The sequence below is a fragment of the Camelina sativa genome, chromosome 12 (genome assembly GCF_030686135.1).
Source record: "Camelina sativa cultivar CO46 ecotype springtype chromosome 12, ASM3068613v1".
Classification (NCBI taxonomy): Eukaryota; Viridiplantae; Streptophyta; class Magnoliopsida; order Brassicales; family Brassicaceae; genus Camelina; species Camelina sativa.
The window spans coordinates 8,690,214-8,804,738 of NC_141891.1; the positions used below are offsets into that span (position 1 = coordinate 8,690,214).

General features: G+C 34.7%; 14 protein-coding genes, 2 long non-coding RNA genes, 1 other non-coding gene and 1 pseudogene across 26 annotated transcripts; 6 read left to right on the forward strand and 12 right to left on the reverse strand.

The window, feature by feature from the left end:
• Positions 1-1,261: 1,261 nt before the first annotated feature.
• Positions 1,262-6,880, forward strand: LOC104731063 (putative E3 ubiquitin-protein ligase RHA4A). 4 transcript variants are annotated; one of them, XM_010450324.3, is made up of 7 exons: positions 1,262-1,505; positions 2,098-2,176; positions 2,306-2,372; positions 2,527-2,665; positions 3,030-5,640; positions 5,811-5,896; positions 6,526-6,880. In XM_010450324.3, the coding sequence occupies exons 5-7, from the start codon at positions 5,419-5,421 to the stop codon at positions 6,737-6,739; spliced, it is 522 nt and encodes a 173-aa protein (XP_010448626.1). In that variant the 5' UTR covers positions 1,262-1,505; positions 2,098-2,176; positions 2,306-2,372; positions 2,527-2,665; positions 3,030-5,418; the 3' UTR covers positions 6,740-6,880. The 4 variants fall into 4 exon arrangements, with proteins under 4 accessions (XP_010448626.1, XP_010448627.1, XP_087335947.1 ...); XM_087479821.1 differs by lacking the exon at positions 1,262-1,505 and adding an exon at positions 1,844-1,927; XM_010450325.3 differs by lacking the exon at positions 2,306-2,372 and having other exon boundaries at positions 1,295-1,505.
• Positions 6,813-9,897, reverse strand: LOC104731062 (cellulose synthase-like protein G1). Its single transcript, XM_019233824.2, has 5 exons — positions 9,160-9,897; positions 8,681-8,830; positions 8,466-8,594; positions 7,917-8,360; positions 6,813-7,834 (listed from the first exon to the last, which is right to left on the reverse strand). The coding sequence occupies exons 1-5, from the start codon at positions 9,745-9,747 to the stop codon at positions 7,010-7,012; spliced, it is 2,136 nt and encodes a 711-aa protein (XP_019089369.1). The 5' UTR covers positions 9,748-9,897; the 3' UTR covers positions 6,813-7,009.
• Positions 9,898-11,363: 1,466 nt separating this feature from the next.
• LOC104731064 (cellulose synthase-like protein G2) lies at positions 11,364-14,457 on the reverse strand. The gene is made up of 5 exons (XM_010450326.3): positions 13,704-14,457; positions 13,373-13,525; positions 13,142-13,249; positions 12,614-13,057; positions 11,364-12,373 (listed from the first exon to the last, which is right to left on the reverse strand). The coding sequence occupies exons 1-5, from the start codon at positions 14,289-14,291 to the stop codon at positions 11,486-11,488; spliced, it is 2,181 nt and encodes a 726-aa protein (XP_010448628.1). The 5' UTR covers positions 14,292-14,457; the 3' UTR covers positions 11,364-11,485.
• A 1,341-nt stretch (positions 14,458-15,798) lies between these two features.
• On the reverse strand, positions 15,799-19,928 carry LOC104733330 (cellulose synthase-like protein G3). Its single transcript, XM_019233825.2, has 5 exons — positions 18,912-19,928; positions 17,772-17,921; positions 17,509-17,637; positions 16,962-17,405; positions 15,799-16,862 (listed from the first exon to the last, which is right to left on the reverse strand). Exons 1-5 carry the CDS (start codon positions 19,536-19,538, stop codon positions 15,975-15,977), a joined length of 2,238 nt encoding a protein of 745 aa, XP_019089370.2. The 5' UTR covers positions 19,539-19,928; the 3' UTR covers positions 15,799-15,974.
• LOC104731065 (E3 ubiquitin-protein ligase RSL1-like) lies at positions 19,887-22,436 on the reverse strand. Its single transcript, XM_010450327.3, has 3 exons — positions 21,575-22,436; positions 20,465-21,213; positions 19,887-20,348 (listed from the first exon to the last, which is right to left on the reverse strand). The coding sequence occupies exons 1-3, from the start codon at positions 21,977-21,979 to the stop codon at positions 20,096-20,098; spliced, it is 1,407 nt and encodes a 468-aa protein (XP_010448629.2). The 5' UTR covers positions 21,980-22,436; the 3' UTR covers positions 19,887-20,095.
• An 11,944-nt stretch (positions 22,437-34,380) lies between these two features.
• On the reverse strand, positions 34,381-38,808 carry LOC104731066 (auxin response factor 9). 2 transcript variants are annotated; one of them, XM_010450328.3, is made up of 14 exons: positions 38,105-38,808; positions 37,895-38,001; positions 37,684-37,779; positions 37,376-37,432; positions 37,124-37,279; positions 36,898-36,982; positions 36,662-36,752; positions 36,401-36,565; positions 36,201-36,314; positions 36,032-36,104; positions 35,799-35,946; positions 35,257-35,711; positions 34,935-35,122; positions 34,381-34,850 (listed from the first exon to the last, which is right to left on the reverse strand). In XM_010450328.3, exons 1-14 carry the CDS (start codon positions 38,118-38,120, stop codon positions 34,712-34,714), a joined length of 1,890 nt encoding a protein of 629 aa, XP_010448630.1. In that variant the 5' UTR covers positions 38,121-38,808; the 3' UTR covers positions 34,381-34,711. The 2 variants fall into 2 exon arrangements, with proteins under 2 accessions (XP_010448630.1, XP_010448631.1); XM_010450329.3 differs by having other exon boundaries at positions 35,257-35,705; positions 38,105-38,619.
• A 12,639-nt stretch (positions 38,809-51,447) lies between these two features.
• LOC104733331 (putative F-box protein At4g23960) lies at positions 51,448-52,823 on the reverse strand. Its single transcript, XM_010452915.2, has 3 exons — positions 52,465-52,823; positions 52,166-52,362; positions 51,448-51,953 (listed from the first exon to the last, which is right to left on the reverse strand). The coding sequence occupies exons 1-3, from the start codon at positions 52,660-52,662 to the stop codon at positions 51,728-51,730; spliced, it is 621 nt and encodes a 206-aa protein (XP_010451217.1). The 5' UTR covers positions 52,663-52,823; the 3' UTR covers positions 51,448-51,727.
• A 154-nt stretch (positions 52,824-52,977) lies between these two features.
• Positions 52,978-55,710, reverse strand: LOC104731067 (SUN domain-containing protein 5). Its single transcript, XM_010450331.3, has 4 exons — positions 55,115-55,710; positions 53,777-54,921; positions 53,612-53,697; positions 52,978-53,502 (listed from the first exon to the last, which is right to left on the reverse strand). Exons 1-4 carry the CDS (start codon positions 55,314-55,316, stop codon positions 53,265-53,267), a joined length of 1,671 nt encoding a protein of 556 aa, XP_010448633.1. The 5' UTR covers positions 55,317-55,710; the 3' UTR covers positions 52,978-53,264.
• Positions 55,703-61,051, reverse strand: LOC104731068 (putative inactive ATP-dependent zinc metalloprotease FTSHI 1, chloroplastic). The gene is made up of 14 exons (XM_087478201.1): positions 60,156-61,051; positions 59,987-60,071; positions 59,377-59,811; positions 59,237-59,290; positions 59,077-59,142; positions 58,555-58,650; positions 57,925-58,053; positions 57,793-57,845; positions 57,477-57,672; positions 57,195-57,309; positions 56,699-57,057; positions 56,445-56,557; positions 56,114-56,363; positions 55,703-56,043 (listed from the first exon to the last, which is right to left on the reverse strand). Exons 1-14 carry the CDS (start codon positions 60,857-60,859, stop codon positions 55,846-55,848), a joined length of 2,853 nt encoding a protein of 950 aa, XP_087334327.1. The 5' UTR covers positions 60,860-61,051; the 3' UTR covers positions 55,703-55,845.
• A 327-nt stretch (positions 61,052-61,378) lies between these two features.
• LOC104731069 (uncharacterized) lies at positions 61,379-62,209 on the forward strand. The gene has a single exon (XM_010450335.3). The coding sequence runs from the start codon at positions 61,379-61,381 to the stop codon at positions 61,979-61,981; it is 603 nt and encodes a 200-aa protein (XP_010448637.1). The 3' UTR covers positions 61,982-62,209.
• Positions 62,210-81,722: 19,513 nt separating this feature from the next.
• Positions 81,723-83,140, forward strand: LOC104731070 (uncharacterized; annotated as a pseudogene). Its single transcript, XR_015573801.1, has one exon. The product of XR_015573801.1 is annotated as an uncharacterized LOC104731070 (transcript).
• Positions 83,141-85,144: 2,004 nt separating this feature from the next.
• LOC104731071 (uncharacterized) lies at positions 85,145-86,762 on the forward strand. 2 transcript variants are annotated; one of them, XR_758553.3, is made up of 3 exons: positions 85,145-85,560; positions 86,188-86,434; positions 86,524-86,762. It is a non-coding gene; the product is annotated as an uncharacterized LOC104731071 (long non-coding RNA). The 2 variants fall into 2 exon arrangements; XR_015573802.1 differs by having other exon boundaries at positions 85,210-85,560; positions 86,188-86,403.
• A 1,937-nt stretch (positions 86,763-88,699) lies between these two features.
• Positions 88,700-89,290, forward strand: LOC147930291 (uncharacterized). Its single transcript, XR_015574388.1, has 2 exons — positions 88,700-88,937; positions 89,113-89,290. It is a non-coding gene; the product is annotated as an uncharacterized LOC147930291 (long non-coding RNA).
• An 865-nt stretch (positions 89,291-90,155) lies between these two features.
• LOC109127917 (bidirectional sugar transporter SWEET7-like) lies at positions 90,156-91,141 on the forward strand. The gene is made up of 4 exons (XM_019233513.2): positions 90,156-90,444; positions 90,527-90,646; positions 90,747-90,864; positions 90,949-91,141. Exons 1-3 carry the CDS (start codon positions 90,229-90,231, stop codon positions 90,855-90,857), a joined length of 447 nt encoding a protein of 148 aa, XP_019089058.2. The 5' UTR covers positions 90,156-90,228; the 3' UTR covers positions 90,858-90,864; positions 90,949-91,141.
• A 3,663-nt stretch (positions 91,142-94,804) lies between these two features.
• On the reverse strand, positions 94,805-97,572 carry LOC104731073 (UDP-glucose 4-epimerase 2). The gene is made up of 9 exons (XM_010450336.3): positions 97,111-97,572; positions 96,704-96,753; positions 96,453-96,588; positions 96,245-96,346; positions 95,907-96,134; positions 95,672-95,750; positions 95,501-95,583; positions 95,292-95,383; positions 94,805-95,062 (listed from the first exon to the last, which is right to left on the reverse strand). Exons 1-9 carry the CDS (start codon positions 97,291-97,293, stop codon positions 94,963-94,965), a joined length of 1,053 nt encoding a protein of 350 aa, XP_010448638.1. The 5' UTR covers positions 97,294-97,572; the 3' UTR covers positions 94,805-94,962.
• Positions 97,573-98,893: 1,321 nt separating this feature from the next.
• TRNAA-CGC (transfer RNA alanine (anticodon CGC)) lies at positions 98,894-98,966 on the reverse strand. The gene has a single exon. It is a non-coding gene; the product is annotated as a tRNA-Ala (tRNA).
• A 222-nt stretch (positions 98,967-99,188) lies between these two features.
• LOC104731074 (uncharacterized) lies at positions 99,189-102,154 on the reverse strand. Of its 2 annotated transcripts, none has more exons than XR_015575130.1 (7): positions 101,937-102,142; positions 101,461-101,530; positions 101,295-101,362; positions 101,114-101,200; positions 100,207-101,005; positions 99,831-99,885; positions 99,189-99,503 (listed from the first exon to the last, which is right to left on the reverse strand). XR_015575130.1 is itself a non-coding variant. In XM_010450337.3 (7 exons), exons 2-7 carry the CDS (start codon positions 101,528-101,530, stop codon positions 99,336-99,338), a joined length of 597 nt encoding a protein of 198 aa, XP_010448639.1. In that variant the 5' UTR covers positions 101,937-102,154; the 3' UTR covers positions 99,189-99,335. The 2 variants fall into 2 exon arrangements, 1 of the variants encoding a protein (XP_010448639.1); XM_010450337.3 differs by having other exon boundaries at positions 100,857-101,005; positions 101,937-102,154.
• Positions 102,155-107,128: 4,974 nt separating this feature from the next.
• On the reverse strand, positions 107,129-113,088 carry LOC104731075 (uncharacterized). 3 transcript variants are annotated; one of them, XM_010450338.2, is made up of 16 exons: positions 111,582-113,088; positions 111,263-111,346; positions 110,710-110,912; positions 110,515-110,620; positions 110,346-110,428; positions 110,204-110,267; positions 109,983-110,100; positions 109,748-109,902; positions 109,594-109,649; positions 109,087-109,148; positions 108,477-108,614; positions 108,162-108,199; positions 108,017-108,067; positions 107,737-107,904; positions 107,543-107,655; positions 107,129-107,449 (listed from the first exon to the last, which is right to left on the reverse strand). In XM_010450338.2, exons 3-16 carry the CDS (start codon positions 110,832-110,834, stop codon positions 107,326-107,328), a joined length of 1,401 nt encoding a protein of 466 aa, XP_010448640.2. In that variant the 5' UTR covers positions 110,835-110,912; positions 111,263-111,346; positions 111,582-113,088; the 3' UTR covers positions 107,129-107,325. The 3 variants fall into 3 exon arrangements, with proteins under 3 accessions (XP_010448640.2, XP_010448643.1, XP_087335534.1); XM_010450341.3 differs by lacking the exons at positions 107,129-107,449; positions 107,543-107,655; positions 107,737-107,904; ... (2 more) ...; positions 108,477-108,614; positions 109,087-109,148 and having other exon boundaries at positions 109,447-109,649; positions 111,499-111,801; positions 112,060-112,192; positions 112,287-112,679; XM_087479408.1 differs by lacking the exons at positions 107,129-107,449; positions 107,543-107,655; positions 107,737-107,904; ... (2 more) ...; positions 108,477-108,614; positions 109,087-109,148 and having other exon boundaries at positions 109,447-109,649; positions 112,890-113,088.
• Between the last annotated feature and the right edge of the window lie 1,437 nt (positions 113,089-114,525).

Here is a 114,525-nt window from a genome sequence, read left to right on the forward strand (position 1 = left end):
TACAGACTTTAGAGTTTCTCGTAAACCTCTCCGAACTTTTAACGGCATCGGTCATTATGTTACGAACTTACGATCGCATGAGACATAATATGACTAAAACGTTAGATTCTAAAATTTTCAGTCTTTGTTGTTTTTTTAAGAACAAGACGACAAATAGCAGTGTAGTCACTAACATAATAATTAACATTTTAAGAGTAATCATTATGGATGGTCGGCTATATAAAAATAAACAATACAATGAAATAGTTTGTGTTTTTTGTCGCCAGTAAACATACTTTATTCAGTGGTTTTGACGACGTCAAAGAGCAATATATATATATTTATTGAATTACTTTTTCTTTTAACGAATCTTTTTCTTAATCTAATACTGTAGTAAAACTTTAATGTGCTCATATTGAAATTAAAAAAATTCATACTATTTGTATAGATATGACATGTACTGTTGTAAATAAAAAGACATCACCTTTCCTTAGTAGTAAAAGATTATTGATTCATGTGGAAATTTTCCAAAAAGAACTAGCGACACCGCAAAAATTATACAATTATATTAAATCACACGTAAGAGGAACTTGTTCAAATTTGGCTGCCTATTAATGAACATGAAAAATTTAAGATAGTAAAATAATAAACACACTTGGGAAGATAGTATGTTACTATTGAATTTTTTAAAAAACGAGGGCCCATAAGAAAATTAGTAGTTGACAAATAAACAAACATAAAAAATGAAAAAAATGTCAACGCATGCCAACATTTCCAAGATAACGGGGTCAACTTGTAGATTGGTAAAATAGCAAATTACGTGAAGAAAACGATCGAGACATACTGACTGTATATCGTTCGATTGACGATTTGAAGTTATCGATCAAACCTTCCTCAAAAGATATTATCTCTGATTAAAACACTTAGAAAATTATTACTTTAATACTATGACTGAGAGACTTTTTCTCAAAAATGTTACAACAAATTAAATGTTTGAAAACATCCAACATGATCGCATCTTCATATTAATTATAAATGGTCAATGTTTTTTTTTTTTTTTTCTTTATTGATAAAGAATTATAGTAATGGTTAATGTTGGACCAACCATGATACACATCCCAAGAGTTTTGAAATCTAAAACCACATCAGTTAAAAATGTATGTTATTTGTTATATATACAAGTTCTAAAACCATATCAGTTAAATGTGATTATTAATTTATAGAAGTTTTATTGTATTTTTTTTAAAGTATATAAATATTTGGAATATTTACCGTCAAAGCTATAAAAATGGTTTTTTTTTTTTCTTTATTTTTCCCCGAGTATTGGGGTCTTCGACAGTACACACTCGCACAGTCGAAAAGCTTTGGGGTTCCGATCTCAAAGTTTTTGGCGGCCCATTTTTAGAAAATTCAAATTAGCAAAAACGCAATCTACAGTTTTTTTTTTCGTATCTCTGGAGTCTGGAGGCATGCGGACGGAGAGGAAGCAAAATTAGAAAAGTCTACAGCAGATCTACGGCAGAAAGGTCTTTTTTGTTGCTTCCATTCTTTTTATTCAGAGCTCAATCTCGTTCGTCAATTAGTTTCGTTATAATTCCATAATCAGTTCAGTGCATTGTTTTTGGGATTTTAGTTTCATTGTTTTAATCTTTGAATGGTGTGGTAAATTGGTAAACGATTCATAGTTTGATTTTGGTTTCCAAGTGAGTTTGAGTATTGAATTCTGAATATGAGCTAATTGATTCATGGCTGGTGTTTGTTTGCGTTAAACTGTAGTGTTAGTTTCCCAGTTTTTGTTTTCTCAATGGAAAATTTTCGTATTGGGAACGGACTATTCTTACTCATTTGGATTTTGTTTCTAGCAGAGAAGTTGTCTAATTTGGTGGCATAAAGTTTCAGAAAAATGATCAGACCTAAGTTGAATTGAGTTGGTGATGCCATTAGCTTGGTTAAGAACTGTATCTCTTTTTCTATATATATATATATATCCTCTTCTTATCAACAACTAACTCCTTATGATGACTTCTTGACTAGTTATTTGCATCAGCTTTGAAAAGTGCAAAAAAAAAAAAGTTAGCACTTTGAGCTTCTCATGTGTTTTCCTTTTACGTTTTTCAGTATTCAAAAAGAGAGATGAATTGCATAAGTACGGAGCACTAAGTCCAGTTCAGGACACAGTAAATCCAACAACAAAAAGGTTTGATGCTTATCTTGTTTCCGTATTGTTGGAGATAAGGACTTGCAAAGATGCTGTATCTTTTCACATCTGGTTGATAGCATTCAACTAATTTACGATATTTTTTCCCCCTCACGCCTTATACAACAGAGCTGAATCTATTTCTTCTACCATACTGTGAGACTTAGGCTATCCTCAATACCAGACAGTCATTTAGGTTCGAATATCTCTATTTCTCTGGTTTTTACCCGTCGGTTTGTTCTATTATCTCTCAGAAACTATACCACATTTTCGTGCAGAGAAGCCATGTGTGTGCAGAGAACTAACCTCACTATAGCAGTCATGTGACTCTCTTTATATTCTCTTTGCAGTCAATTCTATTCTTCAGAGACTGACCAAGGCAGAGAGTATGTTCTGATCATAAGTCGCAAATGTCAATGTCCTCAACAAAAGCACCATCAGAATCTGATACCAGTAATAGCCACTATATGGAAGTTGTTTCATCAAGAGGTGAGTACGGTATTCAATTGGTGCATACTGAAAAAGCTTAATAGAATCAAAGTACAATTTTTTCTCAAGGCTGATATACAACTGTAATTGTCTGATCAAAAGTTATGTCTCTTTTGGTTATAACTTAGATTAAAAAGTGAGTTATCAATTTGAAGAAAAATAGGGTCCACTTAGAAACATACATTACTCATATCGACTGGCTTATGTTTGCTCAACAACAGCATATAGAGATCAGAAAATGTCCCAGTTTACATGCATCATAGATTCTTTAAAGGTTCTAGAGGTCAGCTTTTCATATACTTATTGTTCTATACTGACGTGTCTTTGGCCTCTACCAACCTTTCACGTTGCTCATTTTCAACAGTTTCTGGTGCGTGAAAGCTCTTTTTGCTGGCAAAAATGATGGCTCAAAGACACATCTCTGCAAGACCTTCCAAATTTTGACCTTGGAATTTAAGCAAACATCAACATCACATTTACACCTAAAAAGGTAAATTTCCCCTTTTTACCTTATTCTTTCTATGACTTTTGAATTTCAAAAATTATTACTTTCCAAACCGAAGTTTAAGAATTAGAGACTAGGCATTTCTTTGAATTGCTTGAATCTGCCTAGCAAGGTTTATTTTGGTGTAAATCCATCTAAAGACAGTTCTGTGAAAATATGAATGACATAAGATATGAAGTTATATGTTCTATACTGGATTTAATCCAGGGTATCGTAGAGATATAAGTTGATTTCTGTCTTAGAAGTTAATAAGAAAATTTAGTGTAGACGAAATAGGAGACTAGAGTTCTTTAGCCAAAAACTGTAAGAGCCACATAACTGTAACCTTAAAAGTTAGTATGTGTCTGCTTCGACCAAGAAAACGATTTTGAAAAGTTCAGGGGTCTTCATATTTTGTATTTTAGCAAAGCTACATCAAATAGTTTTATAATCCCTAAACTCATCCATTTAGAATCTAAGTTAGTGATATCTTTTGATCATTCCCACTATGAGCGAGGGAGGTCACCTCTCAGGATCCACTATCACCAGTGATAGAAATATACATAAATATTTTTTATAGAACCTACTGGGATTATAGATATTTCTGTTTTAATATACATGCGAGGCTTATTTTAGTCTCTATATGCGTAGATGTTCTTTCCCACACTAGCTATTATATTTAAAATGGTATGGGAAGTTTTAGCGAATTCGATAGTAGACCTCAACAGAATGAGCAATATATATGCCATACTAAAAGGGCCAAGTTGTTGATAAACAAACGTAAAAATACAAAAAGCTGTCTATCACTAAAGGGAAAAGGGAAAAAACTGATCAATGTGGGTCACAAATCAAATCCTAAATCAAGATATTTATTTGGGGGTCCTAGGCACAATCATCTTGGTAAGTTTATGTGTCAGTCTATTAAAAGATGTCAAGAAAACTTATCTGCTTTTGCTGGTAGTGAAAAATTCTTGTTCAAAAAGTATAAACACTATTTCCCTAAAGTTAACAGATTTGAGAAATGAAGTTACTGGTTGACTGTTCATTTGTGTTTGAGTTGAGTAGTTCACTAGGAAATCTTCTTTGGATGAAATGTGAAAAGTTGGCAGGATTGTCTTGCTTAAACTAAAATCATATAATCTCGGTAATTAACAAATATTGGTAGGTTATTGACTTATTTCAAATCTTATTAAATAAATAAATGAAAATTCTTAGATTTGAGTTGAGAATCTTGTCCTAATCCAAGTGAAGAGGCCATAGGTATAGATATATTTATTTAAGTAATCACCACTTTTCTAAAAGAGAAGAATATAAGAAATGAAAGCTTACAGAAGATGTACATAGTAACAGTGTGGTTGTATTTAAGTGGGGTTGGTCTATTTGTTGAAGTTTGTGATTGATTTTTACTGCTTGCTTGGACTTGATCACCAAGAATTCTAGATTTTGGTGTAGAAACCTAGTTTCCAAAGAAAACTTTTACATATGCTTTTGTTCATTCTTTTCTGGGGAAGGGTAGGCAAAAGAAGAAGCATATGATTTATGCTTAGCTAGTGTCAAATAATCTAATAACCAAAAATGAGTCAGCAAATGAAATGATGGGTTTTAATAATTATATAGGTCCCATGTTAATGAGGATTGAGACATTTGAATCTAATCCTTAAGCATTATAAAGTTTCTATTCATCTTGTTTAGTGGAACCTCATCACCTGCTTATTCACTTCTTACCTTTTCATTATATTAAAAGAGCCATGAGGAATATATACCCTTGTATATTATATAAAAAGGCTCTTTTTATCCACTGATGATGTACATAAACATGTATTCATGTTACATGTGATATGTGTACATTTTAAATTTCTTATGTCATCAGATCTAGCCCCTATTCTTAGACTATATAAGTATATATGTTGAATTTTGCATTGGAAGAGGTAAAATATCTTATCTAACAAATAAACTGGTTACAAGTTAAAATAACTTGCAATTTGGTATATAAACATGCATTTCAAATTTTCAATAGTGTAAAAGTTGCTTTTATTTTACTAAAAAGAAAGTTTTAGATATTTTATATTATTATAGAATCTCAGTCCAAATCTGATATGGTTGCACAGTTACCTGCTTTTGGTTAGATATACACATACACAGGATATCTATATATAACCTCCTCTTGTGCCTCCTCAGCTCCCATCAAAACCCTCATTTCTCATTTGTGTGTTTCCTTTCATTTTCTTTTTTTTGTTGAGTTTGATTTCAAAAATTAACTTTTGAAGTCATGGTTGATCCTCAATCACCGATCACACCACACCTATACCCACAAGCAATTCAACTGAAACTCTACCAAGCCTTCATCTTCTCAATTCCAATCTTATTTTCCATCATTCTCTTCCTATTGTTCTATCTCTTTTACCTCAAGAGAAGAGCCTCTTCTCTCTCCTCTGCTCCCATGGTTCTTCCTGTTTCCTTGAGCCACCAGTCTTCTTCTCATCTCCCTTCGGTAAGTGTCTCATTTTCTTTGTAGATATATAATTTATATGTGTGAAAGTAACTGAATGAATCATTTACATCAACTTATGTGAGAACTATGGTCCTGTTTTTTTTCTATCGGCCTGTTATATAAAGTTGAATGAAGAATAGTGCTGAGATTGATTGTGTTTTATTTTGCAGATTTGTTTGTTAGATGTGAAATTAGAGCTCAAAGAAAAGCTTCATGTCGTTTTGTTCAATGAAGAACTAGGAACAAGAGATTCTCTGTAAGTTACTCCTGTTTCTTATTTTCTTGCTTTCAACAAAAAAAGGACTTCTGAAATGTCTGCATAGTTTTTTAAAGAACATTTAGTAACAAAAATCCACTTTTATTCAAAATTTCACTTTTACCTAAACCTTTTTATCTTTTCAGTGTTCTGCGAGTAAAAGCGAACTTGGCCAAAATTTTACTTTCACCTAAAATTTTTAGATCCTATACTTGGCCAATTCAATCTTAGTATCTGTGAGTTTTCATGAGCTTGAACTATATGGAATTATGTTAACAGTGTCAATATCCGAATTAAGATATCTAAGAATTATACCTCTTGAAAGTTGAAATATAGGAATGGAGATGCTCTTTGCTCATAAGTGTTTTTAGGCCGTTGCTAGAGCTAAGGAATATTAAAAGTAAAGACGGAAAGTTTAAATTCCATATATATAAGACCAAAATCAAGATTTCAGACAAGAAGTACCTTTTTATTCACTGGATTTTTGTCCTCATTCTGAATAGTAAAATACACATCTGGCATATTCAAAATCTATTAATATTAGATATTTTCAAGTCCTTGTGTTAATATGATCATTGATTTGGTGGATTGAAAGGTTGACTGATTGACTGGTTTGGTGGTGTTTGCAGATGTTGCGTATGTTTGGGAGAATTCGAGTTGAAGGAAGAGTTGGTGGAAATACCTTCATGTAAACACATATTTCATATGGATTGTATACACCTTTGGCTTTATTCTCACAATACGTGTCCTCTGTGTCGCTCCTCTGTTTCCATCTCCTCCACCAAAACCGCTGTGGAGGACGACAACGACCATCCAGACTCTCCTCAAACTTCACCAGTGTGACTCAAACCCCGAATGAAATAAAGAAAACACAAGTTTTGTTAGTGAATAGATCAGTACAAATTGTAAATTTTAATTTTGTTGGTTCAAGAGATGAAAATGTATTCCATCACAATACGTTATTGGATACACAGGTTTTTCAAATGATTTTCTTTAGCTTCTGATTGAGCCAGATGTATTATTGTTGTAAATCTAAATTTAACCCTAACGGGTGAAGTAACTTGACACAGTAAGAACAAACGTCAGGTTCCCCCCAGCTAAGAAACAAATCATTTATGGTAGTTTTTTGTCATCATCTTTCCTCAGGATCATAGCCTCATAGATCGGCAAGCAATTCACTACCGCGAAGCTTGCCAGCATAAGCTCAAGGACGAGTCCTTCTCCGCATAAGAAAACACCATAAAGCCCCCAGACAAAGGCAAGCAGATTTACGATGGCAACCGTAGTCAAGGGCAAGAACATGAGCGAAAAAGTTTCAAAATCAAAGATTTCTTTCTCGTACCGATTTCTCTGTTCGTCATCGTTGTTGGCTTTACTGGTGACGTTGAACTTAGGTGTGCTGAGTTTTAGGGTTTTGAGAGTGAACTCTATAAACCCAAAGAAGTAGGAAGAGAGTCCTTTTATCATTAACATTCTTTGATCGTTCCACCATTTCCGATAAGTTCCTCCTTCCAATAGAAAGTCCGAGAGATCTTGCGCATACGCACCAAAGAATAAGAAGATGTAAAGCCAAAACCAGGGATCAGATACCTTGGGGAAGACGCTAACTCCGTAGATGAGTGCAAGTTGGGGTAAAAGTCCATAGACGGTCAGAGGAATTGACCAAAACGGCCGAAACGTAGAGTTGCAATAGCCTAAGCCCATTAACAGCCCCAGTGACTTGAATCCGTAGACACTTGGGCTATACTTTGAAAACGACATTTCAAGAAGCCCAACGGCCCATCGCTTTTGTTGTCCCACTACATCAGTTAGGCATTTTGGGGAGTCTCCATAAAATGCAGCTTTTTTAGGGCTGCAAAATATTGATCTCCATCCTTCACAATGGAGCATAAATCCTGTATAGTAGTCTTCTACTAATGACCCATATCTGAATCCAATCTGCATAGTTTTGAATGATAAGTTAAACTTATATAGACTTAAACCATCAAGTTACTCAAGACATGTTAATTTATTATTTTACCTTGGATCCCCAATTGGTGTTGTACTCATAGATACATCCTGCTACATTGTGTGTTAATGCCAAAACATCTTGAGCTTCGATGGACTTATAGGCAATACGATAGGGGCTTAGTTCATCAATCTCTGGTAAAATCAACTTAGAAGGAGGACCAAAGAAAGCACGTCGGTTGAAAAAACAACCAGTTCCCACATGAGTCGGACCCATTAGACCATCAAGCCCGACCATATTAATATCGAAGAGACGTTTAGACTCACATGCATATATATCATTTTTGCTTATTCCTAGAAATTTCTGAGGAAACTGCACGTACCCTAAACTGGATTTGATTTTAGGATCTGTTAAATAGCACAAAGAACGAACCGGTGTTACTGGATCGTTTGAAAACATATCACAGTCGAGTGTTAAAATGATCGGCGAATTTGTCATCACCCCTGATACTCGTATCTACAATGAATAGAGAAAACACATGCAAGTAACTAATAAAAACTTTTTGAAATGCTAAGTTAATCGAACTATAAATTCGGTTAAAGATTAGGTTTTAGTTGATACCAAAGTATTAAGAGCACCGGCTTTGAAATGATGTGGTGAAACTTTCCTCTTCTCTCTTGAAACATAGATTAGGTTTGGCATCATATGTTTTTCGGTATTGTCCATATCTTTCTCGTTATTTTGCAATACCTGTCCTCAAATTTAATTCGAATTGAGATTTTGTTACATGCAATTTAGTTCAAGTTATTTTCTGTATAGAGATTTTTTATGAATACCTGAATAATTGTGGGGTGATCGTGACGACTGAATTTGTGGGTCCACAAGTCGAATACTCCACGAAGTTTATCACATGTGATCGACGTAGTCTCAACTTTCCCAATGTCCACCACGTGTTCTACTCTACCCTTCATGTCTGCGTACATCATCTGTACGTACATCATCATTAAGACAATTAATACTCCTATGATCCTATCGTTTAATTAGGATTAAACCATTAAAGGACTCACACATTATTTTGTTAGAAAGCATGGTATTCCATAATTCAAAGCATTTATTCTCGATGAAAGGGTACTACTAAAGGTAAGTAAGCAAAAATGGAATTTATGAATTATGTTTACAGTGCTAGTACGAGAAGACGTAATATTGTGTGAACCTGCATATACATGCGCTCTTGTCGAAATTACATTTTCTAAAACGTACTAATTAAACCTAATAATATATAGAGAAGTAATTAGATATAATAAATAACACATACCTTGAGATTTTCGGCTTCCTTAGTCCACGATTGTGACTTTGATGAGAAATAAACTTCAGGGGACCGATCTTGGAGATTGTTATTCTTGCAAAAGGGCAGCCAATGCTTAGAAAACTTAGCAGCCTCCATAAGAGCAAACAAAGTTAACGACGATCCTCCATCGTCCGATACGTAGACTGAGATCTTATCGGACGGATAATCGTAGGCCATCACAGACAAGGCCGTGTTGACCACCATCATGGGAGGCTCCTTGTAAGGATCAGCCGTGCATATGAACACGTCCAGCTTCGGAAAGTCCTCCGGTTTAGCTGCAAAGTTTTCAGGGTACTCGGTCCGGTGAACCGGGTTTAATCGGAGGGATGTTGTGCTTGCCCACATAAAAGAGAGAACAGTATCGGAGAAGAGAAGAAGACATGTTACTATTATAGGTGCGTTTGCTGTGAGAAGTGAGTACACATGATGGTACATGAGGGCTATGATGCCACACATATGAACTACGGCGTAGATTCTGTATGGAATGGTGCGCCGGCAGGGATGACACATGTGGAGGGTTGTGCTGACGACCATATGTTTTCTGTGAGGCTCCATTGATATTCCAATTAGTTTTGGAGAGAACTGTGAGTAAGAACAAAACTCACCTCTACTAGATTATTGATAATTTATAGGCGTTGATATTTCACCCGAGGACTATATAGAACAAAACTCACCTCTAATAGATTATTGATATTTTTACTGTCCAAGAATCTTGTAGAGGTGCTCTTTGTATAAAAAGTCGATATTTTTACCCTACGATTTAAGATTTTCAACGGTGTGTGCAAATTGATAAATAATAAAACATCATAAAATAAATAGTTACATCTATGTAATATGAAATTACGGTATACTTCAGACTATATTCTTACTGAGATTTCTTGAAATTTTAACCATTTAAAAATAAATGTTTCAGCTGATAGTTTAATTGTATCTCATTTTAAAAGATAGTTATTAGTAAAATGGTGGGAAAGATAATTCTTATATATATAAAAATTTAATAATGGGAATACGTATATTGTCATTGACTAGTTCTTTTTTTTTTTGAAATAGTTGTATATTATTTGCTGAGCTTTCAGTGGATAAATTACAATACAGGAGTATAAAAAATTCTCTCTTCAATAAAGGGAGAAAAAGATGGTTGCCAAAAGAGGCAAAAAGAAAAGAAAGGAGAATAGTTCCGTGATTGACCCAATATAGACGTCGGCGAGATTGTGAGAGCAACTGCCTTCAAAAATCTAGGCGTCGGCGAGAGAGAGAAGATGAAAGTGAAAGATATATATAGAACCCAAAAAAACCACCTCGCCGATATTGATGTATACCTAGCGATATTGATGTATACTATGTTCTTACTCAGCCCCGCTGATCCAGTGCACAAAGTGCATTTGCACCATGTTCAACCCAAATTTATTTTTTTTCTTTTATTTTTACTCTAATTTTTATAAAATCTGAACTGAACTAATAAAATTAGTTACACTTTAACCTAAATTTAAACATATTGTTGCCTTCTTTTCTTTTTTTATTTACAACCCGTTGTTGATTTTCCAGTTTTCTTTAAAATTTTTAGTGGATAAAATTTTTATTTTTGTTTTGTAAAAAAATTGAATATACAGTAACTATCGCATACGGGCGATGTTTAAGCCGGCCTTGTTCCTATTATTAGTCTCGATTCACTGCAAAATACTGATACAAGTATAAATCTGTTAATTATCTTATCTTTTGGATTCTGTCTATTAAGTATTAACTGCCCCATGTACTTTTCATTTCTTTACTAAAACCCGATATCGACCACCATACTCACACTTGTATTGTGTGTATATTAAAGAGAGTCGTACTCATAGATTATATGTGTAACAAAAAAAATTGTATACTTAGTTTTCTTTGATATCGTTTCAAGTACTTTCAACGTTTTAAATAATAAGAATCCTATATATAACCGATTGTAATCACCTTTGGCGCACAACACTTGTTCTCTGTGTCGCTCCTCTCTTTCCATCTCTTCCACAAAGACCTCTGCGGACGATCATAACGACCAGTCAACCATGCATCCAGAATATATCTCCTCAAACTTCATCGGTTTGACTTATAACCCGAATGAAATATTAATAATACAAGTTTTGTTACTGAATAGATCAGTACAAAATGTAAATCTTTAATTTTGTGCTGATTCAAGATATCAAAATGTATTCCATAACATTATAGATATTGGTTACACAGATTCATCACATTATTCTCTCTTGCTTCATCTTGAGCAAGGTGTACTATTGTTGTATATTTAAGCCCTAACGGGTTGAAGTTACTTGAGGAAGAAGTAACCTAACACAATAAGAACAAATGTGAGGATACCAGCTAAGAAACAAGTCCTTTTTGGTAATGCTCCGTCATCTTTCCTCAACATCATAGCCTCATATATCGGTAAGCAATTCACCACTGCGAAACCCGCCAGCATCAATTGAAGGGTGAGTTCTTCCTCCCAAGCGTAAAGATTATAAATCCCCCATATAAAAGCAAGGAGATTCACTATGGCGACAAAAGTCATGGGTAAGAACATGGAAGAAGGGCCAAAATCAAAAATCTCTTGCTCATACCGCTTCAATTGTTTATCATCGTTGTTGGCTTTACTGGTGACATTGAATCTTGGAGTGGAGAGGTTTAGGGTTTTGAGAGTGAACTCTATAAAACCAAAGAAGAAAGAAGAGAGTCCTCTTATCATCCACATTCTTTGATCATTCCACCACTTCCGATAAGTTCCTCCTTCCAATAAAAAATCCGATAGATCTTGCGCATACGCACCAAAGAATAAGAAGATGTAAAGCCAAAACCATGGATCAGAAACCTTGGGGAAGACGCTAACTCCATAAATGAGGGCAAGTTGAGGTAAAAGTCCATAGACCGTGAGAGGAATTGACCAAAATGGCCAAAATGCATAGTGGCAATAGGCTAAGCTCATCAATAGGCTCAGTGATTTGAATCCATAGGTAATTGGGTTGTACTTTGAAAAAGTTACTTCAAGAAGTCCAACGGTCCATCGCATTTGCTGGCCTACTACATCAGTTAGGCATTTTGGAGAATCTCCATAAAATGCAGCTTTTGTGGGGCTGCAAAAAACTGATCTCCATCCTTCACAATGGAGCATAAATCCCGTGTAGTAGTCTTCTACTAATGACCCGTATCTGAACCCTATCTGTCAAGTAGTTTTGAAAAATAGATTAATTTATACGTACCTATACAATATTATGACAAATAAAGAACTACTCTTTTATGAAAACCATATAAATAACGTACTATGTTTAAGTTAATGAATTTAAGATCATCAGATCACTATAAGTTTTGATGGCTAATAAGTAATGTCATTGAAACCAAGATTGGAGAGTCGATTGTTTCAAACTCAAAATACATAAAGATTCATTTTTGTCTTACATACCTTGGATCCCCAATTGGTGTTGCGCTCGTAGTTGCATCCTGCTACATTGTGTGCCAATGCCAAAACATCTTGGGACATAATGGGTTTGTCGGCAATCCGATTTGGTCCAAGTTCATCTATATCAGGCAAAACCAAACTTGTCGGAGATCCATAAAATGCCCGTCGATTGAAGAAACACCCAGTTCCCACATGAATGGGGCCCATAAGTCCATCAAACCCAACCGTGATTATGTCAAATGGGCGTTTGAGCTCGGATGCATAAATATCATTCTTGTTTATTCCTTTAAATTTTTGAGGAAATTGCACAAATCCTAAACTGAAATTGATTTTAGGGTCTGACAAATAGCATAGAGCATGAAGCGGTGCTGTAGGATTGTTCGAGTACATGTCACAGTCTAGTGTTAGAATTATTGGTGAGTTTGTCATCACTGAAGATACTCGTAACTACAATGAAAAAATAACGAAATATTAAAAGACAAATGCCATTTAACCGAACTAAGATTGATTAAGGTACGGATTAGTTGATACCAAAGTATTAAGAGCACCGGCTTTGAAATGGTGCGGTGACACTCTACTCTTCTCTCTTGATACATAGATTAGGTTTGGCATAATCTCCGATTCATTATGTTGTAGTACCTTCCCCACAAATCAGTAGATAAAAAACGAGTTCTTATTTTAGAAACTTTTGTTTCTATAAAATAAAACATTATAAGGTATTTTTGTATGATACTATGCGATACAAAATGAGTATAATTCTACCTTAATAATAGTAGGATGGTCATGACGAGTGAATTTGTGATCCCACAAATTGAAGACTCCACGAAATTGATCAGATTCGATGGACTGGTCAGTATCAACTCTGCCACTATCCACCACATATTGTACTCTCTTTTTCATAGTTTCATACATCGTCTATTTCATCGCACAAAAACTTATGTTAGTTTGACTCTATAGTAAAAAAATATTAAGGGGGAAACAAAAGTTAGAAACAATAACATAATGAAAGTAAGACTATTGTTTATTGAATTAAGGAAACTAAAAAACGTTAAACTTGAGAGATAAGTAGAAGTGTAATTTAATGATCAAACACCTTAATATTTTCAGCTTCCTTCGTCCACGAATGTGACTTTGATGAGAAATAAACTTCAGGGGACCGGTCTTGAACATTGTTATTCTTGCAAAAGGGCAACCAATGCTTAGAGAACTTTGCAGCCTCCATAAGAGCAAACAAAGTTAACGACGATCCTCCATCGTCCGATACGTAGACTGAGATCTTATCAGATGGATAATCGTAGGCCATTACAGACAAGGCAGTGTTGGCCACCATCATGGGAGGCTCCTTGTACGGATCAGCTGTGCATATGAACACGTCCAGCTTTGGAAAGTCTTCCGGTTTAGCTGAATAGTTCTCAGGGTACTCGGTCCGGTGAACCGGGTTGAACCGGAGGGATGTTGTAGTGGCCCAGATGAAGGTGAGAACGATATCGGAGAGGAGAAGAAGACATGTTATTATTAGAGGTGTGGTTGCTGTGAGAAGTGAGTATACGTGATGGTACATGAGGGCTATGATGCCACACGTATGAACTACGGCGTAGATTCTGTATGGCATGGTGCGCCGGCAAGGATTACACGTGTGTAGGGTTATGTCATCGACCGTGTGTTTTCTTTGACGCACCATTGTGCTATTTTTTTCTATGATAGAAGGCAAATAGTTTTTGGAGAAGATTGGTACATAGAGAACAAAGCTCACCACTAATAGATAAAAGACATTTATAGATAAAAGACATGTATGTATACTTTTGGAATTTATACGCGATTTTTTTTCTTTCTTTATTTCCTCAAACGTCTACATCTTATTATCACTTCGAATCATCGTTTATAAAATCATCAAAAAACCATCCATATATGTACAAACCATATATAATCGATTAACAATAAATAAAAGACAACATATATAGAAAAAAACGTCCAAAAATCTCTAACAAATAATCACTGTTATATTAAATTTTTTATCTACTGCACTTTAATGAAGCCTTTAATTAGTTTATGTAATTTTTTTTTTGTTTTTAGATAGAGACAGTAGTTTGACATTTTCAATGGAGAAGTTAAGTTACAATTCTCTAACTTAAGAAGTAGACGTAAATATCAAAAGATCAAATGGATAAAGACTAGTGCTACGGGAGTCAATGCCTTAACAATTCACGCCACGCATATGTTGTACTTCCACACAATATATCGCACATAAATGTGAAACATCTGAAAAAAAGTTTCCTTTTACGAATATTTGACAAGAATTTTTTTTTTTTTTAATCTGCAAAGTAGTTTGAGGAAGAAAAAAACAACATAATTTTTTTTAACATTTCATTTATATGATTAACCGGCTATTACGAGTATAAATATCAATATCCTACCACGTGCACTAATATGATTTTTACGCGCGTAGTTACCATTAGTTTACATCAAATTGTTAAAATTTTATTTTTAAAATTTTTCATTATTTTTAACTATAATCTGTGATATTTTGTGTTTTGTGCACCAATATTATACCATTTTGTGTTCCTAAATTTGTAGTAATTTTGATACAATTTATCTCTGTTACTATTTATCATTATATAGCTATATTTAGTAAGTAATTAGCTGCAAATTCTATTAACTAAAATTTCGTCACTAATTTATAACTATTTATAGTTAATATTTGTTATTATTTTTTTGAGTAATTATATAATTAAAATTCTCTAGTGCGCCAACATTTTTGGACTATAAGAATTTTAAAAGGAAATTAAGTATTGGTGAAATACTAATTTGTAAATGAATGGGATTAAAGCAAATGAATATTTTCTCATTGTCTAGTATACATACATTCAAATATTATAACGTAGGTATATATATATATATATATATGTATATGTATATATATTTTTGTTGACAGCATAACGTGGAGTCGTTGATATGCACGCATGTAATATTTAATATTTTAACATTTTCTTGACTAAATATCGTGTGGTGTATCTGCGGTCCATATTTCTAACTTGTATCATGGTTCTTTTTTGTCGTCAACTTGTAGCATGGTTGATAACAAAAAGTTATTGTTTTTCCTACATTAACTAGAATTTAACATAAAACATACCGAAAAAAGAATAAATTGTTTTGTGAAAATAGAGATATATAGATGTATCTTCCGTCAATTTACTAAATTTTGCTGATTCGAGATATCAAATTTATATACGTTCTACATTGTGAGAGGCTGAGAGCATATTACATCAAATTGCATAGATTCGTGACACTATTCTCTCCTAATTTCCAGACGTAATATTTTTGATTTATTATAAATGAAATTACTGATGAGCCCTAATGGGTGCAGTTACTTGAGGAGGAGGTAACCTAACACGATAAGAACAAATGTGAGGATCCCAGCTAAGAAACAATTCCTTTTTGGTAATTTTCCTTCATCTTTCCTCAACATCATAGCCTCATAGATTGGTAAGCAGTTCACCACCTCGAAGCTCGCCAGCATTAATTCAAGTACCAGCCCTTCTCCCCAAGCGAGAAGACCATAAAGCCCCCAGACCAGAGCAAGGAGATTCACGATCGCGGCCGCAGTCATGGGCAAGAACATGGGCGAAGGGCCAAAATCAAAGATCTCTTGCTCATACCTCTTACTCTGTTCTTCATCATCGTTGGTTTTTCTTGTGAGGTTAAATCCATGCGTGGAGAGGTTTAGGGTTTTAAGAGTGAACTCTATGAAGCCAAATAAGAACGAAGAGAATCCTCTTATCGACCACATTCTTTGATCGTTCCACCATTCACCATAAGTTCCTCCTTCTAACACGAAGTCTAGTAGATCGTGCGCATATGCACCGAGGAACAAGAAGATGTAAAGCCAAAACCATGGATCTGATGACTTGGGGAAAACGCTAACTCCATTTAGGAGGGCAAGTTGGGGCAAGAATCCATAGACGATAATAGGAAGTGCCCAAAATGCCCAAAATGCATATTGACAATAGCTTACTCCCGTTAATAGACCCATTGATTTGACACCATAGGTAATGGGGCAATACCTTGAGAAGACAACTTCAAGAAGCCCTATGGCCCATCTCTTTTGTTGGCTCACTACATCAATTAGACCTTTTGGGACATCTCCGCAAAATGCTGCTCTTTTCGGACTGCAAAAAACTGATCTCCATCCTTCACAGTGGAGCCTATACCCTGTGTAGTAGTCTTCTACTAAAGACCCATATTTGAATCCAATCTGCATATATAGTTTTGAATGATAGTTTGAAGTTATAACAAACTGAAAACAATACTAGATATATATTCAAGGTAATTACGAGGGTTGGTTTAATCTTACTTTGGAGCCCCAATTGGTTTTGTGCTCGTAGACGCATCCGGCTACATTGTGTGCCAATGCCACAACATCTTGAGCCTTGATGGGTTTATTCGCAATACGATCGGGCTTAAGTTCATCTATCTCAGGCAAAATCAGATTAGATGGACCCCCATAAAAAACACGTCGGTTGAAGAAACAGCCAGTTCCCACGTGATTCGGACCCATTAGACCATCAAACCCAATTGAATTGATATCAAAAAGACGCTTATACACGCATGCATATATATCATTCTTGCTTACTCCTTGAAACTTTTGAGGAAACTGCACAAACCCTAAACTGGTTTTGATTTCAGGATCAGTTAAGTAGCACAAGGCACGAGTTGGTGCTACAGGATTGTTCGAGTACATATCACAGTCTAGTGTTAGAATGATCGGTGAATTCGTCATCACTCCAGACACTCGTAGCTATAGTGAAAGAAACACAAAAGTTAATTAAAATTAAACAGATATGACATGCTTAGTAGTTAATTATACAGGACTGTTAAGGTTTAGCTAGTGGGTATATTACCAAGGTATTAAGAGCACCGGCTTTGAAATGATGTGGTGAAACCTTACTCTTCTCTCTTGAAACATAAATTAGGTTTGGCATTATATATGTTTTGGTATCATCCATATCAGTCTCGCTATTTTGTAGCACCTGCCCTCAAATTAATTACATAATGAGATTTTATGAAGATAAAGAACAACATATGGCAAATCATATAAGAACATGTAATTTTATATATGATATATTACATAGTAGTGAGAGAAAAAAAAAGTTAATTATTGTACCTGAATAACAGTGGGATGGTCATGACGAGTGAATTTTTCTGTCCACAAATCGAATACTCCACGAAACTCGTCGGCTGTGATAAACGCTGTTTCAACTTTTCCACTCTCTACCACATGTTCTACTCTACTCTTCATATCTTCGTACATCAACTGTTCCATCAGGACCACCAGGTCCACCACACAGTTCAGTTTTTGTCTTGTATATCATATATAGCCAATTACTAATAAAACTGTTCGTCTAAAGTATCTTAGAACTTACTAAGCTTGTAAACAATAAAATATAGATACTGTATGTTTACTACTCGTAATTAATAAAGACAAAGAAGTGTATTAAATTTAGAGTACTTTTAGTCGTCCATTTTCAAAAGATAAGTATTTGGTACGTGTACATCCAGTACTCTCCATTTTCTATGTAACTTTTCCTTTTCCATACCATTTTTTTTGTCACACAGTCTTTTCTATATTGTTTTAGAAGTTTAACTTTAAAATTACTGTTTAGTATTTAACTCATAATTCATTGATGAATAATTGAATATAAAGGAAAAACATATGCAAAAAAGAAATTGTTATATGGTATTCATCAAAACAACTAAAAACCTTCTATCATTTAGATAACTAGTACTCCTATCGTATTAGGAGAAATCATTTGGGTCACTACGATGAGTCTTATTCTTATTGTTAAAGAAGAAATCATGGATGTTTAAACTTTAAACACTAATAATAAATGAATAAAAGTGATGTCACAGTCGTCCAAAGTCTTTAAACATGACAAAGCCGCTATTATCGTCGAGAAGATACGATAAGGTTTTGATGGAGTGACTGACCAGCTCCCAATTGAAGCAAATAATTTTGTTTGTCTGTTTCTACTCTCTCTCTCTCTCTTTTCTTTTTCTGTTTTATGAATTACTTCTTCCTCGAAAAATAGTACTATTTTAAAAATTCGATGAAAATTTGGTAATAGAAATCGGTAATCCAGGCAATTATTAATTAAGATTACAATATTCGGAACGGTCATGGTGGTTAGTACATACGAGAATTAAGACTCGACTTATGTTGACTCACCTCTGAGCATTTGTCATAATGAGATTTAAAAAATTACTAATATAGTTATAAGTGATTTAGTTGAAAAATAATACATACCTTAAGTTTCTCAGCTTCATCGCTCCAAGAATGTGACTTTGATGAGAAATAAACTTCGGGGGACCGATCTTGAACATTGTTATTCTTGCAAAAGGGCAACCAATGCTTAGAGAACTTAGCAGCCTCCATAAGAGCAAACAAAGTTAACGACGATCCTCCATCGTCCGATACGTAGACTGAGATCTTCTCGGAGGGATAATCGTAGGCCAACACCGATAAGGCAGTGTTGACCACCATAATGGGAGGCTCCTTGTACGGATCAGCCGTGCATATGAACACATCCAGCTTTGGAAAGTCCTCCGGTTTAGCTGCATAGTTCTCAGGGTACTCGGTCCGGTGAACCGGGTTGAACCGGAGGGACGTTGAAGTGGCCCACATGAAGGTGAGAACGATATCGGAGAGGAGAAGAAGACATGTTACTATTAGAGGTGTGGTTGATGTGAGAAGTGAATGTACATGATGGTACATGAGGGCTACGATGCCACACGTATGAATTACGGCGTAGATTCTGTATGGAACGGTGCGCCGGCAAGGATGACACGTGTGGAGAGTTGTGTCGCCGGCCGTGTGTTCTCTATGACGCTCCATCGTGTTACTTTTTTTTTTTTTTTTTGTATTATGATACATATGAGAAGATTGCTACATAGAATTTTGCTATTTATAGGCGAGTTTCTTTTTGAGAGTAGTCTGCAGTCATTTGACATCTCGATTTTAGGATTTTGCTAATATGCTAAGTACTTAATAGTATTAGTTTATTAGATGAGTGATTACATCTCTGTAATCTCTATAATCTATGTCTACAATGTGTAGTTAAAAAAATAAAATACAATGTATAGTTCCTTCACTAGAAAAAATAAAATACAATGTATAGTTCCTTCACTAGAATATTACAAATATAATTATTTGATTGAATAATATTGTTGTAGAAAATATTTTTTTCAGCTAATAGATTGATTGTAACTTATATCAAAATAATTTATAAAAGTTTTCTTACTAGTAAAAAGATGTTTATCAGTTTTGAATTAATAGTATTTTCCAACACACACACACATGTACATACATACTTATAAATTCGAAAGGATTTTCATTTGGTGACAATAAATTTAACAGGGATTGTTGCTCTTATTTTTCTGGTCATTTGACATATTAAGGTAAATAGCCTAATAGGTTTGGCAAACAGCAAACTATTCGAAGTCAACATCACTGTCACCAGACTCACCACCGTCGACATCGTCATCTTCATCTTCATCATCATCATCATCATCATCATCATCATCATCATCATCATCATCATCATCATCATCATCATCATCATCTTCATCATCTTCTTCATCAACATCATAGTCATCATAGTCACTGTCTACGCAACCAGAAGGGCATTCTCGTTGGAAAATCTTCCATTCGACCCCACAATCATAGCAAAACTCATAATAACATCTACAAAACAAAAACAAAAAAAAAAGACATTGTTAAATAACATTATATATTCACACACATATATATATATATATATATGAAGTAGCTAATTAATCAGATTCGATTTATATCTATACTTGCACTCAATTTGGATGCAGCCTCCAACACGTTCAATCAAGTGCCTGCACTTGACACATTGACGCCACATATTCTCCTTTGCCAGAGCCTTGAGCTTCATCTCATCAACAAGAGTTTCAGGGGGAAGGTTCTTGTAATCAGCACAGGACAAATCAGAATGAAATGGTACTTTGCAATCAATGCAAAAGAGTCCAGAGCATTTAACACAAGCACGGACATTGGATGGGTGGCCTTGAATGGAAACAAAATTGGTTCTGGACATCACCGTTGAGCAGCTTGGGTATGGGCAACAGATTCTCTCTGCAGCGGGAATCAAGTCCTCTTTCATTCTTTGTTTCCACAGCCCCTTCAGCTTTGGTGTGAAAAACATGAGCCAGCTTCCAAGAGTGAGCTTAGACATGCATCCATACTCGAGGCATGTGGGCAAGACTCCGCTGAGCAGCTTCACTTCCACATACCTTTTCACGCAGGCAAAGCAATGACGGTGACCACAGTTGTTAGTAAATAACATGTGGTCATCAACATTGTCATAACAAATGGGACAAGTTACTACTCCCTGTGCTGCCTCCACATCATCATTGCTGCTGATTTGAGAAGCTATCACATCTCTTGCAAGTCTATAAGCAAACTTAACATCATTTGGTGCAACCAAGACAATCTCACTTGAAGTCAGTTTCTCTTTATAGTGTATGAATTCTCCCACGAGATCCTCCATCGTTTGCGTAGAAGGATTCCCTCTACCATTTATCTGCAATGAAAATAATCAGATACGAAAGCCAATAATTTACTAAACGTAAGTCAGTGGTATGAAAGTTAGTTGTACCAAAAAAAATGGTAAGAGGGAATATGATATTATAATAAATAAAAGGGTCGATTGACCCCTCCCCTCCAAATACCTCTGCCCATGCTATCAAATCAGACAAGTATTGAAACATATGGTATATCAATTCATAAAGTTTATTCAACCAATATATCTGTAAAGCAAGATTAATAAAAAAAAAAACAAAAAAAAAGAAGAAGAAGCAAAAAATAGCTACCACTCAGGCTTATTTTAGCCTCATTAATTCTTAAACTAAACAATAAAAATAACAGAGAAAAGAAAAACTTACCAATTGGTAAATTCGATGGTCATCACAATAAATCACAATATTTTTTATCCCCAATTGAATTGAGTGATGTATGCCACAAATTGCTCCTACAATCTCTACTTGCTTGAGAATTTTGGTGGCGTCCACCGATTCCTTCATTTCATACAACATATTATCTGCATCATCGCAGATTGCAACTCCAATACCAGCAAATACCATCTTTTCATTATCCGTTGTCGTTTTATCACTCACCAAACCTTTGAAGTACAATCTGTAAACTGTACTATCATCAAATTTGTTTGTCGTACAAATAGATTCGCCGACCTTAGAACTACCCTCGCCTTTAAGGTTTGGGATATCTTCGGTGATCGTAGAATCTATCCGTCGTTTTTTAGAAATCGAAGAATCTAAATCATGTCTTTCCATGATTGTTTAGTCTCCAAATTTTCTCTAGAAAATCCTATTCTATGTATAGAGGAAGAGAGTGAGATCCAGGCAGAGCTTTCAAAGTTGTGAAAGAAGCTTTCATAGATTTTTTTTACAAGGAAAGATTAAGTGGGTCTGATTGGCGTGACTATTCATAAATGCACAATTTGACTGAGATTTTTTATCATATTTAATTTTTTGAACATTAATTATTTTTAGTCTTTCATTTTACTGGCATCATTTATTTTTATAAAGCTGACAAAACAAAAATTTAAGGCAAATATAACTTTAAGACTATTATTTTGTTTTCTTTAAAAGTACGCCTTTTTGCAAATCAGCCATTTTAAAAAAAAGTTATTATGTATACAGCATCATAGTGGGAAAAATAAAATAAATAACATGTGTATATTAGAAAATGACTAATTAAGCCTTCTCTTGAAGGCATGAAAGACTCTGCATATACTGCCTCACGACTAAGTGTATTAGGTAATTACTCGAGCAATCAGTGTTTTCAATGAAACCACAAGTTCCATGTACGATAATAAAACCACAAGTTCTATATACATAATATTATATTACATGGTATTCACCATGACCTTTGATAGATGAGCCATAAATCTAAATTGTTTAATCCTAAATAAAATCATGTATTAAGTAGTTTCTAAATCCTAAAAAGTAAAAGTAATGAAAACTATTAAATAATTTTTATTGTTTTACGTAGAAAAGATAAAGCTGACAAAACTTTAAGACTATAAAGATAAACAATATAAAGTAAAATTAAATGGTATAAAGCGAGACGTTAGTGTACTGATGATCAGAAAAGTAATGGTTGTTACAGTATTGGTGGTGGTGATGTAGTGGCGACGACAGTGGCAACAATGACAGTGGTCATAACGGCAATATACACAATGGTTGTAATAACTATTTGTTGGTTTTATCATGAACGACTTAATAAGTTATATAAAGTTTTTTCTGAGAGAAAATTGAAAACGGTCGAGGAAATTTCAAATTCTTGCATCATTGATGTATGGTACCAGACCAGTGTACATGCGATACCGTGTTCCGGATGTGCGGTACCGTACCGCGACCCTGCACTTGCGAACTAGGAAGGTGAGGTGCATGATTGATCGTTTGGAAAAATAAGAGCCCAATGTTGGGCTAGTGGGAGATGAATCGCAGATTTTAGGGTAAAATAGAAGATTTTATGCTTGGACCACGGGAGAGCAAATCTTGGCAAATCGGAATTTATGTCTGAAAATCTACGAGGTGGCAGACATGAATATACATGTGCGACATTTGTCGCGAAGTTAGAGAAGTGTCGATGGAGAATTGACAAATGTCACAACAGAGACGCCATGTGTTGCTGGAAGCGTGACACTTGTCACCAAACGTTCTCTCTCCCCCTCCTACAAATAGAAGACCAAAAGTTTCATTTTGGCAGAAGAAGAAAAGAAGGAAGAGGAGCCTGGAGGTGATATAGAGAGCCGTCGTTGTCGTTTCATCGTTGCTCTGCCGTCCCGCCATTTTGCTAGAAGTTGTTTGAGAAGATGAGAGTCAAGAAAGCCGATAATAACCAACCCAAAGTTTATTCGTCAGCCGAGATCTATGAGTTATGAAGCACGTGAAAAGTAGTACGTGATTGCTTGGTTTTCTTTTTTGCTTGTTATATATTGTTTACAAGTGTTTGGTTGAGGTTGTTGAGATGTATCTAGATCTGGACAGACTATTAGATGTGTGGTTGTTTTGTGAGTCCTAGCTAGATCTAGACTAGGTGTTAGATCTAGTAGACGTGTGATGTGATTTGTAAGGGACGTTAGATTAAGGAATCCATGTCAGTTTTGTTGGTTGTCTATTTGTTGTATTTGTTGCATTTAATTTACAGTGTAGGTGGTACGTGAATCTTCCCAAATGTCACCCTGGCCACGAGATATGACGGTTTGGCTAGAATAGGTCGTACCTTAAGCCACATATTACCCGAAAGGTAGTGGTTAAGGCAGAATAATATGTGAGATTATTCTAAGACGGTTACTAGATTCAGATCCTTTGTGGTAACGAATTGATATAAACATGATTTGGAGTTGGGGGGGGGGGGGGCGGGGGAAGGAGAGGATCAGACCACATGCCCATTAGGATTAAGAATTGGATTGAGTTTTAGATCGATTCTTGCTTGTTTATTTTCTGCTTCGCATAATCATTGTCCTCTCTGATTATGTTTGATTGCTTGTTAGGACCGCATGTTAGAATTGCATGACATTTAATGTTTTGTTTGGGGTGCTTGAGGATTTTGGGTTTTTTATTGCATGTTTAGGAGAACCATAACTAACTGAGTGATTAGCACTCACTAGTCCTACTTTTGTTGCAGGAACTCTTTAGAATCGTTAGTGGACTCTAGACCACATGGCCATTAGGATTAAGAATTGGATTGAGTTTTAGATCGATTCTTGCTTGTTTATTTTCTGCTTCACATAATCATTGTCCTCTCTGATTATGTTTGATTGCTTGTTAGGACCGCATGTTAGAATTGCATGACATTTAATGTTTTGTTTGGGGTGCTTGAGGATTTTGGGTTTTTTATTGCATGTTTAGGAGAACCATAACTAACTGAGTGATTAGCACTCACTAGTCCTACTTTTGTTGCAGGAACTCTTTAGAATCGTTAGTGGACTCTAGACGTATAAGTGGCTGGCGCGGTGTAGTTTTCCTGCCTTTTGCAAAAATATTTCTTTTTTTGTAGTGTAGTTGTTTGGCATTAGGTAGTGGCCATGAACTTGTTGGTTGGATTTGTAAAAGGATGTTTGGTAATATTATGTATAAAAACATATTTTTGTATACAAATGGTGTGGAATTGATAATAAGGTCTAGTCCGGACCGACGCGACCTTTTTCTACGGTAAAGGCTTGAAAACCCTAATACCGTGTTCGGAGGGAACATATGTCAACGATGGACAGGCCATAGACGCTTGCTTTGTGCTTGAACCATGGCCAGATCGTCTGAAGCATTCATCACGTGACGCTTTTGGGTCGCGGTTCGAGAGCGTTACAGTTTGATCGTGGTGGTGATGGTGACAATGACGGTGGTGATGAAGGTGGTGGTGATATTTACGATGATAAAAAGAGGGGAAACTGATAATAAGATCATATATAAAATATTTAACCCTTTTAAAAAATATTTTCTGAATTATTAAATTTTTGTTTTCTATATTTACCAGTTTCTTATTTTTAAAACATACTTTCAAAAGTGTGATGAATATCTTTCATGGATATCTTTCTTTTCACTAATAACGCTTTATAAAATGAAATACAATGCCACGAACAAACTACTACATACATACAAAATTATCTTTTGTAACACCCCAACCTTCATCTTTTAATGGGTCCTATATCCACTCATGACCTATGGGCCCACTGTGATGCCCCTGAACCACTCTACAGCCGGACAAGCCAAAAGTGGTCATGAAACGCCACAATGAGAACTTCACCAAAGCAAACTGGTCGAGGTTCCGAGTCGACTAGAAGGCTTTTCAATCGTTCATCGGCTGGACCGTTGAGTTGGCCTGCACAAGGCCAATATCAGTTCAATTGCCAAATTTCTATAATAAAACCGATTTATTTTTATTAGCACAAAATAATCCAAAAATTAGTTATGATAATAAAACATAAATCCAAGAAAATGGAATCAATCCAAAATATCGCATAAATTTTACAAAATAGCAGAAAAATGCTCCCATCCATTTTTCCTATGTTTGCCTCGGTCTAGACTCTCCTTGAACCTTATCCTGCAAAAAAAATGAGTCATGAGTAATCTAGTATTATTCAGTGAGCTGTGTACCCTCCTATCATGCTTTCTATATTGTCTCCTCCTCATCCCCTTCAACAAACAGCAAGGAGCAATCAACAAGCAATGCGTAAACAAAATGGCAACAAGAAAAATCAAGCAATCAAACAAGTCAAAAACATGTAAAGACTCGCTATTACTACACGCTTCTTCTCCTAAGGCCCGCGATAAATTTATGTTCCATTCCCACACTCCACAAGTGATGAAAGCACAAAGGTTACCAACACCAACTCTTGGCTACATCGTCATGTGGCCCTCGGGTTTGTCACAAACTACACACCAAGCACTGTCCAGATTATAAGTACCAGCAGGGTAGCTTACGGGACACTCAACTCAAGTGGAACGGAAACGTCAAACTCTACTTATACTAAGACTTCGGATCTGAACACAGAATCAATGAACATTAGCAAGTGTAAGTAAAATCACACAAATGAGAGAAATTTCTCTATTTTTAACATCTGCAAACCAATTTTTGGGATTTTGGGATGAGTGTCGATCAACATTAACAATTTTTAGTTCGGTCGGTTTAATTTTAAATCGTCGAATTGAAGCGGTTGGGTTTGGAAAACTCTAAACCGTGGTAATTTAAGCTGGAAGTCAAAGTTTAGGGTTGGGGGAGCCGCTCATTTGTCGTTCCAGAGAGTTTTAGAAAGAAAGAAGGAGAAAGCTTTTGGAAGAGTTTTTGAAGAGTTCCTGGCCATTGTTTGAAAGATCTGTTCCTGTGGAGTGGTGATCTGGGGCTAGGAACGTGTTAGAGGCTTGTTGTGGTGTTGGTTCGTCGGTTATTGGTCAGAAACTTTCTGTTTAAGAAGTGAATGCATGACCATGGCTGATCTAAGCTTGAAAATTATTTGTTTTTGTGTTCTATGAGTGGTTAATTGGTTTCCTTGCTTGCTTCTGGTTGTTTTGTGTTTCCAATGGCCTATTGTGGTTTCTGGGTGAGCCGTGGCCGCATTGGAGGTGGTTTGGGACGAAGATCTGCGCTGGAGATGACAAGAAAACGATGTTTGGGATGGCGAGAGGGTTCTAATGAGTGTCGGTCGACACCATTTGGAGGTGTCGGTCAACACAACTAGGGTTTTCAGGCGATGTCGAGCAGGTGTCAGTCGACACCAGATGGTCACTGTCGATCAACACCAACCCTTCAGCAGACGGCTGATACTTGCTTTTCCTTGTTTGATTGTGTTGTTTGTTGTTTGTTGAACATTGGATTCTCAATTGCTCTTGTGTATAGCCCAGTAGATAGGAGGATTGTCTCACTTAGTATTTCTGATAATGCTAATGTATCTCAATTGTTATTTGTGGTGCAGGTAAAAACAAAGTATGATCATGGAATCAAGGCAATGAATAGGAGGATGTTCTAGTGGCTCGTTGATATGTTGTCTGGCTTATGTTAGGTTGCTAGAGTTGGGTCATTATAATGTTGCTAGGTTGCTGGTTTAATGTTTCATGACATTGTTGGATGATTTATTACTGGTTTATGTAGGATTGATAATATATTTAATTGGTTATTTAATTTATTGGATTTATTTGCTGGATAATTGCTGGTTTGATGTTGTTGGTTATTTTCGCTGTTGTATTGATTGGGGTTAGGATGTTAGTGGGTATGGGATCACTAGCTTAATATTATATTAAAAACAAAAAAATGGATCGGATCATTTCACCATTCAGCCACCAATCAATAACACACAACCAAATACTCACAAACAATTATTTGCAACATGTTTAGATGCACAAAGGCAACAAATCGTCGAAAGAGCCTCAAGAATGATTAAACCACAAATTCAAATAAATTTATGTGTGTGCATGCACCAAGAGCATGAGATCAAGAATTACATTAACAATGTAAATTTAGGTGCTTGCTACTCATTTTTAAGTCATATTCTTTAAGAACAAGTATAGATTCTCAATATGCAAACCGATTTAGTTCTAAGAACCTATTATGCAACTTATACTCGAAGTCACACAATCATGCAATTGTTGGAAGTTTCTTGTTGTTTGGTCAAATCATCTAATAATTCTTAGCACTATTTCAGGAGCTAATTAAGCTGTATCTTTATTTCGTATCTTTCTCAATAATTGTTGTTTGCTTCCGTTACGTATCTTTCTCAGTAATTGAGAGTCAATGTTGTAAGGCTATAAGAAGCCATTTTCCCTTATCGAATAAGATGAATCATTCAGACTATCTTCTTCTTGAGAGCTATTTGATTTCAAGTTTCTTTTATCTGGTATCAGAGCAAATATTGTGAGTGTTTACAGAGAGAAACTTTTTTTGTGAGAATGTCAGAAAAGAATCACACCACACCGTCCGTTCCGCTGTTCGACGGAGATTATGACCATTGGAGTTTGGTCATGGAGAATCTGCTCCGATCGAAGGAGTACTGGAGTGTCATTGATCCGGGATATGACGATTTGAGTAATCTTGCTGCGCCTGATCAGGCACAACAAAAATCTCTTGAAGAGGCGAAGCTCAAAGACCTCAAAGCCAAAAACTATTTGTTCCACTCAATTGACAAAACCATCCTGAAAACCATCACTCAGAAGGAGACGGCTAAGCAGTTGTGGGATTCGATGAAAGTGAAAAATCAGGGAGGAGCTCGAGTGAAGCGAGCACAACTTCAAAGACTCAGAAAGATCTTTGAAACGTTGGAGATGAAAGCTGGAGAAACGGTGGCCAGCTATTTTGGGAGAGTCATGGAGACAACCAATGACATGAAAAATTGTGGAGAAGTCATTGATGATGTCAAGATTGTGGAGAAAATTCTTCAGAGTCTCTCTGAAAACTTTAATTTTGTGGTCTGCTCAATCGAAGAGTCCAAAGACATTGACACACTCACTGTGGATGAGTTGCAGGCGTCACTGCAGATACATGAAAGCAAAGTGACCGAGAAGAAAACTGAAGAGCAAGTCTTGCAAGTGGAGGACGAGCCGAAGGGAGCTCGTGGAAGAGGAAACTGGAGAGGAAGAGGAAGAAGCAGTTACAGAGGACGTGGAAGAGGCAGATCCTCCGTGGATCGATCCACCATAACTTGCTTCAATTGTGAGAAGAAGGGGCACTATTCTTTTGAGTGCACAGAAAAAGCAAACTACGTTGAGTTTGACAAAGAAGAAGAGTTGTTGTTGATGGCTCACGCTGACATGAGTAAAGCAGAGGGAAAAGGAGTGTGGTTTCTCGATTCTGACTGTTCCAACCACATGACTGGTGAAAAATCGTGGTTCACAGAACTCAATGGAGATTTTAAACATTCAGTTCGCTTGGGAAACAATACAAGATTGGCTGTTGAAGGGAAAGGGAATATCAGATTTGAAGCAGAAGGCATTATTCAAGTAATAACTGATGTTTATTACATTCCCAATCTCTCCAACAATTTGTTGAGCATTGGACAGCTACAAGAAAAGAAGCTGAAGTTTGTGATCGAGAATGGAACCTGCAGAATTTTTCACTCTCTAAGAGGTCTGATCATGGAAACTAAGATGACATTGAATCGCATGTTCCTGATTTACGCCAAGGAGAAACTGGTCTCTGAGAAGTGTCTCAAGGTGGAGGAAGAAGATTTGGGATCTCTGTGGCACAGAAGGTTAGGACATCTCAACAATACGTCCATCCAAATCATGCAGAAAAAGGAATTGGTAAAAGGTTTACCAAACATGAAAATGGAAGAGAAGGTGTGTTCTGTTTGCAACATTGGGAAGCAGCAGCGAGAAAAATTCCCAAAGAAGAGCAAGTGGAGAGCAACTGAGAAGCTAGAATTGATTCACACCGATCTATGTGGACCAATTACTCCTACATCGCAAAGTGGAAAGAGGTATCTAATGGTTCTTGTTGATGATTTCTCAAGAAAAACATGGATCTATTTTCTTACGGAAAAATCAGAAGGTTTTGAAACCTTTAAAGTGTTCAAAAACTTGGTGGAAAAGGAAGCCAAAACCATGATACGAGGACTGCGCACGGACAGAGGTGGTGAATTCACATCTGAGAATTTCAATCAGTTCTGCAGAGATCATGGCATAAAAAGACAGTTGACAGCAGCATATACTCCTCAACAAAATGGGGTAGCAGAGAGGAGAAACCGAACTATAATGAACATGGTTCGCTGTTTACTGTCCGAGAAAGAACTACCAAGATCATTCTGGCCCGATGCAGCAAGATGGACAGCCTATATTCTGAATCGAAGTGTGACAAAAGCCATAAAGGATGAAGTTCCTGAAGAGAGATGGACGGGAATGAAGCCTAAGGTCAGTTATTTCAGGGTGTTTGGTTCGATTGGTCATGTTCACATTCCGGTTCAGAAGAGAATCAAGCTTGATGATCGAAGTCACAAATGTATCTTACTTGGAGTCAGTGAGGAATCCAAGGCTTATAGGCTGTATGATCCAATCGCAAAGAAATACGTCATTAGCAGAGATGTTATTTTTGAAGAAGATGCTAAATGGGATTGGAAATTGAGCAAACCAGAGCAGAAGGAACTCGTTTGGGGAGATGATGAAGTGACTGAAGAAGATGAAACCGATGATGAAGTTGAGCCAGAAACTGCAACAGAACCAGCTCCTGCAGAAATTGAAAACGCAGAAACTGAGGAAACAATCAGCCCCCAAAGAGTTGAAAATAGAGAAATCGGAGCTGGAGAACACTCTAGAAGGCCGAGAAGACAACCTGTTTGGATGCAAGATTATGTAACAGGTGAGGAATTAAGTGAAGAAGAAGAGAGCGAGATGAATTTTGCTGTTGTTTTTGCGTTATCTACTGTCAGTGATGATCCGGTGAACTTTTATGAGGCTGAAAAGGAAGAGAAGTGGATCGATGCAATGAGATCAGAAATTCAATCCATTGAGAAGAATCACACATGGGAGCTCGTTTCTCTACCTGCGTATGCAAAGTCAATCGGTGTGAAGTGGGTTTACAAAACAAAGTTAAATGAAAAGGGGCATGTGGAGAAATGTAAAGCTCGATTGGTGGTCAAGGGATATGCTCAAACTGCTGGAATTGATTATACAGAGGTGTTCGCTCCTGTTGCTCGCTAGGATACAATAAGGAGTCTCCTAGCAGTTGCAGCTCAACGAGGTTGGTGTGTCTATCAACTCGATGTTAAAAGTGCCTTTTTGTATGGAGAGCTGAAGGAGGAGGTCTATGTTGATCAGCCGGAAGGATTTATCAGAGCAGGGGAGGAAGAAAAAGTGTATCGGTTGAGAAAAGCTCTGTATGGCCTAAAACAGGCACCAAGAGCCTGGTTTAGCCGTATTGAGGCTTACTTTGTGAAAGAAGGATTCCAGAAGAGTAGCTATGATCACACTTTGTTTTACAAGAAAACAAAGGACACCTGGTTGGTGGTAAGTCTCTATGTTGATGATTTGATCTTCACTGGCAATGATGAACTCCTATGTGCAGAGTTCAAGTCATCAATGCAGAGAGAATTCGAGATGACTGACATGGGTAAGATGAAGTTCTTCCTCGGAGTAGAAGTTCATCAGAGTATTAAGGGGATACATATCTGTCAGAAGAAATACGCAAGAGAAGTTTTAGAACGATTCAACATGTGGAGCTGTAACTCGGTTAGAAATCCAATTGTTCCAGGTGCAATCATTACGAAGAAAGGAGTTGGCGGAGTTGACGCAACACTCTATAAGCAGCTTGTTGGATGCTTGATGTATCTCACAGTGACAAGGCCTGATCTGATGTTTGTAGTGTGTCTGTTAGCTCGTTTTATGGCAGATCCTAAGGAAGAGCACATGTTGATTGCCAAACGAGTACTCAGGTACTTAAAAGGTACTTTGGATTTTGGAGTGTTTTATGAGAGATCAGCAATCATGAAGCTGGTGGGTTACACAGATAGTGACTACGCTCGTGATGTGGATGATAGAAAGAGCACCTCTGGATATGTGTTCTTATTGAATGGAGCTGCTGTATGTTGGAGTTCGAGGAAGCAAGACATTGTTACTCTTTCATCTACCGAAGCGGAGTACGTTGCAGCTACCTCTGCAGCCTGTCACAGTGTTTGGCTAACGGGCATGTTGCAGGAATTGGAGTTTTTGAATGAAGCCTGCAGTGATATCCTCTGTGATAACAGTTCGACGATAAAGCTGTCAAAGAATCCAGTTATGCATCGTAGAACAAAACATATCGATGTCAGGTATCATTACTTGCGTAATTTGGTGAGTGAAGGAGCCGTGAAGTTGTTTTTTTGCGGAACTAATGATCAAATAGCCGATATCATGACGAAGCCAATCAAACTTGATCAGTACGAAAAGCTGAGGCAGCTCCTTGGAGTTCGAAGGTTAAACTGATGCAGGTGAGCTTCAGTTTAAGGGGAGGAATTTGTTGGAAGTTTCTTGTTGTTTGGTCAAATCATCTAATAATTCTTAGCACTATTTCAAGAGCTAATTAAGCTGTATCTTTATTTCGTATCTTTCTCAGTAATTGTTGTTTGCTTCCGTTACGTATCTTTCTTAGTAATTGAGAGTCAATGTTGTAAGGCTATAAGAAGCCATTTTCCCTTATCGAATAAGATGAATCATTCAGACTATCTTCTTCTTGAGAGCTATTTGATTTCAAGTTTCTTTTAGCAATAGATTTGTACATAAACTCGAGAGTCTATGCAAGATCCCACGGAAACAAACAACCACTACTCACAGATTTTTGAACTGAGAAGTCCATTATTTCTCCTTCTCATGTCTTCCGGCGGTTTCCTCTTTCCTTCCCGTTCTCCATTGACTTTTCAGCGGCAGTGTGTTAGCCTGGGGTCAATTGATCCCTATGGATTTACAAGAAAAAAAAATTTACTTGTATTTTTAGAAGAAAAATCAGAAAAAATCATGAAAATATGCATATTGACCCCCATAAAATCATTACAAATATGTTTATTGACCCCCACAAAAAAAAAACAATTAATAGGTTTTGGTTATTAAAAAAAATATTGACCCCTATAAGAGTAATTCCTAACTCCGCCTGGTCGTCCCCGTCAACTTTTTCAGCAGCTCCTCCCTTGCGTTGATCAACCAAAGCTTAGAGAATGTTTTTTTTTTTTTAGTATAATTTTAACTAAAGGAGCAAATGGATCGATTAGCTCTCTTTTTATAGCCAAAAGAGATGTTCGCTCATTGGTCGCTTTTGCCCTTCGCATGCATCACCACGTGGTGCAGGAGAGTTGCTTCACAATGTCACCATAAGCGCTGAGACACGCGTCCAAAACTCCCACAACAAATCGGGAGCTTTGGTCACTAAATCTCCCTTCTCTCTCTTTCGTCCGTTCGTTGGTGTAAAAGTGGCAGCTGGTCGGGAAATTGAAGAATCTAGGTTCCGCGTACACGAGCTCACATTCCATCCGTCACTTCTCTTCACGTTGTTTATTCTCTGCCGTCTGTTTACCTGCCCCTCTCTCTTCTTAACGGCCTAAATTCTTTCTTTAGCCTTGTTTAACTTTCTTGTGTTATGACCACATTTTTGCTTAAGCTTTTTAATCTCTTCAAGATCTCTTCCTCCTTTCCTCGATCATGGGCCAATATTTTTCTTCTTCTTTTCTCACGTACCATTTAATTTCTTTCTCATGTACCATTTAATTTTCTTTCTTCTTTTCTTTATTTACCACCACGATCCCGCCGTCGCACCCGATGGTATAATTATTGTGTATGTATTTGTACATATTATAATGGTACGAGCAGTTAAAACATTCACGAATTTGTTTTTTTTTTTTTCTTCTAAAAGAGTCAGATGTAGTAACTTGGTAGTACTAGTATATCTTAATCTTCCATTATATAATTTTTTGGCGTGAGATTTGGAATGATAGCATAACATAATTCAACAAAAGCAAGACACATTTTACAATTTATAATCTCACCAGGTCAGCATGTGACAACAAACTGTGTAAATGAATTACGGATTGCATATGATTTATTTTCCAGAATTCTTCGATGTAATGGAATAAACACTTTTAGCATAAACAGGTCGAGAGGTAGCTAATAGCGAAAAGATGGTCCATATACGATTGATTGTTTTGATTAAAGGATTCTATATGCACCTTGGGAATTTAGCAAGTAGGGTTGCTCACTTCACTTTATATCTAACGTTTAATCAAATCTAAATACACATATTGGACCCAAGCTCATATATTATATAAACTTTCTTATGAGAAATTAGTCTTATGCATATGATTTGCACATGCCACATTGTATGCATGTTATGTGAACTTACGTATACTAAAATATACAAATTCTTAAAATTTCTATTATATTTTATTTTATGATTCACAAATCAATACATTGTAAAAGATACAACAACTATGTTATTAGAATGCTAATGATTTAATAAATAGTAAACTTTCCCATCAAAATCCACAGCGTAACCAGAAGGTTTGAAGTACAAAAGAGACTTAGTTGTTTGGTCTCCAGAAGGATTTTGCTTCGATTGAGAAAAAGAGAGAGAGTCGTGTTTGAAGTTTAGTTTTAAAGACAAATATGTACACTGTCACTTACATGAGGAAAAAACAGAAACAAAAACAAAAATCTAAAACAAACGTAAAAAAAGAAAAAAAAAAGAAAAAAAAAAAAAGTACACACGAGGGAGCCATGAGGTATAATCCAAACGTCACAAAAGTCCTTCAGTAGTTATTCACAATCTCATTTTTTTCTCATGTTTTTGTTCGTTACACCTTCGTCTCTCTTACGCACACAAAGTTTCAAGTTCCTAATTAGAAAAATAAATAAAACACTTCCAAAAGCCTACTTTGAAAGTAGAAACCTCTCTGACCTCTGTCCCCATAAACCCTCTTTTCCCACAAGAGGCTCCAAAAAAACGAGCCATTTTCCTAGCCTAAGGGGAGATGTGGTTTTCTTTTATTTTTGTTCTTCCCTCGCAACAGAACAAGACAGTTCCGAAAGACCATTTAGTGTAGAGAAGAGAAAGAATTAGTTGGAGTGATTATCGGATTTGGATATCGTTGTTTCAACTTCCGTTAACATCATCCGTAGTTGGTTCCCTGGTGTCATTTTCTTCACTTCCTCCTTTGACCATATGAATATTCTTTTCACCATGTTGCAGAACTCGCTGCATCACAAAGTTAAGCCAACATATATATGAGTTTTGTGCAGTTATTCTATTGAATAAGATATAAAAGGTGTTAACACTTACGGCCATGGGTCATCACCAACAAGCATCATATCTCCCTCATCGTCTGTGAACACTATTTCCCATTGATTGCGACTCTGCAGTTCCCCTTTTATGTCAAACAGCTTCTCAAGGTCGTCTATGAGCTCATTGTATCCATTTAGTGCTGTTAAATCCACAGCCCTGCCCACGGGTACGCCTTGCATCTGCACCTGTTCAGCAATCACGGAATCAGGGTCATGTTTTAAATCCACAGACATTATATACACTTCTCATGGCCTTGTAGGCATATATAAATCTAGATCATGTAAACAGAGACGTATGCTCTTATATGTTCATTACATACCTTGGTACGGCTTCTTGTAGAACTGATTTGCTTGCTCTGGACCTCTTTCGGTGATGTCTGCGGAGGTTCCTGCTTTTTCTCTTCTGATACTTTTGAAATCTCGGATTTTGGGTCTGAGTTACTGTCCGGAGTCGATTTAGTTATGTTGATTGGTCGCATGGGTGCAGTTTTCTCCTCGGAAGCCGCTAGAGAAGAACTCATCAGATCAATTCCAAATAATCTATAATTAGCGGTTGTCTCGGGTTTCTTCTGCTCGACTGGGGAAACCATTTGGTCGTTCAGTGTTGAGTCCTTTGATAAATTTGACACAGAGTAAGAGTTATTTAGCCAGTCAGATTTCTTAGCATCCTCAGTTGAATCACGGTAACATTGCTGAGAAGAACTCCTCTGAGAGGTGAGGCACGATTGTGCAAACTCATGGGATTGCCAAAGGTTTGAAGCTGTTATGCCTACATCTAAAGACAAACATGGTCAGTGAGATATGTAAAAAGTAAACTTGAGCTATGTACTAGCAAGATTAACTGCCTTAGATTGTGTCTCACCAAGAGCAGATACTTCACTAGCTTGACGGGGCCTTTTTTTCATTAACATAACTGACTGGGGAACACTTTCTGAAGTTGCAAACGGCTCGATTTCCCAAGGTGAAACCTTATCGGGTCTTGGAATCGATGCTGGCTCATCCCAATGAACCTACACAAACATGTAGCAGACTGTTTGAGTTTTCACACGTAAGAGAGATTAAAAGAAGAATTTGTAAAAGTGGAAGGAATTTTACTTCTAGGCATCGCCATTTTGAGTCTTTCCAGTGAGGGGAGCAGTCTTTAACACCAATAACCGTGCCAGAATATCTTTGTAAAGAAACAGATGTGTTAGAGAACAGTTAGAGAACAGTTTTGGGGACAAAGAATTTGCAGGGTACATAACAAAGAAAAGATTCAGACTACCTTCTTTCAGGGGAATCCTCTCCCTCGAACCGCATCTTAAATCTCATCCCTACAGAGAACTTATTGTTCATGGCTTCTAGATATTTGTTCAAGCTAATAATGAATTGGCTTGTCCTGCTCAAACCGAGAGTAAATCAATAAGCAGAGTGTCAAAAAAAGACTCATCCCAGATGTTCCCGAAGAGTAATAATTGTATATACCTTGGTTTATAGTATACGATGAACATAGTTTTGGCTTGAGTAGCATGGCACGCAGTAGCAAGCACTCCCAGATGCATGCTATGACTTGATATGACGGATGAAGGCATACTGCTCTGTTGACGATTAGCACGTCTGACCCCAACCCGCAACTCTCCGTTCTCCCCTCTGGACGATACAATATAGTTTGGAAAATTTGAGTTCAAAATCTACCTAATGGACTATCAAAAGAAACAAAACAAGGTAGCAGTGTGACTTATATACCTCAGGAATACAAAAGTGTCCCCAGCTACCAATCTCTTTGATGTAACAAAGGTGCTCCAACCTGTTGTCAATAGATGCCTCCGTGGTTGGCCTGTAAAATAGGTTTCAGGAAAAACGAGATCAGTAAATCTTGTGGATATATCTCCCAGAGGTATCTAAATATTTTTATCATTTCATATTAACTGCCATGGATACATGACTCTTTGATATGAGTACAGAAGAAATGGATTCATCACCTCTAAAAATATGCTTGAATTTCCACTGATAACCGTGCACATCTTCAGCTACTAACTCCTGGGTCGGGGTTTGCTGAGTCATATCCTAAAGGATAACAACAAATGAAGTTAATATTAAAGGATGAAATCCCAAATCAAATGTGAAATTGATATCAAAAGGCTGAAATCAAAGTCAAATGTGAGTCCAAAAGCAAAAAAAAAAAAAACTGTCAGGGTATCCACATACCAGAGGAGGAAGGCATTCGGTAGCATGTTTCCTTAGAACAGAAAAACCACCATGGGTGCTTGTATCAGACGCAGTCAAAACCTTGCTGAAAGAGTGAACCTTTGGCTTCTGCGTCTCGGGAGGAGAGGGATCAGGACTCATAGGTTCATCAACTTTCTGCAATTTATATTAATAATCAGGATAACATTTAGTGATGATAACACTCAACTGGATTTAAAAAACTTAGAAAAATCAACTGAACTTAGCACTCACAGTTCCTACAGGGATCAAAGTAATCTGGGCATACACCTCATCAGTATCTTTCTCCGCCTGTGAACAAACACAAGTGATCAAATCAAAAACAAGATCGCCACTCATATTTGGTCTAATCATTTTTAGCTTCAGAGATTCACACAGTATCCATCAATAACAAATGGTCAATTCCCTAAAAGAAGACCATCTGTTTGAATCCAATAGTTAGTCAACCCAAAGGTCCCAAACAACTAATAGCCTAATGAAGATGGCAAATCAATGTAAATTTCCAAAACGCCAAAAGAGAGAAGCGAAAAAAGCAAAGATACCTGAAGACGAACGTTCATAACATTACAGAGGATCTTAGGAGGAAGAAGGAAAAGTGGCTTTCTCGTATTTAAATCCTGTTGCGTTGACGCTTCCAGCTACCCAAAATTAGAAAAAATTATCAGAAAAAAATACCAAATCAAATTTGCAAAACACCGATGATCTGAAATTCAAAAAAATAGGGAAAGGGGAAAGAGAAGGTTGTTAGGTTACTTGTTCCATGTGACCTTGAGGAAAATAATAAACTCTTTCTCCAGCTTGAGGAACATCAACCAGAGGTCCTGCGCATAATTTCCATAACTCATCGTATAAACCTTCACCTGTTCCACATATGTCCACCGGAAAATCAGAAATGTCGCCGGAAAAAAGAAAAAAAACTCCAGTCAAATTCCCGATTCCATTCACACTACACAAACAACATACCTCCGTGATTCGTCATCAGCTCCAACTTCAACCGTCTCCGCCGCCGCCGCCGCAAATTCAAAAAACCAAAATCCAAAGCTGATATAAAGTTTCTTCTTCTTCTTCTCTCTCTCTATCAATCACAGTCTGTTCTCTCTTGGAAGCTGAAAGAGGCGTAATAAAAATTGATCGAGCCCCTAACCCCTTGGATTCCGTATCCACGTATCTTTTGTCTTATTCTTCTTCTCTCTGGGGTCTTCTTCTCTTCTCTAATGCATGAGTAACGATCAAAAGAGAGAGAGATCTGAATCGTAACGCAACCAAAAACACCAAATCCTTCCTGCTGCTTCCTTTGCTACTCTCTCTCTCTCTCTCTCTGTAATTGTAACCTCCTTCTTCTCACTTTCTCTCTCTTGGTGGTGACTTTATATCTCCCCTTTGATAGACACACACACACACTCGCTAAACTCGCGTCTTTTATGTTAAAACGCCATTCACACACCACCACCACCGTTGCTTTTATCTCCGTTTCCCCCTCTCTCTCCTCTACCTAAATGACAATTATTATTATTTTAATTTAATTGTTTCTATATTTATTTTTTTATTATGTCTGAAAATTTTGGAAACATTTTATTTTATTTTTGGTACTAAAAAATCTGATAATTAAAGGAAACTTTACAAAGGTATAATTATACGTAGCTTTTGTTTTTTACCTTTTTCTACTTAAACAAATTAAAAAATACGATTGCGTTCGATTCGATGGTTTTAGGAAGAATAATTTTTTAATTTACTGGATTAAATTAATTTATATACGGAGCGTGAAGGCGCGTGTGGTTCCGTTACGGTAACGAAACAGGCGTTATCGTTAAGATTCTGTCACTTTCACCCCTGTCTGCCCCAACGCCAGGCAACAGGACTGGCTAGAATTGGGAAAGCACAAGGAACAGCCTTGACCTCCTTCTTTTCTTTATTTACTACTTCTACCACTCTTTTATTTTCTTTTGTTTTGGTTGGGACGACCAAAAACATTTTTAGTTAGCATCATCTTGTGGCTAGTGTTTTTGGACCTCTAATATTCTTCTTCTTTTATTTTTTCACCTGTTCCTTCTTTTTTTTTTTTTTTCTTAACTCATAGAGTAAATCTCCAGATCTATAGAAAAATTCGAGACTAATCTCTCTGGAAGAAGGGCATCCCACGGGTAAGGTCCCTTCCGATTATGCAAATGGCCGTAAGTAATGGACTCATATCCATGTGGCCAAAAGGATAAAATTGAGCAATTCTTGCACTTAGGAAGAATCGATTCCTGGCCTAGACCAACAGGGCGACACTTCCACCATGGTTAGAACCACTAGCCCACCACCTCGTGGTTTTTCTTTTTCACCTGTTTCACTAATTACTTACTTTACTTATATTAAAAAAACACTAAAAAAATTAGTTAGAAAATATGAAAAGAGCATAGAATCATCAAAATAAATTGTAATATATTCATACATTTAAGTAGTATGTATCTATACTATTAAAAGGGAAGCATTTTTAATAAGTAACATAGACTAAAAAATTATTACATGAAATGCCAAACATATATTAAATGGATTACGGTTAGCCAAAAAATCAGAGCCAAACAGGTATTAATTGATATTTTAGTGTAGATGAACTTAAAGAGAACAAATAAAAATTGTAGCCAAACAATATGATTGCACGATATTAAAGTGTATATTTCCTAAAGTTAAACAAATCTTCCCACAAATCTACCCACGTATTTAGCATATCAACCTTTAATGTAACATATAACAATTCAAATTATATTGTTACGATTAGGAGATTACAATATTATAATATATTTCCTTAAAAAAATTATTCCTTTAATAAAATATCATCTTTGACAATTTACACATAAATTTCGGATAATTACCATATTCTAAACGATTTCGAAATATTCTTATATATAAAAATTTAGCAACTTACCAATTATAATTATAGACGATATGATTAAATCTTAAATACTAGAAAATAATTTTTTAAACATGTCCTACAACTATAAATACATTAGACGTAATGAAGGTGTAACTCATCTCGAATACTGCAAACCATCTAAAATTACAAATTTTTCCAAAAAAAAAAAAAAAAAATGGCTGCAAACAATGATTTGGAATATACAAGTGAAGATTGTACCCAGTTTGAGGCAATATACAACTTTCTTAGAAGAAACCTTGAAGATGATACTCGATGATGATGATGTGAGAATACATCATTTATGTGTAAGAAAACTAAGTTAAAAAAAAAACAGCATAATAGATGAAACAAATTTTATTTTAAATGTTTTTTGTTTTAATCTTCTATATGTCTGTTCACAACTTCTCAATTTTAGGATGGAGTGAAGAAAAAAATGTCAAAGAATTAGAGAGATTTGTGATTAAACTCGATTGGAAAATAATTGAGAAGAACTATGTTTCTGATTTGCAAGTTTCTCTTTGATTACAGATTTAAGAGGCAATGGCAGATGCATGCTATCATGATCATAGTTGGAACTTGGAAGCTATTTTCAATCAATTCTCTATGGTTAAAAGGATATCATCTACAGTGTACATATAACTATAAGGTTCACAAGGTTTACATGTAGGAGTTATATTTTCAAAAATTACTTTGTCTAAGTTTATTTAGTATTAATTCAAATCTATTCTGATTAGTTTTCAAATGAGAAGTTACGAGGATTAAATTACTAACCTCTTATTTCTATGGAATGGCAGGTGCTTGCATATGCTTCTCTTGCCTAAATCCATATTGATTAGCTTTTTGTCTAACTTATTAACATGACAAAAAAGAAACTGATTTTGTCTTTCTTTCCAATGTAAGAGAGTATATTTGACGGCAACAAAAAAGTGTATTAGAAAGGTCATTCAAATCATCTATTATCAGAATAGTTTTAACAAAATCGAGCATCACTTTAATATTATGCCTAGAACCCATAATCGGATTTGCAAGAAAAAGTTTATATTTAATTTTAATCATTTACTAGACTTGGTATTCTAGATCAATAATCGTAGAAAATAAGAGTTGTGATGGTGACAATGATATTCTGCGAAAACAATAAAAATTAAGATGTTGAAGTCACTGAGTCATTCAGTTTCTCATAGTTATAGTTTGAGAACAATTTACAGAAAACTTTTTTTTTTTCTTTTTTTTTGTTGGACAAACAATTTACAGAAAACTAAACAATTAAAAACACACTTCGATTCAAAACTTTAATAACATACACAAAACAAGAGAATAATAAAATTGTAAGAACCTGATTAACGTTGATGACTGATGAGCCTTGCTTTGACTGATAGAGGAAGGATGAAGAACCGCATGCGTTTTTGACGGAAAAAAAAAAGTAAAGTTCTTGACAGAATTTTTTTTCCTTGGGCCGTTTAAAACCCAACAGTAATTTCAGTAATATAAATTACTGAAATGTTTAGAAGAATTGTTCTTAAAAAAAAAACTCTAAATTATGCTTTTTTTCTTTTTCCAAACTCATTTTTATATTACCTATTTGGCACAAAATTAATTCAAAGCATGCATACTTACATCACTAGTTAAGGTTGGACAACTAAAATTCGAAATAAAATTTTGGGAGAAAGAAAACAGGACGAGATTTATTTAATTTTCCAGTGAACCCGCAGCTTTTTAGGTTACTTGCGAGCTTACAATGATAAACCAAATAAGTAAATATAATCTATAAATTTTCAGGTATATATTATCTAATCTATAGTATTAAAATTTTATAATAATTTGTAATAGATATGAAATAATTTGTACCAAATGCCCAACTGATATATGTTCGGGTTATAAATGTTATACCAAATCTTTTAGTTATTTTTTAATCTGTTGGAATAAAATATAATATTTTAAATCAGTAAATTATTATTTAAACTATAGTTATGAATGAGAAAACATGATATATATGGGATGAGACGAATCTGAGATCTCGAAATAGACATACCACCTTTCTCTTTTTTTTTGTCGTTTGCTTATAACAAAAACGAATTTAATTATTCTGTTTGTATAAACTGAACTAAAAACAAATCTATTACTAAACAGGTACAAGTTTGGATTATGAATGTTGATTCCTAAAAAATATGTTTACAAGTATTACCTCACATGTATATAATATAATGCATACAGGATAGTAAACTTAGTTTTTGAAATCAATTCCGCACGTACGTGTGGGTCCGAATCTAGAAGACTTACAACAATCATTAGCTTTGCCAAACGTAATTGTAATATGTATGAAGGACTAAGAAAAACTTTATGTTAAAATTGATCCAAAAATTTATCCCCGGAAGCTATTTTACAATTATGCATACTATTTTTTTTTTATTTTACAACTATGCATAATATTTGTAATACAATATTTTTACAAAAAAAAACTCTCAACAAACCAACAAAACAAATTTGTAATTAACAACAATATAACAAATTTTTTTAGAAATAAAAAAAAAACTTATGAAAATATCCTCGCACGTACGTGCGGGTCCGTATCTAGTAGTATAATGGTTTGGCCAAATATCATCGTATTATCATTTCAATTCAATTTTCGTGTAATGTATAATGCATGATTTTTTCTTTTGGAAAAACGCTAATCATAGATTTTCAACATTTTTTTTGTCCTAACAACTTTTTTGATGATATATATTTAACTCGCAAAGAAAAAATTTCAATACAATATTTGACAATAACTTCATCTCTAAGCGTATCGTATTTATGGATAAGTGATAATCAAAAGTTTCTAAATTTTTCAGGCAAATCGAATATTTGATGTAGTCATTTGGCAATGAATAATGCCAAACTATTTTAATTTTAAAAAATAAGAAAAAAGCCAAAATGGAAAGATGAAAAGTCTATTATAATCCAATAGTCGATCTTTTTAATCTGCTAATAAATTAGGAAAACTTTATCGTTTAGTTCTAATTTAATTAAGGGTTTAAATATGACTAAAAATGCAAGAAAACGTCACGTATGACGTATTTTTTGACAACTTCTGTTCCCTTTAAGGATATAAATAAGCAAGATGCCTTCTTCGAAACCCACCACCACCATCTCCGGATTTTCTCTTTCTCGTTTTACACTATTTTAATAAGAATTTAATACTAATAACTTGGTATCTTGTCCCAGTATATTCCCGGAGCTTGTTGTAACGAATCTCAACATTTAGTAAGCAATTTATTATAGAATTTTCGTCGTCGGTCCACTTAGAGATATTCATTAATTCCCCATATAGTTCTCTAATGTTTGGTCTCAGTTTAATGAGTTTGATTCTTTCAACAGACAAATGTGTTTAATTCGATTTTAATCGAGTTTAGTAGTACTGTTTATGAGATGAATTCAATTGTTCATATATATTTATATGTTCTTTGATTTTAACCTCAAAGTCAATCGGTATACTCTAGTGTATACCACTTCTTCAAACCTTGACGAATTCACTCGCTCATGAGTCATGAGTTTTGTACGTAGAGATTTCAACAATGCTCTGTCTTCATTGTTTGATTTAATCTGCTACAATTTTTTGAGGGGAAATAAAAGTAACACTATTGTGTGTCTGTTCCTTGAATCATGAGCATTGACTTGGTGTATCATGAAGCTAGATGTTAATTTCTGGAATAACAGCAAGTCAATGATGAATCATCTATTAATAAGTTAATATGATTCCCTGCTTATTTTTGATGGCATATTCCCTCAACTCTATGAAAGAAAATATGTTTCAGAAAGTTATTCATATTTGATGGCAATATCTAGAACAATTAATATGTTAAGAAAAGAAAGAAAAAAAAAAAGAGAGTTTTATCTTAAATTTGAAAAAGGGTTCATACTTTTTATGAAAATCTTGGAACTAAGACTTTCACTTAACAAGTATTAAAAAGAAATGATTTTCCTTGAACTATAAGTTATGTGTTCGATATGCTTGATACTTAGTTTTACCTATTTTGCAGTAGTGATCAGTAAATGTAAGGTCTATATGATCAAATAGACCATAAGTTATATATATATATATACTACATGCATATGCTGCTTATAAATACAAACAAAAACTCGTACAACGAGACAAAATTTAGGGTTTCATGACTATTGATTTGGAGTGGGATTTTTCTGTACAAAGGTTCAGATCATTTGCTAGTGAGGCGCTTGTGGCTTGCTGTTTCAAACAGATTTGATGATATAGCTAGTTACAAGTTTTTGCCGATGCCTTTATCTAGCTTGGCCATATGTACATCTGTCGTTCTATGATATTTATCATCTTCTATAGCTAGAAATTTACTTTCAACCATATATATACGTATACATCTTTCTATATTAAGTATATTTAGATTTTAGATAACACAAATTTGGTCTCGAGCTTAGCCACGATTGTGTAATTTGTTATTATTATATATATCACACACACAAACTTTAAAAATATTTGTATAGTTCGAAATTGAGATTTGAATTATAAATATAATCACCTATAAGTGGCTACGCAAAAGTAATGATAAGTAGGCCTCGTACGTAGATCTACACACATAAAACCCACAGAGGATGATAGTGGGAAGGATAATAAAGGGTTAAACATCTTTAATTTGGCTTTCAGAGCTCTAATTATAAATCATAAAATGCTACAAAAAGGAAAGAAGTTGCCAATCAAAGTAAGGATTTGTGTGAATGATTGTCTTTACACTGCTCATTATTGCGCCACAATGGTTGGAAATAGAATTTTGTATAAACAGCTTTATTGCTTGACACCTGTATTTTTACATAATGGACTATACTTTATATTGTGTATATGCTCGTGTGTGTGTGTGTGTGTGTTTTTCGATAATTAATTTATAATTCTAATCGAAGTGTCCCTTAACCCCCTCTTAAGAGTCAAGGGTCACATATATGGCGTTATTAACTTATAAAACTGATACTTAATTATGATGTTGATTATATGTAGTTGAACAAGTCATCTTGCCGTGAAATATTTAGTAATTAGTAAACGAGGATTCTAAGATGCGTAATACAGTATATTACCGGAATAAGATCCATACACAATATAATAGTTTAGTAAGGGTTTTTATACGTGTGAACAACAACACTCGTAACAATAGCTAGATTTAACTACATTGTTTTCCTGCACATGAGCATTTTTTTGAATCAAGATCTTAAAAACTAAACACATTAATAATTTACAAATAAAATGAATAAAATATGAAATAAAAGGAATAAAAGACATAAAATAGCAGAGATACAGTACTATGATTGGCTGGACAAAGATAGAGTTTGCGTACCCATGTGGAGACCAACCATTTGAATGTTTCATGGCCTATATATCTAAATATTCCATTTATTAACCAGTGGATTTATTATACTAAACCATGGTACACTCTAATCAATCGCAATTTAGTCCAGATTCATAACTACTATTAGATGGATAACATACATTAAATGAAATAATAGCATATAGTATAATACATGAAATAATATAACATTACTATATTTTATTTAAATAACACAATTTAAACTCTAGAAAACGGTGAAATTTTAATTTTACCATTTTGAGGTTTATTCGTGCCAGCATTTCATGCATTTCAAAGAAAAAGTTATTCATAAAACAATAATAATGAAAAGGTAACAATATCTCACAATGGATAAAATACTCAACTATATATGAGGAGGGGCTAAACTGAAACATACATTCCCATCAGAGGAGTAGTTGATGTCCTAAACCTCTGAAGTAGAGTCAAGATAACATCTATACTATACATGAGCAGGCATTATGTGGTTCAACGGTTAAATTTTTTTAATACTGATTTATCTAAGAAGAAATATAGGGGGTTTTTCGTTTTCTTTTATCAAAGGTAAAAATAATCACTTTCTCAAAACAGTGTTTAAATTATAATTTTGAGAATTTAATTTATGCTAAATATGGAATGTAAAAAAAAAATATCACATGAGCTACCAGATTTTTCATTCAGGTATATATTTTCAAAAATCTCAAAATATCCCCTTTTTAATAAAACGGAAGTACATGACTTCAAATTGGTAGACCATATAATATTAATATAGGTTATAAATAAGATTAATTATTTGATATGTTATATGGATTCATTATGTGATAGGTTATATAGATTTAGGATTAGGATCCTCTTAAAAATATATTCTAAAGAATAAAATAAAATCTCCAAAGAATATTTAAGTAACCATATATAGGCAAAAAAATCTCAGAAATTAATCATTTTCCGCAGATTACAAGTGATTTCCGATTATATAAAAAAAAATCTTAACTTACTTTATCAGAAAATTTTGACTAAGTAACGGGTCAAAATTTGAATATTTAAATTCATCCATATATTTTTTTGTTGAATTGTATAGTTTTATATACTATAATATACTTTTTAAATAATTTAATTTGGAATCTTTAAAAATAGTTTAATTTGATATTTATAAGAATATCATAAATATATGATAGATCAAAAAGTTAAAAATTATAAACACTCTAATTTAATTTGTTATAGCACGGATCAATAATATGTCACTATAATATGAAAAAAATTCAAAAAAATATGATTTCTTGCTAGAGCACGGTTAAAATTTCAAAAATATGATTTATCGGATTAAATTTAAGTTTGGAATAATATTGTTTGGTAGGCTTTCTGGGTTAAGATGATTTTGACAAACATATGTTACATATTTGGTCATAAAATTAATATTCGTTATACTATAGATTAAATCATAGAATTAACAATTAATATACAATATATAATTTTAAATACTAAACAAATTAAATAAAATTAACAAACAAAAATTAATTTTTTATCACACAACTTAATTTTTTTATACCGCGTGTCAAAACCTAGATATACTAGAATATATCTTACAAAATAAATGTTGTTTTCATAAGTCATATTCAATATATGATTTCATGACATAGTGTTCCATCCAAAAAAAAACTTTTAAAACAAATAAAATAATTACATATATGATGTTTTAAATAAAAATTAGTAATTAAACAAATGGAATAAATTTCAACCCGTGATATGGTACGAGTCATATTCTAGTAAATATATATAATTGTAAAATGCTAAATTTAAACGAAGCATATCCGTTTGGATTTCACATTGAGACATTTTCCACGGGAATAAATAATATTGAGTGTTAAACAATAAAAACAATCCGATATGAGAGGGACACTTCTTCATATTATTTTATCTAATATATTTAACTCTAAAAATAATTAAACATTTTTATAACAAAATTTTTAAAATTGAATTACCAACTAATAAAATGTATTGTATAAGTTGAAAAGCAAGGGACCACATATTTTTTATTGAATCAGGCAGCCGGAAAAAATAAACTATATACATGACAATGTTATTGGTCATTGATGTTCATAATGTAGTACACTAATAATGTTTTAGTAGGATTTGATTATTTGGACCGGCTACAAAACAAAATGTTCCGGGATAAGTGGGATCTTTGTTCCTCACGTTTCCTCCAAATGATGTTGACTTTCATTGACTTGCTCTCTCTGAGGTTCCCCTAGCCGTAGGATCTTTAGGTATTCTTTTTGAGTCCGTCAGATTCGGAGGTTCCAAATCTTGGAATACCATCATCCCAAATCTGGTGCATTTACGAAAACGCCATTACATGTCAACAACTTTTGTTTTCCACTATTATTCATTGTTTAACGTTTTTTTTTTTTTGAAATTTCACTCTCATAAACAACTAAAAAACAAGGAAAGAAAAATAAAAATAAAATACACGAATTATATTAGTTCGTTTCAGTATAAAACCGATGCTAATTGTTTTTTTTTTTGTCAACAAACACTTCATTAAATTAAATTAAGTGGAAGGTCTTTTTGTCTAGTGGTTTGCCTAAAGTTCATTAATGCTTTTACACTAGGAAATCTGAAGTTCGAGCCCCGATAATGTGATTTATTAATTGTGCAGATTAATGGAGGAAAATTTATAGACGATCCCTAATGATGCGCAATTATCGCCGTTCACCGTGATTCTACATAGAGAATGAGAAGGAGAAGGAGAAGGAGCATGGAGCAGGCAGGAGAGCAAGAGTGTATGTAGTGAATCTAATAGGGTCGGAAGGAATTGCCCATGGTAGACTCATATGTAATAGTTCTCCGCTGACCAATACCAAATCACTGGCCGCAAAACGACAAATTGCCACACTGGAATACTAAGATCAACAATATGTACCGTTGTTAATTGTTGTAAATGGAGAAAAAATTCCGTCATCTGGGTTCGAATAGCATTGGCCACGGGATTCAAAATTTAACATGGTTTCTCCCGGCCCCAGGAAATTAGTCTTTGGGCTTAGAAAACCTTTAGGATTATTCCTAAATTATCAAAAAAAAAAAATTGTTGTTGTAAGTAGTTTGAGCACAGTATGTATATACGTACCTTGAATGTAGTGGATATTATCATCATCGCTCGTACGCATTATCATTATAGGCTCCACATACTTTGTGCCTTTTTGTCATTTGAAAGATGATGTGTTTTTGGATCACGTTATTAGTAAGAATAGGTCAAGCTAACATATATCGATAGGCAAGCCAATCTTTAAAACATTGGCTAGCGAATGTTGACGTTTATAACTTATAGCACATATACATGTGTAGATCAGACCAACACTTTCCAAGGGTTAGTCTAGCGGGATAAGTTGCGGATCCTACATTACACATGATGTTATATTCTATATGGTTTAACGAAATTCGCCTAAACTAAACTACAATATTCGTAAATTCAAAAGACTCAAATGTCTTTTAGAAATTAAATGTGTGTAGATTTCAATAGGGAAGACTTAGAACAATGAGATCGACCCAACAAAAAAAATTAGCAAATCAATTTGCAATTAGACTTCTTTATTTAGAACATAACTTTGTGCAATGGAAAACCCTCAGACACTCTCGGACTATCGACCAATAGCTTTATGCAATGTTCTGTATAAAATTATCTCAAAATGCATGGTACAACGACTTAAACCTCATCTAAATGACATTGTTTCGGACGCACAAGCAGCTTTTATTCCTGGACGTCTCATTCAAGATAATGTGATGATAGCTCATGAAGTTATGCATTCTCTAAAGGTCCGGAAACGTGTTTCTCAAACATATATGGCAGTGAAGACTGATGTAAGCAAAGCATATGATCGTGTGGAATTGAATTTCCTAGAAACAACATTGAAGCTGTTTGGTTTCTGTGATAAGTGGATTAATTGGATCATGGCAACGGTATCTTCAGTTCACTATTCAGTATTGATCAATGGGGCTCCATTTGGCAACATAAAACCAATGAGAGGTATTAGACAAGGTGACCCTTTGTCACCCTATCTATTCATCCTCTGTTCAGACATTTTGAGCCATTTAATAAAATCGAGTGAAAAACAAGGGGATATCCGTGGAATAAGAATTGGTAATGATGCTCCTAGTATCACTCATCTCCAATTTGCTGATGATTCCCTCTTTTTCTGTCAAGCAAACAAGCGAAATTGTCAAGCTCTGAAAGATGTTTTTGAAATCTACGAATACTACTCTGGCCAAAAAATTAATACTTCTAAGTCGATGATAACTTTTGGTAGTCCGAGTGTATGGAGCAAAACAAACACGTTTAAAAGCAATCCTAGACATTCCAAATCACGGTGGTGGAGGTAAATATCTCGGCTTACCAGAGCAGTTTGGTAGAAAGAAAAAAGAAATGTTCGAATATATTGTTGACCGAGTTAAAAAACGAACATCTAGTTGGACAGCAAAGAAACTTTCTCCTGCCGGAAAAGAAATCATGCTCAAATCAGTAGCCCTTTCTATGCCGGTATACGCCATGTCCTGTTTCAAGTTACCGGTAGGGATCACTACTGAAATTGAAACGCTATTAATGAACTATTGGTGGGAAAGGAACTCAAATAAACGAAGTATTCCATGGATTGCTTGGAAAAAACTTCAAGTTCCAAAATCAGAAGGAGGGTTGGGATTCCGAGACTTAGCTAAATTCAACGACGCTCTTTTAGCAAAACAAGCTTGGCGCCTTATTCAGTTCCCTAACTCCTTGTTTGCCCGTATCATGAAAAGCCGATACTACAAGGACGATACACTACTAGACGCTCAACCAAGGAAGAACCAATCTTATGGCTGGTCCTCAATTTTAATAGGCTTAGACCTTTTAAAAAAAGGCACTCGCTATATTGTGGGTGATGGAAAATCGATACGTTTAGGTGTTGACAACATTATTGGTGATAATCCTCCCCGTCCGATCCAATGTTTGAATCCGCAATCTACTACAACACTTGACCACTTTATTATTAAATCAGGCAACTCACGGGCGTGGGACAATCAAAAACTTTCCACACAGGTTCCGCAGGCAGAACATACACTAATTCGAGACATCCATCTGTCTCAAACTGAAAAACAGGACAAACTTATCTGGCAATATACCTGCTCTGGTGCATATACAGTTAAATCTGGATATTGGTTCATTACACACTATCCATTTGATCCTGGTGTGCAACCGGATATACCTCATGGCTCAGTGGAACTCAAGAATAAGATATGGAAGTTACGGATTATACCAAAAATTAAACACTTCATTTGGCGTATAGTTTCAAAGGCTTTACCAACAACAACAAGATTGAGAACAAGGGGTATGAACATTGATTCTATCTGTCAAAGATGTCACCAAACTGATGAGACAATGGAACATGCACTCTTCTCATGTCCTTTTGCCCATATGGCATGGAGACTCTCAAACACTTCTTTATTGAATCTAGATCAATTACCATCTACTGCAGAGGAAATCATTTCCCATATGATATTTCAATCATCACAAACCATTAACATTTTCGACTTACTTCTACCCTTCAATCTACTTTGGCGTATATGGAAAGCTAGGAACAATTTGGTTTTCAACAACTATCGAGAGAGTGCATCTAAAACAGTTTTGCTCGCTAAATCTGAATGCAAGGAATGGATTAGTACTTTCGGAATTACATCACCGAGCCAGAGTCTAACACAAAGAGTAATCAACGACTCATGGCGACCACCGGCACATCCATTTATCAAGTGTAACTTTGATGCAGGCTTTAATAATCAAACACATCAAACCATTTGTGGTTGGATATTCCGAGACCATCAAGGCGAATCTTTGGCATGGGGAGCTTCTAGACTAAATAATGCAGGTTCTGCCTTAGAAGCTGAAACTAAAGGACTATTAGCGGCACTACAGCAGGCTTGGTGCAAGGGCTACCAAAATATCATTTTTGAAGGAGATTGTAATGACTTAATTAAATTAGTTAATGGTCAACATTCAAATGCTTCATTGACAAACCTATTGGAAGATATTCATCTCTGGACTTCAAAACTTAAAAATGTATCTTTCACCTTCACAAAGAGAGAATGTAATACTGTAGCACATACTCTAGCTAAGTATGGTTGTATTGACAAAATTTATTATGCTGATTCTGTATTGAAGCCACCATGGCTAACTCAAATCCTATGTAACGATCATGTTTAATCAATATATATATTTTTGTGAAAAAAAAAAAAAACTTTGTCCTGAGATTTTTTTTTTTTTTTAAATAATAATAACCAGAAACCAGTACTATACCAGGTCCAATACGCAGTTTTGTTCTTTTTTCTTTCTCAAGGGATACTGGAGCTGGAGGATTGATGGTGGACCATGAGCCACCGGCCATTATGGAGTTCAAAGACATTGGTGATGTGGGAGTACGAGCCAGATATATGGACGGCCAACGTGGTGACCCAAGCCACGTTGGTTAGAACACGTGTCTGCACACCACGGGGTAAGTAAGACCCAAAGTCCGAGTTGTCGAAACACAACTTCCATTTTTGCATCACTGCGTCATACCTATAAACGAGGAGTATAAGTGATCAACACGATGAGTGACTCTAAAGCTATAGATCGATGTTGTTCAAAAAAAATCTCTTAAGAAATACAAACTTCAACAAAAGAGCATTATTAGAAAGCCATATATAATTTCTAGATATTATCAGGAGGAACCCGTTAGAATGGAAGACACAAAGATGTTAGTAAGGCGCGTTATATATATATAGTTGTACCCGGAGACAAGTTCACCAGAGCCATTGCAGCACTTGACATAATCAGAGTTGAGCCAGATACTAGTCATTCTATCAATTGCCCTCGAATCAATGATGCTAAAGAATTCATTGTTCACATCATTGACTGCTTTAGTCGCGGCATAGTACGCCTTCCACCCATTAACCGGGTTTAAATCATTTGTTTCCTCTGTAAAATCCTTTTATGTAGAGAGAAAACAAGGGATCAGCACCAAACAGTGTCCTTTAAGGCAAATGAAGTGAAGACAAATTAAACCCCTTTCATTAAGACACGAAATTACCTGGCGATAAAGGAACTTCCAAAGGCTGTCGTCATTAGCAGCCTTCATCATCGAGGTACTCGTCATTGACAACTGGCAGAGACTTGGGATATCCAAATAACTGAGAGCATAGGTCGTAGTAACCTCCGGAAGCAACTGTTCAATCATGGACGTTTCCGGCTTATCATCATCAGCGACCCTCGCTGCCTTCGAGACCATTTTGAAGGTGGACTCAAGGAGAGTGAGATGCGGCTATGAGAAATGGATAGAGGATTATGACGGCAAGTAATGATCAAAGATCAAGTCCACGTAATGTTTTGTTATGTGGTTCCTCCTTTAACAAAACCCTAAAACATCGTTGTGTTGTGTAGTGTGTACTCTTCTCGTCGCGGAGTGGGCCGGTTCGTGGAAATTAGGCATAGTAATCGGTTTGGGATGCGATTCGGTTCGGTTTAATTATTTTTGGTTATCAGTTTATTTGGTTCAAAACATAACGTTGCAAAATCGTAAAATTACATCTAATGATCGAGATAATTTATTTAAGGGAAATTATTACTGTAGTATGAAATAGCATCTCGTTCTTGTTGGTTACACAACACCGTTTTGAAACATCAAACACACAGACGCAGTTAATTAAAGCTCTGAATTCTAAGCTCTCAAGAAAATCAGTTGACAACTGATTTATTTTTGGATCCAATTTAACAATATCTATGAAAACTCAAACTCTATTCTTAATCCCTAGGCCTAGAAAACTTAAATAGCAAGTCACTGTTAAAAGACACCTAAGCCTAATAACTCCTCCTACATGTACTAACTTCTAACTAAGAGAGCAAAGTAATGAAAATCATGATGCTGCTGCTTAGAAGTATCATGATCCAACCGCTATCCGGCCACAAGGATCGCACTTTATCCGTATAAGACATCCTCAGAAACGCCCAAAGTCGCCTTGAGACTAACCGAATCGTTGCTAAGACCACAAAAAAGAGGCTTATCAGTAGAACTCCAAGCTCTTTGCTCTCTAGATTTGCTTGTTCTTTCACAATCTTCTCTACATCCAATCTGCTTTCAAGAAAACAAGAAGACAATTGATGTCAACTAAATAAAAACGTTTTAACTCACGTGATAGCTCCCCTGCTCTATATTTCAAAAAAAACAAAACAGTACTGACCTCAGTGCAGTGTTTCCTCTGGCCAATGATTCTACACGGGAAGCTACAAAAGTTTTCCATAGCTCTAGGTCTCTAAGTTCCTTTTCCTGCTCAAAGAATATCAAATTCACTACTAGTTTTTTTTTTATACAACATAAAGACTTCAAGCTTTGGAATTAATATTACCATTTTCATTTTCCATTCTGTGATCTCTTTGATATCAGCTTTGCTTTTCTCCACAAGCATAAGGGTTCTATTCATCTCCAAGCTAAATTCTGGTTGCTTGTCATTCATTTTCTTTACAGAGTCCTCAAGAACCGATAAATTCATCTCAATCAATTTCACTTTCTGCATCATCACTTTCAAAACGTTATGCTTCTCCCTAACTTCATATTTCTTCTCTCCTATGACATTAATCGTCTTTACAACGTCATCTTTCTTCTTCTGCGCTTCAGTCTCCTTACCAATCTGATCTGTCCTATTGCTTTTGACTTCCCCAACTTGCTTTTCATCTGCGGTTTTTAGTTCCAGCATAGCTGGTTTACTGGGAAGAGTCTCTGATGGAACAAATAGATCTTCAAGCATTTGCTCAAGAGCATCAATGCCAAATACCTCCACAACACTCAGAGTACAGTAAAACTCCGATCCGTAGTGACTAACTAAGTTAAGTTTAAGATATCTTAACCATTTAGGTTCAGGGAGCCGGAACGTCTGAATCTGCTTAATGTTTGCAGCCACAAAACTCCCAGCGGGAGTCCACACCTCGGTTGGGTAACTCAAGCTACCTGACAAGCTAAACTCTTTGAGATTCGAAGAATAATGCTCAAAATTTGCAATTCTCACCGTGTCAACCAGCGTCTCCTCCGCAAGTTCAATCACAACAGACTTATTAGTCACTGAACACGGGTTTCTTAGATACTTGTCATGATCTTTGCCAAGCACATTGCTAGCTCCTTTTGCTTCCTTGTTATGGCCTACCACTTTTGCACCCTTCATAGCAGAAGCATAGTTATAACCAGTTCCATCTGGTTCTAATCTATAATGAGTCGCATTATTCACAAGCTGTGATGAGCCATTTGCTTTGAGACTTTTGTCTTCAAGATTGGCATATCTGGGATCACGAGCTTCTAGGGTCTTCTTGTTTATTCTTCGTTCTGGCATCACAATTTTGCAGATCAACAAAGCATTGTTCCCAAGAACATGCTCATACACATCTTGTAACTGGCCGTTTCTTAGGAGACAATAGTTGTTTTCTTTCCCAGTAGCTCCACCAGAACTCGTCGAATTGAGCATCTTTGAAACTGATCCATCAGTGTGATTCCCAATTCTACCTACAAAAGAACATTGAATTCTTCAGAGAATGAAAAAGGATCACAATGTAACAGCACAGTATAACAATCTCAGATATACCCAAGTTCCAAAGATACTAAATTTGGAGACTTTCCTTAATTAACATCTGCAATGATCATGTCATCTCTCTCTCTACAAATAAATTGCGGAGGAAACAAGGGTATACATGTTTACCTCCATAATCATGGCTTTGGCCAAGCTTGGAGTAGACGAGGAAGAGGAAGCACCAGAGAAAGAGAACGAGAGGGATAGAACGCTCGACGAAGCTGCCGCTTCTTGAATTAACATTATCTGCCTTTTCATGGATTCTGACAATTCGAAACCTTTGCAATTTTTCATTCAGGCATATCGTCGAACAACTTTCGCGCTTCACCATCTCTATAAGCACAGCAGAGATCTATGCTCGTGTGTGCATGCACAGATCACAGATGGATAGAGAGCGAGAGATCGTTGGTTGTATGAATGTGACCTGTATCTGGAGCAAAGGAGAAGAGGGCACGAGGAACAAGAGGAGAAAAAAGACTGACGAAGAAGAAAAAGAAAAAGAAAAGGGAGAGAGAGAGACAACATGTCTCGTGTTGCTGGGTGATTTGAAAGAAGAACCTAACTTTTCTTTTGTCCGTCGAGAGACCGATTTCTTCGGATTTTTTTTAATTAATTTCTAAAAAAGTAGTAAACAAAATTTCATAATCTTCTTGGTTATAACTTTCAACGGCTACTTACGGTCTAATCTATTCTATTGTTAGCAAATTCAAAAGTGTCTTTGACCCAAGTTTTTTCTTTCTTTCTGTCTGTAAAATAAAAAGTCCGAAACTTCAGAGATTGAGTCAAAAGTTACAATGCCGGACAAAGAATGAACCTAAGTTTGGTGATTTGATGTCTCCGGGGGAGACGGGTTGCCGGAATCATGCTTGAGCATTGATGTCCGTAGAGTGATTAACAAGGACAAAGTCGCCGGATTCCTGCCGGAGATGTTCAGGGACAAAAGGAAGACTTCCCGGATTCTGCTCTTGTAAGAGCAAATTTAATGGAGTTTCAGGAGGGTACTGGTCAAGTATGAAATCTATTGCTTCTCCACTTATCTCTTTTTGGTTCAATAGAACCTACACACACAAAATAAAAGTGTGAATAAGCAATGAAAGCTGCAATTGCGGTTAAATGTTTGAAACTTACCTTAACGGTTTTGAGGAGAGCGGTTTGGTTTTGTGTGAGGAGAGCAACTGTTTTGTCATACATCTGGCTAATGAGTTCTTCGCTTCTCTGTGCAACTTCATCATCCATGTTGAAGTTAATCGGCGGCTCGACAAGGTCATCGTCTTCATAGAGAGATCCTTCAAAGTCTAAGCGTGGTCCAACGAACTGAGCCCTCTTTCTCCATGGTGGTGGTTCGCCATGGATCACCATTGGGTTCTCCAGGTTCCATCTGAAATCCAAATATATAAGTCGTGAGTAAGAAGCATATACTTTATAAGGGAATGTGAAGATGTGCAAAATTGGGCCTCACATGGTTAAGATTTTACGAGCTAGCCATGAGGCGTCAGAGAGATAAACAACTGATGCCTTTGAAGTATCTGAGCCGTAGATCACTTGCTCTGCAGCTCTTCCTGCGAGCAAGACCTTTGCAACAGAAATTTTTGCAAGTTTAAACTCATGATATCATATACAGGTAGGCATACAAACAAACCGAAAAATCTAATGCTTAGGCCTAGTATTAATGAAATGAAAGAAGAGATTTTTAATAGAGAAAAAGAGAAGGACCTGAAGACGATGAAGCAGTTGTGGAAGACGACCAAACATGTAGGATTCATCATCAAGTCGATGAAACACAACTTGAGACAGTGTCTGACCACGAGGGATGATAGATACGCGATCGCACCGCTCAATCTTTGCATTCTCGTACCGCAATAAAAGATGAGACGTGATTGCCACTCCGACTTCAGTTGTGGCTCTACGACACTGACCTTGATGTCCCAATTCTAAACCAATACGTGTCGGCCCAACAGTGAGTCTGTCAACAGCGTCGTCCATATCTGATTGAAGAATTGAGCTATGCGTTTTCCTGACAGCTACAAGAGCAGCCTCTTGAACCAACTGTGCCAGTTTTGCTCCAGACCATCCTGTATTCAATATAAACCATTACTTTAAGAAAAGTTTTATACAGACCAATATGTTCAGACACATAACTTCTCTGTGGAAAAAGGCACACCATGAGCAGAACAATTATTCTTTGAAACATCAGTTGTAGATTTTATACCTGGCAAGTTACTTGCATAGGATGATAAGTCAACAGAATCTGACATCTTGACTTTGCTGGCGTGAATCTTCAGAATATCCAATCTACCTTTCGCATTTGGGGGACGAACTCTTATCTGATAAGAAGATTAACTTTTACGGTCTTTCAGAAATTCTTAGCCTACTATATTAATGCGAGAAAACATCAAATGGCTTACGAATAGATTATTACTTTGAAATAACTGCCATAAAAAAGTCTGAGATAATTAGAAGATTGTGTGACAAAATTTTGTTAATCACAAACCTTTCGATCAAATCGACCTGGACGTAGAAGAGCAGGATCTAACAAATCTCTGCGATTGGTGGCACCCAAGAAAATCACACCTTTGCCGGTGTCAAAACCATCAAGCTCGATAAGTAGCTGGTTCAATGTGGTTTCTCTTTCTTGAGTGGCCGCATTGTACAACTGGTCGGAGTTTTCCTTGAAAATCCCTTGACGTCTAACGAATACCAAAATATAAAGAGAGACATCAGTGAAACTCTGTCTCAAGTTGAAAAAATACGCAGGAAGGCAGTAACTATATCAAAATCTAGATAAAAGGGATGGATATTGTGTATACCGAGTTGCTAAGGCATCAATTTCATCGATAAAAATAACGGATGGCTTGTTTACCTGCACAAGGACATGGACATCATCAAATACTATTGAACATCACTTCACAATATGCATAAATACACATATGTCCAATCACCTTAGCTCTTTTAAACAGATCTCTGATACGCGCTGAACCAACTCCAACAAGAACTTCAACAAATTCAGATCCTGCCATTTGGTAGAAAGGCACACCAGCTTCCCCCGCAATAGCTTTTGCAACGAGTGTCTACGAAAACAAATCAGCTTAGGTTAGGCTATATATTGCTAGCAATTGGGTTGTCAAAAGATCCTTGTAGAAAAATCTACTCGACTACAACAAGAGGTTAACTGATCATTGACAATTTTATAGGACTTTACAATTGTATAAGACATTGACATTTTATAAGATCTCAAACGAGAATAGGAAATCAGTAATGACTTTACAATAGCATCTAAACATTCAAAACTTCATTTAGACAAATTTCAGGTTTAAAGTGTAGCAGTAGTGATGAAAGATCGTTCTAGTATCAATGCCAAACTCTGAAATTTCCAAACATTCAGAATACTCTGAAATCCAACAGTCAACCTCAGCAGAATTAGTCTCAACATTTACCGCGGCAAGTTTGATTATCAAATATTTCTATAGTCTTTCTAAGCATTCTAGAGTATAATGCTACTTTAAAAATACTATCCACTACTTAAACAATAAATCTTTTAGATTGGTATTAACATAGATGGTTAGACATACCTTGCCACAACCTGGGGGACCCTCCAGAAGAACTCCATGAGGAGGTTTAATACCCATTTTATCAAACAGGTCGGGATTCTTCAAGTACTTTACAAGCTATCAAAACAATGTGACAAGCGTAATGAAAATGAGAGGTTAGTAAGCTTCCGTTCCAGGTTTCTTTCGAAGAAATAATGTCATGCAAATACATACTTGATGGTGTAGCAGTAAAGCCCTAATGGTAAGGGATTTAGAGGCTAAGCAATCTAAACCCAAATATGAAAAGGAAAAGCTAACCAAGAATGCACATACTAATATATGAGATCCATACTCAGGGAAGAACTGATGCAAGCATAACAAAAGAACGAAATTCAAGCAGAACAAGCAAGCGCGTATATTATTCATTTACAAAAATTCCAAGTTTCGTTGATGAATGTTCATGAAATTAGAAGATGTAATACAAGTTCATGCAATGATGGGTAAAGAAGCTTAAGGTTTTGAATTTAATAGTAGTATTTTGCGAGAAATTTGGTCTAACGATACCTCTTGAAGTTCGTCAACTGCTTCATCAATCCCTGCAACATCAGCGAATTTAACACCGGTTGAACCCTGTAACATAATCATTCGATGTCATCAAAAACTTAACCAAAAAGGTATCAGAACTGAAGAAACGTACATATAGGAATAATGGTTAGAAACTTACATCAACACGAGCTTCTGCTTTAGACTGAGAAAAAGCAATCCCTTGCCATAAGTCCTGCAAAAAAAGTTTTAAGTGATTAAGAGCAAAAGCAATATCACTGTAACAAGTAAAGCACGCATTATAAGATTAAAGTATTATACCCATTTTCTAAAGTTCTTTGGTCTTCGTGACAGAGTGAAACGAACAAGAAGAACCATAGTCATGACAACAAGTAGGATTGGTTTGAGCATCTCCAAGCTTGATGATACACCACCAAATGTGTAAAAATCAGTTATCCTTGAGAAGATCCCCCCATCGGCAAGAACATCAACAAAGTAATCCCATACTTTTTCAAGAACACCAAGGAAGATGCCAACAAAAAGTTTGAGGAATGGCTTTGCTATAGGCCAAACAACATAAACTGTAGTGACAAAGGCGAAACTAGTAACTGCAAAAACAGCCGAGGCTAAGAATCCCCCAACAACAACTGCCGCTGCAGCAATAACTGCTGTCACCATTCCCAGCTCAACCATCACTCTACTAGAAATAGAAGACGCAACTGGGTTTGGGTAGTCCGCCACTTTTCCAACCCAAGACTGCAAATAAACATTTAATAACAGAAAACTAAGTCAATAACCGAACACAACACACTGTTTGTCAACCTAGTGAATAGATTCTGAAAAATTCATATCCAACACAGTACAAAAATATCAAGAACACTAGAGATTATAATCAAGTAGATAAGTTCCAAATGAACAAAAGAGTGATCACCGTCATGTGCCTTTCTATTTCGTACTGGGGACCCGTGTACTCTTTGAGAAGAGCTTGAGCTTCTCCAAGTTCAAGCTTCATTGACCTATCAAGAAACATATCAATAAGAAATCAATACATCAAAAATGAAACTTCACTTATCTTATTCTTCTTAATCCAAGTACTTCACCATTTGGTTCTCTGTAAGCTCTTGACTCCAGGAATCTCCTTAAGATCAACAACAAAATCTCTATAGCCGCTCGTATAAGGACTACCAGAAACTTCCTTGGATGTAAGCAGCTTAACTTTATCATTCTTCATAACATTTCTAAAATCCTCCAAACTCATCTTTGGTAAATCCTTCACAGTTCTCTCAAACTCGTCTTCCTCAGATAGCTCTGGTCCAAAAACTTGCTCAGGAACATAGAGTTTCCCCCTGTATTCCCTCAAAATATCACTCAAATAAACAGACTCATTCCCACTTTCACTTTTCTCCGTCGTCTCCACCTTCGTCTTCGAATCAAGCTTCCTTCTGATAAACTCAAACGCACCAGACGACGCATTGGCGCCGCCTTTGCTTAAATCCTCTCTCTCCTTAAGATTATAAAGCTTATCCCCAACTCGGTAACGAGGCTCCACCTGACTAGGATTCTCCTTCAAAACCCTAGTTACGAAATCATCAACAGCAGCTTCGGGGGGTTTGTTCGTCTCCCCAGATTTTTTCAATTCGCACAAAACCGTAAACGAACGACGCAGAATCGGACCTCTCCATCGAGTTTTCGCTGAGAAATTAGATGCATTCGCGTGTTTCCAAATCGATTTCTTGGGAATCTCTGAGATACTTTTGGGTAAACGAGTACCACCGAGTGAGAAGACAGTGTCTACAGAAGCCATATCACCATGTAACAGAAGAGAAGAAAGAAGCTTCACTGACTAATACTAGTAAGATCGAATTGCATTTGAGAATTTTGAAATTGCCGTTTGGTTATTATGGATTCTTCTGGATAAGAAGAAGAAGAAGAATAAGAAGAAGAAGAGAAAAAGAGCAATCGGGGTTTTTTTTAATTTTTCAGTCTCAGGGGTTTCAGTTCAGTTAACTCCCACGGCCAACACTATAATGGTTCAATAACCGGTACAAGAACCGGTTCCGGTTCAGGTAAACCCGACTCCGCCACTATTTTATTATCTCTTTGTCTTATATAGCGTTCACGTCGGCCACCTTCGTTGCGTTGCATCACACGCACACACACTTCAGTCCAAAACACCATCGTAACGTTATCACTATGTCCAAACAGATAGCCTTTTTTTTGCTTTACCTTTTACACGACGACGTTTGCTTTCTCTTTTATCTCCCACCCAACCAGCGAACAATTAAAACATCGCTACCAAACACATTATTATCTCCTCCACACAATGTCGAAGTCTTCTTCAAACCTTGCTTCATGCGCCGTCGCCACGCTCTTCATCGTTTTCCTTATCATCGCCGCTCTAACTGTTTATTTAACCGTGTTCAGACCGAGAGATCCAGAGATATCCGTCACTAGAGTTAAGGTCCCGTCATTTTCCGTTGCGAACGGCTCCGTCAGCTTCACTTATTCCCAATTCTCCGCCGTTAGAAACCCTAACCGCGCAGCTTTCTCGCACTATGACAACGTAATCCAGCTCTTCTACTACGGATACCGGATCGGTTCCACTTTTATACCCGCTGGTGAGATCGAATCGGGTCAAACGAAACACATGTCTGCTGATTTCTCAGTACAGTCGTTTCCTTTAGCGGTGGCCTCTGCTTCTCAGATCTCCGCCGCCGGATTTCGAAATCTTGGATCAGGCGGTTACGGAACCGGGTTAGTGGAGTTGGATAAGCGGTCCGGGTCAACGGTGGAAATAGAATCGAAGCTGGAGATGGCGGGTCGGGTCCGGGTTCTTGGTTTGTTTACTCACCGAATCGCGGCAAAATGTAACTGTAGGATTGTGATTTCCACGAGTGATGGTTCGATCGTAGCCGTCCGTTGTTGATAGTTGATCGTAGCCGTCCGTTTGTTTCATCATAAATTTCGTTTGAAAAATTTCATACATATTTAAAAACAGTTAAATTTAGCTATCTATGGCCCTGAATGTTTAGGAAATTTTTAAAGGTTTTTAGATTATAGTAGGTTTTAGTTTTCAAATTTTATTTTTAATTTTAGATTTTGTAAACGATTTCATATACAACAAAAGCAACAAAGATATAAAGAAATTGATCCATGTATCAATTGTATGTATTGAGGAAGGACCGTGACAAATATTACTTTGTGTAAAATATTCGGTTATGTTAAATTTTTGACACCTTAATTAAAGTTGTTTCCCGTTCGAAGTACTAGTTAATTACTTATACAACTTACAATTCAATACTTACATTTATGTCCGATTAATTGGTTATAAAGAAAATTCGCGATTGAGGTCATAAAAATCCAAAGGTGATATGTATGTTGTAAGTTTTAAGTGTAAACACTGTTGTAAGCTAAAAAGTTAACAACATACGGCTAAGATCGAACTGTCGTTAGTTGTAAGTACGGGAAAAAAAAATCAAAGGTGATTGTAAGTACTGTTGTTGTAAGCTAAGCAAGTTAACTAAAAATCACAATATATAAATCAGACTAGTAGTGTATTGTCGTGCTGGATGACGAACATAAAAGTCAGAGACATGCTGCAGATCTGATTTTATTATTATGTCAAATAATACCATTATTTTTGTTTAATCTTAATATAAATAACATCATTTGAGACCATTGAATTGTTCTACCAAGGATGGCACCTGGTTTCCCTAGTAATATCTGCATAGAGACATGGACCGCTTGCTTTAATAGACCACTTACATTTAAGGCATCGATCTTCTTCCTCGAAAGACGTCCATGCAATAAACTGTTTACGCTGATTATTCCAACCACAACTGCATGAGAACTCTGTTGTTTTAAGCCAGGATTCCCTAAATTCCCAATTGACTTGTTGTCCGGGCTGCAAAACATGCTCTCCCAAATCGTCGTCATGGGATCTACAATGTATAGTTAGGACTATTCCTGGACCTATATCATTGGTGATAGTGACAGAATTTTTACCAAAAGGATTGAATCCTTGACAAGAAGAACTGGCATAGCAAAAGATTATAGCAAAAACGGTGAATATCTTTAATGGTGTTTTCATTGTGTTTTGTTCTTTTAGTTAGACGTTTAGTGTGGATTCAAATGGTTAGTTAAGGTTCTTATTTATAAGGTTAATATATTTATTCAAAATGTATTGTTTCTAATGGCAAATTCCAAATATTTCATGATTTGGAGGTTATTCAGATATCATACCAAAGATGTTGACTAGAAATAAATGCTAAAAGAGAATAAAATATTAAATGAATGGTTCCAGACTTCCAGTTCCAGAAATAAATATGACGTCTTACGTAAAATGTTAAATTATCATATATATATGCAAATTTATTTTAGTATCTAGTTAAGGGTGGATTTTGACCAAAAATGTGTGAAAGTCCTTTATAGTTTGACCTGAAAACATTTATTTCCCAAATCTTCTTCTCTTTCCTCTCTCGTGACAGAAAATCTCTGGACTAATCCATTGAATTGTGCCATCCTTGCATATACAATGATTTTAAAAATGAACAGACATTATCATATTCATTCTCTTTTAGCATTTGTGACGATTTTAATAGAAACGCATAAATATATGTAAGAAATATAGCAAGTAAAAATGTAAAGTGATGATTTTCAGGGTCCGAATGGTAACTGCAAATTTAGTAGTGCGGGACAAAAAAAATTATAGTGCAGTACGATTTAACTACGGTACATGCGGGAGAAAAGTATTTGCAGGACAAGTGCGGTTTATATAAAATAAGCGGTTCAAAAAAAAGTTTGATTGGTGAAAAACAGTATTTGCGGTATTTAAAAATATGTGAATGGTAAAATAGATAAAAGCAGTAGGAATAATATTTATTAACATATAAACTGAATTTATTAATCATCTAAATCAATCTTTATAATTTGAAATCCATTAAATCATTTAAGAAACTGAATCTATAACATTTACATCATCACTATTAATTTAGAATCCATTAATTTATTTAATAAAGGTATTTTTGTATTAGACCATCTAACAACAAATACATTGTAAACAAATATCATCTCATAATGTTTTTTATAAAAAAAATGATTATATACATATATATAAATGAGAGAGGAGAGAGGTAGAGAGAAGATAGAAGAGTTTTTTTTTTTCATTTATTCTTGCATTAATAATGGTATATTTTAAATAATTGCACTACTTTAAATATTTTAATAATTATATTAACTGCGTTTTCACAAATCCGCTGGGTAATACTTGTGTTCCTTTGGAAAAGCGGTTCAGTGCATTATCTAACCGGTAAAATCGCAATCTCTCTTTTAAAAAAAAAAAACGCAAATTTAGTAAAATGTTTTGATTGGTGTTAAAGTGCAGTTTTGTAAAAAAAAGAACTGAAAACCGCTTTTTCAGTGCTTCCAATCACTACCTCAATTGTGTGTGGAAAGATTAATGAAATGATATACAACATATACAGGTACATTAGGGCATCCGCAATGGGGGAACACTTTAGGATGTTCTTAGAGTAAAAATATTATGAAAATAATCTAAGATCAGTAGTTAAGATCTTTTATTAAAAAGTTAATTATTGGGAGAACATGTTTAAGATCATAAGATTTAATAGTATAATATTCTTAAATATATTACATTTATAAAAACTGTAAAAATAACATTTAAATTGCAAACTTATAAAACTTGTACTAAAATTCAAAATACAATACCAAATTTTTATGAAACAAAAAATCATTAAAGATTAAAAAAAACAAACAAACATATTACTTAATTAAAACAAACAAACATTTTATTTAATTAATACATAGTTTAAATCAAATCCTCTTTTAATTTGTGAAAAATTGTTTGCAAAAAATTGTATCCAATCACAGCTTGCCACGTCAGCTTAGAACTGAGCCTAGATCAGTTCTACATCAAGAACTAGAAAACATGTTCTTATGCCACTATTCATTATATTTATGATTTTAATGGGCTAAGAACACACCAAGTGTTCTCCCATTGCGGATGGCCTTAGCAGGCTATATTCTTCTATATGACTATACCACTAAGTAAGACCAAATTTTATGCTACTGTATTATTTTAATCAACTTATATATATTAGAATATATTACATTTGAAGACTACAAAGTTGTTGTGTTTAATTTTATCATACAGATTCATCCCATACTCTTTTTGATAAGTTCATGACTCTTCAAATGTGTTTAACAACTGATATTATTATAAAAGATCAAGAGATATTATTTGAAGTTAAATATGGTTGACAAAAAATGTAATATAATTGAATAAATAAAATAAATAGCTTAAAAAATTATGATTACATGTCAGCACATGTATTTCTCTTTCTTTGATCTATAATATGAAAGTTGCTCAATCCTCTCCACATGAGTGATATGTCAGCAGTGGAGAGAGTGTCACATGTCAACCCAAATTAAAAGCACCTAAATTAAAAACAAACATATTTAAAATTAAAGAAGAATTTGAAACATCTTCCATATCTTTTATTCTTTTTCATATCACAAACAATTTTAATATTTATATAAGAAATTTAAATAGGCGTAGAACATGTTGATGTATTCTTTAAGTAAGTAGATCCATCACCAAAAGATAAAAATTTATTGAGAATAAAACCAAAGATTTGCTTCGTCCTCTTAGGATAAACCATGAAGATCTGAACATATGGTTCATGCGTTAGAATTTTCTCAACAATTTGAAGGGTTGCAGCAGTGACTAAGAATTTTGTTAATATTGTTGAGAAATTCATGAAAGTGTGTCCTTAGAGAAATAAATTTTGTATATGTGAAAAAATTCAGAGTTTTGTTCACTATCAAATGAACGATAGTTATATCCATGATATAATGTTGGTTGAGGAATATACAGAAAGAAAAGAAAAAGGAAATTAAATTAAATTCTTGAGTTATATTCAAGAAATTGAATAGCTACCAGGAAGGTGAGTTGTCTATCTTAATTACAGTAAAACCTCTATAAATTAATAAGGCTGGGACCATGAAAACCTATTAATTTATAGAGGTTTTAATTTATCGATAAATTAATAATTATTAATTTTTAGAGAGACTTTCCTAGTTTGGTAAAAAAAATTAAAAATAAGATTTAATTGTTATAACTAATATTTTTATAAAATCAATTACAAGGAAAATAACAATTATCATGTTTTGAAGATAGCACACAAAGATTTGTATATAGTAAAAATATTAAAAATAAACTTTACTAAAAATTAATGTGTGTATATATACATATATTTAGATAATTTTAATTAATTATTAATTTATAATATTGATGGGACTATATATTTACAAAAGATTTTCAAAAAAATTTAAAATTACACTAGTCCCGACTTGAGACCGAATAAATTTATTACTCCCTCCGTTTCAAAATATAGGATGTTTTAGTAGAAACACACATATTAAGAAAAAGTTACTTTTAAAAAGTTTAACCAATCATATCCAAGACTGCATAATATAAAATATAAAATTAATCTAAAAATTGCATAGAAAGTTGGAAACATCTTATATTATGAAACAAAAATAATCCTCTAAACATCTTATATTATGAAATGGAGGGAGTAATTTATAGAGGTTATTAATTTACCGAGTATTAATTTATGAAGGTTCTACTGTATAATCATTAAAGAGTTAACCAAGCTACATGAAAATCTTTTTGATAAAAGAGACTCTGAGAGTCCCATAGTATTTAGTTGAGAATCTTAAATACAAATATATCTAAATACCTAAGTTTTATACAAGAATTAATGTAGGATGTTTAAATGTTTTTATCTACCAAATAAATATGCAAATGGTATGATTATTTTACTTCCTATAAAAAATATGCTAATAGTTTTCTTCTACAAAAATCACTTTAGAATAAGATTTTGCTTTAAACAAAATTTAGTATTCTTTGCTTCCTCACCAAAAGAAGGTATTGCAATAGTTATAAATATATATATATATATATAAACAAATCCGCACTATGTGCGGGTACTAATCTAGTATATTTAAAAGTTAAAAAATAGTCTACTTTAAAAAAATCCAAAACCCTAATCCCCTAATAGTTAAGCCTTAAATCATACTAGAAACACATATAATATGTACTAGTTTGACCCAAAATAATAATTAAGATTCATAAGAACTAACTCTAAAGTCTAAAAATGGTGGACTTTCAAAAATTTTAAAGAGTTAATATACTCGATGTTTTTCTATTAAGATTAGGCATATAAATTGGGATGGCTAGATTCTGGCTGACGCAAAAGTCGCATAGCCTAACCCATCCCAAAAAAAAAGTTTCGGGCTTATCTTTCAAAGAAAGGCGTACACTAGACAGCGCTATAGGGTTATTCGGTTTTTGGTGATTTCTTAAAACAAAATGAAATTTGTACCTAATTGTTAGACAACCACAATTTCATATGTTCATTAAGTGAAATAAGATTTAGAGATTTTCGGGTCAGACTTTCGGTAGAAATCAGCAAAAATGAAAAAGAAAATGACGAACTGAATTTGTATTCAATATCTTAGTTGAAATGTTACAATGTGTTTATTTACGACCTATCGCGAGGTACTACTAACAAACCCTAATATGAATTCCTGGACTTTCTCTGGTAATCTCACCTCGTTCGTCCGTGATCTCCTCAACTCACCCCGAAATCCTCTCAGTAGTCGACTCGACGCTCTTCTTGATCAAACGACACCTTCTAGGCCTTTCAGCTGGCCCATAATGAATCCTTGAAGCCCACCGCTTAATGGGCTTTGCTCGTGGGCTTTAGATCGGTGATACGCAACACAACACTGATTCAGTTATTAAGTTGAGAGTTTATTTTGTTGGAATTTATACCGGTTTATAACAATTTATAAACTAGTCATAAATTCAATTGCCAGGATTCATGTAAATATTGAATCAAAACTATGTCATAAGATTATGAATATACCTGGATAGTTCGCAGCGGAAGATGAACTAAATTAAACTAAAGTTGTAAAGCACTCCAAACGTTGTGCCTCTACTGATATCCACACGCACACAGACTGGATCAAGCGGGATGCTAGTGCCGTAGAGATCAGATCTCAAAGTATGACAAACTATTTTGTCTTATACGTTTAGGGTTCGGCTGCTCCAATAATACTTAACCTTCAAGCGATACTATATATCAATATATATAGTTAATACGTTTGACCTAAGTTTATTGGGCTAAAGCCCAATCACATGACTAATCCCTCGAGAATAAGAGAAGTCATTTTTTGCCTTTTATTTCACGTGCATATATACATAACACAAGTATGTATATCATATATATATCATATATATATATATTAATAAACAACCCAACGTAACATTAATCCAATCTGCTTAGGTGTGTGATCCTGTAGGATCGCATAATATTAGTAATGAACTTTTAAAGCCATTGATTATAAGAGGTTTATAGCAAAACATTATAATCATCTAATATTATACGACTTTCAAACCTTGACTATAGAAGAGTAAGTACAAGTGATTTCAGGACATTCCCAACAATCTCCCACTTGTACTGGAATCATCTATTCCGATAATCCTTTCGTCTCTATATCTCGATCTTAGCATAAGGCAAGAAACAATGTCATCCTTATTAAGCTAAATCATATTTATCGAACTCCGATTTATACTGATAAAACAAACGATTGACTTTCACCTCGTTTGAGCACGGCCATGCATTTCCCAGTATCAAATCTTCGATAGGCCCAAAGATATTTATCTCCTGTTATATAGGAGGGACAAATCCCATCTTATTCCATCCCTGTTCCTTACACAGTTCATAATACGCCCAATCAATGTCTTTATAATCACCTGTTACGGCTGATGTTTGACAGGATCAAAGCGGACCAATCCATGTATAAGAAAACATGACAAACTCAGGTCAAAGGACTATACTCTATAGTTGTGATGAGAAACTCTTATGACACTCATATAACATTCTAGTAGAGTTCTCATTGCGGGTCAGTCCAATACTGTGTTCTCCAACACATATTAATGTGATTGACTTTAATACTACATATGAAACAACCCGACCCCTTTTTTTTTTTAATAATTAAAAATAATATATAATTAAGAATCCCATACTACTTAATTAATCAACCCAAACCACAACTCAACATTAAACCAGCAATAACATTAAGCACAACGGAAACATACCAATAATACAAAACCAACAACATCATCAATACAATAACATTCCTAACCATTCTATCCCGCAACCTAACATAACACTAACCAAGGTTCCAACAACATAACCAACAAATCTAATAACACACAAACGAGACCCTAGATCATCCTCCTCCTCATTGCCATGATTCCACGTCATAAACCTGCACACCACAAACAACAATTGAGATGCGTAAGTATTATCACAAATACTTAGTGAGGCAATCCTCCCATCTACTGGGCTATACACACAAGCAACTGATATTCCAATGCTTAACAAATGACAACCAAACACAAACAAACCAGGAAAAATCACGAAACAAGCAACTTGGTGTCGACCGACACCAAGTTGGTGTCGATCGACACTGACCAAACATGGTGTCGACCGACACCTAACTGGTGTCGATCGACACTCCCTTCGCAGACGCGAACTGCACGAATCCGAACGACGAACCTCCGTTTCCAATCATCTCCAATCCGTTCCAACCTCATCCAAAACCTTCAGGAACCTATAAGAACCATAACACAACCACCACAAGCAAGAACAACACCACTAACACAACCAATCAAGCAAGAACAACACCACAAAGCACCACCAATCAAGCAAGAACAACAAAGGATTCTCAGGCTTAGATAAGCCATGGTCATGCACTCACCTTATCAACTGATTATAACAACCAATACAACCAGTTGAGACCCTCCTAACGTCTGAAACAGCCCAGAAACGCCCTACAACAAGCCACACAACCAAAAACGACTTATAACAAAACTGGACAAAAACATCAGAAAAGAACAGTCTCAAAGAAGAAACCCTAAAATAAAAACCAACCGTTAACTATCAAATCGCTCCGGTGAAAAGCTACCCCTAGACGTCACGAAGCTTCCCACAAAATTTCAGCACGATCAGGCACCACACGAGACCACGATCTCAGTTACAATCTCCGATGGTCCCAACTCGCGTCTGAGAAAACGTGTCTCACGAAACTGCCAATAACTCATCGAGTTTAAATCCAAATCTACTTCTGTAAAAAGGCGAATGACGATGAAAGACTTGGGAATAAACCTACCAAATTTCATTACCTTTGAGAACGATTTGATATGCCGAAACTGTTTCCTCCCAAACCCTAACGATTCTGATCTTTCTCCTTTAATCTCCTTCACACCACAATAGGCTCTCTCCTCTCTCTCTATCTCTGAAAACGGCGACAAGACACCCTAAAACCTTTAATTTGTCGCTTCTCCATTTATAACACGATTTAGGGATTTTCCTTGAACCAAACCGAACCAAACAACAATTAAAACGAACCGGACCAAACCAGAAAACATGGTGTCGATCGATACACCAAGGGTGTCGATCGACACCCACACCAAAACCTTAAAAATTGGTTCGCGAATGTTATAATTCTCCCCCACCAATAAGGATTCGTCCTCGAATCCCGCAAAACCGTCCAACTGTCAAGGACCTCCGTGCCACCGTCAACACGGCCCGCACGTCCCCGACCGGACTAAATACCGTCAGCCAAGGTTTCCCGTGCACTGTCGCAACAGCCCGCACACCTCCGACTGAACCATGAGGTCTCCCTCTAGCCAATATACTCGCATCAAAAACACTATTTGCTCACAACTCAGTGCTTCCCCCATCCGTGGTCGCAACCAACGAATCATGCCGGCTCGCTATCAGGCCAACCGCCTTAAGCTACGGCATCCAGGAAGTCACTCACACACACTCCCCCCGCTCTCGGGTCGCAACCCTCGAGACATACCGGCTCACTGCCAAGCCGCGGCTCACAGCTACGGTATCCAGGGAGTCTCAAATATCTCGCTCTTGGGTCGTCACCCTCAAGCACGCTCTCGGATCGTCATCCAAAGCCTCATACCACTCCCACTCTCTGGCCACAAAGTCCATCGAGCTATCGGTATCACATGAGTTGGGCCCACACGGCCTTGAGCAAAACAAACCTGATGCCATCGAGTATCTCCCGGCTAGATCTACCTCAACACTTCCCACAAAAATTCCCCTTTTAGAAACTTTCTAATTCTGGAAACTTTCCTTTTGTGGAAACTTTCTATTTATGAAAACTTCCAAAAATAGAAACCCGAGCTATTTCTCTTTTTCCCATGACGACAACAGTCAAACATAAAGAAAAATACTCATCTTATTAATCTCAAAATGTCATAATCGTTACAACCTCAACGAAAATACAACAGAAACAATAAGATACAACAATCCAATCCATCAACCCGCATTCCGAGCACCACCTCATCTTAGTACTGAGTCGCAAAACCAACCACCCCTAAGCGACCAAGTATCAAGAGAGATGGGCTGGAATACTTTGTACTCGCTCTAGCCACGGACTACAACTCAGACCCGGCTAGACAAGCTCAAGTCGCGGCCTGCTTCTCAAACCACTTCTTAAAACCTTGCCTTCATCCTCGCCTCAGGCTCCCAAGTCTGCTCCTCTACTCCATCACAGTACCACAGGACTCTCATCAAAGGAATCTTCTTCTTCCGAAGTTCCTTGACTCTCCTCCCGAGTACCCTCAACGGTCTCGCCTCCAACGTCATGTTGGGCTGAAGATCCTCAGGAATCTTAGGCAACAACCGGTCACCCTCGTGAAGACACTTCCTCAGCATCGACACATGAAATACCTTGTGGAACGCACGCATAACCTCATGCAGCTCCAGCCGATATGCCACTGGTCCCACCCGCTCGACCACTCTGAACGGACCCATGTACCTCGGACTCAACTTAGTCTCTGTCACTGACCTGTTCGGACCCCGCAACATAGCCATCTTGAGGTACACTCTATCGTCAACCTGAAACTCAAGATCCTTTCTCCTCTTATCAGCATAGCTCTTCTGCCGATCCTGAGCCTCCCTCATGTTCAGTCTCAGAACCCAAATCTTCTCTGAGGTCTCCTGAACAAAATCCGCACCATATATGCTCCTCTCCCCCACCTGAGTCCAACATAATGGTGTACGACATGGTCTCCCATACAAAGCCTTATAAGGAGCCATCTTAATACTTGCCTGATAACTGTTGTTGTAAGCAAACTCTACCAGGTTCAGGTGATCTGCCCAATGGCCACCCCAATCCAACACACAAATCCTCCAGCGTCTGGATCGTCCTCTCAGACTGTCCATCTGTCTGGGGATGATAAGTTGTACTCATATGCACCTTAGTGCCCATCTCTGCCTGAAATACCTTCTAGAACACCGAAGTGAACTTAGAATCCCTGTCAAACACAATGCTCGCTGGCACCCCATGCAATCTGACTATCTCTCTCACATACTTCTTAGCCAAGACCGCTGCTCCATCAATCTTCTTAATGGATAGAAAATATGCTGACTTAGTCAACCGGTCCACAATGACCCAAATAACATCAAAAGTTCGTGACACTGGCAATCCTACCACAAAATCCATCGTGATCATATCCCACTTCCACTCTGAAACGGGTAGACTCTTTAGTAATCCGCTTGGAACCTGATGCTCAGCCTTCACCAGCTGACACACGTCGCACCTCGCGACCAACCTAGCTACAACCTTCTTCATCCCGACCTAATGATAGTACCTCTTGAGGTCACGGTACATCTTAGTCGCTCCTGGATGAATAGAAAAACATGCTCGCATGAGCCTCCCTCAAGATCTCCTATCTCAAATCCTCATCCTGGGGCATACAAATCCGACCGTGCACCAAGATAGTACCATTAGTTGAGACCTGATACTCTGAATCAACATCCTTAGAGACATTCACCAGCCCCAAATCCTTCTCCTGAGCCAACCACACCCTGCTCAGAAGATCCGCTCCATAAGCCGCCTCCTAACCCAATGGTTCTCGAGAAACCACGCACAAGCTCAACGCACTGACCTCTCCCACCAGAGACTACATCTCATGGTCCTATAGTAACCTGTCAAACCAAGGAAACTCCTGATCTTAGTGACATTCTGTTGTCTAGGCCAATCCCTGATAGCCTGAATCTTCTCCGGATCTACAAGAACTCACTATGCAGAAACAATGTGACCCAGAAAGCCCATCTCACGCTGATAAAAACTGTACTTGCTCCACTTAGCAAACAACTTCTGCTCCCGCAGCTTCTCCATAACTGCCCTCAAATGCACTGCATGCTCCTCAGGACTCTTAGAATAAACCAGGATATCGTCGATGAAAATGATGACAAATACATCCAGAAACTCCTGAAACACACTGTTCATCAATCTCATAAACGCTGCTGGCGCGTTAGTCAATCCGAAAGGCATCACCACAAATTCATAGTGCCCATAGCTCGTTCTGAAAGCAGTCTTCCTCACATCTGCCTCATCTATCGGTATCTGATGATAACCCAACGCCAGATCTATCTTAGAGAACCGAGTAGCACCTCCCAGCTGATTCAACAACTCATCAATCCTGGGAAGAGGGTACTTGTTCTTGACAGTGACCCGGTTCAAACCCCATTAGTCAATGCACAAGCGGAAACTCCCATCCTTCTTCTTAATAAATAACACCAGTGCTCTCCACGGTGATACACTAGAACGTATAAATCCCTTGCTCCATAAATCCTCTAGTTGCTTCCTCAGCTCAACTAAACAAATACTCAAGTATGCGGATATCAACTCGCCGCCACCTAAATATCAACTCTCTTGTTCGTCCAAGAACCTCTAGTAACTTGCCACTTAGGGAAACTTCCCCAAGATAACATATTCTAGAAATAGCTTTTCCACTTGGCAATTCTCCACAGTAAATCATCAATACGAGCGTAATAAAACAAACAAGTACCATACGTTCGCATATTCTGATTCACCGCGTCAAATGCTTTGCAGACAGCTAACTCAAACCACTTGACTTATTCCCTCCAACAAGCTTACCAAAACCTTGGATCTAGCAACCCTGTCCATCTCCAATGAACTTCATCCAGCATCGTTACAACGATTAGTTTATCCTGCCATGAAAGCTTTTCGTGAACTTATGTATCTGGCAAACATGCCTCTCCCGGCTCAATCCTGCTGTAACTCCCCTTCCCGGGACTCCGGCACCACCGGCCTCACAATCCTGGCGCACAGCCAAACATTCATAACCGCTATGGTCATAAAACCTTGTCCCAAAGGTCAACACATCCAAAACCCGAGATTAAACCACCGTCAATCTCTCAAGGTCTACATTCAATCGTTATGTTTATACTCACGTCCTAGGAATTGCTTGCTCCCAACTCTTCCACTCTTAGGTCGCAACCTTCGAGTCATACCGATCTCACTCTCAGACCAGCGTCTTCGAGTTATACCGTCTCACTCTTGGCCCACAATCCTCAAGATCTCGGTATTAGGGGAACTACTCATCCCCTCAGGAGAACAACATCCCCTCTGCCACTCTTGGAGCCCTCAGCCCCTCGAGCTATCGGTATTCAGGGGAATCACCATCCCCTCAGGAGCAACAATCCTTAACGATTATAAACATCTCTCGACACAACTACCTCCTGTAGTCCGAGTATAGCATTGCAATGTTACACCTGCCCACTCAACTTATATCCAACTGGATTAATCACCAAGCAGAGAAATATCTGCTCCAACTACATATGTCCACCTATCCGCCTCTCTAGGCCCGATACCTCTTGAGAATAATCTCATACCGGTCATCTACAACCGCTCCATCCTCTTAACATAAGGTGGAAAGTCCTCAACATCTGCAGCCCTCGACTGCACCCCGCCACATGCGGCACAACTGGAGCCTACACTGGTACCCCTCTCGGTAACCGCTCCAACAGCACGCCAACAGATCCGCCAAGCGATCATCTCGACCCTGGGCTCCACCTGCTGCAACCCCACACCTGGGTTCCCAGCACCCCCGGCACGCTCACCGGCTAATCCCCTCTGGTCCCTCCTGATACGCTTGCGACCCTCTGACGTACCTCCTCGTGGAACTCTGGACCACACACTCGCTGGCCTCGAGACCCGCCCGACAATGACCACGACCACGTCCCCATCCACGACCAACTACTCAAACACCTTAACCACTGATCTTCCAAGAACAGAGGCTAACAAGCAGAAAATAAATCAATACCACACAAAGAAACATAACAATAACTCACCGTGGAATCTCATTGAAGGCTCGAAGAGGATGATACTAGGACTCCATACCGCAGACAAATTTACTAACTACTCATAATCAATTCCCTCACACAACATCATGCATCAATCAAAAGGAAAATAATTCACCCAATTAAATTCCTAACCGCTCTAACCATCCATTTAACCATCCTAGAACCGTAAAGGCTCTGATACCAAAATGAAACAACCCGACCCCTTTTTTTTTAATAATTAAAATTAATATATAATTAAGCATCCCATACTACTTAATTAACCAACCCAAACCACAACTCAACATTAAACCAGCAATAACATTAAGCACAGCAGAAACATACCAATAATACAAAACCAACAACATCATCAATACAATAACATTCCTAACCATTCTATCCGGCAACCTAACATAACACTAACAACATAACCAACAAATCCAACAACACACAAACGAGACCCTAGATCATCCTCCTCCTCATTGCCATGATTCCACGTCACAAACCTGCACACCACAAACAACAATTGAGATGCGTAAGTATTATCACAAATACTTCGTGAGGCAATCCTCCCATCTACTGGGCTATACACACAAGCAACTGAGATTCCAATGCTTAACAAATGACAACCAAACACAAACAAACCAGGAAAAATCACGAAACAAGCAACTTGGTGTCGACCGACACCAAGTTGGTGTCGATCGACACTGACCAAACATGGTGTCGACCGACACCTAACTGGTGTCGATCGACACTCCCTTCGCAGACGCGAACTGCACGAATCCGAACGACGAACCTCCGTTTCCAATCATCTCCAATCCGTTCCAACCTCATCCAAAACCTTCAGGAACCTATAAGAACCATAACACAACCACCACAAGCAAGAACAACACCACTAACACAACCAATCAAGCAAGAACAACACCACAAAGCACCACCAATCAAGCAAGAACAACAAAGGATTCTCAGGCTTAGATAAGCCATGGTCATGCACTCACCTTGTCAACTGATTATAACAACCAATACAACCAGTTGAGACCCTCCTAACGTCTGAAACAGCCCAGAAACGCCCTACAACAAGCCACACAACCAAAAACGACTTATAACAAAACTGGACAGAAACATCAGAAAAGAACAGTCTCAAAGACGAAACCCTAAAATAAAAACCAACGGTTAACTATCAAATCGCTCCGGTGAAAAGCTACCCCTAGACGTCACGAAGCTTCCCACAAAATTTCAGCACGATCGGGCACCACACGAGACCACGATCTCAGTTACAATTTCCGATGGTCCCAACTCGCGTCTGAGAAAACGTGTCTCACGAAACTGCCAATAACTCATCGAGTTTAAATCCAAATCTACTTCTGTAAAACGGCGAATGACGATGAAAGACTTGGGAATAAACCTACCAAATTTCATTACCTTTGAGAACGATTTGATATGCCGAAACTGTTTCCTCCCAAACCCTAACGATTCTGATCTTTCTCCTTTAATCTCCTTCACACCACAATAGGCTCTCTCCTCTCTCTCTATCTCTGAAAACGGCGACAAGACACCCTAAAACCCTTAATTTGTCGCTTCTCCATTTATAACACGATTTAGGGATTTTCCTTGAACCAAACCGAACCAAACAACAATTAAAACGAACCGGACCAAACCAGAAAACATGGTGTCGATCGATACACCAAGGGTGTCGATCGACACCCACACCAAAACCTTAAAAATTGGTTCGCGGATGTTACAACATATCAATGACTCTATGAAACTTAGTCATCAGTCACCTCACATACTAGTCATTTATAGTTATTAATGTCCCATTTTAATAACCTTGACTAGTGACCTTAATAATTTATGTTATCTTTCTTTTATAGGGTTTCATGATCAAGTCACGTACTTGATGACCTATAATGATAAAATAAATTATTTTGGGACAATTAGTTAATTATCCAATAACCAAATAATAATGAAACAAATTTCATTAATTGAAAATACATCAAATGTATGTAAACATGAACATCATAACATGATATAAAATTCTCCCACTAGAATTGATATCACATCTTTAGAAATCTAATGCCACATCAGGATGAGTACATAGCATATTAAACATGTGGAGTACCCTACTCCCACTGTTCAACTTAGAAAGAAATTCTCTCTAAAAAGACACATTTTCGAGCAACAAACACTTTGTTCTCGGTATGGTTGTAAAAAAATAACCTTTGGTCTCTTTAGGATATCAAAGGAAGTAGCACTTAACAGATTTTATCTATTTTATATGATTCATAATCAAATGAATTCAAAAGTCCATCACTATGAAGCTTTTGAATGTGTAAACGATAATGCCAAAGGAAATCAGGATTCAAGTCGTTAGGCTTAAATCTTTTAATCCTAATGTTATAGATAGGCACACTTTGATTCAGAACATAAAGCCCATTCTCTAATGGATCACTACCATAAAATATCACCACGATCAAATAAACAACACTTATCTTTAATCGAAAAATGAAAATTTTCTAAATCCAAACAAGAAATAGAAATAATATCTCTGCTCACAGCAGATACATAGTAGTAATTATTAAGTTCTAAAACCATGCCAGAAGGTAAAAACAAATGAAATATTCCTACTGCTAATGTAGCAACTCTTGCTCCATTCCCAACACGTAGGTCCACTTGTCCTTTCTCCAAAGTTATACTGTTGCTTAGGCCCTGCATATTAACATAAATATGAGTACCACAGCCGGTATCCAATATCCAAGAAGTAGAAATGAAAGTAGCAACTTTTACTTCTATAACATAGATACCTGGAGAAGAAGTCTTCTTCTTCTTCAGATCTTCCAAATATTTCGCACAGTTTCTCTTCCAATGCCCAGAGCCATTACAATAATGACATTTGTCATCACCAGAGGGACCAGCCTTGAACTTTGGAGATGGGTCAGACGCACTAGGATTCTCAATCCCGCTCATCTTACCCTTTCCTTTGTTCTTAACATGTTTCTTAAACTTGTTGCCCCCTTGCACCATGAGGACATGTGGAGTGTCCTTTCTGATGTTTTGTTCAGCAGTTTTGAGCATTCCATGCAGCTCAGTCAAAGTCTTTGTCAAACTATTCATATTGTAGTTCAAAATGAATTGATCATAACTTGACGGCAATGACTGCAAGATGATATCAGTAGCCAACTCTTGGCTGATAGGGGAATCCAGTTTAGCCAGGTTATCAATATAACCCATCATCTTAATGACATGTGGACTAACTGGACTCTCTGCTGGTAGCTTGCAACCAAGGAGAGTCTTAACAGTGTTATACCTCTCTGTTCGTGCTTGCTCCTGAAACATCCCTTTCAGGCCATTGATTATCTCAATCGGCGACTCCACGTTCTCATATTGCTTTTGCAAGTCCGAGTTCATGGTAGCCAACATAAGACAACACACATCAACCCTATCACTGACATGCTTATCATAAGCATTTCTCTCAGCATGTGGATGATTTGCCTTAGGCTTCTCAAGCGGCAATTCCTTTTCAAGGACATATTCCTTTTTCTCTTGTTTGAGAACAATTCTCAAATTTCGATACCACTCAAGGAAATTTGATCCATTCAACTTTTCCTTCTCAAGGACGGATCGAAGTGAAAAAGAACTGTGAGGGTTTGACATCTCTTTATCAAAAGAATAACAGATGTTAAAATGATGTTCATAAAATTTGAGAAATCTCAACAATTAAGAAAACTCATACTATACTCTAACCAAAATTTTCCTCAAAAGAGTATAGTGTTCCAAGATCTTTATTTTACTAAAATTCAAGTGAGCTTTGGCTCATCGCCTGAATAATTAGTTATTTGGGTAAGCAACATCCTTGCTAATTATATCCGATATAATTCTTGGTTGTTAGATAACATCTTATGTCTTGTCCAACATATGCCTCTAAGCCCAAAACCGTTTTGATAGCTTAGTCAAGTAAACCAATCTTTTAATCAAATGGTAACCATTACCATATGTCTTACTCATGTAATCGTGGACACTCTACTTGGTAGACCTATCACACAATGAAACGAGGCTTGACAGTTGACAAGATTGGGAAGACATCAAAAATACTTGATATTAATTGAGGAATTAATTTTACAACTCAATCTTATATTTAAAATTTATATCCAATATAAATAAAATATAACTAATACATATCTTATATGTAGTTGATAGAATTATAAACAATCTAATTATTTTGATCAAATTAAAATTATTAATTATTGAATTTATATTTTATCTAAATTTTATATCTGATATATAAAAATATAAATGATATACAACTAATACATATCTAATATGTATAATTATTAATTTGTCAATCGTTCTTAATCATATTAAGATGATTTAATCAAACTAATTATTTTAATCAAATTAAGATTAGTGGAATTTTAATTTACCAAGTCTCTGTGTTCACCGAACATACAAACCACTTGATAACGAATGATAAACAAGAACAATTAAGTTTTGTTTAAGTTATACTATTAAATATTTTAATCATATTAAATTATTAATTATTTGAAAACTTAATCTTAATTAAATTTCAATAGCTCTAATCAAATTAGAACATAAATTTTAATATTTAGAAACTACAGCTCCGATCAATGTATTTTATAATGACTTTCATTATAAAATATGAATCCACTCAATTGGACATAAAGTTTCTATCATATATATATTATACGTATTCATCAATCAAACATAATATACATGCTATTCAAAGAAAACATGATGCTATAACAAAATATATCCAATATATTTTATTTAAGATTAACTAGTTATATATATGTATCATCATATATGCATAACTATTATGCCTTACAAGAGACGTGATGAAACATATCATAAGTCTCTCATATTGATGATATAAAAACAAACAGACATGTATTGTCGGATACGTGTTGTTCTTTAACTATATTATATTCATAACTATTATGTGTTGTATAATAATACATGCAATGTAAACAACTTTACATCTCTAGCTACATGTATCGATTATTAATTTATCTTAATAATACATGCAACGTAAACAACTTTATATCTGTGCATGTATCGATTATTAATTCATCAAACATGATAATCAAATTTAACAAACAAAACAAAATTACTTTGCATATCAAATATGAACAGTAAATTAGGTTTAATTCAAAATTATACACGTAGGCTCTGATACCACTGTTAGAATTTATACCGGTTTATAACAATTTATAAACTAGTCATAAATTCAATTGCCAGGATTCATGTAAATATTGAATCAAAACTATGTCATAAGATTATGAATATACCTGGATAGTTTGCAGCGGAAGATGAACTAAATTAAACTAAAGTTGTAAAGCACTCCAAACGTTGTGCCTCTACTGGTATCCACACGCACACAGACTGGATCAAGCGGGATGCTAGTGCCGTAGAGATCAGATCTCAAAGTATGACAAACTATTTTGTCTTATACGTTTAGGGTTCGGCTGCTCCAATAATACTTAACCTTCAAGCGATACTATATATCAATATTAATACGTTTGACCTAAGTTTATTAATGGGCTAAAGCCCAATCACATGACTAATCCCTCGAGAATAATAGAAGTCATCTTTTGCCTTTTATTTCACGTGCATATATACATAACATTATTATATGCAGGGCCGGCGTTGACCCAGTGCAAGAGGTGCTTTTGCACCATGTCTCCTGAATTTTTAATTTTTTTCTTCAAGGTTTTAGGCCCTATATTTTAGACATTTTGTAATTTAGAATTGTAAAGTTTGAAATTTTGCAACTATAACCTTAGTTTTGGGGAAAAAAATAAAAATTGGGCACCAGGTCCTAAAAAAAGTTGAGCCGGCCCTGATTATATGCATATTGAATATACATATATGTATTGTATTAATACTTTATTTCAAGTGCACAAGTATGTATATCATATATATATATTAATAAACAACCCAACGTAACATTAATCCAATCTGCTTAGGTATGTGACCCTGTAGGATCGCATAATATTAGTAATGAACTTCTAAAGCCATTGATTATAAGAGGTTTCTAGCAAAACATTATAATCATCTAATATTATACGACTTTCAAATCTTGACTATAGAAGAGTAAGTACAAGTGATTTCAGGACATTCCCAACATATTTATCAGTAAAAATTTGAAGAATAATGTACAAGTGAAATAGTTACTGAACATACAGCTTTTATAATAACGAGTGAATCATCAAATAAAGCTTACAACATTTTAATTTTTTACTAAACCGTTGTAATTAAACTCTTTCGTTAATTTTTTCCTTTCTTAAATGTATTAGTATTACTGTATGAACATTTAATGATATTGATAGCTATATTGAAACTTCTTTCCTCTTTTAGCTATACACATGCAAGTGTGCATTTTTAGAATAAAAGCAGACATACACATTATTCTTTTTTCTCTCGTGAGCGATATCAACGAGGAAAAGGCAACCGTTTGTTTTTCTTCCCTGTTTCTGGCCGGCGTCGGCCATCGTCGTTTCCCTTTTTTCTGTTGGTTTGAATCTTTGTAATTTATTTTTCGCTGGTTTTATGTTCTTATTAATGGCAAATCATGGCTATCAAACACACGCTCTTTGTCTTCATATGATGATGTTGTGTAAGGGATTGAGGCTTTCGTTTCCAATTAAGAATCCTATCTCTTTATGGGATACATCTCTGGTTTGGTTTACGGATCAATTTTACCAGAGGCCTTGACTAGATATGACAAAATCACCGCTTCTACGATGTCGCTCTTCCCTTGTAATGTCGATTCGGAGGAATCATGATGTCCTTCCATGTAGAAAGTTTGTTTCCGGTGATTTCTCTCATCGCCGGTGTTTTTTCCGGTTATTAACCGGTGTTTATCCTCTTACCCGAGGGTATGGAGGTTTCACTTGGGTTTTTGATCCTGGAATCAAGGGAGGAATCAAACCACTTGACGGAAACAAAACCAAAGATCGAACATGGTATATTTCTCCAATTGATTTGGGTTTAAGTTTTATCCCTGGATTTTGTGTTGAGTACTCTTGTATTGAACATGTCAACGGACTTCTTGTGGTGTTGACATTTTCTGATGGTGATGTATTCTCATTACCATGTTTGGAGTATTTCATCTTATCGATTGCTTGTATGGGCTGTGGAGTATATGGTTTTAAAATTAAGGAGAAGAAATTTTTTGATGATGATGATGGTGACAAATTTCCTTGGGTGGAAGCATGCCTTCTACCAGAAAGAGTTCATCGTTTTGTTCATGGAATTTTCCTTTGGTATAATCTAAAACAAGTGGTCGTGCTGGGAAGGACAATGGCGGCTAGTGAGTATGATGGTGATGTTCTCTCGTTCCCTTGGTCCGAAAACTCTGTTTCTATTGAAAGAAAAATTATGGCCACTAATCGACATCGATGCGTTAGGCGTTTCCAGCATTTTGTATTGAGTTTCAAAAAACTAGAATCAGAATCACTTCAAGCAACAATTCAATTTTTTCCTTAAAAGTAATGCGAGAAGCATTTTGGAGTTTCATCTATGGTGATAGCCAATTACGAGTATGTGAAAGAGGGACTTAACAGATTTTATCTGTTAGCCTGCAAGGCTTTCGCTGGAAAGCAGGGTCACTTCCACTCATTCATCGAAATTGTGTTCAATTTCCTTTATTTGTGTCATTGGTTGTATATGAGTGATTCATGTATCATGTAAAAATCTTTATGATATAATATATTTGATTTGCGAAAAAAAAAACAGACATACACATGTTTTATTTTCACATATGCAACTTATGTAATTTTATTCAAACAGTCGTTCTCTATTAGGGTTTTTTATTTTATGAAAAACATTATCGGCGACCATTCTCTCTTTAGAAGAAGAAGAATATTCTCCAAGAGATTTGGGAACAAACAGAACTAAAACAAAAACTGAAGTACAAATCCAAACTGCCTTCTTTGTGGCTCTCTTCCAGAAAGTCGTGACCATCTCTTTTATTTTTGATTGCCAATTTTCCTGGTCCATATCTGGTCGTATGTTGCAGCAAGCTGCAATCTCCATCCGATTCGTTCTTGGGAAGACACCCTAAACCACCTTCAAACCCTAACTGGCAGTGCACAATCTCATAGTCATCATTTGGCGGTACTTGATCTCATCTTTCACTACTCGACTCCGTTTATCACTTTCACTTGTTTCATCCGGAAACGATACTATATATCCAGTGCCGTGCTTAGGTTCATATAGGTTTAGGGCAAAAAAATTGATTTTATTTTGGGTTAGAAATAAGTTAAAAATGATATATATATATATACTAGATGGTTACCCATCAGAAACGTAGATGATATGTATTTTTAATTGTTTATATTTTTATATTATTTTGTGACTATGAAAAAATCATCTACATATATATAAATTATCTGATTGCTTGATACATTGAGTATAGTTTACATTAAATTTTATATAAATTTAAATTGTAGGTGTGATTGTTTATATATGGCAGTAAATTAGTCATTTTTTGGTTCTTTGAAATATTGAATAGATATTAACAAAAACTAAGCAAAACATATGCAAAATATAAGTAAAATATTTTTACGTATGTGTTTTATAATGTATTAGATGTTTAAAAGTAAAATTGAAAAACCACATGAAAGTTGAAAATTTGCAACCACACTAACAAAATGCTAATGTGACAATAAAAAATAGATGACATGATATTTGAGAGTCTATTTTATTTGTTATTTATATTAACATTTTGTTAGTTAATTAATAATATCTTTTCGTATAAATTTTTAATACAAGTTTTTAACCTTTATGTAGTTTTTCATTTTCCTTCAAATATTTAATAAATTATATAATACTTTAATAATGCAAGTAAAAGATTATGAAATATGAAATAAGAAGAATTAAACACAAATAAAATATTATAGATTTTTAAAATAAAAAGCGTAAATATATTTTCAAACTAAATACATAAGCTAACTTAAAAAGATACATGTGGCCTTACAATTTTTTTATATTATGTGGTCTTGGGCAAATGTCCTTTTTAATTAATATACATGAGGCACGGCACTGTATATATCTCATAGTCAAAAACTCCGAAGTTATCTTCTCGTTCAATCGTTTGATCTATAATTATTGCTCTTGTGTTTTTTTACTGGGTTGGGCCTTAATGGCAAACAAACACTAAAAGCCAAGCAGGCTGTTGTATTTTCTTTTCTTCTTATGTTTAAAATAGAAAATCCTTTTTTAAAAAAAAAAAGCAAAAAAACAAAAAAACAAAGTCCATGATTTTCTTTCCCTGAAAATTTGGGGGCCAAAGCAACAAAAAAATGTTTCGGGGTTATTATAAAATCTAGATATTTGAGACCTTTTTCGTAAAGCTAAATATTTTTGGGGGCCTATTTGAAAATATATTTTTGTTGTAAAATTTTCAAAACCCTTTGGGGCCCTACTTTTTACAATTTAATGGTTTTTCTTGTTTTTGTGTTTTTGGTTTATACAGGGGTCTTGGGGACTATGGACGTCTACGAGGTTCGGCTCGCATTGGTGATTATTGGCACCCTACCCATGCATTTACAGATTTACTTCTTTTTATATATACCAAAACTCTTTAATAAAAAAATAATTTTCGAATGTTGAATTTTTTTCAGGGAACATTATTGCTGGCCGTATCTTTTTGGCACCCACGTAAGTATATTTTTTTTCTTTTTTTTTTTTTAATAAAAGACCACCCACGTAACCTTCATGATAAGACTTTGAAATTGCTCTTTCGTTTCCTAGTTTTAATAGGAAATTTATATACTAGTGAAAAATTAGATTTTGATATTTCATTTCATAAAATCCTAAGGTTATCCCCAACGGGAGTTTTTAAGAGGGGTTGTTGTTGAAAAGAAGCAAACAAATAAATCAGAAAAATAAAAGAAATAGAAGAAGCCTCTTATTTAGTATACTCGTTTATAGAATAAGAGACCATACGTGTCACGTATTCCTTGGCCAAACAGATTAACGGAAGAAATTTTTTTTTTTTATGTTCGATCGATTTTTTCTTCCTCTTCCTCTCCCTCTCCCTCTCTCTGTCTCTCTCTCTCTCGATCCAAGTCGCGAAGATGTTGGGGTCGGAGGATATTTTTGATGATCGATTGATTTTTTCCTTTCTCTTCCTCTCTCTCTCTCTCTCTCTCTCTCTCTCGATTGAACTCGGAGGAGATTAAATTCGGGGATTTCCCTTCTCGGCTTTTTGATTCCGGTGAGTTTTTCGATTTCTAATCTCCTCATTCGAATCTTTTCTTTGTTTTTGGTGTAAATTGTTTGGAAACATTGGATTGTCATGCATATGATTCTCTGTTTTTATTGGTGTTTGTGTGATCAAGTTTTGAATTTTCGAATTGGGTTTGGTGATGGTGGCTTGAAGGTGTTTCATGTTTGTTCTTTTCGCAATTGGCTAAATCCCAAACTGAGAACTCTCAATTTCAGAGATGCAATAGATAGGCTAAAACATTATAATCCTTGATAAGCTTGTTGATAGGATTCTGAATCTGTTTCCATTTGAAGTTAAGAAGCATTTTGATTGAACTTAGCAGGATTCTGAATCTGTTGTTTTGATATCACTCTTATCTAATTTGGTCTGAGTTTACTTGTAAACTGGATTTTGTAGTTTGATCTCTTGTTTTGTTCAATTTCATTTGAGAAGCATTGTGTAGCCTCCATTGTCTTTGCCCGAAGAGCCTTATCAGTTTGAGAACATGGCTCGTAAATATTTGTTTGAGAACATGGCTCGTAAATTTTGATCACCAAAGCTATTGTTAAATCTAGTTTAATTACAAAATTTCTTGCTAAATCTAGTTTTTGTTGAAATTCGTTGTGTTATGTGTAGTTAAGATAACAGACAGGAGATGTGAAGAAAGCTATTGTTCAGAAAACTGGATTGGAATCTAGTGAAGTCAAGATCTTGTTCAGGGGAGTTGAGAGAGACGATCCTGAGCAATTGCAAGCTGCTGGTGTTAAGGATGCCTCTAAGCTTGTCCTCGTTGAGGATCAGAACAAGAGAGTGGAACAACAACAACAACAACAAGTTGAACAACCTCCTGTGGTAACTGAAGAGACGAAGAAGGCGATTGCATGTATTTTCCTTACATCTTGTTCCATATTGTCTATTTCACCATTGTACTAACTCTGGTCTTTGTCTGGTTTTGGTTTTGGGAAAATGCAGATCGAAGAACTTGCTAAGATGATACCAAGAGAGAAGCTTTCTGAAGACATCTTCACATCCTGCTGCAATATTAGCTTTGAGATGTCCACACATTCTCCAAGTAGAAATTTGTTTGAGTCTTTGATGGTTATTGTTTGGTTTGAAAGCAAACAAAACTGTAAATTGCATCTTTTCTCTTATTTTTTTTTTGACATCTTGTAAATGCCAAACAACAAGCTAATTGATGACATGTTGTCTAATTGCTAATTGTTAATATGTTTTTATGTTTTCTATGTTTAAAAATTTATAAAATGCAATAATTTCCCTTTCTTTTAAAATCTGAAATGTTTAAACATTTATACTAATCAAAACTTTTAGTCAAATGCAATAAAAATTTATACTAATCAAAATTTATAAACATATATCTCAAATGCAATAATTTCATTTCAAAAAAAAAAAAAATTAAGAGACTCATACTAAGAACCCACCATTGGGGGTAAACTTTTAATTAACAATCACAAAGTTCTTAACCTACTCAAGCTACAAAATATATCAATAAACAATCTTAAGAGGCCCAAAGATATATCCCCCATTGGGGTTACTCTAAGTATATAACTAGAGTATTCTATAAATGAAGTGGTCCTTTTATTAAGAAAATAAAATAAAAGTGACCTGGTAATGAGTTTTAAACTGTCAAAAAGAAAGAGAAGTTACGGTTGACTTTTCTCTATCAAAAATCTTATTTCGATGCCAAAGTAAGTATAGAGAATTTGGCTACCAGGAAAAATAACCCTTAGAATTTGGGCTAATTAGGCTTAGGCCCAATATGTAAAAGAGCAATTTAAAAGTTTTTCAAGGAAAAGTGGGCTTTAGTGAAAAGTTTTAAAAAGTGAAATGTTTTTATTTCTTTCTGTTAATTATACTAAATAAAAGTAGGAGCTATAAGCTTCTAAGACTGTCCACCTAGGATTTTAAACATCCAATAAGGATTTAACATGTCACTAATTAACATTTTTTAAATTTCCAGAATTTTCTATATTAAGAATTATTTTAAACAACCTATCAGTGTTTGACATGTCATTCATTAACATTTTCTAAATTTCCAGAATTTTAAATTTATGAAAATAAAGAACTATGTATAAACGTCCCACATCGGCTAGAAGTTTTTTAAACAATGGTTCATAACCAGTATAAATAAAATTAATATACTTCCAACAACGAATGAACATGAAAGCTTGATTTATCAGGTGTCCAAGTTTAAAAATTTTATTCGGTTTGATCCAAATTTTTTTTTGATCAAATTAAAACTTTAAAAAGTTTCAAATTTTTTTTAATATTTTAAAATTTTAAAAGTTTAAATATTATAGATATTGAAACTTTTAAAAAGATTTTAAATATTATAATTTTTTAAATTTTAATAATTTAAAATATTATAAATATTGAAATTTTTTAAAAGGTTCAAATATTATATTTCAAAAGCTTTTAAAATTTTAAAATATTATAAATATTGAATTTTCTAAATGTCTTAGCTTTAGAAAGGTTTCAAAATATTATAATTTATAAATTTTAAAATTTTCTTAGCTTTTAAAAGGTTTAAGAGAATTATAATTTATAAATTTTAAAAGTTTAAAATATTATAAATATTGAAACTTTTAAAAGGTTCAAATATCAAAAATATTTAAACTTCACAGAATATTTTAAAATATTACAATTGCATATCCTCCATAGAAATTTGAAATATTATATCTATACTAATAAAAAGTTGAAGCTATAAACTCCTAAAGGTGTCCATATATGATTTAAAACAACCAATAAGAATTAGATATTTAACTAATTAACATTTATGGAAATATAGTAGTAATCTATATTATTAAGATGTTTTAGAAAAAAAAAGTAAAAGTAAAATCTATATTTAAAAATATTTAAAATTTACAGAATATTTTAAAATATTACAATTACTTATCCTCCATAGAAATTTTAAAATATTATATCTATATTAATAAAAAATTGAAGCTATAAACTCCTAAAGGTGTCCATATAGGATTTAAAATAACCAATAAGAATTAGATATTTAACTAATTAACATTTATGGAAATATAGTAGTAATCTATATTATTAAGATGTTTTAGAAAAAAAAAAGTAAAATCTATATAAATAAAAGAAATATGTACAAGGATTTTGCTTTGAGAAGTTTCAATATATGTGGATCTAAAACCGAATAAGTATATAAATGAAATTATCAATAATTGGGTGCATGTGTTGACTATTCTGGTCTTTATGAATTGCACAAATTTAATGAGAAAACAAATGATTTTGGTCTTGGAGTTTTATGGGTTAATAAGTTGTGTGGTAGTCTAAAAAAGGTTTTTCAGTGGAAGAATGTAAAGAAGTTGACAAAGAAGAAGAAGAAGAAGAGTATAACGAAGAACCTGACGGTAAAAGTAACGATGAAAATTATCATAAAATTTGACAATAAAAATGACAAGAACGAATATGAAAAATAAGAAAACATTGAATAAAAAAACATGAAAACATAGGTGGTAGCAATCAATTAAATATGAAAACGAGATAAATTTATGATTATAAAATTGTTTCGTTTTTCTGGTGCAGAAATGGTTTATGATATGTGAGGTCACCAGTTTGATCCGTCTCACGGGGACGTCGAGTTAGATTCATGATTTTTTTGATCAGATTTGATTTTATAACACAACTTATTTTTATATTTTTCAAACTTGTGTATCTGAAATTTATTTTTTTTTCCTTAATACTAATTAAAATTTTTATAAAATAATATTTCATCAAAGGTCATCAATCATATATAAGTTCATCAAAATATATCAAATACACCCACGCGTAGCGTGGCTTCAAAACCTAGTACTTAATAATAACGTAAGTTTTGGTTTTTGTGAATAGTAGTAATAAAAATATAGTTTTGAGGCATCTTGCTCCCCTCCTTTGGCACCACGGTTCAATTCCCTGTATTAAATATTCAAATAGACATTATTGTGAAGCTATCGTAAATATAACTATAACATATGAGTTTGAGGCCAACGTATATCTATATCTGACTATATATTGTATAAATCAAAGTTTAAAGAACCCACCATTTGAGGAGGAAGTAGGTAACATCTTAGTAAATAGAAGAAAATATTTTTGACATTTTTCATATAAATTAATAAAATATATGTAAAAAGAATTTATATCGTTAAAATTTAAATTGATTTTGATATTCTTTTTTGGAACTGAGGTTAAATTAGAAAACTTATACCAAACTATACATTGAAAATCTAAAACAACATTTATTTTGAAATATACAAATAATCCTAAAATGACACTAGTTGTGAAAAAAATGAAGTATTATAATTATATTAAATGCATACATTATTATTCCACGAAAGTATTGAAATCATCAAGACTCTAAATCTAATATTAATTAAAAAACTTATTCAAGAGTTAAGAAATTGTATTATACATTATCCTATTTTTGGCAAAGTTTTAAATAGGAAAATATGCAATTATATTAACATCTTACTAATTTGGTTTATGAATTTTAATAATAGGCCGACGGTTGTACACATAGTTAGGAACCAATCTGTGGGGGAGAGGACATCCATACTATACATAGCTACTTTTGGGAGATGTATGGTATGGATTGTTTATGGATTACCAGTAGTGCATCCTTTTGGCACTCCTACCCTTGTTACTAATGCAGTAGGAGTGACCATTATGGCAATGTATCTACTCGTATATATCAGATATTGCGACCAGCCTAGACAGCGACGACTGATCATTGCAGTTATGATAGTTGAGGTCTTGTTTGTGGTTGCATTTGCAATCTTGATCTTTACGCTAGTAGATTCTAGAGGATTTCAGCGATTGGTGATTGGTGATGTTTGTTGCGTATACAACATCATCATGTATGTCCCTCCCATATCTGTTGTGGTAAGTGAAGTTCTAAGTTTAATATATATATTTCAAAAACAATTGTTTTTACATTAGTAAGGTAAATGATGATAAAATGCAGATGAGGGTTGTGAAGACCAAGAGCGTCGAACACATGTCTTTCTCGGTAGCGTTTGCGATGTTCGCATATGCTATAGTTTGTAGCGTCATCTCATTTCTACCCCTGGATCCTATTATGTTTGTAAGTATTTTATTCCAATACGTGATTTACATAAATATATATCGGATTCTCGAAAAAAAATGTGAGTTGATTTAAACTTATATTTTTTTTTGTTTTGCAGATTTCCTTTGGGATATGCACATTACTTGGACTAGTCCAAGTAGTTGTGTACGCTGTGTATTACCCATGGACACAGATGGTTATTGCGGCGAGACAGAGACTATCTGTTTGATCACATGGTGAGTTTATAGAATATTGTAAATCGTATTATATAATACATATATACTTTCTTCAACCGATTATGACAATATGACAATCGACAGGTGATCGATCTTCCGTAGGAAAAGAATCCGGCTATTCCTACCAGCTTTATTCTGCTCAGCCCATCTGTTGACTATCTCATACTAGATTAATTTTTTTTCCTGGAATTATTGTTATTTAAAACCTTGAAAGCATCGAGTTGTTTTAACTTTGAACCACCGTAGTTATCATTCAAATATAATTTCAACTTATAGACTTTCTTGTGTACCTTAAAATTTTGATTTAGAACAATATCACTATAAGTGTGCTCGATCCATTATAGAAAAACTAAAAAGTTGAAGCTATAACCATGTTCGGCTCACACTGGTGACCATAGGTACACATACGTCCAGAGGCGGATCTACATCATAAAGAGGTGGGGCACGTGTCCTATACTCTTTTTTAAAGTTCTGCTATTGACATTTACTCAGTAGAATCTTTAGCTCAGTTGGTAATTGTTCCCAATTATTAGTATTAGGTCCTGAGTTTGATTCTCAATTAGCACTTCTTATATATATTTTTGTTTTTCTTTTGGTCAGTTTTATATTTGTTGGAGGCTTTTGTTTACCTATGGCATTTTCTTATCCAATTTTTTCTCAAATAAAACTATATGCAATTATTTCTATTTTCACTTTATTCATATTTCTTTTATTACAAAGTAGTCATACATCTTAATTTTAAAAAATATATAAGTAATAAACTATCAAAAAAATATTATCTCTTTTGTAGTTAATTTATTATTTTTTGGTTTTAAATTTGTGTGATATGATAAGATAAATGATTTTAAATATATTACAAATATTTATATTTTATAATGAATTATAAGTTTGTAATTGTGTATTTCCTAATTAATAAATTAAGTATGTATCTAATTAAGTATAATCATAAACCAATATAAACAATACTTTCAAAAAGTTTGGCTCATTTTTTGCACTTCATAGTTCATACATTAGAATATATTCAAAAATGCAAAATATATACTTTAACATAAACAAAAAAGTATATTCATTAACTATAGTATTATTTAAGTGTCTCATACCAAATATTGCCTTGGATCCGCCACTGCATGCGTCTAATAGTTACTTGTTTGATATTTACGATTTTTTTTATTTCTGAGCTCCTTGACGCGTCTAGTAGTACACATACTCTTGAGCTCTTTGACGCGTCTAGTAGAAAACCATAACAATCTCTCCTCGTTCTTATCTCTTCTCTCCATAATCTCTCCTCATTCTTCACTCTTCTTATCTCTTCTTCACGGCCTAGATCTAACAGCCTCAAGGATCTTCCACTACTGAAAAAGCTAACAAGGACTATGGATCTCTACCATGTTCGGCTCACAATGGTGATCACTGGTGATATTTACGAAAATTATTTTTCTTAACGAATGTTATGTTTATTTTCAGGGAGCATTATTACTGGTTGTTTCTTTCTGGCACCCACGTATGTTTAGTAACTTTCGTTTCTTAGTTTTAATAGGGAAAATTATATATTAAACTCTTTACGTATATATAATATAACTAGAATACTCTCTATACATGAAGTGGTCTTTAATTTTATTAAGAAATAAATAAAAGTAACTTGGTTATGTACTTATGTTCTAAAAAACGGATTCTGTGGACGCTTAGGCGCCGTGAAGGCTATAATCAATACAGTTATGCTTTTTGTTTCTTAAATTTGCATAGGTTTTACTTATGTTTTGCTTAGTTTTTGTCAACTTGTTTTTTTCTCCTATTTCAGTATTTTTAATAATTATTATATATCACTAGATTTGTAGTAAAAAGAAAAAAGTTTATTCTTAAATGCACAAAAAGAAAAAAATAGTTTATTCTTAAGTATAAAAGGAATCCAAGAAACAAATTTTATGAAGAAATTTTGGTTCTAATTTTGTGAGGAGAAGAAAAATTAGTGCCATCTCTCTCACGCTTAAGGCATGCCAGATCTAAGGCATATCTCTCATTTTTATAATTTTCAATATTTAAAAAAATTGTTATATCTTTAAAATTTCAATTGATCTTGATATTCTTTTATGGATTTGAGGTTAAACTAGAATATTTATACCAAATCCTACTATATTAATTGGGAAATACAAATATGAAACTAACTTTAAATGTGTAAAAAGTTACGTTCAATTGCCATTAGAAAAACTTAATTAAGATTAATTAATTTAATTAATTAATTAATTAAATAAATATAATTAACTAAAAACGAAAATTGGGGACACATAAATAAAATAAATTGTAGAAAAGTAAAAAAAAAATCTATTAGAATCAGAACTAATTCGTACTTAAAAAAAATTAACAGCTAAGATTCTAAAAATCTAATCGAATAAATATATAACCACAAATTTTATCAAAAAATAATTCCAGCACGGGTTAAAATTTTTTATCAAAAATCTAATCAAATAAAATATATAACCGTTCCGTTTAACGGCTTAGATTTTAAACATTAATTAATGAAAAAATAAAAGATATAAGATATTATCTATTAAAAAAGTTATATTTTTTCTTTTATCCATACCGTTCTTTAGGAAAATAAAATTAAGTTGAGATTTAAATATATTCAATGTTTGAAAGTAGTTATTCAAAGAGGTTTTTCAGAAATTCACTAGCTATATTTAATTGCTCTTTTTACATGTTAGTTATATCTTTTTACTTACTTCACAACTATAGCAAGAATTGCGTTTAATTGACAAATGTTTAAACAATTTTATTCATTACATGCAAATGTTTAAAATTTTATTGACAGGTTTTCAATAAACATTTTTAAAATACAAAAATTTTAATATAAGCAAACCAAATTTTTAATCACAAACCATTATAAATAACATAATAACAAAATAAATTATTACAAATTTTCATCAAAAAAAGTTCGGTCCGCGGTTTTCCGCAGGTTAGTATCTAGTTATATATTAACAATCTAAAACGACACTTATTTTAAAACATACAAATAACTTTAGAATTCTATTTGTGAAACGTATGGAGTATCATAGTTAGATTAAATGCATACATTATCTCACCAAAATATTTTAACCATCAAAACTCTAAATTTAATATCAACTTAAAAACATATTCACTAGTTTATAAATTGTATTATAATCTTATTTTTGGGCAAAAAAATTATATAGAAAAATATACAATTATAAAAATGTCTTACTATTTGGTTTATGAATTTTATTACACGGTTATACACATAATTAAGAACAAATCTGTGGGAGGAAAGACATCCATACTATATACCTATATATTTTTGGGAGATGTACGATCGGCCTAGACAGTGACTACTGATCATTGATACTCTGATAGTTGAGGTCGCGTTTATGAAGTTGTGTTTATTGCGTTTTTTTTTTAAAAACTTTTTTAACCTTTTTTAGTCTTTTGACTTATTTTGTTCAGACCATCTTCAAAAATATTTTTTATATTGTCCATTTTCAAAATACTCATTTTTATGTATAAATGACTAAATTCTAAACTTCAACTACTAAACCGTATCCTTCAAAACTATATCTTAAACGTAAAATAGAAAAGCTAAACTTAAACAAATATTCTAAAAGTTAATAGAAAATATATTGGAGAATTCAAATAGCCATAAATTGTTAAATTAATAAAAAGTGTGCATAGAAATTTGAGAAAAACTTATAGAATAGAAAGAAAAAAAAGAAATTTAAAAACTCTTTTATAAAGGGAGAGATGGAATTCAAAATAGAATATGAGAGGTTTATATTCAATATTAAAAAATTACAAGATAAAATCTAAAAATATGTATATTACTACTAGCGTTTTAATTATTCTTAATTGAAGTTTTGTAAGTTTTAGTCTGCGTTATTTAGTGTATATATAATGTAACAATGTTTCAACGGTTGCAAAGTGTATGAACTGACGATTTAATAAAATATCAAGAGCTTCTATTATAAATTAATGGTACACGAATCTTTCCCACTTTCTTCTAAAGTTTAGGTACTTGTCAGCCTCTCTTTTTCATGTGTTAATAAGAATAACTAAGAAAAAAATGCAACATGAAAATCAAATAAAAAAGGAGAATTATGAGGAGGAGCCATTGGAGGAGGAATTGTAGCCGTAAGGGTTATTGCTTGCCCAATTCCATAGATCCCTACACATCTCCTCTATCCCATACTTAGCCCTGCATTCATTCATACCATACCAAAACAAACAAACTGCGTAAATACAAAATCATTATACTAAAATGCTGTGACTGTTTCTAATATTCAACCCATCTCAATGGTAAAAAATTTAACTGAGAGATTGATACATTCATTTTAATGTGGGCATTCCTATTATTAACTGTTAAATTGTCATTTCTTTCAAGTTCCAACTCTTCTATTATGTTGAAAAAAAATGAAAAAGCTTACTTCCAATTTAGTTCACGTTCTGCCTTTTCCGTCGAGGCGTAAACAACTTCAGCATCTCCAGGACGTCGTCCAGCCATCACCAACGGGATTTTCTGATTGGATACAATCAAAATTTTCAAATCAAATGATCGCAATTTGGAGACTAAAGGCCCAATAACAGCTAAACTGATTAGAGCATTGAGCTACTAAACAAACCAATCGTTGTTTACCTTTCCGGATGCCTTTTCAAAGGCAGCGACCATTTCTAGAACAGATGTTCCATTACCCGTTCCAAGATTGTATACCTCACAACCTGACCATTTCCAAGAATTAAGCTTAGTTCCAATGAGAAATCATGATGAGAGGAGAAACAGAATTAGAGTTTTCAAGATAATCCTTACTGATTTTGAGATCATCTAGCTTACGCAGAGCGGCTATATGTCCATCAGCTAAGTCCATGACATGAATGTAATCTCTTACCTGAAAGACAGATATATATATATATATATATATATATATGTGTGTGAGATAAAATCATAATTCTCCCCACATGCCAATAGAGTACATGAGATTGTAATGTTGATTTGTCAAAATGGTTTCTTGTCTATGGAAGAACATCATAAGATATATACATACCCCTGTACCGTCCTTAGTATTGTAGTCGGTTCCAAAGACAGTAAGGTGAGGTCTCCGGCCAACTGCAACTTGTTGGACATAAGGCATGAGATTGTTGGGAACTCCAAGAGGATCTTCACCAATGTAACCACTAGGATGTGCACCAACAGGGTTGAAGTATCTAAGCAATATGATCTTCCATTCAGGGTCAGAACCATGTACATCCCGGCAAATTTCCTCGATAAAAAGCTTACATAGCACACAAGCAAAGAGTCTGTCAGTCAAATTCATATTTCCTGATCACTACCACCACCACAAGGCGGGGTTATGGTAAAATACTCAGGGATAAAAATGACTACCTTAGTACGGCCATATGGGTTAGTGGCAGAAATAGGAGACTCCTCAGTGCAAGGAACCTCTTTAGGCCAGCCATAAACAGTAGCTGATGACGAAAACACAAGCTGGAAAAAACAGAGCAATCATGAGATCAAACAAGACAAAAACTCAGAAAAAGGAATGCATGTGGGTGAGTAAAAAAAAAACAGAGAGGAAGAAGAGAGAATATACGTTTTTGCAGCCGTATTGAGACATAACCTCCAAAAGGGTAATAGTGCCAACAAGATTGTTATTATAATAGAGCAAAGGCTTCTCCACACTCTCACCTACTGCTTTTAGTCCAGCAAAGTGTATCACTGCATCAAACCTATAATAATTCCCACGTTTCCGTCAAACTTCTATATCCTCCTCCCCCAATTATTACAACAGTCTAAATCATTTTTTTAGTCATAAAAAGAAAAGTTTTTTTTTGTTATATTTACTTTGTTTCTGAGAAAATCTTCTCAAGCGCAGACCTATCTCTGAGATCCACCTGCAGGTAAACAAATCGAAAAAAATAAGAGACCAAATTGACCCAAGAGATTCTGATTTCAGCAAATGAATAAAAAAATTATGATTCACCTTCCCCCAAAGAACATATCACAAATTCCAGACAGATCAACCATGTCAATATATAAATTATTAGTAAAGCATTTAAAGGATAATATAATAGTATTAAATTATCCATCTCACATGGCAGCATCAATTCAATCAATACTTTATTCTGGAATTATAACAGTACACACAAAGTAATTAAGCCACATGGTGTACAGAATTAAAATTTAACAAGAACCCTGGAACCAAACACCATCATCATTATTGGTCGAGCTGAGAGAGAAGGAAACGGAACCTGGTGGAAGGAGAGGCGGTTTCCGTTTTCGCCGGCGAGTTTCTTGACGCGTTGGAGAGAAGCAGCGGAGGAATTGTCGTAATTGTCAACAACGACGGCGGAGTAACCATCGTTGAGCAGTTGTAGCACCGTATGACTTCCGATGTATCCAGCGCCGCCGGTGACCAGAATGTTCTTCGCCATCGTTAACGGAACAAAATGAATAAGAATACTAACTCGCAGAGTTATGTAACTAAAAACTTTGAAAGAGCGTTTGGTTTTTTTTGGGATCGAACGAAGGAGATAAATAAAAGGGGTTTTTGTATTTATAGGAGAGAAGCGGTTTTGGGGTTTGACTGTAAATATATAATTCACTTTCTGAATTCTACGTTTCTTCTAGAGAGAAAGAGAGAGAGCAGGAAGAAGAAACTTTTTCCTACGTGGCATGATTTGGTTTGGGTGCGAATATTACCGGATTGTTCTGAATTGTCTTTATTACCCTTTTACGTTTTTATTTTTTTTGGAAATGTGTATTTTATTATAGGATATAGTTACTCTTTTTTGTTTTTTGGTTTCTTGATGATATTTATTGGTTTCATTTTAAGAAGTTAACAAACGAATGTGGATATATATATTTTCCCAAAAAATTCGGGGTCACGAGGTTTGAGAATATTTTTTGAGTATGCTAGCATTCGAAGATTGTGTTTTATTTATTTTTCTTAACAAAAAGTTGAACAAATAATATATTTTGAAACAATTATAGTAATATTTTAGTTTAGGAAGATATCATATTAAGATTGGTAGCACCGTTGATATAAACTTCTCCAAGAACTTTCCGTGACTCTTGAGTCGGCCATGAAATGTATGATATTCTTATCTTTTCTGTTTCTTTGTTTTCAGTTTTATTGTTTCCTTACACTTCTCGTGTAATATCAATTGACAGAGTGTAGATTTTAGATAGACTTAGTAATATAGTTACTCGGGATAAGTCAAGCAACTAACAATAATCCGTTTTGAGAAGTTTTTGCTTTGTGTGGTTCACTTTCCCAGCTCCGCTTGGTCAACTTAAAAAAATTGCTTAGAGTAAGGCTAAAAAGTCAAATCACACGAGGACTACCACTTTGCGAGTTAAAAATCTTCAAAGTTAATTCATCGAATACAGCGGTTTACGTCATTTTTTTTTATTAATCTGAAGTAAAGCATAGATTAATAACGTGGAATCACAGGAAAAACGAACTACCATTTATATACTAGATGATTGCCAAATTTCTTTATTATTTATTGTGTTTGAAGCAGTCCCCACACTGAAACAACATATGCATAAATTTTATGTCGGTAATATGAAAACGATTAGAAACATGAGGTTAACTAACTACCAGTTATCAAAATTGATTAGGTCACACAAAAGAGTCAGTTTGTAGTCTTTTTGGGCCATTAATATGATCCCTTGATGATAAAATTATTTAATGGAGTTAGGTCGAAAGTCTTTAGCCGCTTCTCGATGGTACTTGCTACTTAGGGCCCGGGACCATATACTTTAAATGTGTGATTAACAGTTTAACTTTGACACAATCAAATCTTCAGAGATTTTATTTGGTTCAGTTTTTGGAATAGGCCATACATACTTAAATCATAATTTATTGTTTTCCTTTAGTAAACAAATTACATCTTCGAAAGAAAGAAAAGTGGAAACTAGTCATATGACAAAACGGAACGAGAGAAAAAGCTCCCAGTTTCTTTCGCCTGAATCAACTGAGGCATATAAATACAAAGTAACGGAAAATGCAGAATTACCAAAAAATAGTGGAGGTGCGGGGAATCGAACCCCGTGCCTCTCGCATGCGAAGCGAGCGCTCTACCATATGAGCTACACCCCCAACCTGATGAGTAGCACGTTACAAATTTATTAGAGCAAAAGTTCTAAGGTGAAATGGTTCCCCTGCATTACTAACCGTCTAACATATAGGGTAGAAGGACATGGATGTGAGTCACGCACACGCGAATGAAACTGGGAACCTTTAATTCAAGCTTTTTCGAGGAGAGGTACTCACTCACGTAGGGGGTATAACATGTAATTTAACAGAAATGCAAGTAACGAATGAAAACCCAAGATTTCACTTCTTATTATTTTCTTAGATGGAATTGTCAGATCCTAACAAGTCATAGATTCACAAAAGAATTACATTGCTTAAAACCCAAAAGCCACAATCTAAACTGGAACGATCCATAAAATCTTTGTGGTTTTCTCAGTGGGGAAATCTTCCGACTCTAGCCCATGGTGGCAATCTTGGAATTTGAACTGTAGCGCCGTACTTGTTAATCATCTTTCTCTGCTCTTTCATGCTTGCGAACCGAGAGTCCAGTGTCTTACTCTTCCATTCTCTGTTTTCTACTTTCTGATCTACCTCATGCCTCTGCAGATAAGAAATTTATTGTTATTAGCCCTCCAAACATTCAGTACAATGCTCTTGGATATACGAGTCACAATAATCAGGCTCATTATTCACACACCATGCATATTTATCAGATCAAGCTTCTATCACATTCAATCAATCCATAAACCTTTTACATACTCCCTACCATCGACAGGCAGATAAAGCTATGGATGCAGAAGGCTAATGCACATATTCGGGTCCCTCCCATAAAGATATGAAAAACAAGAATAAAATTCTGAGGAAGAGACTGTAAGAATCTACTAAGCTAGTCTAATGCAATCTAACGGATAATCATGAATAAGTTACCTTTGCGTTGACTCTAGCCTGTACAGATCTATTTTGAACTGGTGGAGCAATACGCCTGCACAAAATTCAAAAAGGAATTGCTAAGGAACCGAAAAGACATACAGAGACAACCTTTAAGAACATCAGAAACTTGAAGTGCAGACGGTAACTGGCACCAACAGATGAAATGATCTGTTATCGAGTTGTTAACAATAAAAGCTGGATCTCTTCATACATAGAAGGATCAATTATCTAAGGCGAAATCCAACTATCCACGTAACAAAAAGATTATGCAACACTTCACTTCCCAGTCCTAGAGGCGCCCAGACACTGACAAAACTCCAAACCCGCAGTAACTACACAGAAAAACTGCAGCTCTTTTCCCAAATCAACTCACCAACAAAAGTCCTTTGTCCCGTAAAAGCAGCTTATATAAAAGACTATGAGAAGAGAGCTCAAGAGACGACCCCATGTGCAACCAAGAAACAGCTAATATATACACTGATGAAGATCTGGAGGTCTGACTTCATATTTTTCCCAGTAACAGGTTTCTACCAATACAGTGTCACAACCTCAGAGAGCTAGGCTATAATCTTCAGGATGCAGCAAGAAGATCAAACATAACACCTAGGCAGCTGATATGAATGCAAAGGAGTTTCATGGATCCAATGAGGTTATATCAAAGGCCCAGCACGGTATCATATTGATCGACTTGTTAATCTGACAGTAAAAACACCAACTTCAAGCAAAAGCAAAAACTTTATGCTCGACCTAACCACACCCTAACCACCCAAGGTCATATCAAAGGCCAACCAACTCTTGAGACAAACACCGTAGCTCAAATCTCCAATCCAAAATTGTGAACTGACTCCCCCAAGAACCATCATAAACTCAACTACATAAATCTCTATAATTATGCAGTCATTAAACTGACGACCATCTAGTGACCAGGAGCTTAGATAGAAGCCCCTTGGATCAGAAACAATCGAAGATACAAAAGGACTCCAGATTAAGAAACAGGTCAGAGAATTATCCAGCATTCAAGACCTTGACTGATTCGCACTAGTCATCCTTCCACCATGAAAAGCTCTACCACGGACATCAAGTGGAGTAGCAGCAGCGGCTTTATGAGCCATGTTTGTTGTTGAAGGAAACAGATTTCCCTTGAAATTGGACCTTCTCTTGGCAACAGCACCCTGAAAATTATGGGATAAGTCAGAAGTAAAATCCTAACAAAGGAAAACCAATATCCAAATGATAGACAAAGGAGCCAGGACAACAGAGGAGAAGGCTAAAAAGCTAACCTGTCTAACGGAAGAAAGTGAGTTCACATACTTAGACACTTTAGAAGTATCATTTCTCGCAGCACCATTAGAGTTTTGGGTTTTCTTCTGCACAGCAACGACCAGATAAATGACATTGAAGTCTTGGTAAAAACAAGAAGCATGTAATCCAAGACACAACCTATAGGAAGGGTATTATTACCTTTTCCCTCCTTGATTTCTTGCCCCTATTCACATTATTTTTTCTCTTTGACAACTTGATGATATCATCTAAGACAAGATAATATAGATATCTTAATAAGCAATCAAACAACACGAGGGAAACATAATAGAAGCTATGGGAGTTTGTATCATAAATATAACAATACCTAAAGCCATGGCGACTTTCTTCTCAGTAAGGGCAATGACCTCCGAGATAGGTGGAACTTGAGTCTCCATCTGCACAAAAACAAAGCAAATTCTTAAAACGAAAAACACCAAAACATTTATACAACATGTAAGAAATTGTACACTTTTCTTTAAAAAAACATTTGCGCAAATCAAACAAAACGCCGTATACACAAAATGCTATCACAAGAGAATGAAAAAAAATCGAAGACATAGGATGAAACTGAGTCCATGGAACCCTAATCTACAAATGAAATTACAATAAATCCGCAAAAGAACACAGCTAACGAGTCATAATAAATCACGATAAGACTACATTCAACGAAACCATGAGAAGCTAGCGATAAACCCTAATTTAGACAATTCAATTGATCAAAGACGAAGAATCAAAAACTAAAAAATATCGGAACTCGTCAAGAAAAATAGAGGAAAAATCCCAGAGAAGAGGAAGCTTTACCGATTATTATGAAGTCAAAATCTAGAAGAGATGAGAGAAACGAAGAAGAAGATGAACGGAGAGCGAGGTCGAAGCTATCAGAGAGTCTTTCTGAACAAAGAACAAAACGAACGAGTCAACTCGTCCGCTAAAGCACTTCTCTGAGACTTTTATACGAGTTTTTTTCAATCTAATGGAGTCGGCGGATATCAACAAGAAACTAAAACAAGATTGGCTTTTGTACTAATCGGATTTCAAGTCCATATTATGTGTAAGCATTGATCGCCAACGTGGCATAATGTCATTGGTTCCATTATTAGAGAAGAAAACAACAACTAATAAACATTAGCAAACAAATTAGTGTATATGTTTAATGACTTAATCCAATACTAGGTATTAACCTGCGGACCGCAGGCTGAACTTTTAATTTGATGTAAATTTTTGTAATAATTTTTGTTGTTGTTATGTTATTAATAATCTTTTGTGACTATAAATTCTGTTTGCTTATATATAATAAATTTGTATGTTATGAGTGTTTTTTACAGAATTTATATAATATTGTTTTAGATCATGCTTCTTAACTACTACCATCGAAAACTTGCTCACCATAATCTTCTGAATCATCTACATTTTAAAAATGGCATGAACATAGTGATTCATTTACTATTAGTTAAATAAGTCAAGTTCTATGGAAATTATATTTACCACTTGAAGAGTCTGATAATTCACTGTCCCGTATTTTACTTCTATTCACCGGATGGGTACGTCTTCAATGGTTATGCTTTGTTTGAGTTGATCTTTAAGATCCTTTTTTAGCAATAATTAAATATGTTAGTTTTGTGAAATTTTTTCTAATGATAGTATCCAAACATAATTACATATAGATTGTGATGGGGTTTTTCATCTTATTGTTTTTTTCACCTTCGTGTAAATGAGAGAGAAAGAGTATGATAGAGAATATTTTAGGTGCAAGTATATCGGTATTAATTGCACTGACTTTTAGTTTTAAACCAATTAATATTTTTTTAATTAGATGACTAATTGTCTTTAGTACCCTTAATAATTCTATCCTTGTTTGTACTATTCTTAATGATATTTTATTGTAATTTTTTACACATTCTAATGTTAATTTTATATTTGTAATTCTTAATTAAAAGTTTGTTGGTATTTTACGTCTCGATTAAGCATATTAGGGCCTGGGTATGATCATATCAGTAATGAATAAACCGTTATATGCGGCATGGTAAACTATACTTCTAAATTTTCTTTTTATATTATTTTTAAAAATATTAATAGGCATGTGACTAACCAATTAATATTTTTAAAAATTATATAAAAAAAAAAATTTAGAAGTATAATTTACCATGCAACATACGTCACTAAATCTCCAAGACCAAAAGGCCAAAGTACGTCAAAATCTCCAACTCCAAGACCATCATCTCTCTTTAAAAGCTAGCACTGTTTTTCTTATCGGTTATGATTATGAGTTCAAGAACCAAGACTCCGAAGCTATAAACATACGATTGTACCAAATATTTCCCGTGAAGTTCACACTCCGGAGACATATAACCAGATTGGTTAATCAAAATGAGAAATGAAATAAATAATTGGAGACCCAAAATCACAAGCGGTGGAAAAACTTGCTATATGGACTAAGAGCATGACCAGCGGTAGAATTAAAGAGAGTTGCTCAATATATATTGTTTTAATTATTTTAATATAATATTATTATTTATTTTAAAATTAATTCAAAAAAATAATTTACTCTATTAATAATTGGCCAACTGTTCAGAAACATTTTTACATATGCTTATTTAAGAAACATTTTCACTTTCTCTCCTTATTTTTTCTCATACTCTCTTCTTTTTTAATAAGAGAGTAGGAGAAAAAATAGAGGAACTCTATAATAGAGGTGACTTTTGCTCTAATGAATATCTCTATTTTTTCCTCTAAAAAAAAATATTCCGTAGAGATTCCTTTTTTATTTTACTATTAATACATTTTATTTATAAAAGTTGCAAACTAACCCATTTATTTTAGTATTTATGAAACTTTCATAAAATTATGATATTATTTAAACTTTTAGGAATATTGGTGGATCCAGAAGTAATTTACCAGAATATTAAATAATTAGTCTTTGTTGTATTAAAAATAATATCATGGTATAAATAAAAACTAAAATATTTAAGTTATTTATATTTAGTAAGATTTTATCTAAATTTTCTTTTGCAAATAATAGTCTCAAATTTTAAAAATGTTTTTCTATACAAAAACCTTTAAAATTTTTCTATACGAAAACTTTTAAAATTTTTAAACCAAAATATTAAATTTAGTCAAATTTAACTTTATAATCAATTATCCTATTAGTATACAAATTAAAGTATTATTATAATATTTAAATTATTATTAAAATATTTAAATATATATTTTATTTATGGGTTTTGTTAGTAAGATAGTTCAGACTAAAACATGGGCAGGTCATTTAATTATTATTAAACTATTTAAATATATATTTTATTTATTTTGATCATATATATAAAAAGGTTAAAAGTTCAAGGACCATTTTATAAATAAAAAAGTTTAACTCTATTATAGAGGAAAAATTAGAGTTTTCTATTATACTCTAAAATAGAGATGGGTTGGAGTAGATTTTACTCTAAAATAGAGTTAACAAGTAAATATAGAGGTGAGTTGGAAATGCCATAATATTTAATTAGTGAGCATACTCTCACTTTATATATATAAAATATTTTTCTCAAAATATTATATATATATATATAATATTTAATATTTAATAACATCAGTGGAAATAGTCTAACAATCTTAGAGAATTGGGTTGTGTGTGATCAACATCTAAACGGCTCGTAACTTTTCTATCATTATTTGTTTGAACACGGCTTAAACGGCTCATAATTTTTCTGCCCTTTGTTACCCGATTAATAATAGTATAGATTTAAATTAACAACAATCGTGTGATTCGTGACATATAAAGTACATGGGATTAGGATAATCTAAAAATAAAGAAAAAACATACATCTTGTTTATTTTAATGTAGGTGCATTATGATCTTATGGAAGGTTTACTTAAGAATAGGTAGGTGCATTTATGGTCTTATGGAAGGTCTCTCTCCTCTGACTGCTGCTTCCATAACGTAGTAGCGTAGAGAACTAACTTGATAAGGCCGAGAACAACACAAATTCCATTCGATATCAACAAAATCCAATTAAACAACCACTGTCACTATTCATTTTATATATATATATATATATTAAAAAATAAATAAACAAATAAACCACTTACGGCCATAAAGGGATCTAAAGGCAACAGCGCGTATAGAATCCAAACGATCGAATTAACAATTGCAGCGCACTCCGGTTTAGTTTTGATTTTTGAATACCGTTTCCTAGTAAAATATACATGCACGTATGTTAATTTTCCAAAAAAAAAAAATTGTGATATACTATTCAAATAAAAGACAGTTTGGTAAGCTTACCACAACAAGATCAGTCGCATATATGGCTATGTTACTGATGCAACATATAAATCCAATGATTTGTGTACGATATGCAATTGACTTTGATAATGTCAAAACCAAGATCACCAACTGATCGATCCTTCCCCATTCGAACAAATGCTATTATTCACAATGAAATTTTAATGAGAAATATCTTCTTTTCCAAAAGAGTGGATGAAGAAATCAAATTCTGTGTTGCTGAAATTTTTTAAAAATATACCCATTATAATATATATATATATATATAAATAATTTCACTGATTTTAATACGAAAAATTAAATTAAAAAAAAAAGCAAAACATATGCAAAATATTGACAAAATATAAGTAATTTTTTTTACGTATGTATTTTTATAACAAATAAAATAGATTCTAAATTATTGTCATGTTAACATTTTGTTAGTTCACTATATAAGTATTCGTGCTATAGCAAATGTTAAATTTTATTTTATACAAATTTTGTATATGTTATATTTTAAAATAAAATTTTAATATGTTGTATTAGTTTATGTTGTGAAGTTATTTCAATAATGTATCTTCTACAGCATGACTTGATTGTCATTATAAGATATAATTTTGTAAATTTAGTTTTTAAAAGCGAGTTATTATATTATGATTAATTTAATATATGTCATACTTTTTGTTTTAATATATTTAGTTTCTTGAAATTCTTTCATATTATAGTGACATATTATTGACTCATGCTATAACAAATCAAATTAGAGTGTTTATAGTTTTTAACTTTTTGATCTATTAAATATTTATGATATTCTTAAAAATATCAAGTTCCAATATTTTTAAAATATTTCAAATTAAGTTAAAAGTTTATTATAGTATATAAAATTATAGAATTCAACAAAAGAAATGTATGAAATTATATTTAAATATTCAAATTTTGACCATTTACTCAGTCAAAATTTAGTTGAATAGATATTTTTTAAAAGAATAATGTTACTAAAAATTGAATATTTTATAGATTGAACAATTTATATTTGTTTTTAAAAATTCAACTTATGGTATATCCAGAAATAAAACTATTTTAATTATAAGAAAATATGATAATTTATTTGTTTCACATAAATAGAATCATATAAAGATGAGAGGTGAAGTATAATGATAAGTAATAAATTAGTATGGTAAGTTAGATAATTAAATATTTTATTTGATGAATAATTTAGTAAAGGAAACTGTTAAACTATATTCCTAATAATTTTAAATGTCATAATATCAGTGAATTAAATTTGAATGTCACAATATCCTAACAAAAATGTTCACCCATAATTTATTATAAAGTCTACAAAAGAAAATCATGTACTTCCAAAATAGTAAAGAAGAGATTAAAAAAGTCTTTTTGTATAAAATTTTAGTATAAGTTCTCAAGTTTTATGTGGGTTTTCATCTTCTTCTTAAACATATAATTCATTATATAATAGTACTCTACTAATACAAATAAAATATTAAAAATATGAAATTTTGTTAGGCCAAACTTTTCACTTCGAACTTCATTTTCTAACAGTCTCAGCAAAATTGATTGATCACTACATTAACTGGAACCATCCAATTTTCTTTTTCAATAATCGATGGTTTCTGACCAAGCATCAGTGTTCGCCTACCAAGCCGCAGTCTTGATCGTTTTGGCCAGCGGTCATCTACTCGGTTTGGATCAGTTTGAGTTTTATTTATTGCTTTGGAAAAGCTGATTCACAAAGTAGTTTACTAGTCTCGAAATTTGAAAATTGTGAACTTGCGAACTTGTGATACAATGAATGTCTTCGTTTGGTGTAATAATATTGACTCAGGATCATGATTTTGGGACAATACATCGTCAAAATCATTTTGTTCAGTGATTATTTAATTCTGATTTAACGGCTGATAAAAGGGAGAAATTAGGATTAGTTCAGTTCAGGCCGTAGATCCACTTCTCAGCATTGCTGGTGTAAGAAACAAGTTCTTCAGGCTTAAACCACAAGCTGATCTCGTCTTTAGCTGTCTCTGGTCCATCGCTTCCATGGATTATGTTCCTGCAATTTCCCAATAAACCAACAAACCAAATCTATAAACTCTGAGAATACAATTCAAACAATCATATAAAATGCAGAATATATATAATGTACCTTCCAACAACAACTGCGAGATCGCCTCGGATAGTTCCAGGTTCAGATTTCTGAGGATCTGTAGCTCCTATCAGTTTACGTCCGTATCTAATCACTCCTTCACCTTCCCATACCTAAACCAATGTTTTTGGATATGAGACCTAAACCACAAACCAAGTCTGTTTATGGTTTCAAAAGTTCGAGTGAGTCCTTACCATAGCAATAACAGGGCCTGAGCTAAGGAAGTTACACAAGCCGTTGAAGAATGGTCTCTCCTTTAGATCATGGTAATGCTTCTGCGCAAAACCCTTCGAAGGAACCATGACTTTGATACCAACTAGCTTGTATCCTTTGCGTTCGAACCGGGAAATGATTTCTGATATCTGGTGAGAAAAGAACCATAGAGTTAAACAACTATAATCATCTATTCATCTTAATAACAAGTAACACCTGAGATCCATAAACAATAACAAGCAAATCCGCCTATCTATTTACCAGTCCTCGCTGCACTCCATCAGGTTTAATAGCGATGAAAGTGCGTTCCATCTAATTAAAACAGAGATATTCAATTAGACAGAGAGACCATGGATAACCTCAAGATAAGGATATAGCTATATGTGTTAGTGATATATTGTATTACCTCTGCAGCAAGTACTTCCTGATCTTGGAGCATGAAGGCTAAAACAGAAGGAAGCAAAATGAATAAGCTGTGTTAGTCATCAAAATCTAAGTAAAACATGAGTAAGAGTAAGTTTCTATAGAAACAAAACAACTCATCAGCTATAAGTCTTGCAGGTATATAGTTCAAAAGCAATTACCAATTCAGAAAAAAGTTGACATTGTTTTCGAGTCAAAAAGTTGAAATGTAATTACGTTTTATTGTATTACCAAGGTGAAAATTTGAGTGTTGTCATACAGAAGATAATATATTCGTGAAACAGTTAGAATGTAAAACCTGCAGCAGGAAGAGCGAGGAGTCCGGTAATCCAGCTCTTAGACTCGAAGCCAGAACTCGATTTCCGAAAGCTGGATGCATACTGTGGGACTTTTCCAGACGCATGCACCACTGTTGCTCCACCAACAGCTCGGCCTTCTGAAACATATAACCAATGTCAAAATGTCAATGAAATATGTTGGGACCTATGTCAATAAAACAGCCTCTTTATATCAATGGAATTCTCAATTATAATCTTAGGTAGGCAAATCAATCATGAGACAGAAACCTGAATATGAGAGTCTAAATTTGTTTATCCAATATTTTCACATAAAATGTGTTACCATGAAGGATTCACTCACAAGAATATCTCTATAGAACCAGCCACATAAGTTTCATGTTCAGATAACAATAAATTTCCTTTTCTTGGGATGATAGGAACACATGTAAAAGATTCAACAGATCACTGATTCGATTCGATTCAATCGAGAAGACGAAGAAAACCGAAGGTAGATTCAGAATTTATTTGACGCATCTATCTACATATATCCTCCCATGAAGTTTATCACATTTTCAGGGAAAAAAAACAGAACAACAAAAAAAGAGAGAAGCAGAGAGAAAATTTACGTACCTGATAAGAAACGACCATTCTTGGCTGAAGAAAGAAGAGACCTGGCTACTCTAGAAGCAGATCTGAAGATTTGGGAGCTCATCTCTCTTATAACACAATGCGAGAGGACTGAGATGAGATGAGTTGTGTGAAAAACTAGGTGCCTCTGAAATGAGAACCTGTTGGAGGATTTTATACCAGCATGTTTCAATCGAACTGGCATGGGTCAGTGTTGGTTCGGTTGGGTCGGATCAGAGAAGGACTTAAAGGGTCAGGATTTATTGCCTATCTAATCACTCTTTTTCCACCTAGTTTTATTGCCTATTCAAGAAACGAATATATTCCAATGTCTTTAGCAGCTAAAAATATTGTAATCACCAATTTAGTAAAAGAACCTTTCATTGACGTGAATTCTACTACAAGTCTACATCTAAAGTAAGCATTTTATATACATAGAAATGAAAACTATACAGAGCAGTGGCCAATCTTCAATTTTATTATAGAGCTTTGCTTGATCCGTTTGGTAACTTTTCTTCTGGTTCAAACTTGCAATCGAGGCGCAATAGTGACAACCATGAATCAACCTAAAATCATGCAAAATCATAAAATGGTCGCGTTCAAATGCTGTAGGATCTCTCAACAACAAAATTTGTTTGTTAAGATGTATATGCAGTTGGTTCACCTGTATTTTAGAGGTGCTTGAGCACTCAAATCTTAGACCTTGACGGGTTAAGATGTAAAAGCAATGATGAGTTTCATCAAATTCCCTAGTGTAGCTAGGTGATGAACCAACTTCTACAATATCCGCCAGCAATGTCGAATCTTGAGGGCTTAAATCTGCAATGGAGAGTTTGAAGAGACAATACAAGAAGAGCGTAAATTTGAAACAAGATTGTAAAAGTTGAAACTTAACTCACCTGTTGACAATAAATGGAAGAAAAGACAAGGGCCTTGAAGGACGACAAACCGAGGAAGCCAGTCGTCTACTTCTGTATCATCTATTGGTGCTGGCTCACCAGGAAGAGCTGCCCAACGCTGAAGTCAAAAAAAAACAAAAAATTGCAAATCTGTGATATAAGATAGGCTAAGTTTGACTCTTATGGATCACTAATATAAGTAATTCAGAGTAAGAGCCTACACTTCGGATAAACAAATAGCCAGATAAACGGGCAGAGCGCAAGACTTCATCCACATGTTCCAACCTATGGAAGGGTTGAAAGAAGAAAGTAAAATAACCGGTTATGATCTGAGTATGGAACAATTTGTGCATTATGACTTACTGGGCTTTGAGGTAAGCTTCTCTTTCTTCCAAATCAGAAAGTTCTGATCTAAGTGACTCTAACTCCGCTGCTGATAGCTCTACCTGAAAATGGGAGAGTGATCAGGAGAAAAATCTCAAACTTTGAAGCGGTGAATCAAAAACAAAGAAGAAAGGTGTGAGAATGGAACCTTCTCTTGACCGTCTGAAGCCCAAGGCAGACGACGAAGAGTGAACAAGTTCAACATAAGTGCTGCTTGTTTCAGTTTTCTACGAGTCCGTGACTGGCTATGAGACCTAAACTAAAGCAAAGCACCCAAAAACACAATCGATGTCAGCTCAAAGATTCCCATTCTAGCATATTGGTGTGCCAGCAAACAAGTTACCTCAGAGAAAGATCCTCCTTTTGCTGCGACTGCGAAGATGATGGAGTATTGTCTTGAGAACTGGGACTAGGAGGACTAAAGTAATCAGGTAATATGTTTAACTTCCTAGGAGTACCATCACCCATGAATCTGAAATTTTGGGCTTATGAAACGAATTCAGAACCTTCCACAAGATGATGAATGAAAGCGTACAGCAAGAGTTCCTTCATTCAAAAATGAAAAATACAGGTTACTATCACAGCTTCTAGAGTACTATCACTAATTCCGTGAATGCACATTAGTGCGCCACTATGACCAACTACATAACTTGATTGATCCCTCAAAAGAAGTCAACGGACACCACAGTTTTTTCCACATATTTTTACATAGTAAACTTGTCTAAGCATGAACTAATCTAAGATTCTGATATAAAGGGAAGCAAATCAGGCAATATGAATGTTAGCATCTCATGAACACTTAAATCTCGCCAAGTGACATGTCTCACAGTAGTATGCTTATTGTGTATCATACAACTAAATCAAGAAGTATCATCACAAGAAACAAACAATCATACCTTTGTATCCTATCTATCTTTCACTGCTGACCCAATTTTTAATAATCCCACTTCACAGATCAAATTTGTTAATCTTCAAAGTTTCTGCAAAACAAATCGGTATTAAAAAAAGAGCTCTTGTTAAGATTATAAAGCTCCCAAAATCAAAAGTTACAGGATCGAATTTTCTGGGAAATAAGCAAAGAAGAAAACCCAAAAAAATTGGAAACCCTAAACCACGAAAGCAATAAAAAAACCTTGAAAAGCACAAGCAATAGTAGAAACTCTGGAAAAAAAATGACGAAAAGATCGACAGCAGAACTTGTTTGAACCTACCTACCTGATCGAATGAGAGAGAGAGCTTGAAGACGAATTAAATTTTTTTAACGAACTCAAAACAAAAAATGTGATTTCTGTTTTTAAAGGAAAGTGTGTTTTTTTTTTTGGTTAGGTGCTTTGGCTGCTCCAAGCAAGACGATAGTAGAAAAAGACGTTTGTACCCCCAGGTTACTTCCGCCAGCCAGCTCTAACCCACACATGGGGGCATTGTTATAGATTCTCTACAATGTCAAAAACTTTATTTAATTAAGGAAAAATGTATGAGATAAACCTGGTCTTCCGATAACTTAGATAGTTTAATTTCAATAATTAATGTCTGTATATATCTTGATCCTATCTTATTATGCTTTTACATAGTACTATTTAAAATACTGTATTTGAATTTGAAAAAGTAAACAAATAATGGAAAGTGTTTTATTTCGTACTGAACATTTTTAAAAAATATGTTGCCAACTATACTAATAAGTATTTGGTGATACCGATGAGTGTGAAGGACAGCCTAAGACAAAAGTGGATGGATGGGGTAATGATGATGATTTGGGAGTATGGGATTCCAATTATTAATGTCGTTGACCTCTATATGCTTTATCTCTTGTTCTTGCAGCCTTTTTCCTTAATTAACCAAACAAACCACATTATTAGCAATTATTCGTTAATCACAAAAAAGAACACATTAGCAATAATCTTTAGTTTAGGCCCATAGTACATTGGTCCAGTTTGAACATATGACAAAGCCCAAATGTTACTACGCTTTCTCCGGTGACGCGTAAACCGGTTCAGGACCAACTAGTAGTGGGAGAGAAGTCATCTAACTGAAATCATCATGATATGTGGTCATTATAACCTAGATTATATAACAAGGCAACAAGCGAATCACAAACGCTTGGTTCCTTCTTTCTCTCTTCTTCGTCTTCTTCCTATCTCCCTCTTAGTCAGCTCTAAACTACTCTGCCAGACGAAAAGAAAATTATGGTGACTTCTTTGATCACTATACCGATTAGCGACCATGATGAGAACTCCAACTTATGGATCTCATTGTTTCAAGTGCTTCCTCCATCAAAGACAACACATTTCTCCTCTCTCTTCTTTCTTGGACTCACTATAATACATACCAGTCTCAAACACAACAGGTTCATCGCTCATTCCGTAAAATTTGCATCAAGATTCATAGTCAAAGCTGTAAATTTACCTTCGATACACACTAATCAAACTGCAGAAATTTTCTTGTGCAATACTATAGATCTGTCGTCCATCTACAACTGCTAGAAAAAACGTCAAGATACACACTAATCAGACTGCAGAAATTTACCTTTGTAATCACACGCACGGTAAATATTATAGTTTTTTCTAGCAGTGGTGGATGGACAACAGATCTTGCATGGCGTCAACTTGAATTTGTTCCATGAACAGACTCATTACGAGAACACTTAGGACCAAAGTTTTGCCTTCCATCTTTCGATTGATTAGTGTTTTGATCGCAAAATATATGTGGAGAGTAAGTTTGTAATGAAGAAATGGTGATGAATCAAGGCCCGCTTAAATACTAGATGGTGTACAATTCGCAACCACAAAATTCATTTAATCTCATCACATGATCTATAGGATCTGTACACGTTGCATGGACCATCTCTTCTCTCAATGGCTACCTTCATGACTGGGAAATTATTTTTTTCGCTCTTTTTAATTTCTTTTTCATTTAATTTGGTTAAATAAGAAGAAAAGACCTCTTAAAATTTGGTGGTACTTATATATTTTGAATTCGGATGCTTAATACAATTCACTACTCCTTGTTAGTTTTGTATATTCATAATAATAAGCAAAGGTTTGCCCCAAAAAAAAAAAAGCAAAGAAGTCTAAACACCTCAAAAGTAGACAAGCTTTTGTGATACCCCATTACCAGTTCTTGCTCGATCCTTAAATTTTTAAGAATACAGCTAGATGATGACAAACTGAATTAGTAGACAAAAATCCAAAAAGTTGTTTACAACGTGTTTTGTGTTTCGATATTATATGTTGGGACCAAATGAATGCTTGCTGTCTTATAATATACTACTAGATATTCACCCGCGATACATCGCGGGACTATTTTTCATAAAAATATATAATTTGTTTTATTGATTAACTATATATAACTAATGTTTAATTTGTATTTTTTAAAATTTACAACCTTACAAATATAGATATATAAGATAGTATAGAAATTAAAAAGTATTTTGTTTAAGATTTATTGTTTTATATTATTGTATAAGTGTATAACATACAATTAAATAAGTAGTGATTTATCGTAGGAATATATTGTGTGTGTTTTTTTTTAATTTACAGATAGTAGTATTTTTATTATTTTAAATTGTTTAGATATATGTACATGATAATTTTGTATTGTAGTTTTGTATGTTTTATATATATAAAGAATCAGTTAACTTTGTTGTCAAAAAAAAAAAAATCAGTTAACTTTAGTATATAGAGTTTTGTTGTGAAATACAAATAAAAGTTGTTAACAGTTATTTGTTGGGATTGACATGAATTCCACATTATTTTTCTTTTAATAACCTTTGGGTATTAAAATGGACCCAAGATGTGTTTATATAATTTGTTTAGAAAATGTTTCTATGGAGAAAATATTGTTTTGTAAAATTGAAAACTTAATATTAATTAAATTTATTATAAACTTAATATTTAATATTAAAGGAAGTGGTTCCTATTGTTTTGGAAATTTTAAAGGATGAGAAATCTTGTTTCCAAAAATTAAAATTTTAATATAAATAAATTAAATAAAAAATAAATTAATAATTAATGCTAATGGCATACTTGTAAATATATTCCAACTCCAGGATTTATTTACTAAGTGTCTCAAAAAATGTATATATAGATATTTATTCTGATTCATTTATTTTTCAACCATGCCATTTTTTAATATATTAATAGAAAATCATTATTATCAAAAG

Bases quoted from the DNA above. Each gene is read 5' to 3' on its own strand.
- LOC104731063 (XM_010450324.3), top strand. From the start codon at position 5,419: ATGGTTGATCCTCAATCACCGATCACACCACACCTATACCCACAAGCA. The intron at 5,641-5,810 runs GTAAGTGTCTCA...TTTATTTTGCAG, and splicing joins CTTCTTCTCATCTCCCTTCG to ATTTGTTTGTTAGATGTGAA. The intron at 5,897-6,525 runs GTAAGTTACTCC...TGGTGTTTGCAG, and splicing joins CTAGGAACAAGAGATTCTCT to ATGTTGCGTATGTTTGGGAG.
- LOC104731062 (XM_019233824.2), bottom strand. From the start codon at position 9,747: ATGGAGCCTCACAGAAAACATATGGTCGTCAGCACAACCCTCCACATG. The intron at 8,831-9,159 runs GTATGTGTTATT...ATGTACGTACAG, and splicing joins AGGAAGCCGAAAATCTCAAG to ATGATGTACGCAGACATGAA. The intron at 8,595-8,680 runs GTATTCATAAAA...ATTTGAGGACAG, and splicing joins ATCACCCCACAATTATTCAG to GTATTGCAAAATAACGAGAA.
- LOC104731064 (XM_010450326.3), bottom strand. From the start codon at position 14,291: ATGGTGCGTCAAAGAAAACACACGGTCGATGACATAACCCTACACACG. The intron at 13,058-13,141 runs GTATCAACTAAT...TTTTCATTGTAG, and splicing joins CCGGTGCTCTTAATACTTTG to TTACGAGTATCTTCAGTGAT. The intron at 12,374-12,613 runs GTATGTAAGACA...ACTACTTGACAG, and splicing joins ACACCAATTGGGGATCCAAG to ATAGGGTTCAGATACGGGTC.
- LOC104733330 (XM_019233825.2), bottom strand. From the start codon at position 19,538: ATGTATCATAATACAAAAAAAAAAAAAAAAAGTAACACGATGGAGCGT. The intron at 17,922-18,911 runs GTATGTATTATT...CTGATGGAACAG, and splicing joins ATGAAGCTGAGAAACTTAAG to TTGATGTACGAAGATATGAA. The intron at 16,863-16,961 runs GTAAGATTAAAC...CTATATATGCAG, and splicing joins AAACCAATTGGGGCTCCAAA to ATTGGATTCAAATATGGGTC.
- LOC104731065 (XM_010450327.3), bottom strand. From the start codon at position 21,979: ATGGAAAGACATGATTTAGATTCTTCGATTTCTAAAAAACGACGGATA. The intron at 21,214-21,574 runs GTAAGTTTTTCT...TTTTCATTGCAG, and splicing joins ACCATCGAATTTACCAATTG to ATAAATGGTAGAGGGAATCC. The intron at 20,349-20,464 runs GTATAGATATAA...TTTGTTTTGTAG, and splicing joins TGCATCCAAATTGAGTGCAA to ATGTTATTATGAGTTTTGCT.
- LOC104731066 (XM_010450328.3), bottom strand. The intron at 37,780-37,894 runs GTAACCTAACAA...AATTTTGGGTAG, and splicing joins CTCAAGGTCACATGGAACAA to CTGGAAGCGTCAACGCAACA. The intron at 36,753-36,897 runs GTGATGAATCCA...CCTATTTTACAG, and splicing joins ATTCAAGCATATTTTTAGAG to GCCAACCACGGAGGCATCTA.
- LOC104733331 (XM_010452915.2), bottom strand. From the start codon at position 52,662: ATGGTCTCGAAGGCAGCGAGGGTCGCTGATGATGATAAGCCGGAAACG. The intron at 52,363-52,464 runs GTAATTTCGTGT...TCTACATAAAAG, and splicing joins GGAAGTTCCTTTATCGCCAG to GATTTTACAGAGGAAACAAA. The intron at 51,954-52,165 runs GTACAACTATAT...CCTCGTTTATAG, and splicing joins TCTGGTGAACTTGTCTCCGG to GTATGACGCAGTGATGCAAA.
- LOC104731067 (XM_010450331.3), bottom strand. From the start codon at position 55,316: ATGGTGAAGCGCGAAAGTTGTTCGACGATATGCCTGAATGAAAAATTG. The intron at 54,922-55,114 runs GTAAACATGTAT...GTTCTTTTGTAG, and splicing joins CCAAAGCCATGATTATGGAG to GTAGAATTGGGAATCACACT. The intron at 53,698-53,776 runs GTAATATTAATT...TTCTTTGAGCAG, and splicing joins CAGAATGGAAAATGAAAATG to GAAAAGGAACTTAGAGACCT.
- LOC104731068 (XM_087478201.1), bottom strand. From the start codon at position 60,859: ATGGCTTCTGTAGACACTGTCTTCTCACTCGGTGGTACTCGTTTACCC. The intron at 57,058-57,194 runs GTATAAAATCTA...TATTGAATACAG, and splicing joins CTATGCAAGTAACTTGCCAG to GATGGTCTGGAGCAAAACTG. The intron at 56,558-56,698 runs GTCCTTCTCTTT...TCTGTTGCAAAG, and splicing joins AACTGCTTCATCGTCTTCAG to GTCTTGCTCGCAGGAAGAGC.
- LOC104731069 (XM_010450335.3), top strand. From the start codon at position 61,379: ATGTCGAAGTCTTCTTCAAACCTTGCTTCATGCGCCGTCGCCACGCTC.
- LOC109127917 (XM_019233513.2), top strand. From the start codon at position 90,229: ATGGCAATGTATCTACTCGTATATATCAGATATTGCGACCAGCCTAGA. The intron at 90,445-90,526 runs GTAAGTGAAGTT...GATAAAATGCAG, and splicing joins TCCCTCCCATATCTGTTGTG to ATGAGGGTTGTGAAGACCAA. The intron at 90,647-90,746 runs GTAAGTATTTTA...TTTGTTTTGCAG, and splicing joins CCCTGGATCCTATTATGTTT to ATTTCCTTTGGGATATGCAC.
- LOC104731073 (XM_010450336.3), bottom strand. From the start codon at position 97,293: ATGGCGAAGAACATTCTGGTCACCGGCGGCGCTGGATACATCGGAAGT. The intron at 95,584-95,671 runs GTAAGGATTATC...GGAAATGGTCAG, and splicing joins GCTAGATGATCTCAAAATCA to GTTGTGAGGTATACAATCTT. The intron at 95,063-95,291 runs GTAAGCTTTTTC...GAATGAATGCAG, and splicing joins GAACGTGAACTAAATTGGAA to GGCTAAGTATGGGATAGAGG.
- LOC104731074 (XM_010450337.3), bottom strand. From the start codon at position 101,530: ATGGAGACTCAAGTTCCACCTATCTCGGAGGTCATTGCCCTTACTGAG. The intron at 101,363-101,460 runs GTATTGTTATAT...ATCTTGTCTTAG, and splicing joins GAAAGTCGCCATGGCTTTAG to ATGATATCATCAAGTTGTCA. The intron at 99,886-100,856 runs GTCTTGAATGCT...AATTTTGTGCAG, and splicing joins ACTAGTGCGAATCAGTCAAG to GCGTATTGCTCCACCAGTTC.
- LOC104731075 (XM_010450338.2), bottom strand. From the start codon at position 110,834: ATGGGTGATGGTACTCCTAGGAAGTTAAACATATTACCTGATTACTTT. The intron at 108,200-108,476 runs GTTTTACATTCT...CTTCTGTTTTAG, and splicing joins CCTCGCTCTTCCTGCTGCAG to CCTTCATGCTCCAAGATCAG. The intron at 107,905-108,016 runs GTAAATAGATAG...TTTTCTCACCAG, and splicing joins ATGGAGTGCAGCGAGGACTG to ATATCAGAAATCATTTCCCG.